The sequence below is a fragment of the Eucyclogobius newberryi genome, unplaced genomic scaffold (genome assembly GCF_026437365.1).
Source record: "Eucyclogobius newberryi isolate DKJ021-1_F unplaced genomic scaffold, fEucNew1.0.hap1 SCAF_14, whole genome shotgun sequence".
NCBI classification, from domain to species: Eukaryota; Metazoa; Chordata; class Actinopteri; order Gobiiformes; family Gobiidae; genus Eucyclogobius; species Eucyclogobius newberryi.
Window position 1 is genome coordinate 10,917,650 of NW_027315768.1, and position 144,179 is coordinate 11,061,828.

At 40.3% G+C, this 144,179-nt stretch overlaps 2 protein-coding genes and 1 pseudogene across 2 annotated transcripts; 2 read left to right on the plus strand and 1 right to left on the minus strand.

The window, feature by feature from the left end:
• The first annotated feature begins 21,804 nt into the window (after positions 1 to 21,804).
• LOC140360069 (dynein regulatory complex subunit 4-like) lies at positions 21,805 to 60,291 on the plus strand. Its single transcript, XM_072445384.1, has 4 exons — positions 21,805 to 22,678; positions 39,814 to 39,900; positions 57,106 to 57,112; positions 60,144 to 60,291. Exons 1-4 carry the CDS (start codon positions 21,805 to 21,807, stop codon positions 60,289 to 60,291), a joined length of 1,116 nt encoding a protein of 371 aa, XP_072301485.1.
• A 7,280-nt stretch (positions 60,292 to 67,571) lies between these two features.
• LOC140360085 (U6 spliceosomal RNA) lies at positions 67,572 to 67,661 on the plus strand (annotated as a pseudogene).
• A 19,782-nt stretch (positions 67,662 to 87,443) lies between these two features.
• On the minus strand, positions 87,444 to 125,018 carry LOC140360070 (serine/threonine-protein kinase pim-1-like). The gene is made up of 11 exons (XM_072445385.1): positions 124,947 to 125,018; positions 102,440 to 102,522; positions 101,591 to 101,659; positions 100,504 to 100,688; positions 99,053 to 99,091; positions 90,516 to 90,607; positions 90,348 to 90,395; positions 89,944 to 90,168; positions 89,135 to 89,315; positions 88,281 to 88,460; positions 87,444 to 87,546 (listed from the first exon to the last, which is right to left on the minus strand). The coding sequence occupies exons 1-11, from the start codon at positions 125,016 to 125,018 to the stop codon at positions 87,449 to 87,451; spliced, it is 1,272 nt and encodes a 423-aa protein (XP_072301486.1). The 3' UTR covers positions 87,444 to 87,448.
• Between the last annotated feature and the right edge of the window lie 19,161 nt (positions 125,019 to 144,179).

Genomic DNA, 144,179 nt, shown 5'->3' on the forward strand with positions numbered 1-144,179 from the left:
TTCAGTTGCAGCCACTGGGCGTGCTAATCCCCTCTGTTGCTAGCGTCTGGGTACATCATAGCTGGATGGTTCCGTCCTGGCTCCAAGCCCAGGAACCCATCTCCATTCTCCCTGTGAGACCCCGCCTCTCTCCCCACACATGTTGTTTCATAGCCCCCCCCTTCTCTCCTGTAAGGCCTGTTCCTCAGCATTCAATCAATCATTCGCATAAACAGAGAAATAGACGTAGAAAGAAATTCAATGCTTGGTAACATGAACGCACGTCCCAGCTGCGGCGCATGTGGACAGTTGAATGCAATAAGAGTAGACAGCGTTGTCAGTCATTTGGAAACTGACGTGTGTTTTGTTGAAGTTGTCCAATATGGTGATGTCCTGGGGCAGTGCCAAGGATGCATACTCTCATCAGTTAAATCAGTTGTGGTTGTTATGTGAGAGTCCCGCTGATGTTGGTGCTCCCTTTTTTTTGGTCTAATTACCACAGACTTGCTGGCAACGCGTCAATGTGGGGGGTGTGGTCTCTGAAAATTGCTTATGATTTAATGTCAGGAAATGGATATGAAGATTTTTTCTTTTCATATTATACAAATTGTGAGTGCATTGTAGCCTACTCTGTTTTGCATTGTGGAGGCTACATTTCATCAGGATTTCTTTTCAAATAAAACAGAATTGCATCCTCATCAAAATGGAATCTGTGCATGTCTAGACGCTTGTGCACAAATGCTGGTCACTTACTATAGCAACACATACAAGAACAAAACATCTAATATGCATTCATTTTTTTAGTTTAACTTTTACAATGTATATAAATATGTAAGATAAATGTGTGCCCAGTTTTTGTGAAAATCTGCTCCAACAAATCCGCACAGAGAAACATTGATTGAGGTAGTACGGCAGGTATGTGATTTTACATCTTTATGTTAAGTTATGACATTATGAAACTCCATAATGCTCTACTTAAGTTTAATGGCTAGTGAACAAAGGCTATAACTGGCATGATATTTTTTAACGTTTCTGGCGAGAAAAAATATGAAAATATAGTCATGCTACCCATTAGCATGATTGTCAGTAAATTACTCAAATTAGGGAATGACACTCCTAACTTTGCATGCCAAACTAATTTTACTGTAATTTATATAAAATTATGTGACACAAATGTGCCCTTATTTGGAATGATTTTGATTTAAATACAGTGGAACAAAAAGAACTGTTATGAAAGAACCTTTAGAGCCCTTTTAGTCACTCTAGGTCCTGCAGCATGACTTTGTTTCTGTGATGAATCCATTATTTGGCTGATGAAACACAGAAGACGTTAGAAGAGCTTGGGGGGAGCAGACAGAAGGGACATGGAGTGGAGAGGCCCTTTGTAGATCCAGGCCCACGGCTTGATTCTGGTCCCGCCTGATGCTAACAAGATCCGGTTGTCATGGGAACACGGCGAGCTGGTGACTCCATCTAATGCTCCAATTTCCTTGAGTACCACCCAACTGTCCGCCTGCTTTCCACACAGCTCCGGCCGGCGCAGCGTGGCACGGCACACTCCATCACACAGCTGCGCCAAGGACACACGGAGCAGGGCACATTCTGGGCTCATGCAACCTTTAGACACAGACACATCCATATTTCAACCAGGACAGACTTGAAAAGATACTTATTTAGTGCTGCCCGGTGGTCGAGTGGTTAAGACACAGTACACGACTCCGACAATTTACTGCATGTCCTCCCTTCTCACCCCCATTTCCTGTCTAATAAAACCTACGGGCCAAACAATCTTTTTAAAAAAAAAACAAAAGACAAGGGAAGATGGAGTGGCTGTGGTGGCTGATGATTCTGCTGCCATGCGGAGAGAGAGTGCATTTATTGAAAGACGTTTCATATGTCCCATCTTTTGTCAGATTTTCATCATTCAAAGTTTGTTTTATAGAGAGCGTATTTTCCGCACTACAAGGCGCACTGCAAAGTCTTTAATTTTCTCAAAAAATTACAGTATGCCTTATAATCCAGTGCGCCTTATATATGGATTAATTCTGGTTGTGCTCGAAGCGATTTTGTGTGGTACACGTTTTGTTTTGTTTAATGAGCCTTATAGTCGGGCGCGCCTTATATATGAAAAATGATCGAAAATAAACTATTCATAGACAGTGCGATTTATAATCCAGTGCACCCTATAGTGCGGAAAATGCGGTAATCTTTGTTTGATTCTTGGCGTTATTTTCGTTATCCCTCATTGTTCGGGATCCGTAGTCAAAGTTGTGATTTTGTTGGTGTTTTATTGCGGTTGATATCCAAGTGTTACACTACTGCCAGACTTTATTCTTTAGACTTAATTTTTTTCTTTAGACTTCATTCTTCAGATTCCGACCGGCTTTAATCCACAGCTGACTCTGGACAGAATATATGGTTATTCTTCTGGCGGCTGGTGTCTCTTAGAGTGGGGGAATGTTGGTGATTGGTGACATCGTCAGTGACATCATCACCAGTCCCAGAAAGCAGAAAGCGGGTAAGAGCTTGTTTCTTGTTTTGTTGAGCTTTCTTCTTTTTTTCCTTCTCTGTTTTTCTGGTATCACGTAAAACATATACTTTGAAGACATACAACTACAGTGGGTGACGGTAAATGCACCTTTCATTTTCAGTTTGCTGCCAACCGCCATTAAAAGTGACACAACAACGATATGCCATGACAGTCCAAGCACTCCTTTGCATCTATTAGGGGGGGAAAAGAAACAGAATGAACCCGCAACAAAAGTCAAAGTCACATCACACTCCAGTGCAATAGAAGTACAGTCAGCTGATCAATAAAGGTAAAGGCGCTCCTCGCACAGAAGTCTACAGAAGACGTACAACCACAGTAAACACCAAAGAAGAAGATATATTACATGTGTACAAGAGGAGGTGTCAGTGCAAGCTTCTTATTCTCAAGCTTCAGCTAGATATACAAGAGGGAACACACACTGCCAATTCTGTGGTATTTCTGGCATTTCTACATGAAAATGAAAAACTCACTACCACAGATTTGAACTTAGTTTTGGATAAAGGAGGATAACTGCATCATAAAACAGTTTTCTTGGCTACAATGATGTAAATTGCATGCTGTAAATTGACACCCAGGCATAAAATTATTACTGAACCACCAATGTATAAACTGTTCCAAGACACTAATAATCCTGCAAATCCCAATCTCAAAGACAGACGTTGCTAAAACGATGGCTTAGCAACAATTTGCAGTTTGAAATACACTGCTTAATATCAATAAAGCAGTGTTCAGAGATCGCAGTGGAAAATAGGGATGTGTTGACCCACATTCTAGTTTTACAGGTGGCAATAAGGCTGTGATGATAACATTTAGACAATTAGATCGATGATTGAGAGGATTGAAAAAATTCACAAAATGATAAAAACAAAGAGTTATCAGTATGAATTGATGCTGTTTTCCAGAGCAGGTCAATAACAGATGTGACAGAAAGTGTCTCCAGTGCCTCGACATTCACAGTCAGCGAGTAATGAACGAACAGATTAAAAAGCCTTCTTCAAATACTGCTAAAATGGCTGATCCGGCTGAGTCAACGGCAGTTTGTGAATCAACTCATTCTCTTAATTGTGAATATGATCTGAGTAAAATACCAAAATATTTGAGAAGAAATATTTGAGGAGAATGTTGCAGAGAAAGTCATCCAAATCTAAGTGAATATAGAGAAAGACACAGAGTATCAAGAAAGGTACAGAGCTTAAATCAGAAAAAGAACGTACATCAAAAAATGATGTTCAGAACAGAAATCAGAATAATGCAGACTTTTGCATCCAACCTACATCGAACGTGTTAATCTCGAGAGGCACTGGAGGAAGAATGGGCAGAGAGTTCTGTAAATGAATGAAGAATGATTGACATATGGAGGGAGATGAACCCCAGTGCACGCCGGTACACCCAGTTTTCTAATCCACATGCAATCTATTCCAGAATAGACTCTTTAGCTTCAATAAAGACAAATCTAAAATCACAGAGGCAGATATAGGAATAATAGAGTGGCCATGTTCCTATCCACATTACTGTAGACCAGGAGAAAAGAAAAACACAACAGGAGCTGAAATAAGATTATTTGAGATGCAGTGTGCGATCAAAAGATTAAAGAGCTGTGGTACAAAGCTCTAAAAGACACATTTACAACTTTTAACTGGGCACTTAAAAAATATGGTGGGTTTGTATTTGTGTTTAGTTTATGTCTACTTGTGTGTTTTGTTTTTTCATTCTCTCTTGTCATTCTGTTCTGTTTTGTTCTGTTTATCTGTTAGAAGAAAATGATCTTCTATTGGCCGACCTGGAGCAAATCCTAAAAAGATTAGATAAATCATTTCTGACACAACATAACTTTTCCAGTGTGTATGACAGTTGGTGGTAAATGTAGAATGCGTGTCTTTATATGCATACAGTATGTGTCTTGTGTATTCAACCCATGTTCAAGGCTGTGAGACCATATCCTAATGGCAGTACAAAGCTGGATGGATTGGCCATGTTCACTGTAAGATGCGCTTGCCTCTCCACAGAGCTTGATCTTATAACTTCTTCTACTGCTTTGGTTTAAGGCATCTGACTCAATGCCAGTGAGAAGTTGAGCATTAAGTGTGCTTGGTATCACTGACATATTTCTTAGGGTTCAATTTAGGGACATTTTCTGTGGAAATTAAGTTAACCATATTCTGTACACTTTTTTTTGTACATTTTGAATCAGTAAAAAAAACAGTTCAACTAGTGATTTGAGTCGACCGAGCTTTAAACCGAAATATCTCAGAACTACCCAGAATGCAGATGGAACCCTATGATTATCTGTTAAATAGGCACACAACACCTGGAATGTTGCACAGTATCGCTTTAATGAGACTTGTGTGTTTGGGTGCAAACAGAATCGGACTAATCCCGCAGAGTTATGCACCTGAGCCTGTCGCTGACGTGGAGAAAGCCAGTTGGCGGAGCAGCGAGTCAGCCGAGCGGCCCGGACTGCCCCTGGTGCCACTTAAGAATCATGGGAAAAGAATGTTCTCAGCACTGGTCTGGCCCGATTATATCAGAGGTGGAGGAAATGGAGGGACTCTGGGTGGATGCCAGGCCTGTGAGCCTTTGAGGAGGGAGGACAGAGGAAGGAGGGGACACACAGAGGAGACAAGGGTAAAGCAGAGGAGACAAAGTGAACCAGAGCTTTGAAGAGGAGAGGCTGTAATTTTGCATGACAAACAGTAAACAGATGCACCGTTTTTGCATCGTACTTAATCTATGACATTAACATCTTTTACCATGTTTTATTGGAGCGGAACACTACATTTGTGTTAATATTCATGGTGTTTTTTTCCACGTAAAACAACAAAATAAAACTAGTTCATTTTAAACTGTTAATCACGGTCAAGCTAGCAAACATTAGCAGGCTAACAGCGCACTTGGCCAGGTTTATTTGAGTTGGCCAGAGAATACAAGGCTATATAATTAGATGCAGACAGCACACGGCAATCTCATTTTGACCTGAAGAGCTGCTTTTAGACAATATCTGTACTGGGACAAAAATATTTCACTTTATTACATGAAAGAACTTGTGTGCAGGCCCTGAATCACAAAGGTTACTATTGTGCTAAATGTCTGAAGTATTGAAATTCACTAAAAACACAACACTACCATTGATTTTGCTTTGAGTAGTGCTGTTGTTTTGTTAAAAAGTGTGTGGAAATTAACTAAATTAATAATATAACATAAAACATAACTCAAGCAGGTTCATACTTTGATACAAGTTTCAAAACGTTCAGATTTACCGTTCTACCTTTATAGATTCTGATGTCCAGTTCCTCAAGCTGACAATGCCTTGGAAAGAGGAAAGACGCGCCAACATCTATGACACCTGTTGATCATTATTTTGTATTATATATTCTGGGCACAATATTGATCTAAAACGACTTACTGCTGATTTCCGCCGGCTTCTTTTCAGTGCGTCGCCGTAAACGTCATCACAACAAAGCGCTTCTCTGGTGGACCACGCTGACGGCCCGAGTATGGAGAGCTGCAGTTCACAATAGCAAGAACGAATTCCATTTTTCATTTGTGCTAAAATGTCTACGTGACGCTGCTGAATCCTACTTGTATCACACATTAAGAAATACAAATTGTAGAACAAAGTAAGCACAGGACATTGGGCGTGTATCGAGCGTCAAAAACTGGCATCATCAAAGCAATGGCGTCTTGAATGCAGGAGAATAAAGATCATACAAAATTAAAACCATTATAACGTGGTCACTGGTAATATTCCAATAATAGGACGACCGCTTCACCATTTGACCCACATTAGAAATAAGAATTTGTTAACAGTCATCCAATAGTTTTTCTACTTTGCCGCTACAGTCACGACAAAGACCTCCACTCCTCATGAAGTATGCAAGCTGTGAGGTCAATGACTGTGGCCTGGTTGGGACAGATGGCAAATGACACAGCACAACTTTTTTTCCTTCTTGTTGGGGACGTGTCGCCCTTATCAAGTCGGCCCGGCCCAAAACATCCTGCTCGGAACAACAGAGAGCCAAGCCGAGCCGAAAGCTAATGGAAGACGTGACTAATCATACAATCTGTGATAAGACAAGAGTAACCATGCCAACAACTTCCAGGGTTTTTACAATGTCAGCTGCCAGAGTGGGGGCCAACATTTGTTTACTCAAAAGACGATAGCACTTTGGTAATTAGATGCCTATTGTATGCTAAAATAGAGCGGATATTGGCGATGGCGAATTTGACGTGTATAAATACCATGGGAAATTGAACCGTCACATTTGAGGGTGAATTTAGATGGAGTACGTAAGGAACCCCCAAAGTATAAACGACTGGGGACCCCCACTGTGGGATGAAATTGATGCTAATATTTTGTTTAAATGTGTGAAATCGGGACACCGTTTTAGAAATTAAAGACTTTTTGTTTTTCAAACAGATGGAAATAGTTTCAGCCGTTAGAATATTATGCTCTTATGAACTCAAACTGGTCCTGCCCAAAGGGAAGAGTTATAACAGAAACTTGCCCTGCGGTCATGGAACACTCCTGGACGAATGAAGGATTACATTGACTTGTTAAATTGGGTTTAATATTATTTGAATAGTTTATTGATTGATTGGACTTCAAATGGAATTAAAATAGTACCTTTTAGTTTTTTGTAAAATGATATATAATGAAACCGTTGCAGCTCATGCCTACAACGGTTTAACTCCTCCCCATCAATTCACCACCGCCACCACTGACTGTCTTCCTTTAAAATGACTCTATCCAGACTTTCTTAAATGTTCTTTCTCTTGGATATGTTATTTCTTTGTCTAGAATGGTCCACAGTATGGCATTAAACGTGTCTATTTAGCTTTTTTTTTTTAATTACAGGTGTTTTTATTCCTCAAAAATACCTTGAAAAACAGGCATTCTTCCAGGTCACCCACTCTTCTCCATGAAAATGCATCCGTTTCAAAGTAATAACATCTCGCTGGAAACAAGCAGGTCGCCTCATCAAAAAACTCACACAGTGCAACTTTAAGATTTCCGTAGTTTTGGGAGGCCATAGTGCATGTGCTTGGACTGGTTATACACATCTAGACACAGCTCTGTTCATGGTCAGTCGTGTCATTAAAATCCTCCAATGTTCCTTCCAAATGTCTGCACATACATCTCATGGTCATTCTTATAATGGCTGCCAGACATCCCGTGACCTTATTGACTCCATGGCTAAAAATGCATCCAATTTTAGCAAACCAAAACAGCAATGAATAATAAGCAGCGACGACAGATGGTTGAAAATATGGAACACAACTTTATTTTACACTGCACTTATAAGGCACTAGCAAAGTAAAATATAAAGTACTGTAACCACCTGCAATAACATGTAATTATTTGTATTTTGTATTAATTTTATTTGAATTTTGACATTTTACTTGATGTGTCAGCAAACTCAAAATCAACATGGGCCATATAAGTCAATTGCATCTGTTGTCCTAAGGCAGGTAAAAGCATCCAACAATGACCTGTACATGACTTTTCAAAACTTTAAAACGATTAGTGAACAGATATATAACACGACATCTGAGACACAGAAAACACGATTAACAGTAAAACAACAGAACAGTAGGAGTGATATCTCTTTCGTCGAGGAGTCGTCTATAGTAGAAAGACTTTCAAAGGTAGTTAACTCAACACTTGACATTTCAATTGCTATCCGTAGATCATTTTCAATCTGGAGGGACTCTCAGAAGCTAGTTTATACTGCTCTGTGCTAGATTAACCCTGCCTGAAACCACTCTGTTCCAGTTTCAGGGCGGTTTCCCCCTACTGTACCTGCGACATCTTGAGCCACAACAATCGTGCTGTGCTGGCATCGCCCTCGCAGCTGTTTAGTGCCCGATTGGTCTTTGATGAGCTTGATTTCTGCCATGTCTTTAGAAGCGTTGTAAACATAAGGCTGATGATTCTGTACATTAGTCTACAATTTCTGTTCCGGGAGGAATTCTCTTTTTATCGGTGAAGGAGAGTCACACAGAGCCCTATAGGGTTAGAACGACTCGTGACAAGCCCAATGTAAAGACAGTTTCACAGGACAGGCTTCAGGTCAAACCTCTTCCATTAAGGATGTAGCTCGGAACAGTATAGATTCTAGTTTCTCAGGCCAGTAACATCGGATTGGAATTACTTATGGATGGAATTCAAAACACCCCAATTTCAAAGACAAAATTCAGATGACTCCCTTTGAAATTGAAGTTAAGTGTCTTAAAAGCATAAGATCATCAATAGATATGTGACTGGTTTGTTTTCTACACATCTTTAAGAACTTTTTAAGAATGACTTTATACTTAGTGTGGCAGTTGTGATTAGGTTAGGTTTCTTATAGATTCTTATAGCAGGATGTTTCACAGTGTATGATATTTAAGGCTAAATATTCATTATTTAACTCTGAAGTCGCACAAATGTATGAACAAAAAGGAGATCTACAAAATTACAAAATTGTTAACTGATACAAATTTTTTGACGTTTTAGTAAAAATCATACACATTTAATTGTTGGGAATTTATTTTTCAACCAAAAATAATAAGAATTTAGGAGACAGGTGGTTGAAAATATGTGAGATTGCGCTTTTTTCCACTTATTTTATTAAACATGTTGTTAGAACTTATTTTACAATACTGTGATTAAGAATTCAAAAACTAAATTCATTGTTTCAAAAAAACATTTGCAGAAATATTTTCGGTTTAGTTTTCCACAATCCCACATCAAACCCTTTCTGCTGCACAGTGGCTTCAAGAGTAGCTTCAATGACAGTTAGCGAGGCGCTGTGCTCGGCTTCTGAAGAGACCAGAAAATAAAGTCACAAAGGAAGAAGTTTGAGTGAAATCAGTGCCGCATTCATGTGCAGTGGGACGTTGCAGCGCCGCAAACTGTGAGCGCGGCGTCTGTTGTTCCAGTGATAAGTGTCCAGCTCTGTGGTCGGAGCCTGGCTGTTGTCACTTTGAATCAGCCATGTTTGATAAGAGGAATACATCATTTTACCAGAGCGGTTCATTTTGGAATAGAGCATTATCAGTGTGCTGTTTAATAGTCAGGGTGGTCTTGATATATCGCTGTTGTTGTTACAGTTGTCATAGCTGCTGTTAACAATAAATACTACTGGACTTATTTAAATGACACATATTATGCTTTATTTGTACAGTTATTGGGCTTTAAACCTGCTCTTGCTTTGGCATCTCATGTTTTAGAACTGGAAATCATGCGTCTACTGAAAGTGTACATTACTTTATATTGTGCGTTTCCTCATCAGGTGTTGGCCCTCCATCCACCTCACATGTCAGTATCAGCACGCAGTTGTAATGAACGTGATTTGACGGCAGAAAAGCTCAGAATGAGTCAGGGGATGATTTATGGACTTTAAAACCGCTCAGAAGATCCCGAAGCTCTATGTGATGTCACAAAACTGGGAAAGGTTTGTGTTAGTGTTTTTGTAAGGCTCAAGCAGAGTTGCCTGGGATCCAGAATACACACTTCTCCAATACTTCCATCGCACCTCAAAACTTTAACAGTGCCACGCAATCCGATGTGTATAGTTCTGTGATGCATGTTAAACAAAAGAGCTCATTTGAACAGAACGTATTTTCCGGACTATAAGTCGCTCCTTTTTTCATAGTTTTGGCCGTGGTGCGACTTATACTTACCTTTATACTTATATACTTATACTCCGGAGCGACTTATATGTGATATTATTTGTCATTTTCACACTTGCACCCGCATTTCATACTCCAGTGCGACTTATATATGTTTTTTTCTTCTCTATTTTGCCTTTTTTTGGCTGATGCGACTTATACTCCGGTGCGACTATTTATATGAGGAGTTCCTAAAGAGGATTTATCAAACAAGCAATAATTATGCTAAATGAGGGAACAATGACATGGCTCAAAAAAAGTATACGTGGAATATTTCTGCCATCAAATTGTGTCTATTACAACAGCGTGTTTACATTGACATGTCAGGGCAAGCTAGCTTTAGTTTGTTTTCCCATGGTAATTCCCTCTTCTACCAGTGGAGTGCTAACACAAATCATGACGGGGGAACGCCTCACTGATATAAATTAATATGTAATAAGTTTTCTCTATACACATATATTAAATTCCAAGCAAACAAAAGCATGATATATCATCTTTAATTAACCAGAGTTTTACTGTTTTGAAATGAGGGAAAACAGAACTAGTTCCACATGTATTGCTCACTTACCCAATACATTCTCAGCATCCTAAATATTCACTGCAATGAGTTTATAAGTGCTTTTTCCAAGTTTTGCTGTAGAAAAAAGGCTAGCAAAAATTAGCATCCAATTGGCACACTTCCTGCTGTGTGGAGAATAAAACAAGCTATGATTATATTCAGAGAGTGGTCTCATTTTCACCTGATACTTTTACAATATATCTGTACTGGAGCAAAACGATATGCAAATAATACAACCTTGACATAATATTCTCAACCCATTCCCATCTACTGATGTTGTTCACCCAACTTTTTTTTAGGTTATATTGTATATGTATATTTTGTATATGTTCTCCATTACCATTTAGTACAATCGCGTGGCACTTAGTGAGGTCACATTCTCAAATCAACTTACCACATTTACATTTAGCTACCGACAATCTTATCTTAACACAATGAATAAAACGAGCAGAGAGTTTCCCATACGACTAAGCTCTTAGTTTGAAGCATTGTAAACACTTAGCGCTCATGTTACTCCCTCAAAGCAATCATTCGATATCAATTCAGGAATGTGAAGTTCATTCCTGTGCTGAAAATCAATCTCCTTATCCAAGCGCTCCCTATACAGTCTCTCAAAGCCACTCTAAAGCGGGAGATCCAAATACTGCACGTCTCTCGGGTTCCTATGATAAACATCTATGTGCATCGGGAGAACTTAATCCCTTATCTGATGTAGTATAATGGCGTGTACCTGTGCTATTTTCATTTAGATGAACCCTATTACAATGCTTTCAGGGCCACAATGGTAAAAACAGGCTCTCTACATAACCAGTAAATGCATTGAGAAAAATGAACTCGACACACTCCATAGGCTGAACTTTTCAATGCAATAATTAAATCAGCAGATCATATGACAGCTACTCAATGTGTTTGGGCCTGTGGTTTGTCCAAGGCAAACTGGGGAAGGAGGTTAAGGAGTGGAAAAGGTAGAATTAGATCATGTCATCATTTGATGACATGACATGAGGTAAAATGTCAGAAAAAAAAAATCAATAATATAAAATAAATAGAAAGTGTTTTTTTCCTTTTCTCAATTCCTTGATTCATAATTCTGTGCAGAAAACAAATAAATAAATCCATTTTAGCCACTTATTTGTAGCACGGGATATTTGAGAGGAGCTCAACGAACTTGAGGGACAAGTTTGATACAATGTGAGGAGAATCCTGGACACTTCTGCTCTCAAAACGTAATGAAGACGGACAGACTCTCTAAGCTAATCATATTATTAAAGATGTCCCCTGCATGCACCTATTCCTCATGTTGGAATTGCTATGATCTGATTACAAATAGCTCTAATGGCTCACACATGGCATAAATCCATAAAAGATGAGATCAGCCCATAGCTGTACATAATAAATGGGAAACAAAGTCCCAAAGACAGTTTTAATATTCAAACATTCACTCATAAATCTTCATAGCTCCAAGGCTCAAATCCAAAACATATGGGCCACATTCACCAAAAGGCAGGTAAATGCAATTATGGACTCCTTTGGGCAGTTTTTAATGAATGCCAATGAAAAGTTATTGAACTGATTAGACAAGTTTAAAAACCTCACCTTGAATTGAATTGACAAACTTAAACACCGGGTTTAAGTGTTTGAGCTGCGGGTGGTTTTGAATGCTCTCGACGCCTGATGCATCTTAATGTTGGCGTCGAGCTGATGGCTAATGCTCAAAGATGGATAAAATAATATAGTGCATATCTAAGTATTTTAATATATAAAGTATCTCCAACAAATTTGAAAACGATTAAAACTATGGGATTGTAAAGTGATGATGTAACATACGCCATATTTCTTGCTTCCAAGGCGCGTCCGTCAAATGATTGTAAAGCTTTTTTTCAAGCGTTAAAGGTCAAATCTGTTTTGTCCCAGTACATTTATTTATTGTAACAACAGCTCTGTGAGGCAGCTGTATGTTGTTTGTGTCTATTTGAAGAGCGTTTTATTTGCGGCAAAACCATACGCGCGCCGTTAGCATGCTAATTGTCGTTAGCCTTACTGTGACGTATATTCTGCTCTGAAAGTTGTGAAAACCGCTTAAAGCTCATATCTGTGAATACTTAGGATGCTCGTAATGAAGCAGGTAATTGAGTGATAACTTTGGACCGCTGTAAATAGTTTAGAATGAAAAACAGTTTTTAAAACATTTAAAACGAGCCTATTCAAGTCATTTATTTTGTTATTCTTATCCCACAGAAATAGTTAAAAAGAATATCAAAGCTTCCTTATTTATATTGATTGCTAATCTATTTGTAGAAAAAGAGTACAGGACTGTGGCATGGTGTGAAAAACAAAAGTAAATCAGCTGTTTTGTACCTGGAAGTGACGTCACACTTAATAATCCCATCTGTAGTTGATGACCATTCAGAACATCTGGAATGTTAACCACCATTTCTGTGTTCCATTTCAGACTTGATATTATTTGTAATGACATTGCTGTGCTTGTAATGATCATTTCACTAAAATAGGAATAGATTTGATAGATTTCAATCAAGTTAAAATGTCCTCTATAGTTTACTGATATGAATGTAAGAAGAAAAACAAAGGCAAAAACATATTAAGGACATAAGAATGTATAAATTGATAGAGCCAAGTTTAAATGCTTGGCTTGATTTTGCTGTGAGTAAATGAGCTCTTACTGAAAATTGCCGCTTTAAGGGCTGATCTTTACAGCCTTATTTGAAGAACAGCCTCTGAAGTAACACAATTCCATATAAATATATAGAAATGTATTAAATGAAAGAATGAATTATCTTTAGGAGCCGATTTTGATATTTGTTTTGTTTCCAGGTGAACGTATATGTTAAAAAGTGACCGGAAAAAAAAATGATACGACTATAAATCTTTGTCGATAACACAGATAAAATAAATTACACTGACAAAACAACAACACAATCTTTAAAAGTCCATGTAGCTAGAAAAAAAGACTAATTAACTTGTTAACTGAGTGATTTAGAAAATTCTTGAAATAAGCTTTGCCAATAGCACAGAGTTTTTATTATTTCAAATGCAGTGAGACATTTGTTTTGCTCATTACAAGAAGACTTAAGATTATGAACACTTGAAGTAGTATTACGATCTAGTTGACATTTCAATGCCAAAGTATGCCAATATAGTTCAAGTTGTATTATTATATACCAACAGTCTGACAGTGTTCACCTAAGGAACCATCCACTCTACAAGAAAGTGTCTATTCCAAAAGGACCATTATAATTCAATAGTACATATTCACAACCTAAACTCATATTCAGGCTGAGTTCGACCCATAACCTCTCCTCCTGACATACTTTTACCTCAAATGCCTTTTATTCCCTTTTCTTTATATAAATTTAGTGCAGAAAATGAGCAATCCAGACTTACAAATGTACAGACTGCGGTACTGTGATATTTGTAAAGTTACATTCCTCTCAAAAGCACACTCCTTGCTGACCTCCTGGCTCACACTTGTACTTTCAAGTTGAGAAATCCAGTCTTGATATGCTCCAGTGAGTGTAGCTTTATGACTGGGAATCTTTAAGTGTGCAAAAGCTCGAGGTTACACATCTGAAAATGTGCTCAAGTATTCATGCTTTTACGATACAAATGGAAGCGGACTCGGTTCGATTGGGAACCAAAGTTGCAACGTTGTCTCTTTCTCTGAGCTGGTCCGGCTCATGTCAATCACAATACACCTCACCTGTAGAGGCGCTGTGTACAATATCAGCCAAAGTGATGACAGGGAAAAGTGAGGGAGAAGCTGGAGCTCTGCCTGATCCACATCACATAAACAAACTTAAATCGGGACTTTAGCGCTGTTTTTATTATTTACCCCACAACCTGCACCCGAGGCGAAGCAGGGACATGTGTTTCCACGTCAGGAGGAAAAGAAAAGAAAATGTAATTAAAATCTCAGCTGTTTTATGCACATTTGCTATACGGGTAAATGGGATGATTTCAGAGCTTGTTACTGGCTGAATATAGGTCACTTTCCCCATGTTAAATCCAGCTTAAGCATTTCTTTTTTTTTATGTTTGGTTCCATTTAGCTTTAAAACATTGTAGAATCATTGAAAACTGTGATATATTGTGACATGATCATACGTTATTTTAATTAAAGCAGACTTCTGTTTCTTTCTGCGTGTCATTTGTCCCGTTGTCGATCTCTCACATGATCCTGAGCCTCACGTGTGTCTCAGCGTGGCTCACTTCATGGTCACTTCCTGGTCACTTCATGGTCACTTCCTGGTTTTGTTCCGCGCTCTGGTTCGTTTGCGTTCACAATTCAGACGAATCGCTCCAGAGTTCGATTCGATCTGACCAAGACCGACCTTTCCAACTGGACCAGAGGACAGGCCAATGCACCAGCCCCTGTAATATTGTGAGCTCAAGATGAGATCAAGGCGGCTTAAGGCACCTGGCAAGGCGGTGCAGGCGGTGAAAAGCAACTGTAAAGCCTTACCTACAAAGTCCAGATGCATGATGGGAAATGTGTAACACAGCACCGTTCCTCCTTCTCTCTCCTCATCTCATCTGTCTACTTTCACAGATGGTCCGATTGAGACTGTAAAGGCCCAGGTCGTTGTACAATATAAACAGCATAATTAATATACATATGACCTTGATGTGCTAAAAGTCATTTTCACCATAGATAAAGATCAAGATTAAACTTTATTTTGAGCTCATTGTTTATAGTTCTGGCAAACCTGATCACAAAAGTTATAGCACTCCAGGAATGTAGGTGCTGGAAACTCTGTGGGTAATGCACAATACAAAAAAATAAATGAAGCCCTCAGGCAACGTGACTACAGTGCTACTAGAGCCATGTGCTTATTGTAAACACAGTTTGACCACAGAACAAGTCCGGTGATGGTTTATGGACTTAAAAACACAGGGGAAAGTGCTCATTCCAGTAAACTTTCCATAACATTTGTCTTTAAGTGCCTTGCCCACAAACACAACAACAGTATACACTAGTCTAGTCCACTCCAACAACACAATAATATTTGCCAGCTTATCCAATATGAGGATATTAAACAGTGAGTGAAGTCAGCAAACTCTCAGAGAGCAGAGCATCCATCCCTGCATATGTGCAGCAGTTCTAACCAAGAGTTGCACCGAAACAGGACCATGACCATCAAAAGCTCCTGAAAATGTGTTATTCAAATCTATTATATATTTTTACTTGTATTCAGACCATCTAAAAATGTATCAAGGCTGTGTTTGTTATCGTCTGCACAGTTTCACCATGGCAACGGCGCAACTATGCTCCATAAACATACACGCAGTTCCCTCTAGCACTTGACTAGTCACAGTCGAGTGTCAATTCTTGTTCACCCTTTACTCTCTCTATGCTAATATCTGGGTTGAATAAGGTCAAACAAACAAACAAAAAATGCCTTGCTCGCAGACCGTTTAGAAACACAGAGCAGTTCCTTCTGTCTCGTCCCACTTCCTTCTGTCTTGTCCCCTTCTCTGAGTCTGCTCCAGCCGTCTTCCCTGGCGCTGCTCCCCCAGAGCCAGTGAACATCTGCTGGGCCTAAAACGAGCTGTGTGCCAGTCACGCTGGTTCCTCCGACGCGCCCCGAGCCGCCGCCGCAGCCTGGAGCGGGACCTGGAGTGGTTTTAGAGTGGGCACAGGTGGTCCGGGGGAGTGGGTCACTATGGCCTTTGACACCTGGAGAGAAATGTGAGACCGATCACATCTGTCCACTAGTTAAGTTTGATTATGTTCATGCTAATACATTTCATTGACAATTTATTTGCAAGAACTAAAACAAATAGTAGTTTTAAAAGTGGCTGTACCCAATTTTTTTTAATGTAATAAAGTAAAGTTCGTCTTTCCATGGTATAGATATTGTAAAAGCGAGTGAAAATGAGTTAATTGTGTACCTCTCCGTTTAAGACAGTAAAAATCAGGTACAGTGACTTTGACTAAGTGCATTTATTGTTTAGAACCTGACTTTCAAACACAATATGAATTCACACATGGATTTTTAAAAGTTACCATTTTAGAGTTATTCTTCTTCTTTTTTATTTTTATTTTCAAAGAACAAAAAATGATATATACAAAAATGTACAAAAATCAAGCAAAACACGACCAGAGAAAGAAAAAAACACATGAATCAAAAGAAATCCCACAAATCAATACAAACTTAAACACAACTGAACCCAAACAAAATGCCCCACTTTGCCCACCGTCTGCTTGAACATGATTCTAAACTAAAAAAGAAAGTAAAACACTGCCAAGGAACTGGATAGTGACACATTATTCGCCACAATACATACAGTTTTTCCTCTTTAAGGTCAGATTTTGTAATGTTTTAGAGGATGATGCTGCTTTTCAACCACAAAACTGCAACAACTCAAAAGAGGTTAAAAGTCACTGTTTAGGTGACAGTTTCAGTCTGCACATGTATGTTTCAAGTTTGCTTTTTGTTTTTTTGGTTTAATGGACTTCAATGGACCAAACTTTCATTCCATCCATCCATCCATCCATCTTCTTCCGCTTATCCGGGGCCGGGTCGCGGGGGCAGCAGTCTGAGCAGGGCCTCTCAGACTTCCCTCTCCCCAGACATTTCTTCCAACGCCTCCGGTGGGATCCCCAGGCGTTCCCAGGCCAGCCGAGAGACATAGTCCCTCCAGCGTGTCCTGGGTCTTCCACTGGGCCTCTTCCCGGTGGGACATGCCCGAAACACCTCCCCAGGGAACAGATGCGGAACAGATGCCCGAGCCACCTCAGCTGGCTCCTCTCGACGTGGAGAAGCAGCGGCTCTACTCTGAGCTCGTGCCGTGTGGCTGAGCTCCTCCCCCTATCTCTAAGGGAGCGCCCAGCCACCGTCCTTTCGGTCATTACCCAAAGCTCATGACCACTTTCATTCTATGTTATTTTTAAATTGTATTTAACTGAATTAAAACATAAATAATACACAGTCAAGTAAGCATTTAAAAGAAAAAAAAAACAGTTTTGAAGGCTTTATCAGATACCTGTAGTGTGAAATGGAGAGAGCGCAAATGGCCTTAAACCGCTGCATCGCCGCAGAAAACTCTTTATTTAAGACAGAATTATTATTTCAGTGCATAGAAAAGTGAAGAAAAATGATTTACACAATGTCTCGCTGAGTGTTCAGGGTTCAGAATAAGCGGTATCGCATCGCAAAATGCGACGCAATTTCTCTCAAATGCGATGCATTCGTCAGAAAAAAGTGCTTTTGTATCGCAGCTTTTGCGATACAAAAATGTGTGTTCAATTGTGTAAACAAAGCGCCTAAAAAGTACTGATCACTCGTCAATCGATCGTCAATAACAGCATGACACACTGATGGGTCCCGCTGCTGTCACAGATCGCGCGTATGAAACTGCTGAGCTGGAGGAGCCGCCGGGAGAGTGGGAGGAGCCGCCGGGAGCGCGCGGAGGCGATGAGGCGCTTTACGAGCGCCGCGTCTCGCTGATCTCACATAGTTATGTGTTACACATAGTTATGTATGTTCCCGTTCTCACACATAACTATGTGTAACATGTAGTTATTGTGTAACATGTAGTTATTGTGTAACATGTAGTTATTGTGTAACATGTAGTTATTGTGGTGAGATCAGTGAGACGCGGCGCTAGTAAAACCCCTCGTCGCCTCGGCGCGCGCTCCCGTTTTCACCCCGTTTCACCCCGAGGATGTGGAATTCAAAGGGTCAAACTCACTCATGTCCAGGACAAAACCAAAACGTGTTGTGTGTGTAAGAGAAGTCATTCTGATACCAACAGCTCATCGTCATGACGACTCTGATGGTGATATGTAACTTGTGAGTGTAAAGACAATATGTAAATGAGACTCATGCAAATAGTCATCTGATGATGATGATATGGAAGAAAGTTGTAAATAAGACCATCTGACTTGGCGTTAATTAATTTGTTTAACAAATAATTTTATTTGCAAGTTGTCTATTTTATTTAGAAAAAAATTAAGTGTTCAAAAGTTCATTTGTTATTGTTTTTTTTTGAATAGAATATTTACAAATACATTTGAAATAAATTATCTTGTTACATCAATGGAAAATATTGATTGTTAGTCACTTTTGTGTTTTGCTATGCAATAATCAAATTGCTGTACAAATTTGAAAAAAAATTGCGGATTGTGTAGTATGCATTGTTAATATAATTTTCTATATTTCACACATTCAAATCTACATTCATATTTTTCTTCACCTTTGGACTGTGTCAATCCAACCACAAGAAATCACTTGCATTACAAGTTCCCAGTGTACAATATGAACTCTCCAGTGTGGATCTGGTTCCATTGACTAAACACATGTATTTCCTTCACGTTGTGTAGGTGATGCTTTGCGCCAGTCGCGACAGCAGCTTGGAGCATTTCTCGGGTTAGAGGATGGTGATTGGTTCTGTTCAGTGGCGTATTGTCGCATGTACAGCTGGTTTTGAACGTATTTGAAATAAAATTGGAAAAAAAAATTGGAAAAAATGATTGCCCTTGTTTGGTTGTACGTTGAAAATACGTTGTGATTTGAAAATAGGTCGTACTCTGTAACTGGGTTCAGTTTACCCTCTGCAGGTTGTACCATTAACCTATGTCAAAATGACACATTCTTGTGCTATTCTAACCAACTGTGCGACTTAAAATGGTGGAGGTAAACTATAAATACAGGTCTCTGTGTAAGACGCTTCAGACATCTCTGTACATGTATGGTGTCTCCTTGTGCAAGTAGAAAAGCTCTACTTCAGTGACTGTATTTAAGATTATAACATTTCAGCAAATACAAAATAACACGCACATAGATTTTCTTACAACACTATGTCCATAAATGCTAATGAATTCTGGAGCAGCAGATGTGTCTTCAGTTATTGTTACTTGGTGCTGGTACAGTCGTTCGCACAGTGGATGCAGTTCCGCTTTACACCAGAGATGGCAAACTAGTACCAAAACTCTGGGAACTTGCGCCAAAAGAACGCTCCTTTAAAGCGGCACTCTGACTTGTCATGGTTCTGTCCTGGTTTGATCCTGCCATAGTTCTCATGTAGACTTGGTTCCAGAGGTGGGTGCTCAGTTTATTACAACTAAACTGAGTTAATTTTTGATGTTCTAAGTGTAAATGGGTTTCTTATAGGTTTATATGATATATTTGTTTGTCTCATCTTTGTTAGTATCTTAGTAACTAGAACTTTAAGTAGCTTTTTTTCTAGAAAACTTTACTTTTACTCAAGTACAATTTGGCAGCAGACTTGAGTACATTCTTAGATAATGTAACTGTACTTTTACAGTTACAGAGTACAAATATTCAGAGCTCTTTCCACCATTGCCAGATCTTTGTATGTGTGTGTTTTTGGCTGACCTGGCGAGAGATTTAGGTGTCCAGGACAAACTTGTTTTCTCTCACCACTTCACCTTTGCAAAAATAATAAATAAAAATAACAATCACTTTATTTACAACAAAAGGTTCACCAGGCACAATTGGCAATGCATATAATATAAACTAGAGGCTGAATGGCAAGAAACCATTGCGAGTGACAGCGTGCATGCACAGCTATATTCTGTACAGTTATGATGGCACACAGTACCAACATTCTGTGACATCACCAACGTTAAGTCACTCTGAGATGGTAAAATTCACAAAGACAACGGATCCCACGAAAACGACAAGACCGAGGAATACCGAAAGTAAAGATGATCTACAAAACGAACTTTGAACGACGAAAATTGGACAAAAGATGCGAGAATAATGATAAACTACAATCACTAACTCAATAATTGAGAACGCCCGTTTTTCAGTAACAGTGAAACGTTTATTTGAAAGCTGCACTCAAGTTGTTTTTTACAACTTGAAGTGTTATAACTGCCTTCTCTCTCTTTCTCACTCTCTCCTTTTCTTTTCTTTCTTTACGGTATAACGTGAAACACATACTTTGGAGACCTGCAAATACAGTAGGTGGCGGTAAATGCACATTTTCCATTCAGTTTTCTCTCTTTCTCTCTCCTTCCACCCAGGTATAGCGTAAACACATACTTTGAAGACGTACCACTACAGTAAGTGGCGGTAATTGCACCTTTTCAGTTGGCTGTCAACAGTGGGTGCACTTATCGCCACCCGCTGTAGTTGCACGTCTTCTGTAGTTGTACATCTTCAAAGTATGTGTTTTACGCTGTGCCGAGAAAAAGAAAGCGTGAGAGGAAAAAAAAAAGTTGTTGCTTTTAATGGCGGCTGGCAACCAACTGGAAAGGTGCATTTTACAAGAACTGTAAAGAATGACAGAATTGACACAGTTGTCAAGGGTGACGTCATAGCGTTGTCATCAGTCATCAAAGCAGATGATGACCAAAGAAGAAGAAGAGTCAGCTCTGGAATAAAGTCTAAGTGAAGAAAGTCTACAGAATAAAGTCTGGCAGTAATGTAACACTTGGATACCAAAAAACACCAGAGAAGAAGAAGAACTTGGATACCAGCCGGCATAAAACACCAGAGAAGAAGAAGAACTTGGATACCAGCCGCCATAAAACACCAGAGAAGAAGAAGAAGAACTTGGATACCAGCCGCCATAAAACACCAGAGAAGAAGAAGAAGAACTTGGATACTAGCCGCCATAAAACACCAAAGAAGAAGAACTTGGATACCAGCCGCCATAAAACACCAGAGAAGAAGAATAAGAAGAACTTGGATACCAGCCGCCATAAAACACCAAAGAAGAAGAACTTGGATACTAGCCGCCATAAAACACCAGAGAAGAAGAATAAGAAGAACTTGGATACCAGCCGCCATAAAACACCAGAGAAGAAGAATAAGAAGAACTTGGATACCAGCCGCCATAAAACACCAGAGAAGAAGAATAAGAAGAACTTGGATACCAGCCGCCATAAAACACCAAAGAAGAAGAACTTGGATACCAGCCGCCATAAAACACCAGAGAAGAAGAACTTGGATACCAACCGCCTTAAAACACCAACGAAGAAGACCTCAATTCCGAGCATCCTTGTAGCTCATTTTCCTCACATTTTCCTCAACCCTTTGTCTTCTTTTGTGTTTTTTGAAACCTAGTTAAACATGCCGCCCAAAAAAGGAAAAAAGGCTGAAAAAAAGAAGAAGCCTGTTTTGATAGATGGCCTCTCTAAGGATGACCTGACCGTAGAACAGATAGGAGACCGCATCCAGCATATGCAGGAGGTACTTGATCGAGAGAGGGAGGAGTCAAACTATTTTCGGCTTGAGAGGGACAAGGTGCATGACTTCTGGGACATCACCGAGAAGCAACTGAATGAGGCCAAAGCTGAACTCAAAAACCTGGACATAGAGCAGCACAAAACCGAAATCAAACTTCAACTAGAACTTAAGATGTACAGATACAAAATGCGCTATCTTCTCTGTGAATATCAAAACACTATTGGTGAGCTCGAAGCTGACAGCGTAGCTTCAAAAAAGACATTTAAGGCGGAGCAAACAATACTTGAAAACAGACTTAAGAATGATCTGGCATCTCTGCTGGTAAACATACATCAAACGGACATTGAAACTCCAATCATGGATCTTATGAAGAGACATCAAGAAGAAATGAATCATATAAGAGAGATTTCAGAAAAGAAACTTCGAGATGCTGAGACCAAGACTGAAACCAAGATTGATGGGCTGCAACTGCATCTCGCGAACAAGAGGAAAACCGAAGTCTGTCTGGTCAGGGACAACTGGACCGTATTCATCGTAACCTTGATGGCGAAAGACACCGCGATATATGAAGAGGCCAAAGCCTTTCTGCAGACCATAGAAGACAAATTTGATGTCCTCATGGAGCTTGAGCAAACGGTTGAAAAAGAATCACTCAACCTGAAGAAAATAGAAAAGGAGCTGGCACAAGTTTTGAAGGAGAAGCATCAAACGACTAAGAATCTGACCAAAATTCAAGAAGACGTAGCGTTGATTCAAAGTAAAATTAAGTATAGGTCCAAAATGTTTCAGAACGAAAAGGAAACTGATCTAAACAATCTTACTTTAGAACATGAGATGCTGCTAAAAAAGTTTAAAGAAGTAACTGGGCAGACGAGCTGAGAAGATGAAAAACAAGGCAGATGCAAAACACACGGAGATGGAAAAAGCGATACGGCATTTGACGAGCCAGATTGAGATTTGGAAGATTTGGATTTAACACGGAAAAAAGTCAGTGCAATCCTTCAATCGTCCTGGAGTGTTCCATTGTAGAAAGCGCTTCAGTTGTGTACAACTACAACTGAAGCAACAAACAACATCAAAATAAAAATATGACCTCAGTTCCTTTTCTTAGTCGTTCTGTTTTGCTGCTCGGTTGAGAGAAGTTGGTTGGACGTTTGCTCATACAAGCCACACTTTAGTGGAGAATCTCGAGCTGTGACGTTTCTGTGGAAGATAGACGTCCCTTTCCATGGCAGATGCACTCATCATGGACATTTGGACGGCGGAAGAGAAATGTTACCTTTTATTTTGAGCATAAACTCCTAATGTGTTATTTTATTAATGAATCAAAATAAACAATTGATACACTATTACTGAAATAATTGATAGCTGCAGTTACATTTACCTAATATGAATTACCGGTAATATGAATTTGTACTTTTCAGAGTAATTTTCTGTTTTGAGTAATATTATTTTATTTCACTTACTCTTCCCAGTGTGAGTAAACCTATAGTAACAAAAGTCTTATGTGAACAACATTAATATATTCAAGCACTTCTTTCTTTACAGTCAGAGATTTATTTTTTGGGGGAAATACTGAATTTTGTGCATTATTTAATGTTTGTCAAACTCATAATTCAGCCCATACCTGCTTGCCAATGACTCAGCCCTGTCCTGCTTAGGAAATCAGGACAGGGCCTGGTCAGTACTTGTATGTGAGACCGCTGCAACACCAGGTGCCACAGTGAAGCGGCAAGAGGAAACTGGTACTATATAAATACACTCCAGTAATAATCATTTTAAACACATTTTATGTCCAAACTATCCTTTAAAAATGTAAAATGTTCTTTAATTTAGACCTTTCGACTTCCATCCGAACGTCTCATCCACGTGGGGCCTTCTTCAGGGCATATTGGGACTAGCCTACAATGTTCGACCATTTAAGATCTTTTTGAGGGGCCCCATGCAGCCAAGTCCCACACAACCAAAGACTTAATTACAGCCAGTGCCTACAAAATTGTTACTCGACCCACGTTTACTCAGTTATCCTGGTTTAGCCATGGTATAGTCAAAGTTTAGCTCCGGTTTAGTTTATTATTGTGTGTGGAAGTGTGAACACATCCCAAGTTGCTGACAGTCATTATCCAAATGGAGGCAACTCTCTGTTTTGAATCGTTACTTTATACCCATCGCATATCTCCTTTATCACAATCTACACTTCTGAGCCTTTTTACTCGCTATACTGTGTGCTTTCCTATCTCCTGCCATCTCCTCTCACCCTCCTCTTTTAGCATTCTTATCACGCCCACTCCAACAGTCTTTCTGCCCTCTATCTTTCCCCATCACCGCTATCTTTCCCTTCTATTTTACATCTTATGTCACACAGACGCGTAGATAAGAGGCAGCCTGATGATTTATATCCCAGACAACCTCCCCATCGAGTCTCATTGATTTTCAGCTTAGTGAAATGTCATAGATGTGTGATAGTAATCAAATCATACATCATAGGCTGGGCAAATGTCGCTGGAGAGAATTTGATAGATAGACTCTGTGTCGCAATTTTGGACTTCTTTCTCTCACGGATTGGCTGAGATAACTTTTCGAAGCACGTTTGTTTACATTCAGCACTGGAGGTTTTATTGTTTGGACCAAAAACCAATTTTGACTCCGAGATGGAAAAAAAAGACTTGAGATAGAGAAGGCTATACCATAGTTTATTGAAGGTGGGATAAAAAAGTATCTTGAAGGTATAAAGTGAGGCGATAACGGTAAGGTGTGAAGAGGCAGCAGTAGTGAATCCTCCTGATTGTATATAGCTGTTGTGTCGATGTGCAAGGAATGTTACCCACAATGCATTTGAGAAAACAATGGCTTAGAATTGTGTGTAATCAGTTGATGAACACAAGTGTATTTTTTCTATCGGTCGAGGCAGGACAACGTTAAAAAAAAGGACCAAAAACTACTATAAACCAGGACGAGGGGGCATTTTTACTCTCTCACACTTGGGATGCTGCCCTGGAGAGGTCGGCCTGCCGATGGAGCCGTTTTCCTGCCTTTATCTGTCGGAAAACTGCGCCGAAACCTGTGTAAATCAATTAACAAGACCCAGCAACATCACCTGACAAAACTGGTCTGAATAAAGAACAATGTGTGTTGCCAAATTCATTACCAAGACTAATTAGTACAACCAATACTGACTTTTATTACCCCACAATCTATATTTTTTTGTTTAATATGATGAAAGTGTTATGCATATTTTCAAAATAGTATTTATTTTCTTAAATATTGCCTTTTGTATCAAACGTCTTGTCATTTCATCCCCCCAAACTAACTTTTATTCCATATATCTTTTGACGATATGTTTTTCTTTGCAAAATCCTTGGTAGCACTTTGGAATAACTACACTTTTAATTGCCTAACAAAGACATTGAGTTTGAATTAATTTAGTCTTTGTTGTTAAAGAGACTGAATTGAAAGTGTACTCAGTGGCTTTATATTAATTATTTATGGTTGTTACGCAACTAAGTCACAATGACAGCTTCCATATCCCTCTCACACAATTCTGTTGTTTTTTCTGTTCTCTGTCTTGAATTCTTTGATTGGTTTCACCTCCAACAATGTATTTATGTGTTTTTTCTAATGAATAACCAACATAGCTTTGGAACCAAGCATAGTTGTGCACCCAGCAATCATCGGTGAAAAAAAGAACCCCTCGGCAAACAATCCAGCCTAGAAAACCTGCATAAAAGCGAATTGAACATACTGATGTGATTTAATGAGGGGATTTACGCATTGCTTCTCGTTATCGCTCTGAAAATGACACCTCTCACATTCATTTATGCTGCGGCAAGGTGATAATTAAAGTCACAGCCTTGGCCCGGCGCGCATCTGCGGGCTCCATGTGCGACACGGAGAGACAGGGCTGTGGTTGCATCTGCTATGTGCGGATTCTGGCGCCAAACGTTAGCACAAGCAGCCGTCGAAATGAGCGCACTACAAATCACTTCAAGGCGGTGGCAGTGGTGGTGGCTGAGAGGGATTTTTGTCGTTCTCTGTGCACAGAGTTGACAGAAAACAGTGTGATAAATCGTGGAGAGTGATTGTCGCACGGGGTCATGTAGGGTGAGAAAAGAGGGATAAGAAAATAGTTGAAATGACTAGAAGTTGTGCTGTTGGGTACACATGCCTGACGTGAGTAGCCGCAGCATCGAGAGTTTGAATCGGGCTGTGCTGTTCTGTTCAGTGCAGTCTATGGGCCAAAATCCTTATCATTTTTGTAGTTAATTTAGTTTTAATCTGCACTTAACTGTCATTTAAGGTTGACTGTGATTTAGATCCTTTCTATTTCTCTGACCAACTTTTGGTCAATATTTTTGGCCAGGGACACATTAAGAGTGAATTCTGATCCTTGCAAAACGGGATAATGTCTGAAAAGTTGGGGGTAAATTAGTTCAATAGAAAAAGTATCAATAGGTGCTGCCCGGTGGTTGAATGGTTAAGACACAGCACACGTATGCCAGGCTCAAAGTTCGATTCTCGACTCTGACTTATTTATTTACTGCATGTCTTTCCCTCTCTCTCATCCCCCATTTCCAACTGTCCTCTCCAGTCTAATAAGGCCTAGGGGCCAGAAAATTCTTTAAAGATAGCGATTATCATTGTACTGCTCTTCGGTATCTCCTATAACAACGATAGTATTGGACTTGTAGGGCTGGTTACCATGTGACCTGCTCTGTATCTGCTTGGGGACAAGGGCCCTATTTAAGCAAATCTGCTTTAAGAATGTTACGTGCAGGGCTGGTTGGGTTTGGCAGATTTAGTTTGAGGCCATTATTATCTGTATTACGGACAGAATGAGTAAAAGTAAGATCCAGACAAATATAACCCACACCATCAAAACCCTTTTTGCATTACTGCATAATAAACTACTTCCATTGCAATAAACTCCAATACGGGCTGTTGTACACTGCAAAATCCCCACACACCGGCTCAGACAGCCCCACAATATACTCCAGCCTCAGCTCATGAAGTGCTTAGTCAACTGTCCCATGTGTCCAGCATATGGGTCATTACCTCCTCACCAGTGCGCCCCAAATCGCCCGGCGCATTCCTCCCTCGCCATGATTGTTTTAATAATGGGAATAATATACAGTTTCCCGCGCTGTGGCTGGACATACATGTTTGACTTGGTTTTATATTTTTAACCAGTGAGATGTTTTCCAATTTGGTTGGGTCTCTGGAGGTTCCGTTGACGCGGTGACTGCCGATGGTGTTTATTAATCTTTTGCGTGTAATAGTGGTGTTGAGGGGATGAATTATACGTCTCCTGTTCGACTCTTGTGTTTGGTATGTCGGATGGGAGCAGGTTGTCGGGGCCTACGAGGAGGTGGTGATGAGGGGATAATTGGATATACACTACACAAAAGTTGGACTGTGCCCCAGTTTTCCAGGCGCAAGAAAAAGTTTGCCCATTTGGTGTTATTACAGCTGAAAATTTTTTGTACAAAAAAAAGAAGAAACTACTAGCTTGTATTAGTATGTGTAAGGGTTATAGGGGCAAGCTTTAGAATATGTTTATAAAGTTGTAAAAAAGAAATAAATGCTGAATAATTTCTCAGCAGGACAAAAAGGTCAAACTTTGTTGCACCATACTTGCACCTGCAATATTATGTACCATATAAAGCACTGTAATGTAATGGCAACTGGTGTTAGGTGTTTTTGTTAGTCATTACAGGGTGCTTACAGGTGCTGCACCTGCTTTTTACCATCTAAAAAACTTCAAAAAACAAAACTAGTTCATCTTTAACCGTTTGCAGCAGTCGGCTTTTTTCGTTTCTAACCTAATGTATTCTGAGCATCCTAATTATTTACTGTGATGAGTTTATAGGCATTTTTCACTACTTTCAGAGGTCAGAGAGTTTACCGTCACAGTCAAGCTAACAAATATTAGCATGCTAACAGCGCACTTCCTGCTTACTCTAATTAGATTCAGAGAGCGCATTACGGTTTCATTTTCACTTTAATTTGGCCGTCTGCAAAGAAAGATTACAGATTGCGGGGAAAGACTTGAGTCGTGGTTCTAAGATTGTGGGTCGTAGTTCTCACAGTGAGACAGAGACAAAGATTAAACTAAAGAACTGTGATTTATATCAAGCCTGTCTGATATTTTGTTATCGTGGTCCTCAAAGAATCCGCTGAGAATGGGATGTCCTCATTCTTTCACAAACGCAAAAAACACTGCAAGCATGTAGCGCTAGCCTCCGCTAACCGGTACAATTACAGCAATTATAACCACATGGAACAAGCGGAAAAATTTAAATTGTGTTAAATCCAGTGTTCAGAAAAACACAATCCTCTTTCTCTTCCACAAATGTACAAAGTGCCATTTTGTGTGCACTTTTTGGAGCAAAACAGATTTATTATTTATTAAAAGAAAGGTAGACTTGAATACTGTGTCCTGATGTTAACTTTTTTTTTGCCAGTACACATCCAACTTCACAGCAGCCCAAATTTGATCAAAATTATTATTTTTCGTTCAGTTCAGATTATGAAAAAAACTCTTAGGATTAGTTTTCAATGTAATCGCGTTATCAAGTCATCAGAGAGCGGGAGCTTACGATAAAGTAACAGAAGAGCGCCGTGTGCAGAGGCGGATTACAGCTCTGAAAGGATCACAGGTGAGACCCAGGGACCCGATACAGACATGGATACTAGTAATACTTACAATCCTGTGTTTACTTCAGCATCCAGGCCATTCTGTTTTGCTGCTTTTCTAGCAAATGTCCATAAATGTAACAAAATGTCTTGATGTTCAAAACAGTGTCCAGATAACTACACTTGAATCCTTTGCTACGATATTACACCAAGTTAGTACTAGTCATACTATGAGTTTATTAATGAATAACATTAACTAATCATGATCATAATGAGTTCCACTGTTAACATGAACCTTTCATTACTCCATCATGAAATGCATTATGGAGTTAAATTAACTAGTCAATACTTGATGAATTGACTGTTATACCTCCTAAATGTGGATGCGTTAGTTGTAGCCATATCTGCCCTGGGTTGACTGACAGACGCAAGGCCGTCATTGTTCTCTACAACCACCACCAACAGTCATACACACAGCACAACTCTGTGTTGTAGCTGGTGTCGTCCATCTCTAATGGACACACGTGTCGTTCATAATGAGCCTTTCTGGGTTTTGAGCTAAAAACAGCGTCCATTATCCCACCTGTTGCATCCGGGAAGGATGCATTAGTACATTCATTTAGGATATTCATGTATTCTGAGCTTTGGCTAATGCGTCCGTCTTATGACAAGAGTATACTGTACTTTTCGGTACGGACTAAGCCGCTACTTTTTCCCACGCTTTGAACCCTGTGATCATTACAACTGTGCTTCTGATTTATAGATTTGTACTAGCTAACGACCACCGGGGAGCACTCTAACAGGAGGCGCAAGTGTTTGCACACTGTTGAAGAAGATGTTAGTGGACAGTGGTCACTGTCCAGGGGACACGTCGTATTTTCGATATTTTTTTATCAGACCCATATTCACGGAGAAGGAAGTGATCTAGACGAGGAAGTGATCTAGACGTGGCGAAACGCAAAGACACGTGGAGCGCGGACATGTGATATACGGTGGCCTGCAGTTTAGAACCTGTCACATAGAAATGAAACTTTCTTGGCCCGACCTGATGTGCATCACTACTGTGGACCATATTTCTGTGTAAATATCTCATGTTGCAATGTATCTGTGTCTTCATACTAGATGTGAAGACACAGGTACATTAGCTCACACAAAGTCATCAAGGACAGAGGAGACAGTAGGGGCAATGGGGACAGTAGGGACAGCTGTGGTGTGTTCTTTGTGTTCTTTGTATGTTAAACTTCAAAATGCTGTGCGTTTTATTACAATCCAACTCAAATTCACAGATGAATTAGTCTAATTAGCCCCTGTGCCTTTTCTTTTAAATGTGAGCCTTTGTTTTCATGATGTACAAATGCATATGGTATTGCAAGAAAATTATGTTAAACTAAATTCTAGCTTAATCATATGAATTTAGAATTTGATCTTAAAATGCCCACATTATTTTCATGGTGTTTAGTGCCTTGTGCTATTTTGTCAAAACTGAGCCATTTGTAGCTTGAAAACCCCATTGGAAAACATGTGCAATGAGCTCGGAGTGTACGGTAAAACATTCAAAACAACCACATAAATAAACTATGAAGAATATTATATAAAACACTAAACGTACCAAGACACACTGTGAAATAAGTCAGCTAAAAAGATTAAGTAAAGTGCTTGATCATACATGAAATCTTATTTGGGAAAATACACTTGTTTGCTTCACCTAAACTCGACAGTAATTTTAAACACAAAAATAGTATAATTTCTGTAAAACAATTGTAAACTTTATAAACATACACATTTAATAGCATTGCTGTTAATAAAGATAAATAATTTAAGTTAGTTTTTGTAACTCCTAGAGACAAGAAAGTATAGGTAGTGTAACAGAGTGTTATTGGCCACGGGCACAGTCCTCCCCAGCTGTCTGAACACTCACGTTTGCTGAAGTCGTGGAGGTCCCTGAAGGCATCACACGGCCCTCCTGGCTCATAGGGGCACAGTGCCTTATCCCCGCCTCAGGCCTTGTTCTTCCCAATATCTCCATTTGACCAAGCAGCAGCAGAGGAAAGCACATTTTGCTTGGGTCTACATATCCTCATCGCAGTGACATCTATATTACAGAAACCGGGATGAAAAATGTCTGTGGCGCTTTTTATTACCTCTTTGCCAGAGCCTCTTTTCAGAGCGTAATATGAGAAAAGTGCAGATAGGAGTTTTGCTCTTTTCTGTTGAAAGTGTTTAAAGGTGGAGATGTACCGTGATATTGCCCATAATACTTTGCAGATTTCTGATACGGCATCAAATATATGGTTTAAAAGAGACATAAGACTGAACAGCTGTGCTCTACTTCAAGTCATTTTCAACTTTTCTTCACAAACTGTTGCTTGATTGGTGTAAAACAGTACAATTTGTCATCCCACCAAAATAAGTCATCTAGAAAATCATACACGCAGATTTTTTTTAATTGTCTTTCATAATAAATGTTTTGTTTGTTGCATTAAATTACTTGTAGCTTATGGCCAATTTTGTGCAGTTGAATTTAGAGTCTGGCAAAGATGTAGTTTAAGGACTTTCGAAGCAAATAGAAGCGGACGGCCCAGTGATGTCACAATGTATAATATAAGCATGAAAAATATAAACGCAACCAAACACTGAGGAGGGTGCATGAAATGAATTTGGGTAGGGTTAAAGGTGCACTTTAGCTTTTCTGTTTGAGATGTTTTGCACAGTATTTGCATTAAACGTATATCTCCAAACATGAGGCGGCACATGACCAAGTTACATGACGTACTGTGGAACATTCCAGGCAAAGCATTAACATTTCCATGGAGACAAGCAGATATCTCCATAAAACAAGCAGGCGTTGCCTCCAGGCCAAGGTACAGGTCAAATCTGTGGAGAGGCGAGCCCACTTACAGTAAGAATGCAAGTTTTAAAAGGTAATTTTGAATAATAAAAATGCATTGACTTGAAAAAAATTCCATCCAAATTTTAAAAAAAAATCACTGAGACAACCAGGAAATTTACATAATGCACCAAACTAAAGGCAGATATGTACATTGTTGACTGCTAGATTTGATTGGTTGGTGAAGACTTATATTTCTTAATTTAAAGATTTTTTGGCCCATAGGCTTTATGAGGTAGGACAGTTTTTTTTTCCCTGTGAAATGGGGATGAGAGACGGGGAGGACATGCAGTACATTGTCTGCGCCGGGAGTCGAACTCACAACGTATAAGTAGAACAAACAAACAAAAGATAGAACACAACAGAAACCAACCAGAGAGCGAAAATAAATAACAGTCACAACCAGTACGAAGTCGGTCAAATTTGTCCATTTTTTAATTCAAGCCGAATGTTATTTTTCCATTTGTTTCATGTTCGTTACTATGTCTGTCCAATCCTTGATCGTTGGTGATGTTTGTGTCAAAAAATAAATTGTGATATTTTCCCACCACCAAAAGAAAAATTCCAAAGGTATCCAGTCACTGTGTCCATGGCAGGAGTTTTGAGGTCCAAACACTGTTCTAAAGTTACATTTCTTATACCGTATTTTCCGGACTATTAGTCGCACCTTTTTTCATAGTTTTGGCGGGGACTTATATTTATACTTATATACTAATACTCCAGAGCAACTTAAATGTGATATTATTTGTTATTTTCACACTTGCAACCACATTTTATACTCCTGTTTCAACTTATATGTTTTTTTCTTCTCTATTATGCATTTTTGGCTGGTGCGACTTATAGTCCAGAAAATATGGTATATAAAGTCGGCTCTGGGTTATATTATCTCTTTGAGTTCAGGTCTCATTTATAAAGCATGCATACGTACAAAAATGTTATGTACAGGACTTTCCATGTCACGTTTACTTGTGGAAATTAGCAGTTTGGTCCAAAGAGACAAGACGGAAAGCAAACTGTGCTCAAAAAGATAGATTATAAATTAAATGTGAAAGTTTGCGGACATTTGTGTTTTGTCCGTATGTGCTCTTTACGTCAGAATTCCACATATAAAGTTTTATAAATGAGAGCCCCAGTAGAATATTGCATTATCCACTCTACTTACTCGTGACCTTGTCATTGATTGTTTTTTAGCTACAACGTCTCACACACCCAATCTTTTTTACTCCTTAACCTTGGTACATTTTTGGCAAAGAAGGCCATAAAGAAGCCCCCTAGCTGCTGTTTTTAGTGAGGCATCAGCTCCATCCATTGGCCCAGCGAGGCTTGTGGGAATTAGGTGCAGATTTGATTTTATATGATGAACATTAAAGCGGCGTCACCCTTCAGTGGGCCGCCTGATTCGCAGCGGGCTCATTCCTCAGAATATTGCATCTGCAGCACGGCTCTGCCCACAAACCACAAAATGACTGCGACGGCTGAAACTGTTTTGTTCAATTTTTACACTTTACAATAACAACACTTTTAGTAGCCTTAATGAAGCATGGACAAAGAATTAACTGATAATGAACAAATTGTTAAGAATGATTCAGGCATGGTAAATACTTAATTAACACTTTTACTGTTGACCCCTTAATTTTATAGTTACTAAGCCTAAATACTTATTACTGTAAGAGCTTAAAACACAACTAAAATGTGAATGTGCTGCTACAGTCTAATAACAAGTATAAAAGTCACATTTATCCTTGATATAGACTTTGGTTTACATTTCTTTCCTTGATATGTTTATGACAGTTCTGAGTCCGTGTGTTGAGGAAATGACTTGTAGCAGGTCGAAGGAAAGCGTTCAATATATGTCTGTTGTTAAATGGCAAAAAAAGAGTGTATTGAGAGTGTATTACCTCTATTTGTTTATTATGCAATGTGTTCTTGCATTATTAGAGCTAATTTCCCTTTTTAAGTAGTTACATGGCGGATGTGTGACACAAATTAACATCTTATTGTTTTTATTCTGCTAATAATATCATATTTTCTTTCACAATCTTGAGTTTTCAATGTATGCACACATTTGAAGAAATGTCAAATGTAACTAAAAGGATCAGAAGCATCTGCTTAAACCAATGTTTACACTGTGTAATAATGTCAATACTACAATAGTTTCCTTATTAAGAATAAAGCCTGCTTAATATTCCAATTTCCAACCTTCAAAACAACAATTATTAAATAAAAAAAGATTTTCTGGTGTGGGCGACACATTTCCCGTACACATATGTTTTAGCTTACGCGTGTGTGCCTAATATGATAATAATTGTGGTGAGGGTAGCTAGTACGCGCTATGCTAATGCTACGTGACAGTGCCAGCATAAGGACTATAATAAAACAGTGGTGGCTACGTTATGTCGGGGCTAACAGAGTGACGGCCATTACTCATTCCTGCCTTTTTACTTTGAGGACGCCTTTTTTAGTTTTTTGGGCAATATGTTCCATTCGGTTCCAATTTGAGGAAGCATGAAATGATATGACGCTCTGTAGCTAACTGGCAGCGAGAGGTAGTAAGTTCAAAAATTAACTGAGGCAGTTATAGCTCAAAGTGGGCAGTAAAAAGATTAATCGACCTGGCAAATGATTTTGACTTTTTAGACCTTGAATTCACATTTGTTCTGAAGTTTCATTCTTCTACTCAACTAAACTATTCTACTTCAGCACAATATAAGTTTTTTGTATATGTATATTTTGTCCAAGTACAATACATTTAAATACATGCAAGACAGTTGGGCTTAAGCGTTTTATTCTAATGCACTGTAAAGCATTTTATGAATGAAAAGCGCTTTAAAAATGAAGTTTGATTTGTGAAGTCGATTCTAAACTGAATCTTTCTTTGCCAATGTGTTGCTTACATTTGTACTGCCCTATAAAGCATCAAACAAACAAACAAAAAATGCTAATTAATATTTTAACAATTGAATCGCTACATTCATCTATCCATTCAAAAATATGTACAATTCAATAATAATACAATATATCAATATAACACAAGCAATGGTGATGATGTCACGGCGGTAGGTAGAAAACACAGCACCGCTAACGGAGCAATGCTACCAGTGGAGCTAATAAATAAACTAATAAAGCTAAGCTAATAAACAATCACCATATGTTACATTTTCTCGATTGTAGTTGTGGGCAAAGACTATGGACTACATTTCTTTTTACTTGTTTTTGTTTCTTGCTTTCTCTCTTGTTGTGTTTTGCTCCACTTTTATTATATTTATATAAAATATAATATAATTTATATTTATTTATTATATTTTTGTAAACATTTTAAATAAATAACTGAAAATTAATTGAGGGATTTTTTAAAAATAATTTAGATTAATCAACATAAGAAAACAGTGACACATTTATTCTCCACATCGCCCAGCTAGTTTTGTTTTTTTAGCACGTACTGTAGCTTAGTGACTGAAGTGTTGATGTCTGTAAATCCTTTAAGCTGAAAATGACAAACACATTGTACTTGGTTTGTTATATCTTAAACATTGTAGTGATCTGCTTTGGTCTTATACTGTAAGAAACGTATCACGCAAATATCAAAGAAGCCTGCTTACATCTCGATATCCTTCACGATTAGTCAAATGACATGCACAATTCCGCTCTCAAGAGATTTAGACAGCTACTTTTCACTCTCTATAATGTCCCTGGTTTATTTTTAAAGATTCTATTTCCGCATGGCTGCAAAACGCTCCGGAATGAGTCCAACTGCATTCCCCGTCTCATTTCTTTAAATATGTGCGCGGCCTTTCATCTCTTCACATTAGTCACACACTGTACGCTGCGTTCAGATCAGTGCAACCTCGCCTGCCTCACTTTGAAGATCATCCAGCAATTGCATATTCTATCAATATGTAATTATGTGATCGCAGGCCAAACTGACACTAATTCCAAGCTTTTTAACAAAATCAATCGAGAAATAATGATCATTTTCCACTTGACCTGTGTGTGAACTTTTATTGGATGGATAATTATGCGTTTAGGGTTTGTAGAGTGTGTTTGCCTGAGTACTCGAGCACTTTGACACAGGAGAGGTGAGGGGAGTGCCTGTCACTCACTGCGTCTACGCGCACAGGAAACTCCAAGCACCTTCTTGATCAGATTTTAATTTTGTTTCTCCATCAAACTGGTCAGAGCACTTTTATCCCAGTTAACACACCGGTCAAAGAGAAGAATCGGTGCAAAGATGGGGCGTTCAGGGGCGTCTTGTCATTTAGCATCAGCAAGACCATTTTGTAGCTATAAAACATAAATCAACAGGAGAAAAAAACTGCATGAATAAATTAAACAAAAATAACAAAAATCATTTGCTTTCTTCTTTTTGTCTGTTTGTATTATTATTATGACTATTATTATTTATATTCTTACCAACATATACATTACACCACTATTTATATCGTGTAAAAACGTTATAAATATTAAGATAAATCATTCAAATGCTAAAAAGTTAAATGCTTCTTCATTTACTGGTTTCTTGTATAAAAAGTGTTTTGTTATTGTTGTTTTTTTGACTAGAATTGCACATATTTGAGACGTATACATTTGAAAAACGTATGAAAAACGCATTATTGTTTAAACTCTTCACTGTCTCACTTGTCTTCATTTATTTTGTATTATTTATTTTCTATGAGTGAGTCAGTGTCAGGTGTGCAAAGTCTGTTAATGTCATATAAATCATAAACATGAGTAGAGCCAGGTTTAAAATGTAGTTGACATAGTAAACACACAATAAATGTACAGAGGGGATATTTGGTCTCTTTGATATCTTATTCAATGGAGTTACAACTTGAAAAATCAGGTTTAGAATTAAATATGAGTAAATTCTTGGGTACGATCCGTCAGCGTTTCTGAACCTCTGTAAAGTTGGTGTAGGATCTACTTTTAGAGCTGCTCTTCATGTCTCTGGGGAGGAAAATGCATTTGAAGAAAACGGCTTTTGAAGTTAATATGTCCAATATAAATCTGTGGATGCAAGTTTATTAAATGTAATAAAAGAACATTTTTGAAGATCGTGAAAGCTTCTATGTTCAGAGAGCAAAGTGACCAAAAAGTAGAAAATTAAGATGGCCTTTAAAGGATTCTAATCTGCAAATCTAATCATGATTCCTTTCAAAGAGTCATTAAAAATAAATAGTAAGAAATCAAATTCTCACTTTAATCAGAAAATAAACACTGGGATGAATGAGGCATTTTTTAAAAAAATTGTGGGACATTAAACATCATTAAACTTATCATGAAATATTGTCAATTATGTCTGGACTGAATTCACAAAAAGTGGGGTCGTATTTGTGTATTTTTCCTTAGTACACACAGTCAAGTGGTGAAAGATCCTGCTTTACGTGCACAGAGCACAGAAACATTCGTGCAACTTTGATTAAGTTCACGCTGCAGGTCTTGACTCTCAATTCTGATTGTTTTTCCCAATCGATAATCGCTCAACATTGCAAACAAAATGTGACTCAAATCAGTTTTCCTGTGTGAACCTGTTTGACCTGATGTACAGGACAAAACCAGGAGTCGTGCTGTTGTCACATCACGAGACGGACTATATTTATTTCAATACAAACCTATTGTCAGCTTTACATTTTTGTCTTAAATAGGCCAACATTTATATTTCATCTTCCTCGTACAACCAAGTCAGTTTCTATCTTCACTTTTTTTTTTGCCATGCTGTTATCTGGCAGGCGCATGAATACTTAATCTGTTTAATTCCCGTCTTTTTGACTAATGTTTCATTTCAGCGCTGTAGAAATCAGACTGCAGACACTTTGCAACAAATCAAATTGAAATCAGATCAAGTACCGCACATAAAAGGTCAAGTTTGAAGGACAAAAAAATCTGCTATTCTCACTGAAAATCTGATCCAGGTCATAATTTGGACAAAAAAATTGGATTCGTAGCTTTTGAGCGTACTACATAAGAAGAATGCATTATTATGTACGTTTGTGGCCCTTAGTTTACACAATTTCATACATTACAGCTTCAAATTCACACCTGCTACTGCTAACGGCAGCGCACACCACATCAAACACTGCAGACACCTAAAAACAGCCACACATCCCTCTCGCCTCTGCGAGTACACAACAGAGGCTCCCTATCCCCTGATGCAACCCATAGTCATTTCCTTCACTCCCCAACTTTCCCCAATGCAATTACGGAGCAACACGAGACCGATCTTGCTTCCGCCCTGGCTTTATGTTCGCCGCTCGCTCTCTCCGCGCGCTCCCTCCTCGCCGTACACGCTCCAATATGTTTTTGTGTGTGCCCGGATATAATTCAATCATCTTCACTTCCAGTTACTCTCAGGGCAAAGAGGCAGACGCAGACGCTCCCTTATGGTTCTTCTAACTCAATAGAAATGTGATTGTGTTGGAGTTTTTTTTCCGTCTGACCGGGGTGTAGCCTGCAAACTCAAATATATATATATAAACAGGCCCCAGACAAATAGATTATAGTGGTGTTTTAATGTGGCTTTGGTCTAGGATGGATCTGAGGCGGGTTCATCTTTTGACACATGCCAGATTTCAGATGTCTTTTTTTGTATTATGACTCCTAGTACTCCTAGTTCTCACGAAAAATATAGTTCTCAGACGAAAATCAGTAAAATACAATAAATTATCTCTGTTGCTGTTGGACAGGACTGAGAAATACCTGTAAAAACCTTTTATCTTACATCTTAAAATGTCTCTATTTTGATGTATAAGTACATTTTATGTTACAGGAAATACATTCTCTTAAAATCGTAAAATTATGCTAAATTACTACTAAAATATGGTTCTTACAAAATGTTGATTCATATAAGTTCTTGTCTGCTAATAATTACTTCCCATGAATTACAAATAAGATTGATCTTGTTAGCAGTGCAGTAATAATGCATCAGTAAACACCGCTAAAGCTTAGAGTATAAACTTCATGCTAATGTTTTTTGATAATTACTTTATGAAAACCCTACTTTTTAGATATGCTATTTGAGAAACTGTGTTAAAAATTGTGTTGATTTCTTAAATGGTGAAAGAGTTGAGGGTAAGACACGGGCACATAATCGGCTGTGGTGACCCCGAAACGGAAAAGCCAGTCAAAATAAGATTTACTATGAGAAACTGTGTACAACTGTGTACACAATCCCAGCTGCAAGTAGTAGACTAGACATGCAGTAGTTCAAACACGAATGTAGTATGGGTCTGAAGTGTGTGCAGGATAAATCAGTCAGCTATTCAAGCGCGGAAACAAAAACGTCATGAATCAGACGGCAATTTACATGCCAAATGTTTGTTGTAGTAAATAGCTTGTCACACTAGTTAATGTCTTGATATATTTGAAACAGGCTATTGAAAGATATCGTCTGCCAAAGAAATTGAGATATAAACTATTGTAACTGAACCCATTACTAAAATACAACTGTCACGCTACAAACATCCGTCCTCCCTTCTTGGTTGTCGAACGATTTCGCCCAAAACGTCCCTGGCGACTGACACCTGGGACACCTTTGATGCCTTGGTCTGACCGCACCATAAGAGCTGCTTTTAGTCGCATTAGGCAAAACACATCAACTACCTGCACATGGTCGGGCGTTCCCCTCATCAGGAGTGGTGTTAGTACTACATCTCCATGCTAATGTCAGCACGCAGTAGTAATGAACATGGCTGAAATGCTAAGAACAAGTTTGGCGATGATTTATGGACTTAAAAACCGCACAGGAGGTTTCTGGATCGTTATTTTTGATGTCACAAATGTGGGAAATCTGAAAGTTTTGCGAGGCTCAGAGCGAACGACAACTGAAACACACGTGAATGAAGCGAAATACAACTCCAGGTATGTTTCTGATATGATAGGGTTAAATCTTTGAAAAGTCGATTGCGCGTGGTGAAAAGTTAGGCTATACAACGGAAATGACCAACGCAAAGGTGTCCAAAAGGCACCCTCACACACTAATTGCAGTCATATACATTTCTCGTTGCCTCAAGCTGCAAACCAACCACTCAAATTGTCAAAAGCAGGAGGCTAGCTGTGCGCGCTAATGCCTGGTGTTAAACAGTGGGAGGATCCCGCTAGCCGCCTGCAGATAGCCCCGGAAATTATATACATTTAAGAAGAGGTTTTTGTCGTGATGTTTTCCACCCTGCAGCTGCTCCTTCTGACAGCCTACACTTACAACTGGATCTCTGGACACAAGACAAAAAAACGAGAAAAAAAACACACACATCCCCTTTTCCTGCGAAACGAAATGAGCGGTCAGGCGCCCGAACCAACCAATGTCAGATTCCTTTTGCCTTCGCTGGAGCCCTTTGTCTGAATCGTAGCGGGGACTTGACACGTTGTGGTGCTGGAAGGCAAACCCGAGGCTGCCCACTTTGTTTGCGAACTGGTCAGCCTCGCAGCAGATCAAAACCAGAAGCTGAGCGAGGGTATTCGCTCGGGTGAGTTTGTTCCTCCACCCAGCCCTCGGAGCCATTGTTCAAACTGTCAGAAAGCGGCAAACGCAGGCCACGCCCTTCCCTGCTTGTCGTCAGGTTGGGTTTTGACGGACTGGTGGAAACAGAGGATGTGGTTTATCGGAGGAATGCATATTTCAAGACAGGCCCGATTATATACTTTGAGATATTTTTGTAGCACTGGCCTGTGTCGTGTATTAGAATATAAAAAAAAAGTGTTCTGTTTGGCGCATGTCTCGTTCACTTCAAATGAGAATTATGCGTTCAATCGAAATCTTATAGAACTCTAACTGGATTACATTTCAGATTCTGTTGTTCTGTTGTTTGTGATTTATTTGTATGTAATGATTCAGTTAATTAATTGCTTATTCAATTAATCAAATAATGTACTTATCTGAACTATTACACAGACTCTAATACATAAATGTTACCGTCATCTGGGTAAAATTTTTGAAAAACAGAAAAATAATTGGTAAAAAGATGGCTAAATAATTAATTGACTAACCCTAACCATGATTAATCAATTTGCATAATCAATAATCACTAGCTGCGTCCCTAACATATTGCAACATGATGCTAACTCAGATTATTTGTAGAAAGGGCAATGTAAAAAGGCTCTACCCACTTTTTGAACATCTATCTGTAAAATCTGTTTGTATAGGCAGCTCTTAGGGACCAAATTGGATCAATGTGCACTGTCTGCGTATAATAAAAAAATTAATTTAATTGATTGCAGACCCAGAAGTCATGTTGGTGTGCTGTTAGCAGGCTAGTTGTTGTTAGCCGCTCTGTCGTAGCCCGATTTGGCACGGTTTGTCTTGCTGGACATTCTCAAGTGCTTGAAATGCATATGACAAGTTATACTACACCTTTCACAAACGTTCAGTGAACATAATTTAAGATTTTACTAACATTTTGCCTCGTTGTCTCTGATTTGACAACTTCCGTGTTGGATATGAGCGGAAACTATGACATAGGAAGAGGCAATTACACAACCGTTACCTAGCAACCGTACTGTAAACAAGAGCCAAAATCATATAAATTAAACAACAGTTGCGATTTGGCAATAATTATTGCCTGATAACACCTGTATTTAGTTGAATTATTGTTTAAACTGTCAGAAAATTGTGTATTTTCAATGGCACGCGGGTTTTTGATGACACAAGGAAGGGAATTGTGTTTTTGAACAAAGCACTACTTCCTGTAATTTTAAAGTTTTATTTTTCAAAATATCTTCTCAAACTACATCTTAAAAATGTGAAACTATGATAAATATTTACCACCGGTGTTATCCACCCGATCTAAGTCGTAATTAGAAACATATAGACTTTAAGTAACCATACACTTTTCAGATTTGTTCCATCCAACTTGGAACTGAGAAATAATTGCAAAGTAAAACTTATTATTATATTATTAGATGGTGCCAAACCAGGCAATGCCACATCCCATAAGCTTTAAGTGAAACATGCTGAGAAACTTATGCCAGTGAAAACCGTAATCACATTGCAAGGGATGTGTTAAGGTAAGGAATTTAAACTGCTGTCAAATTACCCTGTCAAACAGCAGTTTTTCAACATTTTAAGACGGTTTGAATCAAGTAGAGCCCCTTTAAACATGAAAATTCTACAAAATGGTTCTGAACTATGCTACAATGCGTTTACAAATGATTGACCTCAGTCCACTCTGCCTTTCTTTGCTAACATGCCACTAAAGGTCTCAATCTGAATAAACACCCACCGCTTCTACGGACCAAACGCACCCGTCTAAAACCCCATTGCCTTTGATCACAGCTTCGGCGTCACACATTGAGTATTCAGCTTACCTCTGCTGAATTTCCTCGGAAATGTGGCCGTGCGTCTGACCTCAGCTGCCCTCTGTTTGCACTTTTCTCCCGCTCCGAAAGTCTTTGTTGTGTTGCTTCCTCTCTGTCCATCTCCTCCGGCGTTCAAGATGTGCTGCGTCTGGGGAATGGGGCGGCCTCCTGTCACACATTTTAATGAGTCTCATCTTATATTTCCCCCCAACGCATCCATCATATTGTCTGAGCGCGCAGTCATTTCTTTTTCCATAACGCTGGAAAATAAAGAAAAGGCGGTCCGCGAAGACACATGTAATATTTCAGTGCCTTTCGTCCCCAAATAGGAATAAAGTACGGTTGTCTTCTGTGACCGACCGCGACGTGTGAAGTGCAGAGAACAAGCCAGGCAGATGTTAGGTCTGGTTTGTGTCTCTGATGCCTAAACTTTTGGATTGGGTGGATTTTGGAATGTTATTTCAGTTCTACGTGAGGTTTCCGAGAGGCAGCAATGAGACTATGAAAACGTCTTGGTGGTCTTTTTGAGGCTGGAGTTGTAAAGGGTTTAGTGAGGCCGTGGAGAGAAACGCCGCAGAAGAATGTGGATTTTGGAAATGTGCAAGGCAACACCCGGTCAATACAACAAGACGGGTTATATACTATTATTGTACTTACACCTAATGAAGTACTTTGCCTGCAAGAGATGTTATTGCTTCGACTGGGGCGGGATAGAGAATGCCAGAACTGCGGGACCCCCAACCAGCGCATCACTAGTGGACTGTGTGCGGGTCGTGTCCACAGTGCTTCAGAGTTGGTGTTGGAAAGAAACAAGTGCAGCAGGTGAAGCGGGGAACTCAGTCCAAAAGTGTATTAGAAAGACAATAGGCAAGTTTCCCCACATCTGTATAACTGTTCCCTCAAATTGGCTCCATGAGAACCCCACAGAGGTCAATATTGGTCATTTATCCTTGGGACAAACTAAAGAGATGGGGTAAATCGGAGCGAACATGCGTATGTGGAGCTGTGGCTTGTCTCATCACTCAAAAAAGACTTTCAGCACCAACAGTTGTAAGAATAAGTAGTTGGTTTATGTGCATGTGGAGGGACTGGACTTTGGCAGCAGGAGTTCTTCCCTGAGGAGCAGCGTCAAAACACTCATTTACTTTACAACCCTCCAGCGACCCAAATGTTTGAGAATGTTCTAAAACATGAAATGCCAAAGTAAAGGTGCTCAAAGATATCTAAGTCAGTAAAACAAATAATGCATCATTGTGTCCTGTAAGGCTGAGGTAGACTATATATTGTCCAGCCAAGTCACACATTTTAAATAGGTTTGTTTCAGTCTTCTTCGCAAGACAAACTTTCTCTATTATCGTGTTCTTCTCACTCACATTAAATACTTATCCAGCACCAGCTCCGTTGTCACATTGCCCGCTGCCGGACAATTGTGAAGTATGTCGGAGTAGATAGAGGAAGCCGTGAAGAGGACATTTGAGTACCAAGGGACACGTAAACACAGCCATAGGCCACAATCGAGCGGAACAGAATTTGGGCCACAAGGTAAAGTACGGCGGAGGTGGGAGGTTGAAGAGACAGTGATAAAAAGGAAGTGGTGTATGAGTGGTCCTCAGAGGGGGTAGAGTGGAGAAGGATGGGGCAGGGAGCTGTGGGGGAAGAGGTCCAACGCTGAGGGCCCAGGAGAGGCGTCATGATGGGCACGAGTGAGAGGAGAAGTGGAAATGACACTAAAGAGACGAGAGGGTGTCCCGCCGGAGAGATGCACGACTTCATGACAGGCACACGGCCCACCGAGCAGGGATTCAGCCAAAGTCAGAGCTGGAAATGAAACTAATTTGAAATGGCTTTTGTTCGGTGCCATGAGAGGTCAGCGTTGATTCTATAAGATCAAAGAACTTTCCTCAGCATAGTATGTCATGATTTTGATTCATTTAAAAGACAATATTGTGTAAAATCTGCTATTCTGAGCATTTAACCATGTTATAAAATTGTCTCCTCATCAAAAATACGCATGCATTCATGTTTATTATATTAATCCTGTATACAAATCTTCAGATTTGTGATTTCATAGGTAAAAATAAGGCGGTACCCTGTGTTGTTTAGTCCATAAATCATTACCAGACTCATTCTGAGCATTTCTGCTGTGAAATTGCACTTATCACAACTGCATGCGTCCATGAGCATGTGGGGGCAAGCTAGCTTGTATTTATTTCAGAGATGGTCATTTTCTCTGCAGCCAGTCGATACAGTGCTAACACCAATCATGATGAGACATTGCTCCAGAAATATGTGTTTCTATTGTATCTTCAAATTGAAGCTTTGGTAGTCAAATTATGAAGAACAAATCTCATGCAGTCACATGAGATTTAGGGTTAGATTCTTTCTGCACTTACTTGACACAGATCTCACACATAAACACATTTATGATATTTCAATTACAAAAACAAATGAAACATAATTATTATTACTAATTGTCCTAATATTTTCTCACATAGAATCAAACATAGAACCCTTTGTGGCTTAAATAGAACTATTTGTATTCCATGTATGCTCATTTTTGCATTTTCCAAATAATCATCTTATTATTAGTATTTTATAAGGGTCTAACTTTCTTTCTGCAATGATTTTGTTGTTCAAAAGATAAATAAAACAGCAATCATTATTATGATTGTTGTACATTTATTTAACCATGTTTATAAAAAAAAATCTATCTAAAAATCTAAATCGCTTTCAAGAATAATTTGGGCCAAGAGGACTGCAGGGCACGTCACATTACCCGTCACTGACATTTACACTAAAATGTAAGCATTGAAGAAAATTACAACAGGGCTACATTAAGCCCAAACAATGTTTCTTTCTTTCTGTGTTTTATGTATATAAAACCCCTCAGAAGAACCAGCTCAAAATGTTTCAGCTCAGTCTGAAAAGTGTTCCAAGCTGTGGGAGCAGCATAACTAAAAGCTTAATCCCCCAAATTAGACCACACGTAGTACAAACAATAGACCACACGTAGTACAAACAATAAATGGCACAAGGCCAATCCTGTTGTTGTGGTGCAGTGGTTACAGGCACTGCTCATAGGAGGTTTGTGCCACTTTCTCCCACATTTCACCCAGTTGTCCTCTATAATAAAGCCTTCAGACCTACAAAAGTTAATATTATCATTTTTTCAGGTATTACATAAGTAGATCACCATTTTACATTTTGTTCATTGTAAACTGCAATATTATCTAAAACAGCTAAGTAATAGAAACCGGTTGATTGACCTCTTTTTCAAAATCGTAACAAGCTTCTTCTTTTTTTATTAAGTGTGATATTTTAGAACTCTACATGTATCACTCGGAGTCATACTTTAAAAACATAATCACAACTAAGTACAGTGATGTGGGCAGGGATAGGGGGTACGTGAAAACAGGAATTTTCTAAGCCTTCCAGCCTCTTTCATTAGTATAATATAGTATATAATAGTATAAAACAAGCATACAACAAAATACAACTGTGAGTAAACTAATGGTGAGGAAACACAGCTGTAACAAGATTAAACGCTCATTAAAATACATTTTGCACTGTGTATCGCCTTAAAAATATTGTAAAACTATCAAAATTAAGCTAAGCATACACTATAAATCACACATACTCCTTTAGCAACTCTGTCTGTATAGCTTGGCCAGACTGTTTTGAAACCAAGCTTTTCTTTTCAAACGTTGACCCTTGAATCTGAAAGTCAGTGTCTGGACAGTAGCAGTCTGCAGACGCCTCCCTCGAGCCTGCTCTATTTCTGCGGTGATGATTCGACCCAGTGGCTCAGGGCGGCTCCACGGTCTGTCCACGGCGGCACACTGCATGTCCACCAAACACTCCAAATTGAGTCCCTGCTGCAACTGTTCACAGCGCCTCGTCAACTGTATCCTACCAACCTCCGGAGGCTTCATTTGGACACCGACTTAACAAATCACTATGTTGTACAGCACTGAAAAACACTCGCCTCGCTGAAACTGGCTATTGTAGATGACTGGATTGCCCGAAAAACAAACGACAAATTGCGACTCGCTTTTGGGCACTGGCACGGTTTTCTCACTGTCATCTCAAAGAAACTGAAACGGCATCAGTATTTCAAAGCAACTTGGTCCATCGCCCAGATAATGGCTTAAACTCTTGCTCCATGATAAACTTTGCTGTAAAGTAGGCTATGTCTCCATGTATTTTTGTTAGGCAATTCATGTTTTCCCAAAGCAATTCTATACTTTATTTTAATTATGTGCATTGCAGATCTATATCAAGAGCTAAACGTGTAACTTAGACTGGCCATAATTGAAAAAACAAAAGCGGAGGGGTCAAAAACAGTCAGTATCTAGTGTGATCACCAAAATGGCTGCAGAAGTTGATGGATATTGGAAGAAACTGGAACTAGCTGTCACATCCAGAGCCCAAACACGCTCGATAGGTGACATGTCTGGTGAGAATGGTCGCCATGCAAGAACTGGGACGTTTTTAGCTTCCAGTAACTGCGTAGACAGGCCACAGAGGGTATTATCGTGCTGCAACATGAGGTGGTGGTTGTGGAGGAATGACCTACTGAGCAGGTTTGAGATGCTCTGGATGGGCCTGTACGACATCGCGTGAGGCTCATCAGTTTGGAACGGTGGAGTCAATGGACTGTTTTCTATGATTATCTGTAACTGATAATTAACTGAACTCAGCAAAATGTAAAACAAGGATTTACCGTTTTTATAGTTCAATATGAAGTACCTGAAGAAATGCACAATATGTCTCCTTTTAAGAAATCAAGATGTCCTTTCCACTAATTATGTCTCTTATCGGCTGATCTCTTGTCATTGATGGCTAAAATGTACAGTTTGGCAAAGCCCTTGGGAGACATTTATGGTTTAGGATTGTGCATACCTCGGAATGATAATGAAAAGAGAATAGAGAAGATTGATTTAACTCAGATAAAACATGAATGGAATCGAGTTCATGTGAAAGTGGTTTGGGTCTGATTGTGTGGACATTGTGGCCATATAGTGATCCGAGCAGAAAAGGAAGAACAAAGTCCCCGTCCGTCACATGGTTTGGAGTAAACCCCAGATGGCCAGAGACGATATGAAGAAGAAGAAGAAGAAGAAGAAGAAGAAGAAGAGAAACGTCTTAAAACAATGCTGGGAATACATTCTGTTCCTCCCAAATGCAATCAGATCAAAAGTAAATAAGCCTTTCTGTCACATTGCTAAAGCCGCAGGATTCATCTCCGGCTGGCAAAACAGAAAACAATGAAGTTAAATGTCCAAATGTAAACCCGACAAGCAAAGCACATATTGTTGCGTCAAATTGTACTTGCGTGGAAAATAGGGGTGTTTTAATTGTCTTCTCTAATCTACATTTGGCGTCAATGCAATGCTGCTGCAGGGATGTGTTTCAAGGCTGTTGGAAAGAGCAGCAAAACACTCTCAAGTCAAACTGTTGGATATTATGGAAAACAATATCATCTTTATCAATTCAGTCATATGGAATCGTAAATGACTCATTCAGACTTTGGAGGAAATTAAACATTTTTGGGTCAAATTTTAGTGAATAAAAGTCTATCGTTTATGTTCATGAAATGGATATTGTGTGACAATTTTTCTCTCTCATCGCCCAGTGTAGCACGACTTGTAAAAATAATGACACGTCTTAAAATTTGAGGTGTCCAGGAGCCAAATGTGGCCCTCAGACTTCCTGGTGAATTGGCCCACATCATCCAGAAAAAATATTTTTCTGCTGCAAGGTTGAAATAATCTCCTAAAATATCCTCACAAACATTTTAGTGTGAGACAAACTCGCTGTCAAGAGACTGAGACTAAAGTGCAGCAGCGATTTCAAACCTCAGATAAATGGAATGAATTGCAATATTGACCACCAGTGTGTGGCCCTTCACCTGATCTATGTTTCAATATGTGGCCCTTGATTAAACTTTCAAACTGCAGATCCAAAATCTGACCCAGGCAGAGCACATATGGCCTCGACTTGCTGGTAAACAGTATTACTAATAATAAGTCAGTCCAAATATTCAGCTTTATTCTTTGGAAACATGCTGTTCTTGTCCTCTTAATTGGTGGTGTTGAAAAGACTAGCCAACACTTTATACATTTACCAGAATCAGCCTTAACCCCTCGTGCTGGGCCCTGTTTTCAAACTGAATATGTCCCTGAACACTTTGGAGTACAAACAACTGTCTGGAAATACATCCACCTAGAGTTTCTTTGTTAAATATATAAATGAGTGAAGCTGGTGTCTGGAGGGATGAGTGACACTAGTTTGAGCATTTGTTTTGACAATTCACTTTTAAAGCTGAAGGTAAATTCACTCAAATGAGATTTAATGACTTAATAAATTAAACAAGTTCAGGCAGCATCTATATAAAAGTCTGTCAAATTAAATCTGTGTTTTTTATTTGGGAGATCAAACTGACCCTGATGCTTCCCACAATGATTGATTTGATTGGAAATACGTGGGTTACAGCTTAATGTTTAAGTACTACATATATTTTATTAGATGGTGGACAAAATGGAATAAATAACAAAAACGTCCAACCTGTGGAATCTTGTTCTCTAAAGAATGAATAAAGCATGAATAAAGTTTTAATTATTAAAGAACACATTTTATATATTAATCAGAAAGAGTCCTGCTCAGTAACTACTTCATTAAGAGTTTTCAGGTTAGACTATTAAGTAGTAGCCTGAATAATTCTCAATAAACTATTTGTTTATATTGAACTAAGTTTTTGTTCAAGCTTTATTAAGATAAAAAAACACATCTTATTAATAACTTTTCCGGAGAGAATGCAAGAATACAAACACATTTTGCATTTTACTCTGAACTACAGAAAGAGTTTAAAGAAGATAAATGCTATGTTCATGTTATTGTCCAATGTTCTCCCTGACCTCATGCAAACTCAAAACTCACACTTTACAGAAGACTGACCACAGCGCCAGCAGACAAGGGCTCCGGGTCAGCGCAGATCTGTTTTCCTGCCGACATTAACACTTAGGCGGAAAAATAATGGAAGCAAAAGTTGTATTTTGATTTGTGGTTTGAAGTAAAGCCTGCGATAACAAAACCAAACCCTAACAAGAGACACTTTCCATTGATCAGACTTTAGACCATGAAGTTAAAAATGTGTCAAGACCTACCAGAAGTGTAGCAAGCGCCTCCACTCCACAGGCAACAAAGAAAACAGTCAAAAAGTGCGGTTATGAGACAATACTTGAATCGTCCAGTGAGATTAATTTGAAGAAAAAATACATTCGCTCCTTAGAAATTCCTCAGATGTGGTTATATGTGGATGTGAGTTTAATTTCTCATTTAAAATTTAGATGTCAACTTGAAGGTTTTGTGAAACAGGACACTGATATGTGAATTTTCCAAGATATTCTGTAACAAACTCATTTTTAAGCAGTTTAACAATAGCAACAGCCAGAATGAGAACAGACAATAAGGATCAATAAAATGTACCCAGCATTTTCAACCTTGCAGCTCTTCAGCAAAGATCTCATACTAAAACAAAATACTACAGGAATACTTTCATATTTATGGATTTAAGTTGGAAAAGTTTATTTAGTCCAACGATCGACTTAAGGTAATGGACAATAGTAAAAAAATATGTAAGGTTTTTGCACATTTTTTCAATAGGAAACTCACATCCCTATAACCACAAATATGTTTCATGGACGAGCTGACCCTGTAGAGATCCTCGCTGTGGAGATTAAAACATGTTAACTGGAGTTATTGCTCACTCAAATGTATTCTGCCTCAGCGCTTTTGCTTACTTTCGTTTTCATCCGTCGAATTGGAATTGCTGTAAGCTTTAACAAACATGGCAGATCTGTCAATAACGGGTTGATTTATAATGTTGACCATCCTTGAACCAAGCCAAAGTATGTCAAAGGAAGTAGAGTAAGGAAGGAGTAGAGAAGTGCACCCAGAGTTGAAAGATTCTACTTAAACCGTTGCCTTTTTAATCAGTATGGAGGTGACGAGACACAGTTCACGGTCCATGAACACGAGGCAGATTTGAACATGATTTATGATAAAACATTGTACATTTCAGTTCACATTTTTGGTCTTACAATTTCTGATTCATCTCATATCTTTGCTGTCAACGTTGCATCGATTTTTGGAACAATAGCATAGTTTTGACTTGCCCGGTTCACTTTGGGCCGTCTCGAGTCGAGTTGAATGCGTTTCCATGGCAACGGCCCGACTCGCCGACGTTTTGGCATCTCTTTATAAAATGCTTTAGGTTTGAATAATCTTAGATGCTTTATGCCCTGACGATGTAATATATTTGGTCTTGATGTGAGTGCCATGCATCGATGAACAGGAAACGGCTGATGCTAACGTGCGCTAGCCTTGTTGCTAAGTCTGTCGGCTCGATGAAATAAAGAAATATGGTGGTTAATCACAAGATCAAGTCAGTGTTTTCGCGAGGAATGGTTATTTTTGTATTTATATCTGCTTTTTGCTGCTTCGTTTTCACCTGCGTTCTCTCTTGTCCAGTCATCTTGCGCTAAAGCGGTCCAGGGGCTAAAAGCTAGTATCACTCTCACAGCCCTTTTGGACCCTTCAAACGGGGCAATACTGATAACTTTGCGCTGTGGAAACACCCCAGAACCGCACTGCTCCTCTAAAGATGTGACTTATGCCTTTTCAAGAGGTGCAACTCACAAGTATTAGCCCTTTTTTTTAGAGAAAATATATTGTTTTGCGATTAGCACACTGCAGGCTTAATGATGTAGGCCGGACACATGCGGTTTATTTTAGTTTTTGCATTTGGCAGTCACAAAAGCAAACGGGCCAATGACAGAATTTTCTTCATACATTACAGCCAATCTTATACTTATCTTTATATGTTCACTAATGCTGCCAGTCTGGGACTTTCACCAAGATTAAGCCAACTTTATTTGCTTTCCCCCCAAAAGTCAAACCACATTTTACATTAAAGCGTTTTATCGTAATCCCACCCCAAAGTTTACAGTGTCAAATGCCAGATTCAATTTCTAATGCTCTTGGCGCGTACCATGTTGGACTTTTAACACAAGCTAGTCAAAAAGCTCTCAGCAAGATGAGCTAACATGACAAATATATTTCACTGGCACGCAAAAAAATGAGAACATGCCTTAAAACGCTGGCGACGGGAGAGAGGAAGGTTAAACGCCAGAGCTGCAAGAGAAACATGGCAGGTTTTTATAAAGGCTGGGATCCATTTGGAAGCAGAAAAGTGCAGGATATTAAAGTTTCATATCCAATTGTGTGAAAGGAGGTTTGGATTAATGGCAGAAAGCGTAGGTAAGCCTCTACACCTGCTTGTTTTAGTCAGACCTTCCAAAGTTGTTCTACATTTAAGATGTGGTGATCGTGACTGATGCTCGGAATCAAAGCCAAGTTGCTTCTGGACAATGTTGTGTAGATGTTGCCAGTTTAGCATCATTTGCCAGTTAAATTCCCATTCCAACCCGCACCAAACAAAAAAGAACAGCTGTAATTGTGCTGTTGCTAACAATTAACTTTACCACTCAAATTTAACAGTATTTTAAATAATTGAATGTATTTTTTGCCAGGCATGTGAAAATACTCCACCTGCAGTATCTTGTTGCTAAAGGAAACAAATATGAAATAAATATGTCTAAACAGCTAAATGTTTATTGTCGGCTGTGCTGCTATGACTTCTACACATCGTACTAAAATTAGCGTGATAGTTGTGTGTGAATTTAGCTTTTTTGCGGCAAATAGTGCATAGAATTTGAATCAATGATTAGCACACAAATCAAGCATAAAGGACGGTAAAAGATGTTTTGAGATGTTGTGCACTGAATAATAATTAGGTTATTTAAATGATTATTATTGCAGTGTATTTATTTACCACTTTTCCAAGTTTCTGGTGTTTTGAGTTCGTGTTTAGATTGATGACTCATTTTACATTATGAAAAGCAATGGAAAAGACATTCGATGGACACAGCATGGCCCTGAATACCCCGATATCTACATGATGTTAGTTTGCAAAACAACATCTAGTTCATTTCAAACACGTTCAGAGGCCAGAGACGAGTTTTGTCATCACACCACTGCTAAAAACAACTAGCCATCTAACAGTAGCCTTGTGGTCTGTAAAAAGCCTTCATAATTAGATGCAGACAGCACACAGTGGTCTTATTTTCACCCTAAGAGCTACTTTTACAAGACATCTACTGACATCTTACTTTGTTACTATAAAATATTGGATACGGCCCCTTTGAAACATCAAATGTATGTGATTTGATTGTGTGTGATGATGATTCTTTATCTAGACGTTCTGTTGGTGTCATTAGGACGTGCAGCATGTTGGGTTTTACAGGTCTTTGTCAAAGTGAGGGAAGGTTGAGTAAAATTGCGTCATGACTGAAAGAGATACTGAAGGTGGCTTAAATGAAATGAGTTCTGCATAGAGAAGAAGAGCTTCTATTGGCACTAGTGCTACTTCATATTGAGAGGAACCTGCTGACGCTGACATGTGGAGACCTCATTCAGGAGGAGTTCAGGATGTTCCACTGGGGTGAGGGCTACTGAAGGGTCACAGGATCCCCCCCCCCCAAAAGAGGTGTGCAGAATGAGGGAGGTCTGGGCTTCGTCTCTACTCAGACTGATGCCCGGTGACGGAATCTCCAAACATTTATCCTTCCAACTTCCACTCAATGAACTATTTGATGCTATTGCAAATTATCTTTTCACAATAACCTTCCCCTCTATAATAATACTAAAATAAAATAAAACATTTTCTTTTCATCCCCTTGACGTTTCATGATCGTGTTGTGATCTGTTAAGTCTGAAATTTCAATCAGTTTCCTCATAAATCACTTGCCTGCTTTACAATCTCCCTTTCCATTTAACGGGAAACATGATTTACTCTCTAACTGCACTCTCCCTGTTAACTCTCAAACTGCTTCTTTGCATGAACGACGACCGCTAACAAGCCCGTATTTAGCGTTAGCATTAATAATTCAAACCATCACGCAAAAGCTACAACTAAAGCTTACCTAACCTGACATGCTAGGTTTTTTTTTTTTCACACAATCCCCCTGCGACTATTCAAAAACCTCACGAGAACTATTGCTATTTAAACCTTGGATGAATGGGTTTCCTCTTCGCAAGGACGATGTAGACGGGCCAAACGATTGCCCCCACAATTAAACCAAACTGCTCCCAATTGCAGACACGTTTTTTTTTGGATACGTAGAGATTTAAGTCCGTCAAAAATGCTGAACAAGCCTAATGCCATATGGCCTTTGAATGCACCAGAAATGAGCACGGACAAGGCCAAATTCGCAACAATAGCCAATCACCGTCAACCGCTGGGTCAGATATTCATGAGTCATGGGGCGTTCAAGGACATAGTCGAAAAAGAGAGGAAAAAATCAACATGCTATTATGCCTCCCACATGGACACTTGCCGCTTTGAGACGAATTGTTGGTTTTTCGAGTGTTTTTTCCCCCAAAGCTTAAGCGTCTGCCAGAATTTAGCAAAGAAGTCGCTGGTGATTTGAATGCTGAACGGCCACAGGCTTGAAGACAAAAGGACAAAAAGGTCAAGAACTAATGCAAACTCACTGTTGCAGTTTGTGGTACTTTTTGTGTCTGGACAACATTTTATATGCAGTGAAAATAGGCTTTTCAGATACATCTCAGTACCGACCATAATGTAGAATTTCAGCGCTATCCTAAGAATCATAGTGATAATTTTCATAAACCTGGGGATGTAACAATATACAAACTGTACAATATGTTCACAATATTTATTAATTTAGTTTACTGCGAGGACATCTGTGACAATGGGACACATTTCAACCATCCAACTAACATTAAAGACACACTTTATGCAACATTGACTATATGTCATTATCTTATTTTCATCTTTATGTTCATTATTTACCTTCTCGTATTTACCTTACAGTATGTGTTTGAGTAATCTTTATTCTCCTGCATTTAATCGGTCCAACGTTTCCTGTTTTTACCAATCCAGATGCACGCCCAATGTCACGTACTTACTTCATTTTACAGTTTTTCCTTCTCAATCAGTGCAACACAGGATTCAGCGGCGTCCTGTAGCTATTTTGGCAAGGATGAAAAAAATAAAATAAAATCCACTGCGCTGTAATGTAATCTGCGTCTGTAAAGTGTACTATTTTTGCTTTTTTTTTTTTTTTTTTTTTGTCTCCAGGGAGATGTTATCACTAAAACACAGCAGGTGACTCCACTAGGCCAAGTTACAAGGCGGAACTCACATCAGGAAGGTTACATAGTGCACCTTTAAACATGAACTTTAAAGTATTGTATATTGTATGCAGTATAACAGAGGCATTTCTCAAAAGTCATTCCACCTGAACAACTGTAAGGTCTTGTAAACGTGGACAGTTATTGCTCTGACAAATCACCTCTGAGCGCGGTTACAGCTGGACGCCTGCATGGCCCGTAGCCGCTCTTGTTTGTCTTGTTTTCTCATTTCCTTATTTTATCAGAACAGAAAACATTTGCAGAGCAGGTAAATGCAATTTATCCTGCGCGAGGCCGGGGCAGACTAGACAGCCGGAGACACTGAGGAAAATGTATCCGTGTCGACTGGCGTAATGCAGTCTGAAGAACAAAAGGGCCTATGGGAAAAGGGCTGAGACAGAAAAATGAAAATCGAAAATAATCAACATTATTCAACATTGGACGTTTAGCTTTTTTTCTCCGCGCAATCAATGCAGCAGCTGGTGGCGACTTGTGTATTGTACTGTAGGTTTAGCGTGCCAAGAAGGGGATTTATAAAAGTTGACAATAGCAGGCGGAAAGAAGCTGGCCTTATTGATTTTCATTATCCGGTTTCATCGCTGTCACATGAAATCAACACTAATGGCATCAGGCCCGATCAGCGTCAGATGAGAACGAGAGAGCGGGAGAGGAAGGAGAGAAACGGAGAGAGAAGCAGGATCACTTCACTGCTGTAGTCACAATATGTAAGACTATACACTAGTAATGGGCGACGCCGCACATTTTGAATCAATACGTACAGTACTTTCGGGTTATTTTTTCTACATTAATACAATACTTACTAATGTTTATTTTTTTAAAGAAAGGTTTCGAATAGACTTTAAAGACTAAATTCAGGAGTCCACTGCATGATTTTGATGCTCTGCTATGAAGGATTTATGATCGTGGCTCAAAATTGTGGTTTGAAAGTCTCACAGTGGGACAGACAAGATACAAGTTTTATCAAACCTGTTTCATATTTTCAAATCTTGATAGCGGAGTGAGCCCTCCCGTCACTGTGTCTACCATCAATCTCTGTCAAAGAATAAACACAAGCCTACCTCAAAGTGCAGCAGAGGAGCTCTGGTGTCAGCGGAACCTTTATCTTCTTATTTTGCTTTCATTTAGTAACTTTTACAAACACAAAAACACTGCTAGAATGTTGTGCTAGCCTTAGATGGCCAGTAAAACACAGGTGACTTCCCCACACAGAGCACAGAGCCTGATATTTGCTCAGACAATGGTCACAGTCATGACGGACTGAACTGTCGCTGTGTGACTGTGCTCACGTACGACTTGTAATGGGACATCCATAAATCTGAGAAGAAAATCGTGCAGTGGACACGCAGTGGACTCCTGACACATAGAATGTAACAATACTATCATGGCTTTTCATAATATATTGATTTTCAAGATTCTTTGCTTGAATGCACTGTTTCAAAGCTGCTTCAAAGAAACATTATATAGACCAATTGCTCCATGTCAGTAGAGACAACATAAATTAATAACTGTTAATAACTACATTTATTTTTTTTCTTTAATCTTTGGAAAAAATCATGTTTTCATCCTTAACCAAAAACCTGTTCCTAAACCTAACAAATCCTTAATCACTTTCCTAATTAAGAGTGTTTTTTTAAGTTTAAGTTTAAGTAAATCTGTAATCTTACTTCTGTACCTACATTGTGTTGCAGCACTGGAATTTCCCCATTGTGGGACAAATAAAGGCTTATCTTATCTTAATCTTAACAATAACCAGTTTCCTCGATTTCTTCCTCACTTTGAGTGTCCCTCACAGCAGGGCCCCTCCAGAGCCTCTAACACTGTTCAGATTCCACACACAAAGCCTCTCACGGTCTGAATCAAACCCAAGACTTTGAGGTGACTTTGCCACAGAAAAGTATTAGAAGTTTAACCAAATAATACATCGACACTGCTACTGTTTCTGTCACCAATTACAGATTATACATGATACATTTAATGCCATACTGTGGAATATTATAGCCAAAGGAACATAGATGGATAGAGATAGAGAATGAATGAATTTATTTTTCCAGCAAATATTTATTTTAAAATATTTAAAGCTTAAGGGTAATATGTTATGTGAGGTACTGTAAGGTCTTTTATTTTACAATTTCAGTGCTCATTTGCATTGTAAATTTCAAATGAATTCAGATATATAAACTGCCTCCATCTCTGATTAATCTAGGGACCTCTGGTTTTATTCTAACAAAGCAACAGTGCAAGCTTTCAGTCCCACCTCATCTTTATCCAATATCTTCTTCACAGAAACAATCAAAACATATAATATAGTTTTCACTCTGGAGCTGCCAAATACCTTTCAGCTGTCCAGTTCATATATTTTCTCATATATTTCTCACTGCCTTCATTTTTTGTGACCCGGCACACCTCGGCTGGACTCTCCGTGTCAAATGAAACCCGAGCTGGACCTTTCATACCTCCATAAAGATTTAACAGGGCCAGCAGTGAGGACCGGAGACAGTAAAGACATTCTTGTGATCAGAGGGTGGGCAGACGCTGGTAAAACACAGGGCCAGTGCAGTTAATGCAGCGGGGTCACAAACCAACCAGGCCCATGACTCGCTCCAGACGATGGGGTTTAATAGTCTGGCCGTTGAGACAATCATCTGAGACCCGCAGCTCTAGCACAGTTTATCATTTTCAACCGAACAGCAGCGGTGGCAGGTAGTTGAAGGTGGTAGTAGTAGTAGAGAGTGGCAGCAAATGGTAAGTAATTGTAGGTAAATGGTAGTAAATAGTAGTAAGTAGTGGTGTAACGATTAAGACCCTCGATTCCATTCATCACGATTCCATCCCAATTCAATTTTCATGTCATTGTTGCCATTTTGGTCCTGTCTTTTGATGATTGTTTTTGCAATTAATAATAACCATAGCCTAATCTCCATTATATTTTAGTTCAATTCAGGCTACTAATTAACTGTTTGATGACATGTTTTGCTACGTCGAGCAGGTCGCGTGGACATAAGCGTATATGAGAGGATATCGTGTTTTGATGCTCGTATTTGACCGCGTGACCTTCCTGTGGCTATCTCTCTGCTCAGATGCAAGGTGCGCTTGGCGGACTGTCAGGACGTGGCTGCGGTGCCGTTTTAACGTTGTTTTTCAGTACACATCGCTCAATTTTGCATCGAGACACGTGCACAATTTGTATGGTCACATTAAGCACCGCAATGCATCGTGGTTCACCTGTAGTTGATAGGTTATAGTAGTAAGTGGATGTAGGTGGAAGAAGGAGGCAGGTAATAATGGTAAGTTGAAGAAGAATGAACTAGTATTTAGTGGAATGTAGAAGTACCGTAGTAAGTAGTAGTAGAGAGTAGGTTTTAGTAGCTATTTGTTGGCTCTGGGACCAGGACTAACCGGAAAAAGAGATGTTCAACCTCAGCTATTGAAGGTAGTATTAACTAGGGGCATACCAAAATATTGAAATATAGATGCATTGTGATACTATATTTGATACATTATCAATATTACAGGCTGCTGTATTGATATATGGGCAAAACATTTGACATTTTGACTGTTTTGATGATTAAACGGGTGTATTTTTTTTTTTTTAGTTTGTGCAAGTCGTGGTTTAACAAAGACAAATGTTAAAATGTATTGGGTTTGTTAAAAGATAGTGATATATTGTATTATATCATGAGCAATATATTGATTATTACATGTATCACAAACTCGTGATATGACGTATCGTGATTTCCAGGCCTGATATTAACGCAGTGGAAAAAAACAATCCACACAAGAACATGGGCTGATTCGTGATCCAGGAATCTTCTACATGAACTTCAAAACCACAATCAATTCAAATCCATGTCTACCTTTAACTTAGTCAGCATTTGTTAAAACAATAAAACAGTTACGTGGGAGGAATAAAAAAAACGTCGAACTTGCTCTGAACTCGAATTGAACAGAAAAAGCATTGATGTGTTACTCATTACCATCTGTTTTCATATGTACATGCAGTGAATACGCTACAGCTAATGCATATGTATGACTGTGTCTGTTACGCAAGAAATGGCCCAACTGGGACACGGTGATGTAATTATATCTTAATTCATGGGCTCCCCTGTTGAAAGCGTGGACTATTTCTTTAATGCTGCCTGTGTGTGGGTGTGTTGAATAAGCAGCACTAACACATAAACACACACACACACACGCACGCACAGACTTTGAAAAGGATTTCATAATTACCTTTAATATAGGTTTAATCTGGGTCATATTGAGTTGCTTTTAGCCGTTTGCTCCCCTGAGCCAATTTAAAAAGGCGAGATATAGGATTATTTCTTTGGCAAACAAATATTACTGTTAAAATATGTATAAATCTATTTGATTGTTCATAAATAATGCATTGGTAATATTTCACACCTTTTCATTGCCTGCATCATTTGAGGAAATAAAGAAACAGGAAGAAGATTGTATATCACTGGGTACATTTACAGTAAATAACTAGTATAATCAGGTCATAACTGTGTATTTGCCCCTTTAGCTTGTCTTTTTTTGCAGACTTTTCTTTGTCAAAACATGTATGAAAAATCAGAAATAGATCATATCACTCACATCACATGTCACTGTTTACATGACATTTCAATAATCTGATAACTCCAGAAATCTGAGCATGATCAGGTTTTGGTGTGGTCTTGGTCTATACTTGAGTAGTAGTTTCTCCAAATCCTTTTTTTTTTACATTTTCTACTTCTACTCGAGTTTTTTGAAGTAATGTTTTGTTTACTCTACTAGAGGTGGGAAATATATTTAGAAAATATATTATAATTATTGCAATTTGTAAGATAAGATATTCTTTTATTGTCCCACATGGGGAAATTCCATTGATGCAGCAGATTCAGAGGTAGATACAGAAGAACAGATCACTTATAGGAAGTCTGAAAAACACTTTCAGTAGAAGATCTCCTATAAACAAAAACTCCCATAGACAAAACCTCCCATTACCCAACAAGGGATGGAGGGGAAAAATAAGATAAAAATAAATAAATAAATACATAAATTCCATTGCATGTGATCACGACAGTAATTGCACATGAATATGTGTCACGACGGCACATGGATTGCACATGAATTTCACAGTAATTGCACATGAATCACGACAGTAATTGCACATATGATGGAATTGCACATGGTTAGGTCAGTATTGCGAGTGTTCAGGAGTAACAGTGTTTGTTATGAAGTCTGACAGCAGCAGGAAGGAAAGACCTGCGAAACCTTTCCTTCACACAGCGAGGGTGGATCAGTCTCTCACTGAAGCTGCTCTCCAGAGCTAGGACCTGACCCAGAATGAAACCAGGTCTAAAGCAGAATAGCAAGGAATAAACCAAAATCAAACTAGGTCATTAAATCAGCCTTTGTGTCCTTGGGCAAGACACTTAACCCGCCTCGAATGTGTGTGTGAATGGGTGACTGGTTCTTTGATGTAAAGGTCTTTGAGTGCCTTGAAGGTAGAAAAGTGCTATTTAAATGACCATTTACCATTGATCTGGCCCCGGGCCTCAAGTTGAATAGACCTGATCCTGTGTAATCTTACAAACAAGAGTATAAAGTGATATTTCTGTCCTCTTATAGTTACATTTATGATCCATTCAAGTTCTGTGCAATACTTGAACCTAAACCGAGACATTTACTTACATTTATCTATGTTTGATCACATTTCTGAAAATATTGAATATTATTGTAAATTGAACTGAATCTTTATTCTGATACTCAATGCTCAGAAATATCCAGATATACATTCTGTCACTCATCACAACACATGAACTCATCGCAGTTACAACTACTACTCAAATAGATACTCCTAATGTATCTCAGCACTCATTCACGGCCCAAATTAGACCCCCTTAGGCCCCACTTTGGGCATTTGTGGTACAAAGTTAACTTGAGCAAAACAAAAGTTCCGCAGACATAATTTAGTCCAAAAAAAACTACTTTTTCTGTTGTTCTACCCATAGATTACATTTATACATTTCGAATTGAATTGTACAAACACAGCACTACTTTAAGGTCTCTCTTAGCCCTTTCATCCACTCCACAATCCACTCCTCTCTTTCCTCATCTGTTATTGTGTGTCCAGCCGAGCCCAGTCCGAGCGGCCGGCACTGCCACAGCCGCCCGGGGCCAGGTGTTGTGAGTTAGAGCGTTGCCACTTCAATAACCGCGTCCGCAATCAGAGCCCTCCGCCGGCGACTCCGCGGGGCTCCTCCTCCAGCCCAGAGGTGTGAACAGAAGGCCACAAATGAGCCGGCCCGCACGCCTCATCCATCATCGTCTCCGCCCTCGCACGCGCTCTCTGGCTCCCCGCCTGACTCACTCTTAGCCCGGGGAGCCACAGGAGGGAAGTCGGGGTAAATGAACTGCGGTGGGATGTGGCGTAGTGTTTTCACGAGTGGAGGAACAGAAGAGGCTGTTTGAGTTTTAGTGGCGTGGCGGATGGTTTTTGTGGAAATGGGTGATTGTAGTTATGTAATACTGCATAGTCTGCATTAATAGAACAAACAGATATCATATTTAAATGTACATGTCAAGGGAAGACACTAAACGTTTTTTGATGTGGACTCCTGAAGAGTTTGTTGATATTTAATTAATTTGGTTGAGTGGACAGCACATGTTTTCTGCAATGTCCTTCCACAGTCTCATCCCCATTCCACACTGTACTGTCTAATAAAATAATCACTAAAATCAAGTTTACACTAATACAAAAAAATATATTCAAAATTCACTGTATTTTTTATATCTAATACTGTATGTCAACCATATGAAACACATTTAGAATAGTATATATTTTTCAGATTTATATGCCATTTTTGCTTTATTTTTATATGTAAACATTTCTTCAATCAATCACATTTTATTTGTAAAGCACAATTTGTACACAATCACAGTGCTTTAAAAACACATAAAAAACACAATACAGTATAAATCACAATCAATAAAAACATAAACCTAGATTTAAACCGGGGTGGGGGGCCTGTCCCACAACCTTTGCAAGGTTATTCCAGGCCTTTGCCCCATAGAACTAGAATGCAGATTCCCTTGTCTGGTCTTGACTCCAGGCACCAGCAGGAGGCCGGCCCCTGAGGTTCTCAGAGTCTGAGGTAAATGGTCATTTATATTGTTTTGTTTTTTTACCTTCAAGGCACTACAGGAACCAGTCACACATTCACACACACTTTCAGGGGTCGGGTGTCTTGGCCAAGGACACAAAGGCAGTATTCACCTGAGGCAGCTGTAATCGCACCGCCAGCCTGTAGGCTAGTGGTTCTGGCCACTCTACTAAGCGTGAGCGCGATTCGGACCGCTAACCTTCAGCTCATAAGAGGTGGCTTGTATGACCAGTGCAGAGACCTGAGAACAAGACTAATGTGATCATACTTCCTGATTCTAGTCAGGACCCGAGCAGCAGCGTTCTGGATGTTCTGCAGCTGTTTTACAACTGGTTTGGAGAGACCAGTGAGCAGGCCATTACAGGAGTCTAATCTACTGGAGACAAAGGTCTCCCCAAGTCTGGTTTAGACACTATACTTTTATTTTGGCAAAAAGCTGCTGATGTTATTGATTTGATTTGGCTGTTGAAATTCATGTCGGAGTCCATTATTACTCCTACATTTCTCACTTTGACTGGAGGTGACCGCTAACACTTTCTCTGTGTTTCTGTGGCCAAAAACGATAATTTCAGTCTTGTCTGAGTTCAGCTGGAGAAAGTTGTTTTGCATCCACAAACTGATCTGTTGAAGGCAGTGACAGAGTGAATTGACTGGTCCATATTCACCTGCCGACAGTGAACCATAGATTTGAGTGTCGTCTGCATAATTGTGATAGGACCACACCACTGTTTTGTATTAACTTGTTTAACTGTCCCAACGGCAGCATGTGCAGATCAGGTCAACAATCTCAACAAAGTATATTCTGTTCTCAAGGTAGAACTTCAACCATATTAAGGTCATACTAGTGATGCCCACCCAGTCCTCTAATCTCTGTAGAAGTATCCCGTGATCGACAGTGTCAAATGCAGCACTGAGATCCAGCAAGATTAAAACTGAAGCCTTTACCATCATCAGTGCTCAGACGGATGTCATTTTTCACCTTAATGAGAGCAGCCTCAGTGCTGTGATGCTGATGATCTAAATCGAGACTGGAAGACATCAAAGGAGTCACTTATTAGGAGGAACTGAATAAGCTGTTTATAATTGACTTTTTCCCAAGAAAGGTAAAGGTTTGCAATGGGTCTATACTTTAGTTTAGTATTGTGACATCCAGGCTGCTCTTCTTTAGCCGCGGCTTAATAACCGCAGTTTTCAAGGCCATTGCGAATGTTCCAGATTCAAGTGACACAATGACTATTTTAACACGGACTTTAAAAGTCTAGTGGGGCAAAGTGTCATGGCAGCAAGTAGAAGACTTGCTGGTGATGGTCTCGGACAGTTTCAGCTCCACGTGTTTAACTGGCTGTTGAATTGGCACCGTGGGATTGATGGTATTCTTAATATTCTGGACCTTGTCCTTGAAGAAGGTGGCAAACTCACTTAGACATGGAAATTAGTTCCAATGGCACTTGAGCTGGAGGGTTTGTCAGTCTGTTTACTGTCACAAACAGAATGCAGGAGCTGTTATCACCATTTCCAATTAGTTCTGAGAAATACCTTTCTCTTGTTCTACATAATAATTGGTTGTATGCAGACATTTTTCCCGTATGCATTTCATGATGAACCTGGAGCTTTGACTTCGCTCGGCTCGGCTGGCATTTCCTTTTCATTTTCATCAGTCATAATTTCTCCATGGCGCCTTCTGCTTATTTTTTAACAATTTTAGCTTTTATAGGGGCAATGGTGTCCAGAACATTCAAAACACTAGATGTAACAGAGTTCAACAAGTCATTTATATTATAACATGAGGCATTTTACCACATCCATGAAAAGTGCACCTGTGCTGTCATTTATGGTGAGAAATGTATGCATTTCCCCTATATCTATATCTATATCCTATTCTTCTACCTTAAAGGGGACATGTTATACAAAATAAACATTAGTGAGCTTCATCATTGTTTCACTTAAAGTTAGACTTTGACTCTGAGTGAGGTTCTAAAAAATCTTGTCACAGTGAAATGTCAGTATGAAGTGGTTTTAGATCAATGTTGCGGTTTGAAATGAACAAAATGTAAAATTATGATCTACTTATTATATAGTGCAATTATTACCTGTATAAAAAAAACTTAGTACAGGACAAATTGATATGTCTTGATAAAGAACTTCAAAAAGTGAAGGAATTTGTACGCTTGGGTAAAACACTCCCAGCTTGAGTGTATGAATGTGTGTAGAAATGTAATAAAGAATTAAATTGATTTTAGTGCCAAAGCCGTTTGATTCTGGTAGTTTGAAAAATATAAAAAACACATTGTATTACTGCAGTCATTCATTACACTTCATCAACTTGAACATTGGAAAAGTGTCATTCAAAAGCATAAAATTCAAGTGTTCATCTCGATTACCATCTCTTCATTTGACCGACTCTGAAGTTACAAATCGCTTTTGATTAAAGCACTAAATGACTGCCTTATCAAGTGTCATTTATGATGATGAGTCAATAGCATTGACTAGTCATTATGTTGAATACGACAAACACAGAGCGCCATCTCCAGCGATCACTGTTCAGGGTCAGAGAAGCTGCAGTGAGTTGACACGCTTTGGGAACTTTACAAATTCTACAATGCAGCGAGGTTAAATGGGACTTTTGATTGATTTCTTATTTTCTGTTTTAGCTTTTTCACCCTTGCGTTGGTATTTCATATTTGCTGACCAGGTTTATGGTCAATATCTCTGTAATTATTGAGTCTATCCACGGCCACAAACGTCAATGTCTTCTCTGTCAACATAAACAAACAAAAGGGATTTTTTTCCCCACACTAGCCACAGAAAATTGCTCTATTGTTCAACCCCAACGATGTGATTGATCCGTTGAAAAGCTTTAAGCCTGAAGATTACTGTTGTGGGTTTGAGCAGCAGCCTTTATTTATCTATGTATTTAACATTTATTTGAACATCTGTATTGAACAAATGTAAATATGCCAGATTATAGCTACTAAGATAATTTACATAGGTAACAAAGCATGAGGAAATGCATTTTTAGTTAGTGATAGCATGACTTTATTTATGATTTTAGCAGTTTAATGTTGAGCACTTCCTTATTTTGTGAAGAGCCTTTTCCAGGGCGCTATTTTGTCACCTTCCCGACCTTAACGCTGGCGTAAAGAGGCTGTATTTGGCCACTGGAGGCTGGAGTGGGATGGTGCCAGAACATATATAGAACATATATATATGGTGATAGTGTTTGATCCAATGACTGATAACTGTGGCATGCTAAAGCACCTCCTGTGTGAGTTATGATTGCAGTCATGCCTCATGTACAGGTAATGAAAGATGTGAGCAATACAATTCTTTATTTTCCATTTTCAATTTGTTCCCAAAATGTATTTAATTCACTTGTATTTGTGTTGCGTTACGCGGACAGCTTTCTTGCTTTCGACGCCCGGGTGCCCAGACTAAATCAAGACTAAAGCAAGAACAGAACCTGGAAATGCTGAGCAAAGAATGCACCGCAGTCCACACACATCTCAACTACTTGTGATCTATAAACTTGTGATCCATAAACGAGGGCAGGCGAAAGCAGAGCCATGGGAGCCGAAAGTCTGATTGTACATGTGGATCAAATCCTCTTGTGTTGTGCTGTCAGTCTGTGCCCGTTTTATGCAGACTGGGACAAGGATTTTGGGTGTGATGTGATTTATCTGGTTTTCCAAATAGACGTTCCTCAGACATGAACGTCTGCATGGTGTAGTCTGGCCCAGACCGCGCAGTGCCAGGTCCAGCGCTGGAGGTGTCCCGCAAAGAGCTGAGTATAACGGCGCTGCGTATTTACGAGAGTGGGAGAAAAGTTTGACTGTATTCATTGTTCTATAACTTATAATGTGTGTTATTTATGAAGGTTGTTTATTATGCTGTGGGGATAGATACACGACTCCAGTGGACTAGTTTTGAAGTTTATTTGTTACTTGCCACACATTTCAATACCCTCCAAACATGGAATGAAAGTGGTTTCTATCAAAACCCTTTGGAGATTTTTTGATAGAGTGATTCAATTATTTTGAGTGTACTTACAACACTTAGAGACCGACTTACAATATTCGACAAGGGATAATAGAAACATTCTGGCTGAACCAAGTGTTATGAATTGCTTGATATGTATGACATTTTGAAGATTAAATTTCACTGTCCTAGCGGCGTGTGGAATCCAGCTTCACACCGGGGCACTTGAATTCTGTTCAAATTGTAATTCTCTCAAAAATACTGTTTTACATCTTGTGGTTCCTTTGTAAACATCATACACATACATTGGTCTTTATTGACGGAAAAGATTTAAACCGCTCATCTACAGACTCTATTGCTGAGATTAGAATGAAGGATGCCTCTTTTATACTCATTGCATTTATGTAGATTACTGCATACATTTGAAAGCTAATGTTTACGCTTAAATTGTAGGATTGTTAATATAGATGCTTGAACGTGACGTCACGCTCTTCAGAGGAACGTAACATCTAGGAACACAAGCTTAGCCATCTAAGTGGCTTTTCACCTTTTCAATAAAAAATCAGGCCAGTTCTGCACCCAAATTGCAATTTTGTATTACTAAAACAAGAATGAATGATACTATGTATGTTTTTTCCACAACGCAGTTCTGCCGAGACTCAAACTTGTCCCAAAGCTCAACTTAACTAAATGAACTGTTCCTAAACCTTCCCCTAATTGTGAAAAACATTCAAAAAAATTCTAAAAAATGAAATAAACAACATCAAATCAAAGCCATTAGAAGCCATCTTAGCATAGCATGTCACCTTTACGAAACACCATTGCATTTATTTTACCGGTTTTCTTGGATATTTATGTTCTTGTCCCCTCTTTTGGTCAATATTTTGATCGATGCGACACTCTTGTAGCCGGTGGTGTGATTTGCAGGGATAAGTTATGTACATAGTGGTATGTGTATGTGTAACAGGGGTAGAAGTACTTAAGGGCCTGGCTGCTTCCTGCTCACATGGGTATGATGGAGCCCTATAGGGGAGGCACTGATGGAGAGGGCCAGATTGAGTTATGTGCTGTTATTGTTGTGGAGGTTGTCAACAGGCTGAGGTCATAACTCACTGTTGACAGCTGGAGACAAAGTGATTTACGTGAAGTGGAACCAAGAAGAGGGAATTAGATAAGGATTACTATGTCTTTAAATGGCACAGGGTTCTGCATGTTGAAGGACCTACAGCAGGGAATTAATACATCTTCACCGAGGTTCAGTTTGAGAAAATGTCTACTTCCACTTTTAAATTGTTTAATTCAATTTCAATCCAGTTTTTTATGTAACACCCAAAACCACGACAACAGTTGTTTCGAGGGGTGACAGTGAAAAACAGATTAAACAATGTTGATGGGAATTTAGCAATGTCCCAGCATCCCCTGTCTCCTCCTACTAAACCGCTTTGGGACAAAGTAGAACCCTTCGAGGAGTTGCACACTGAAGGAGAGATCCGACTCCCTCAGACAGGCTGATGGACACTAAGAACCAGTTCTTTGAGGCAATAGACATGACTATACTATATATTATTATAAGACACATAAAGAGTATTATAATAGGCCTAGTTATTTTTCACAAATTATCAATTAATTATATTGGATATAAAATAGTCTACTGATGGTTTTAACATAAATTGAAATGTTTTATTCTTCTTTTTAAAGTAGATTTGAGGTAGAATATAACGCTGACCTGAGACATGGAGCAGAATTCTGCTTTTGGTCTGGAATATATGTCATTGGCTGATAGGCGTTACATGCATAACCTTTACATATCTCTTGTTTTAAAGTACAAGTGCTGCAAAGTGAACTCTCATCAGTCAGCGCGGCGCTTCTTTCTTATTTAGTCAGATTAGAACAGACATTACAACTAAAAGCTTTCTCAGGCGGCGGGCAGTGGGCAGCGGGTGGTGGGCTCGTGGGCAGCAGCTGGCAGCGGTGGGCTGCTGCATGGCGGCGGGCTCATGATGCGTGTCGGACCCCTGCATGTTAGGATGGAGAGTGAATGCGAAAGAAAGACACAAACTCCCAGTTCATTTGAAACTATTTCTTAAAAGGCACTCATCTCAGGGAGGCTGCACTTCTCTGTGAAAGAGGGGCTTATACTGCAAAGTTTCGTATCGAAGGTTTGGGTCCGGACAGGACTGTGCTTTGTGCCGGCTCGGTTACCTGGGACCTACAGTATATTAGGGTGCTCGTCTGTGCTGTTACGGTGTTGCAAACATGTGGGCGTTATGACTTCAGCGTTGTGAATTAGGCCCTAGAGGTTCAAGAGGAGAATTGTACACATGGGTTACATTTGTCAAGGATCTTGCGTCTATAACTCCATGACTGTGGGAGCAGGATTTTAAGAGCGCTACAAAGGCTTTGTTGCTACAAGACAATATTGTGTTAGTTTGCTAACACATACTAACATTGGAAGATTAGCGTGGCCCCTGTGCAAGGATGACATGCAAATTTGTGAAGAGTTATTCATTTTGTCAGCCGCATCGTCAGCACAGGCAAATAAGTGAACCTTTTTATTGTGTCATGTTAGGCCTTGGGTAAGCATCGTGGCTAACATATCTTAAGCTGTACACATGGGTTACCTTTTTCAAGGATCTAGCGTCTATAACCCCGTGATTTGATTGATAGTAGGCCTCGTGGTCGCTTGGCAACTCCCCATATTTTTAACGCTAAAGCTGTACTGTCCATTAAAGCCTTTGGGCCAGGAAATCTTAAAAAAAAAAAATGTTTTTAAAAATGTAATCTTGTCACATAATGGGCCATATTTTGCCCCCGGTCTTAGCGTTAACTTGGGCGCTGTGGAGCACATTTCCTGACATCTTGCGTTGGCGTAATTGATGACAGCGCAGGGCGTAGAATTCTAAACAAGAGGTGTTATTATGCCAAAATATGAGGTGGAGTGCAGAAAACTGAGGGCGTGGTGCGGTGCAAGATAATCATAATAAACAACATTCTTGTGCATAAATAACACAAAATGATAAGTTAAAGAATAATGAATACAGTCCAATTTTACGAGGTGAAATATTTCTCCCACTCACATGAACAGCAATGCTCTCTGCTGGACACCTCCACCTCCAGCGTGGGACACCTGCGCGGTCTGGACCAGAGTGGACCGTTCAGACTTGCATGTGTTCAGCATAGAAAAACGTCTATTTGGGAAACTGAATAAATCCCCCTTGTCCCCATCACATTCATCCAAAATCCTTGTACCAGTCTGCGTAAAACTGGCACGAAATAACAGCACAAAAGTAACAAACATCCAACTTTCTGTGGCTCTGAACAACCATTACATAGAAACAAAATGATGTAGAAACAAAATGATGCCTGTCACGAAAACTTGAACACATGTCATTTATCTGGTTTCCTCACCAGTAACACGGAAAAGAGGTTCTAAAAGAGAGACTAGATGCACACAAGTTCAGGAATATAAACTTGTGACATGATCAATGTCCTGTGAACCTTAACCTTTTTATGCTTCATGATTTGAAAATAAAAAAATCTTCCTGGATTAGTCGAGATCAATGGCGTGAGCATCAAACGCCATCTCGACCAATTTCAAGTCTATGAGGTTAAATGTATTAAGGTAATAACAGATTTTGCTGCTGTTTCACTACTTTACATTTTCCCGACTGATATTCTGCCTCCTTCCTCTCTTCTCTCCGTTCTCCCAGCCATGTTCAACATATTTTTCGCCACATGTCCCACCCTGTCCTACAACCCTCACTATAGCTCAGCGCTCTATCCTCAATGTTACGTGTGCTTATGCTAAACAAGGCGTTCCAGCCGGTTTACCGAGCCTGGATCTACTTTGTAATCCACGGCCTTTGCCTCGGGCCGAAGCCGCATTCTGTTTTCACACGTTAGCACATACAACCCCCTTTCACCTCCCCATTATTCGCTCTCCAGTCGAGTAGTATGAGCGGAGGGCATGCCTAGGGCGGACCACCTGTGCTTGTGTTGTAGATCCGTAATAAGGAGTGAATTGGCGTATGAACGAGGTGGAGATACGTCCGCATAATGCCGTAAGCCTCTGTAGAGCAGCGTGCTCAGTAATGTTGTTGACACGTGTTTGCCCGGGTCACTATTGTAAAGGTCTTCATTCCACCCGGCTGCGTGTTGCATGCTTCTACATATTCACATTCATTAACGGTGAAGGATCATAAATGCGCGAGCACAAAATGACTTTTACCCAAGCAATATCATGACATTACAGGCGAGAACGCGGTTGCCATGTTGGATTTGCTTGTATCTTTGCTGGGTAAATGCTGACGATAATGAGATGATTGAGTTTGAATTGCACTTTTGAATAAACTCAGTGTTTCAATTGCATTATTCATTCATTTCTCAGGCGCACTCGAATGGTGGTAAGCTATTTTGGTATTACAGCAGCCTTGAGACAATGGTAACAATTCTGCACAAAGGGACAAGGGCCTCTGCTGTGATTGGTCCTTCAAAGTGATGAGGTTTAGGAACAAGGTTATAATTTATGCCTATGGTTTAAGTTTGGTTATTAATGATGTGCTTTTTATTACTTGCTACAATGTGTTTCCTCATTGTTAGTTTTAGATGTATTTTGATAGATTCATGCATGTTTGAGTAATCCTAATTCCAGTTTTTACTCACCTTTATCCCCGCCCACATCCCTGTACTTAGTCCAGGGGTGTCCAAACTTTTTTCACCAAGGGCCGCATTTTGAAACTTATACGGGGCAGAGGGCACAAACAACTTGACAATGTCGAATTTGTTGAATGACAAAGTGAATCATTCGAAATTTTGCATTTGACTTAATTGCGATGAGCCTCCACACCTTTAATTAAACCTAGAACCTAGGACATCTGTCTGAACACCACTTACTTTCAATTCCGGGGACAATTTTACAGACAGATTCATGGCTGTGCCATGGGCTCGCCCGTCTCTCCCATAGTGGCCAACCTGTACATGGAGCACTTTGAGAAGAAGGCACTGTCCTCATTCTCAGGCATAGCCCCAAAACTGTGGCTCCGCTATGTCGATGATACTTTTGTAACAATCAAGAAACAAGAGCTGGAAACCTTCTCTGATCACATCAATGCTGTGGACCCACATATCAGGTTTACAAGAGAAGACGCTAAGGAGAATCGCTTGGCCTTTCTTGATTGTTCCACGATCAGAGGAGAGGACGGGAAACTCCAAATAGAAGTATATAGGAAACCTACACACACGGACCAGTATCTGCTCTTTGGTTCCAACCACCCACTACAGCACAAGCTGGGTGTGATCAGAACCTTACAACACAGAGCTCAAGGTGTGCCCACCAGCTCAGAGGGCAAGAAGAAAGAGGAAAAACATGTCCGAAATGCCCTCTCAGCCTGTGGTTACCCCGCTTGGGCTCTCAACAGAGTGAAGAGAACCAAGAAGCAGGACAAAAGGGAAACTGAACAGAGAAGGAAGGGTGTTTCTATCCCTTATGTGTCTGGCCTGTCGGAAAAACTGCAGAGAATTTTTAGACAACACGAAGTCCCTGTTTATTTTAAACCAGGAAACACTTTAAGACAAAAACTGGTTCACCCTAAGGACAAGTTGCCGACTCAAAAACAGAGCAATGTAGTTTATTCGATCCAATGCAGTGAAGAAAGCTGTAAAGAACGTTACATAGGTGAGACTAAACAGCCTCTACACAAGAGGCTCTATCAGCACAGAAGAAATACTAGTTCAGGACCTCAGAGCGCCGTGCATCTCCATCTTGAAGCCTCTAATCACTCGTTTGAAGACGGTGAGGTGAAGGTTTTAAGCAGGAGAAAAGATGGTTTGAAAGAGGAGTTAAGGAAGCTATTTTTGTCAAAAAAGAAAGACCTTCTTTAAACAGAAATGGAGGGCTAAGGTTTAATCTTCCTGTTATTTATAATGGGATTCTGAACCCCTGGAAAGGTAAAGGACATTCAGATGCTAATCAGGTACTCAGGGTGGTTGAGCCAGGGTCTCACAAAGACAAAGAGGATTCTAATAGCCCATTAAGATTCTGAATAGGCTCGGTAGATACAAGGGGGGAGTTTCTGTTGAAACAAACAACTCTTTCTACTTCAGGAAGGCTCCTCCCAATGGGCGGGTCTTACCACAGAACAGTATTAATATCGGAGTTCTCGATCTAAATTCTTTTATTGACAATGACTCTTGGATGAGAGTCGAAACGTCTTTTTTTTTCAAACTGAGTCCAGATGACTACAACTGAAGCTTTTTCTACTATGGAACATGCCTGGACGAATGAGGGATTACACCGACTTAAACCTAGAACATTAATATTCGGTTGGTATGACATCAATAGACCTGAATTTTCCCAATTTCACAGTAAAAAGTTATACTTTTTGTTGTTTGGGCCGACATAGCAAGAAGCTGAAGGGCCACCAAAAATTGGTCTGAGGGCCGCATTTGGCCCCCGGGCCCTAGTTTGGGCATGCCTAACTTAGACAGTGTGATGCATGTTGGGGTCTAAAAGGTAATGTAGCCAAAAATAAAATATGTAAAAGGACAATCCACTGTTTGTTAGTTAAACATTTTGACTTGAGAGTTAAAGAAAGAGAACATCGCGGTTGAGCCAGAATGTGGTTCATTTGGAAGGACATTCCACAAAGATGAGTAAATAACAATGATTTAATGATGTCGCCTCCAACTTGCCGACCGGGAGGAGTCGAGTGGTGACTATTAACATATTATCTACATTTATAGTTAATTCCCAAAGCTGGTGTTTTTTGTTGTTGAAATTAATAAGCCAATAAGTCCTTTTATTTGCAACGTTTCCTATAATTTTCCTAATCTGTATATTAATATTAGAGCTGTAAACAATTAAAAAAAAACAACAGTAATACAACTTTTTAGCATTAACAAAAAACCAAACAAATTGGTTATTCCAGCCAGCAGAGTAATTTAGCCACTGCTTTGTTAAAAGTAATTTCCTTATTACTGGAGCACTACATTTGTTTATTTTTTATCCCATTGTATTTTTTTTTCTCACACACCTTTGAAAAGCACTTCCCTTTTCAGAATGTGTGTTGTAAAACTTAACACCTCAAGCTTGTTTGCTTTGATTTATCACATATTGTAAGGCAAAAGAATAGTGTGCTCTGCTGAAGGGAGATATTGCCCTGTGACCAGATGGTTGAGGGTTCAAACCCTGCTTTCCCCATGGACATCAGTACACGCATTGATCAATACTAGAGATTACATGATGGGCTGTACATTTTTAGAGATCAAAGCCTACAGGATTAGCAGCGTTAGCAACTAATTAACTGAGCATTATTTTGGGTTCTCTGACATAATTCATGATTTTTTATCAATCCAATACCAAGTAATATTATGGCGAGTATCGCAATATCAATGCAATACCGATATCAGTTACTTTTGTTATTAAATGCATAGAAAATCCTTTGCGTTTTCATGTTCTTCACTCCATCATAGGCTGAACTGATCAGAAGATTTAAAATGTACAGATCAGATAAACTACTTTAAAAAAATAAATAAAATGTGATTACTTTATCTATCTATGTCTAAGTATTGATATTTTTTACTTGAGAATCAATGCCGCAGTCATGATCGATATGTCAATATTTTGGTGTCGATCCGCCCGTCACTTGTTTATACTCATAGATTTTGAGTCTTCCTGTATCGTCTTGCAACTGCGACTTGACTGTTAAAAAAATCCTGTTTTCACCTACCCCCTAAGCCTGCCCATATCCCTGTATTTAGTTGTGATTATTTGAAGAATGAAGCCTCTCACTGAAACAGGTGATGTAGCCATTTTTCAGAAATAAAATGGAGAAAATAATAATGTGCTGCTTGTTATAGTGCACCTGATGGTTTGTACCCAGGGGTTTGCTGATAAACGGAAGATTGGGCTTATTTGTCTTTCTTATTAAACTATCAGCACAGAGCTCAGAAGTCGAAAAGTGCCAAACCAAAATACCATTGTTGTCAGTAAAGTGGATATTTGATTTGAACAGGTTTTTCTTATCTGGAGATAGGAAATAAACCCCTCGAGTCTGATGCAATATTATTATTTCTTAAATGGCTTTATTTCCCATTTTTTCTTTGAAGTATAACTGCTTTTGATTTTTCTTCAGTTCAATGTCAGATAACCTTCAGGATGCCACTTGGACTGGAGCCTCTCCTGGACAAATGTTAGCCTTCAGGGTGCAGTGAACACAGTTGGTTTGTGGAATGGCATTTAGTTTGCTAACATTTGGCGGGCATCGTAGCGGACCGCGGCATGTCGGAACCATGCTGTCTCCCCTGTACGCTTGAACAGTGACCGGTCTGGACGTCTTAGAGCTTGGCGCGACAGTGGCTAGATTGGTTGCTCAAAGTCGGTGCTGTTGTGTCCTTGGACAAGACATTTCAACCACCAGTATCAGCATGTTAAGAGGTGGATGTTTATGTCTTATAGTGATTTTACACTCTTATCAGCTTAATCCAATCCCTTTTCACAAGCATTTAATTGACACATACCATGCGTTATATTTGTGTACTTTTGCATTTCTTGTTTTAGAACTTTATGTACAGAAAATGACACATGACTTTCCCCCCCAATCAAGCGCTTCCTCATCAGGATTTGGTGTTCTTACAGAATCTACTACCTGCAGAGGGAATTACCATGGACAAATAAACAAAAGCTAGCTTGCCTCGACATGCTAATTCAAGCATGCAGTTGTAGTGAGTGTGATTTGACGGCAGAAAAGCTCAGAACAAAGTCTGACGATGATTTACGGACCTCTGAATCTCTACCTTTTGACGTTACAAATCTGAATGAAGTTAAATACAATAGATATGTTTTAGATGAGGGAACGATGTTAAACCGTGGTTAAAAGGTGAAAAACCTTTTGCATTATATCTGTCCGGAAGGTTGAGCAACGCATTTCCTTTTACCGGACTAGTTAAGGGGCAATTTGAAGCTGATGAGAGTGCTATATAAACATGAACAAGTGCTGCTTCTGTACATCTGCTACACTATGAAGTAAGTAAGCTACTTTCATTAGCATATAGAGCTAAAAAAGATAATGCATGGACAAAGTAAATATCTCTCTGCCTTTGTTCTCCGGCAGCTCTTAACCTGCAGACACTGATTAAAATGTTATCCTGGTCTTTGGATATATTAGACTAAATAATTAGACAAGGCATGTAGTTGTTGGAGTACTCTCTGCTTGTATTGCAGTAGGACAGCGTATAATCAAGACCCTCACAGGCAAACGGTGAAGTCGTAGCTATAATTTATGGTAATGGTCAAACTGAGCCAAGATGTCCGACGGGCAGTGTGAAGGCCGGACCTCCAGCCACTTTTACTGTCTGATGTAATACAGAGGTCCCATAAAAGTCTGATGTGGGCCGTATAGTTAGGACGAGCAGCACATGACACAGCCTCGGGACAAGCCCTGACCTATCGATTCCTCCCACCTCGACATGTCTTCTTTGAAATATTAGACTCTCGTAGTAAGAATGGAAATATTGAATAGGGCTTGGTCATGAAAATCCAAGAATTTGATTTCAATATTTAGTTAGGCGGGGCATTTGTTTGTCTGATACTTTGTCCAGTGTGACTGTGGTGTGTGAGTGGCGGTGGTTGGACGGGTCGATGGCAGATTGAGTCTTACTTCTGTCAGTCTCACCCAGTTTCTCAAAATAATAATAGATTCCTTCGATACTGGTGTTTTGTGTCGACTCTGAGGCGTTGGGTTCAATACTCATGTGTCCCTCCACATGTCATTTTTGTGCAGGTAAGAAAAGATTAAGCCTGTTGTTCTTTCGCTGAGATTACAATAGACCCAGGAATAAACAAAAATATGAACTTTGAAATTCTCTAAAACATTTTTTGTCTTGTTAATATGTTAATAAGGAGGCCTGTAATTAAAGCACAACCTTTTTTTTAGACATTATCTGACAGGTTTATGACGTTCAATGATTCAAAATTCACAGCAATAAACAATAAACTCCGACTTATCACATACATGCTACAGAAAATAAGTTATATTGTAATGTATTTAAACGTGTTTTATTTATCAAAACATCCAAAAAAAATATTTTTTTGTTCTTCTGAGGCCCAACCTAATTGAACTCACATTTAAATCGAGACCCAAATGTCAAATTTGTGCCAAAAGTATTGTCCCACACCTAGAATGCATGTAATATAGAGAAGCACAGCGTTCATGTGTAAAGTCTTTCCATTTTTATATCTCAAAACACTTTACATTTGTATGCAAGCTGAAAAATGCACCCTCTCAAAGGTGAACTTCTTTTTTTGCTAGTTTAGGCAGAAATCCAACAAGCTGAGCTCAGACGCTCCTCCCCTCTCACCTTTTATTATTTTACATTATTCCCTCCATTTGCAGCTCTTTACAGTTAAAAGGATGTTTGCTGCACTGCTGTTCTGAGCCATTTGCTTTTGCCACTTGGGAACTAAACCTCTGTTTTACCGTCCGGCAGTTTGGATAAAAGCAGCTTTTCTGTTTATTACAATGAGAGCTGCAGAGTGAAGTCAGATGGCTGTGTGCAAAGCGGTGCCAGTTATTAAAAAAACTCTTTCATTAGAGGCTCTGATGTATTCACAATGGTGCTAATCAGGTTTTGGCACCATTTAAAAAATAAAAAAGGTAACAATGAACATGATGTGCTTTTAATCAAAGTTGAAAAACAGTGTAATACATTTCTCTGGTGAAATTGTGCACGTTGCGTATAATATGTGGACTTATTGTACTCGTTCCAAAGTTCTGATTGAATTAAACTAACACAGTGAGTTATGGCAGGAACCAGCTTGGTAATAGCTCCTCACGGGGCAAACAGCTGCTGTGCTGGGGCTTTCACACAGTAAATGCACACATGAGAAGGCGAGATGAAGTCGCATTGGAAACTAGTGGTGCAGCGATACAGAGCTTATGGGAAAAGCTTGATAACCGATATTAGGCTGATTCACTTCTATATGTTGTTTGGCGACCGTACTTTCTGCACTATAAAGCACACTTAAAAGCCTTTCATTTCCTCAAAAAACGCCCATGCACTTTATAATCCAGTGTGCTTAATATATGGATTATTTCCGGTTGTGCTTACTGACCTCGAAGCGATTTTGTGTAGTACACGGTGTATAAAGAAGACTCTGGACTCAGAAGCACGTTTACGGTACTCCGGAAGTCCCAACAACATGTATGCAAAGCATTCTGGGAACTGTAGTCTACCACTACACACAGCGCCCTGTCAAAATGTAAACTACATTATACGTCAGGAACAACGCGACCACCTAAATAAAGGACCCAGAATAAAGGACCCCAAGATAGCTCCTGCCATGAGACCATGGATCTATCGCAAGAGACATAACTCTGGGCTTAAGTATCAGTCCCAACTGTGGTCCGAGCTTTCACAAAGGCCGGAATCATCAGAAGGTTACCGCGGCGACACTCAAATAATGACGAGATTGATCCGGGGAGGCAGGATGTATTGTATCCAGCTCAACGGTTAAACTCGGACACTGAAGATGAAGAATTTGAAGTATTTGTGGACGAGGAATGAACTGAAAAAGTGAGTGTATTGTGTTGTTTTTACGTGTTATAACTGAGCAAGTCTGAGAGTTGTTGTGAATACGCTAACGTTTCTTTTAGCGATATCAGAATGTGTTTCTATATGTGTTATAACTCCACGCGTTTAATAAAACTCAACGGACTGACTTATCTGTTTTAATTCGCTTAATGCGCTTTATAGTCCGGTGCGCCTTTTTGTGTGGAAAATACATTATTTAAATTTGAAAAACATTTTTAAAAAGAAATGTTGCTTTTTATTTTTTTTTTTTTAATTCTGAAATCAGGATTAAATCTAAAAGGTATAGAACCATTCTATCTACATTTTATTCTATAAGTCTTTTTTCTTTTTGTTTGGATTCAGGAGCCGGTCAATGTCAGAGCCAGAAAACATCTAATGATCACAACTCTGACTCTAAAAGAACCTCACATTTAGTGACAATAGGATCTGTTGTGTTTGAAATCACAAAATAAACAAAACTTGACATTTTGTATGTTTTTGTCCTGTGTGGTTAGTTTGGTCAGACTGTGTTATTAGCAGTTATTAACACAAAACATAAAACAGTACATTAATCAAAACAATACAATATAATAACTAAGGTTGCTAAAGTCAAATATTTTAGGTTAAGTAACTAATGTGGTATAAGTCATTCAGTTCTATTAATTTAGTTCTCTGACCTTGTTCGGGTTTACAGTGTTCTATTTAATTTAACTTTCCATTGAATGGTTTTATTTTATTAATTTAATGTTTTATTATAATATTATATATATTGCAATCATAATAAGGAGTCTGTCATCTCTAAGTCTCCAGCCAGAACCTTTTCTGACTTTGTGAAAAGCTTTTCCTTTATTCTTTTATTCATAATTTCTTTGGTAGTGGGAGAACATTGCTATAACTTAAAAGTCATGAATAGTTTAGTAGTTGCCAACTCTTAACCAAATATCACTTTAGTGGTCTCGTTTATTAAACTTGATGTGGAATTCTTACTAAAAGCATTTGTACAAATAAAACATAAACATCCATAAACCTCCTCAAACGTGCTCACTTTTCACCTCTCGGAGCATAGAATCTGAGTTGTGTTTTTATACATCACAAACTGACCGTGTCATCAAGTACGTATGACCCCTGGTCTGTGGCATAGGCAGTGCAGGCAAACCGGTGCACGATAGAGGGATGGATGCGCTTTGCACCCTGAATGTGCCTCATTATTCTAACATCTTATATCACAAACTCTCTGGAAAGAGTCTCAAAGTAAACGGGCGAATTAACTAATAGATTTCACTGCAGTTACTGTAGTGTTCTGCAGTGAAAACTATATCTTTCCAAGTTTCAAAGTTGAATTCTTATAGAAGCAACATAAAACATGAGGGAGTGTAGACAAACTAGAGCCCCGCCCTCCCTGCTCAGCTTTCAGAACTACCTGCTGCAATATCATTTCAACATTCAAATCAGGGTCCCATTAACAGGCAATTTTACATAGGACCATGCAGGGGTCAGGGGAGGGCAGGAATCTTGCCTAAGGCGCCAGAAGAGCAAGGGTTGCCCCAAATACATTCAAATATGCATATTACAGTATATATCAATGTATTGAGTTTTCCTGAGCTCCCACGTTTCAAATACCATATTTTTTTGGTAAATGTCCCTCTAACTTGCAGCTGGTGGTTGTTTCTGTCTGCAATTATTGAAAACAAGTCATTTTTCATGGGGCCTGGGTAACAAATGCCATAGCCTGACATTTCTGTGAGGGCAGCCAGAGTGAAATAAAAGCCCACACAAACTAATAATTGATGGTTGTAGATGAATGATGGGTCTGAGCGCACATTATTTCCCAAAAGGTGCAGTAAAAGCAGCCGGGTGCCTTCCCACGGCTGGGATTAAATTTGAACAAAGCCAACTGCTCATTATGCTAACGCTAGCTTTAACACTCAACGCCTTAAATGTTTATCCAGCAGTGATTTGAACCGATATTATCCTCAGTTTTTCAAACTTTATGACCAAATGAACAAAGAAAAAGACATTAGGCCTTTTAAATGCATGGCAGGACAGGCATCATCTTAGTGTTACAAAACCTATCCTTTGCTAAAGTTTATCAGTTTCACTGGTCAAATCGTCTCACTGAAGCTTTATGCAAACTATGTCTCCCAACCCGTGGACTTCTTAGTTATGATTATGAATTGGACGCCAGCCTGATCTTTAGGATTTGTACTGATGAGAAAAAACATCCCCCAGCCACAGACATCAAGTATACTTCTGCCTCTATTTTAGTTTGAGTTGATAGAAAGCAATTGTAATTCATACAACAATTTGTCTGAAAGTACATTTATGCTGAGGGGGAATACTGTTACACAGTGAAAGGTGCGTGTCTTTCCCTCCATGAACGAGGGGAAACGTGGAGAAAAACCTCACTGACACTCTTTACCAGGAAACACAGTAATATGACCCGCTATATTCTTAATCTGAGAGCGAGTCTTACTTAGTAAGTGCGAGTTGTGCAGATAATCATGATTGATCAGCAGCAGCAGCAGCACACAGTATATAATATTTTAATTGAAATATGAACAGAAGAAGGCACATAACCGGTTTCCCACAACTACGATTGTGTCTGTCCTGCTCTGCTCCTGTTCCTCTCTTCTCCTCTGTCAGGACAGAGTCTTTCTGCTCGACACGTTTATCAGCATTTAGCAACAAACATACTGTTTTATGTTATTAACGCTTCAATTTGGTTTGGGATTGCCAATATATTTTCAACTCATTGCCAAATTTAATTTTAAATTAAATAAATAATGAGACAAACCAACAATTGCCTCAATGGAATTCTCTATATGTAATTTACAACTTACACAGGATTAAAATGTATTTAAAATGAACTGGGCTAGTTTAATGATCAGGCAGGAGGCCAAAATGAAATGCTTTAAAACTAGAACTCAAAAAAACTTTCATGCCTGTTTTATAATATATATTTTATCACACAAGGTCAACCAAAGGGGAGAGTATAAGTGATATATAATGTAAAACATGGGGATATTGCTTAGGAAAAGTACTTACAGTGGTGTCCCAGTGTTGGAGAACCACTACTCACTAATAAACAGGTATATTATGATAAAAGCAGCAGCAGAAGCGCGCACACTTTTACACCTGCTGTTTACTCTCATTTGGGATTTCCAATAATAAATCACTAAATGCACCTGGATTGATAAATCAGGCCCTATGGCTTGTTTTGTACAACAATTACTTTTCAGGCTCCATATGGTCCAGGAATCAAGCAAACTCTTGAGCAGTGATACAAGAGCTTTTGCTTTATTCTTTCAAACGCGTATCAACATATGGTATTTGTCAGAGCAAAGTGGTACTTTTCCAGTGTTGTCTTCCTGGTAATTGCTTGTTTTGGGGTCCCTTGGTGCCTTGTTGCTTGTTTCTAACCTGATGAAATAATTCATGAAGAGGAGGGACTGGGAGTTTTGGCCAATCAGAACTGGAAATTGTCATTCTTTGATGATAAATCAATATATATTTTTGGCTAAATGAATGTGTAACATCGTTGTTTTTTTTTAGCAATTATTTATTCAATGTTTTGTTTTTGCGGGGTCAAACGTATCAGTGGAAGTTTGGAAACTGCTCAAGGTTAGCTTGTTCCTATACCACATTAGCTTGTTTCTGTACCGCTTGTTCCTGTACCACATTAGCTTGTTCCCGTACCACATTAGCTTGTTCCCGTACCACATTAGCTTGTTCCCGTACCACATTAGCTTGTTCCCGTACCACATTAGCTTGTTCCCGTACCACATTAGCTTGTTCCCGTACCACATTAGCTTGTTCCCGTACCACATTAGCTTGTTCCTGTACCACATTAGCTTGTTCCCGCTCTCACCGGCCTCGCAAACTTCAATTTGGCAAGCGGTTTTACGTACGTGTACATATTAATCCATAACGTTATTGACACACAGGTAGAGAAGACGCGGAGAGACTGTTTAGCCAATCAGAATGCAGAACACAATGCATGATGAAAATCCGCGAAGCAGCGAGACCGTGAAAAGTGAACCGCGTTATAGCGAGGGATCACTGTACAATAAATTAACTAAATAAAAAATAGAAATAAAAAACACCTAGCCATTAGCTTGTTCCTGTTCCACATTAGCTTGCACTATCTTAAGCCAGTTTTCCTTATCAGATCGACCCTTAGAGCAGGAGAAGACATTTTTGACACGAGCCATCATATTGTTCCTTTTTCAGCCTGGACTCCCGATGGGAAGAATAATATCTTGGACCGTGCACCTTCTCAACATTGACACTTTCTGTCCACACACCTAATTGAGTCCCATTTGTCTGGTGCTTGGACGTTCCACTGGATTTAATGACAGCTCCAAATGCGATGCAATTTGCTCCGCTGGTAGAAGCTCATTTACCGCCTCATCTTCATCATTGGAGATAGGGAGAATCACGAATAATCGCTCAAACCTAATGGCACGCTAATTATCAGAGTTAAAATCGCCATTGCCTTCAAAGTGTAGGCTAAAAATAGGTTCTCCACAACACGAGGAGGAGCAGTGGGAGATAGATTTAACCAAAGTTTAAAATGTGATTTTTGTGTGTTCTCTTGTGTCCGTGTCCTTCAGTCACAATCATTTATGGACCGAGTCTTCTGTCTGACATCCACTATGGGTTTAGGACTTTCAGGTCCAATGTGGAGTGTATTATTAGAGAGTGTTAAGCTTTTGGAATTCTCCATGGTCTCTGTCTTCTTCCAGACTCAATAATTCTGAACAAGATCCAGCAAGATTTAAATGTAGAGGTAGAACTTTACTAAATAGAAATTTGTCTTGGGGTGTCTATCCATTTCGCGCTATACTCTCCATCGGGGTCTCGAGGGTTCATGGGAGTTTGCCTAGCCATCTGGAGAAGGCTTTTGACCGTCTCCCTCATGGTGTCATTTGGGGGGTGCCCCGGATTATTAGGGGCCCTTTGCTCTGCTCAGGGCTGTCCGGTCCCTGTGTGACTGGAGAAAGAGCTGTGTTCATTGCCGGCAATAAGACCGTTCGCCCTTTGAGACAACTGCTGTTGTGATTACAGGTGTTACAAAAATAAATATAATTGAATTGACAGACCTGTTCCCAGTGAATGTTGAACTCCAGGGCTGCCCTTTGTCACCGGTTATGTTCATTTTTTTAATTTCTAGGTGCAGTATGGGGTCCGAGGGTTTGGGGACAACAGGATCTCATCTCTGCTTTTTGCAGATGATGTCGTCATGATTGCTCCAGCAAACCCGGACCTGCAACATGCATTGGGACAGTGCGCCATGGTTCTCGAGCAGAAAAAGGTGGTTTGCCCTCTCCGGGTAGCCGGATAGTCTCTCTCCCAAGTAGAGTTCTCACATGTAGTGTGAGATTGACAGGCGGATGGGTGCAGCAGTGGTAAAGAAGGAGCTGAGTCAATAGGTAAATCTTTCGATTTATTTCTCAATCTATTCTCACCTATGATCATGAGCTTTGGGTAAAGACCGAAAGGACAAGATTGCAGATAAAAGCAACCAAAGTAAGTTTCCTCCACAGGATGGCTAGGCGATCCCTTAGATAGGGTGAGGAAACTTGGGCACACAGGAGGAGCTTGGAGTAGATGCCTCTTGGACCACTCCCTGGGGAGGTGTGGGATGTCCCAGGCATGTCCCACAGGGAAGAGGCCCCTGGGAAGACCCAGGACACACTGGAGGGACTATGTTGCTCTGCTGGCCAAAGAATATCTCAGGATCCCTCTGGAGAAGCTGGAGGAAGTGTCTGGCGTGAGGGATGTCTGAGAGTCCCTGCTTAGAATGTTGCCCCGGTGACCCAGCCCTGGATAAGTGGAAGAATTCAATTTGAAGTTGTCCACTATTATAAATGTGGTATTACAATTATGTTCAATCATTTGGAGCACATTCTTTATGAAAAGATGCTGCACCACCCACCAAAATATGATCAAATGTTGAAATAAAGTCTGATTCACTGTGCAAACTGTACAAATTATTACAGTGAACCTTGCAAATGAATCAAGTAAAATTTGATTAGTTTAGAGACCTGGCACTCCATCAATGCACACTACTAGACTAGTACACTGGTTTAAAATCTAGGTTCTAAATTTCTTTCATTATGAATGCTCAAACCTTCAAATCCATAAAGGAACTGCTAAGGAACATACAAAACTATTTGGATGAGTGGCAAAACATCTTCACTCTTAAAACAATTGTCCAGTTGGCAGTTTTTTTTTTTTTTTTAAAGGAAAATAGTAGCACTCAGGAGAAGGAAAGAAATAATTTAAGTCATAATTTCCTCTCATTCTCAGCTCAATAGAAAATAGTGTCCAGATTTGGCCCAAGTAGTTCCTCATTTAATGGTCGGTTTAGCTAATGTAATAATGTCTGCAGAGGATGGAGTAATGACCACGTCTCCCAGTTCACTCTCAGCTCCAGGTCTTAATGAGAGAACAGAGGCCAACCAGACTCACAGACAGGAAGGACACACATTTAGGAACGCAGACACCAGAGAGGAATAATGATAATAATGAGAGCTTGAGTTGATAACAATGTGTGGCCGCTCTGTGGCATAATTTTCAAAGAGTGTCTTTCTTGATATTTTAATTGTAAAATAAGGGTGCATTCCCTACTTTAAATGTATCATTATCTACACATTGGTATTGATGGGGATGGGAACACGATGCATGGATCCATATGTAGTCTGATTTTCTCACTAAAGACAGCTGCACACTAAAAGAGCCCAACTTTAAGCCTGATTTTTCACTCCACACGTTTGAGAAGGTGTGGAGTAGCGATTCTCGTTAGCAATTATTTCTGACACTCTTTGGGATGTATTTTGCCCCCGATCTTAGCAGTAATGGCAGCCTTGGCCAGGAGGTGGTTCCAAGTTGGGTTTCTGCTATCTTTACTACATTAACGCTAACATAAAGAGGCTTTACTTGGCCACTGGAGGCTGGGATGGAATGGTGCAAGTACATATATATGGTGATAGTAGTAGTAGTAGTAGTAGTAATACCAGTGACTGAGAGCTGTGGCATTCAAAAGCACCAACTGTGCGGGAGAGTTTTGCAGTCATGGCCTCATATCCAGGCAAAGAAAGACGTGAGAAGTTCACAGTAAAACAGCTTTTTTTTTGTAATACCCAAAATCACAACAGTTGCCTTTGAGGGCGACAGTGAAAAACGGATTAAACAATGTCCATGGGGATGAGGGACAATGTTCCAGAGTCCTCTGTCCTTAGACCCTCCTTCTCAGCCAGGAAAAAAACTACAAAAAACCTCCTTGGGAAAACTAGAAACCTGGAGGAGTTCCAGAGTGAAGGAGGGATCTGACTGTGAAACACAGCCACAGTGAAGTATTTATTATATTAAGAATAGCGTCTATAATTAGGGGGAGAATGTCTTTGAGGAGTCTGCTTGGAATGGGGTCTAGGACACAAGTTGAGAATTTAGAGGACATAATGGCTGAAGTTATCTCTGCTTGATCAACAGCTGTGAAATTCCATACGTTAAGACAAGATCCAGAGTGTGCTTATGACGGTGAGTCGATTTATTTACATTTTGAGTGAAACCAATGCTATCCAACAGGGCACTGAAGGCATTACTGAGAGAGTTATCACTCACGTTCACGTGGATATTAAAGTCTCCAGCTATAACTATTGAATCCCAGGCTAACACTAAGTTTGATATAAAGTCAGAAAACTCTGTTAAAAACTCTGAATAGGGACCAGGAGGTCGGTAGATAACTATGAAAACTCCTTTTTGGTTTCTCCAATTTGGACATGTGATTGACAGCATGAGGCTTTCAAATGAGTGAAATGCATTGTTAATTTTAGAGCTCATGAGTAGGCTTGAGTGTGAGATCACTGCCACACCACCACCTCGGCCTGTGCTCCTGGCAGTCTGAAAGTTAACATGATAACCAGCTGTTGAATGCTGACAGCTGTACAATTCAGCATTGATCCTATTGGGCAGGGGACCAGAAAATATTACGGTATCTGACATCAACGTTTGCCAATTCACACACCGCACCTACTTGTAATTTGAGCACCTGATTGTCTCCGCCGGCCGTCGTTACCGCCTGCGTGATAACCACGGAACCTCTGTCTACTCTGCTTTAAGAGCCTAAGGTTTCCTTCGAAGCTCACGTTTGGTGTTTAGCGCCTCGTTCCGTCCGTACTGTCACAAATTGGTCCCTATTTTGTTCCTGATCTAGTCCGGGCTGCACGGGAGGCGCTGAGGGGCTAATCTTGGCCTGACTAGCACTGCTAATGCTACGCCCTGTAACGCGGTCCAGTAAACCTGATGCTACAACCTGGCTATAGCTAGACTTAACCTCCTCTAAACAGCGGATCCACGCTTCTAACTCCGTAACCCTGGCCTCCAAAGCTACCACTACACTGCACTTGAGCAGGTAAAGGCAGAGAAATATTCCGCCATGGCGCTAGCGGCTAGGCTAGCTCAGGCTGAAGCTAGAGAGCGAGGTGGGTTTTAATCCACAAACTACTGAACAAAGTGAGCTGTATGAGGCTCGGATTGTTTGTTGAGCAATCAAACTTTCACTGTTGTGTATATGAGGCTAAAATAGTGTTTATAATTCGTGGATTAACGATAGAAAGTTGCAAACAAACAACTCTGAAAATGCGATACACTCACCCGGAAGTGACGTCACAGGCAACCTACAACTATGGAAGTAGGTTGTTGTTCACCTCACACCAATCATGTTTAAAGTCATGCTTCGCCTAGTTTCGACACTAGGGCCCATATTAGGGATTGATTAGTTAAGCAAGTATGAAAGGAGGTGGCATCTGCTGTCACCTCGTCTTCTGACATTACTAGAACCACAGACCAGTGCAGCAAGAGGTACAACAATACGAGGGGAACCAAAAGTCTGCCACTAATCGTCTTCAGCCCATAGTAAAGGGAGGGGGTTCGTCCACAGCCACTGACCTCACACCAGCTGAAGACCTCGCCTCTTCAACGCTGCCACTTCGCCTCTTCGAATTCAGAATCAGAATGGTTTATTGCCATTGTCAACGAAGGATTCCCGAATATCCAGCATAGGGCAATGGCTGATGTCTGCAGGTCATCGCTGGAGAAATCAGGCAACAGATGAAGGCCACGAGGGGGTTTGTCCCAGATGGCCTCCACTGGAGTTGTCAGCAACTGGCTGACAATGTGGTACTTTCACTATGTCGTGTCGCTCTTTCATACAGCTGTAAGACAAATTGGTGCAAAATGGTCTTCCTTCTGAGGTCTGCATGATGCAAATGTACATTCGAACGGATAGACTACATTTCCCACCTTGTTTATATCTCGTGCCATTGGGTTCATTCAACTAGTCACGGCCTGTGAACTTTTAATCGCAAACAATTACATTTAAGCCATTTCTTCACATGCATTTGACCCATCCAGTATTGCTAGGTTGACTTTTTAGAAGCAGCACCCAAGATGGTTTCATCTAAATGCCAACGTAATCAAAAGTAGTACCTATTTTATTACCTTATTCATCTTTATTCAAGTTTGTCATTTCCACTACTTCCACAATATTTAGACATTCCTACTGGCTTCAAAGGAATGAGGTGGTTTCTATTTTTGTTATTTAAAAAGGCTCCTAGAAAATCAACCAAACCTTTTGCATGGGGAGACCTTGAGACACCACGTTTTAATTTTCACTTCATAGCAACGAACATCTCCATCAGACTTCAAAACCAAAATATGTGACTTTGCGCTAACCTTGAGGTAACACGCGCTCACAGTAAATAAGCTTTGTTTAGTTTTTTTATTCTTCAACCGTTCTCGTTGGTGTTGTCATAGATCTGGGCTAATTTCAATTTCCATACGTTGTCCAATATTGGCCTCTGAAAAATGGGAAAAGTGCTTATTAACTCATCTGGGTGAATAGGATACTTGCAGTGCATTAGGAAAGTCAGCAATATATTTTGATCGCAAACAGTTCAAACTGCAAAATTAAATAGTTCAGAGTTTCAGATGTTTGCAACTGTAAAAACCAGATACAGCAACTTTAAGTAACTATGCAAGTAACATAACCCCTGAAAGAAATGGTATTATTATTTTATTAGTATAATATATAATACATTACTAGTTACTTAAAAACACATTTTTCAAATACTTTACCTGCAGAAACTTCCACTAGAATAACTGCAGGAAAACGGCTGATTACATTTACTGTATTATCTAAAAAGTCTCGTTGAATATGTTAGTATTCTGGCAATCTGGTATTGTGTCTTTTATTATTATTTGATTACGTTTCACTGTGCACTTGACACAACCAAAGGCCCACGCACTGTAGAATAGGCCTTAAGGGCTAAAATGTAGATCTTGCCTCATGTGGATGCTGTGTTGGCTGGTGACATACCAGTTTGAGGCAAGCTGTGGCTGCAGATCATCAAGCGTCTTGTAATGCTAGAGATGTGTTTATTTATTTAAATGGATCCCATTCGCTGAAAGCAGTGCAGTCATTTAATCTTCCGGGGAGATGACGTGCAACAGAGAACAGTTCCTGTGATGCGTGTGTTCTTTTGGTTTTCTTGCTTCCAATGCACCCTTCACTGTCTTGACGCCGTAAATTGTGCACTGGACACAACCGAAGAACCACTCACTGATCTTACCTCATTTAGATGTTATGTTGGCTGGTGACTTACCAAGCTGAGGCAAGACAACGTAGACAGGGTTTTGTCAAACCCTGTTGATGTTGCAGCGTTGTAAATTACTGTGGGTTTAACCATGGATGGTTCCCCAACCTTTCCAGCGAGACGCGAGCCTCTGGGTCCTTCCACAAACAGCTCTTTAGTAAGTGTCTACATTCTACACACAAACACTGGTTAGAAATGTAAAGTATACATACTAGAAGTGTTAGTCTTTTCCAGTAAGATTATGTTTGCCTTCTTATATAATAGCTATGGTTATAACAGATCAACATATATGGACTGGTATTAACAATGTTTTTCAAAAGCAACTTTTCAGAAGGAGTTGTGTTTAAGATTGTGGTACAAACAGCTTTGTTCCAATGCAAACGTTGGATCTCATACATTTTTATGATAAAACAAAATTAAAACACGTTTTGGACCCCAGAAACAAATGGTTGTTTTCATGTTCATTACAAGTATTACGAGTCCAGCTCCATTTTCCAAAGTTCCTAAACGTGCATGAGATTTGAGGAAATGAAACATTTTCATTGTCAAACTCTTTATTGTAGTTTACCATAATGTTAAAATGAATACATGTTTTTACAGAGGTTGTTGTCATTTATTTATTTGGCCCTAATCGCTATTCATATAGAAATGCAAAACACTGTTATCATTAGCGTGTGGTGGAATGGTTGTCTGCAATGTTTACACTGTCTGGAGGCTAACGCTACCTAACCCTCCCATCTGCTTTAGAATGCAGCTGCTGTTAGAAACACAGGATGGGTCCATTGATACCTACAGAGTGCATTGATACCAGACTTGGCTGGCTCCACTCAATTTGTAATCCCATTGATACTGACAAGAGTTTATCAAGTCCAATCCCTACATGTTGCATCAAAACCTGATTCTTACCTTCTGGAATAGATTTGGGGATGGGAACAATTCGCCAGGATTCAATCATGCGCTCATCGACCAGGGGTCTTCTACTGAACAGCATGACATAGAGTAAAATGCCCAACTGCCAAACTGTGACGGGACCCTCAGAGTACGTGCTGGGTGTGAAAAACTCTGGAGCCGCGTACTGTAATGTACCTAAAAGAAAACAGCATAAGTTTTGGTCCATATAACTAGGTTTGTTGTTAATGATGTGTAAGTGAGATAGAAAGTGTGCTGTTAAGATGTTAGCTGAACTAACATAACGACAAAGCCAGTGAGGTATGATAGACTAGAGAGACCATGGATTCTGTTGCTGTAGCAATTGTGCTGGCCATCTTGTGATTGTAGGAGGAACCAAACCGTAAAAAAGACAAAAGGGTTTAAATGTATATATAATAGCGGTCTTAACACAGGAAAATTATGTCTCAAATCACAGAAAACTAACTAAATTCTCTCTAGTGTTCTATTTACTGTATTGGGCAAAACTCAGCTCTGGTCTTTGGTGGTAAATAATAGAACTGTGCTAGCTGAAAATTGTTTAAAAAATAAAATCAGGTGCAGTGCCTATAAGTTGTTTAGACAAGGTTTTAAAACATTTGACTGGTTACAAGATAAATTTGCTTGAAATAAGACAATACATTTCCAGGCTTAAAAATATTTACAAATTATTGCTAATATTTTGTAACCCATCTGCAAATAATTAATCTTGAAAGTAATGCATTGAAACTAATTGGAACCCTTAAGCCAACTTGTCAAAGGTATTCAAATGATGATATACTCAGAATTCATTGTAACTCATGTATTTTGGCAGAGAAGGCCTCATGCTTTACCTTGTGGTTCATCAAATATCTGTCCAGGTGTGAAGGTGGTCCCACAGCCAAAGTCAATGAACCTGGCCCTGATTTCTTTTCCTCCGGTCTCGATCAGGACATTGTCTGGCTTTATATCCCGGTGGAAGACTCCCTTGGCTTTCATTTCGATGGCTGTCTCCACCAACTGACGGAAAATGCACTAGAGAAAGAAAACAAAAAAATATTGCGTCAACTTAAAGCTTATTATGCAATTACTGTATGGACTTTAGAGCTGTAGATAAAGCTGTGACGATTAATCATTTTCTTCATATTTTGATCATCGTAAAATAAATAAAACATGTTATATATGCAGAAGGCCTTTTTTTTTTTAACAAAGACAGTGTTATTATTAAATCATAATGTCCAAGAAGAATTAACAATCAGTGTCAGCCCTCGCTGTTTAGTCTTGTAGTTGATTAATTGGTCAATGATGGTCAAAATATGTATTAGTTGACTCATTTATTGGGTTAAATTGAGGATTCTACCTGATTTTCAGATTTTGAAACATGAGACACGAAATATTTAACAAACAATAGCCTGCTAACGCCGCTCTTCCTTCTTTGCGTAGAGAAAAAACGTTTTTAAAAAGTGCTGAGGTCTCTTTTTTTACCCGACAAGTTACAATATATATACTATGTAATGACAAAAAACAGATTTTACTTGCAAAAAAAGGTCCAGGCCATTTAAGTTTTGAGCATGTTGATAAAAATGTTGGCACTGTTGTTGCGTAGGCTTAAAAAGGTCAAGTTTTTGTACTTCCAGAAATATTGTAAATGTTCAGCACTTACTCGGACATCCTCCGTATCCACTTTTTCCGTGCCTCGATCTGTGATGTAGGTCAGTAAATCCAGACATGGCTCTGGCCGCTCCATGACCAAGACAATCTCACTGCCCAGGTCGTACCAGTCCAGGAGAAGAGGTGTGATGTTGGAGCCGGAGGAGTCGGGACCAGCCCCAACTTGAATGAGCAGAGACACCTCCAGAGGCAGACGGCACATGGCTCCATTCACTTCCTGTAACACATGCAAATGAGCACACACAGGAATGTAACGGTGGAACACTGAAGACAAGTTCTCAAAGCTCAACTAAACAGGATTCATCACACTAAAGCTAAAGAAGCAAAATACAACTCCAGGTATGTTTTTGATGAAGGAACAAAAGCACAAAAAACATTCTACTTAAATAGACCCACCATTTCAGTGAAGGGGACCCTGTGTTTTTTAATCATCTTAACGGCCACCTATAAAGGCAGAAGAGAAAAATAATTTACATTTAAAATATACCTACTGGAATTGTGTAATTCATATTTTGAACATCTGTACACGTAATCCTATCTGAGCAGTAGTGAGCAATAACGTACGGGAAAATCATCCTCAAACCGGACACCAGCATAAATGACTCCAAAGCCTCCGTCACAAAGATGATTAATGACCTTGTACTTTGCATATAGCTCTGCAAACAGAAACTTTTTTATAGTTTAGTTTTTTATGCTTTGTCATATGAAATTATACATAGACCCTTCAAAACTTTGTAAACAAAATGATTCTATATTCCGGAATGGAGGCACGTAAAGCAATTTCAAAGAAGGATTGGGATTAACCACAGAGGAACAGGAGATGGCGGAGGAGAGTGGATCGGTGGTCGAAGGCGTTCTGGACGGCGTGGAGGAGCAGCCTTTTCTGGCTGCACGTGCCCGGAAACGTAAAAAGTCCCTTAGCTCGTCCGAGGGTTCTGGGAATGAGCAGCAGGATGAGGCTGAAGCTACTGATATCCGGGGTGAGAGCAGAGACTGTAAGGTGATCATAAAGCTTGCACTGGATAGTGCATCCTTTAAGGAGTGGAATTCAGTGGCATTGTCAAAGAGCCCAACTGTAGCTGTGGGAGTGATCAAGAGTGCGAGTGTCCTTAGAGATGGCTCGCTGCTGGTCGTGTGCAAGGACGCGGCTCAGCAACGGAAGGCGATTGGAACTAAACGTCTGAGTGGAAAGGACATTCTTGTGTCTGATGCTGAAAGAAACACGGTCAGAGGAGTTATCGTAGGTGTCCCTACGGCGACGTCTGTGGATGAAGTTAAGGAGAATTTGACTGGAGCTACGGTGGTGGACGCTAGGCGGTTGAAGGTGACCCGGTCTGGGGTAAGATGTGACAGCTTGTCGGTAATGGTAACACTTGAAGGGAGGCGCCTGCTTTGTAAGGTGTTCATTGGGTTCATGCGCCATGACGTTAGGCCATATGTTCCACCGCCCCTGCGTTGCTTTAAGTGCCAGCGCTTTGGGCATATTGCAGCGGTCTGTAGAGGGAGGCAAAGATGTGGTAAATGTGCAGGAGATCACGAGTATGGGAAGTGTGACGTGGGAGCAAAACTGAAGTGCTGTAACTGTGGGGAAGAACATAGCTCTGCCTACGGGGATGCAGGTTTAGCAAAAGAGCTGAGGTGCAGAATGTTACGGTCTCTCAAGGTATATCCTATGCAGAAGCAGTCAAGAAAGTTTCAAGTAACGAGTTTAGAGTAAATACAGAGAGAGGAGCCAGCGCTGCTCCCAGCCAGGGCGAAATGAGAAAGGCCAGCGTGGCTCCCAAGAAGTGTGAAGGTTTCAAGAGTGGAGGTCCCAAGTGTGCAGGTTCCAGAATTAATGAGAATACCCTGGTTGTGGATAGAGAGGATTTTGTACTCTTTATGGTGGATGTTGTAAACTGTGCTGCTCAGACTCAAAGCAGAACTGAAAGGATCAGGATCATTGCTAAAGCTGCAGGGAGATTCCTTGGAACAAACGAGCTTGATTGGGCAGAAATAGAAAACAGGCTAAAGGCGCTAAATGGGAGTCGGAGTGATGGGGGTCTGCTTTTGGGGAGTCAAAGTGATCAGAGTGACGAGATGGGGGTGGGGGTGGTCTCCTGTCCTCGCCCAGTCTCGTAGACGCACGGCTACCAAGCAGCGACATCAGTGGAAATATTAAATCCTATAGAGTGAAGCCTAAAGAATAAAGCTGTACAGTGGAAGCACCGAACGTCAAAGAAGGAGAGGAAGATGAAGAAGAGTCTCCCTGGAATAAAGATGTTGTTGTTGTTGTTGTTTTATGGCGGTTGGCATCCGAGTGTTGCATTACTGCCAGACTTTATTCCTCAGACTTTTCGTAGTCCTCAGACTCTGTCGTAGTCCGTAAAAGTACTCCTTCCATTGCTTTGGTGTTACAAAGCCCATGAGGTCATGATATGTCTTTGTGACTAGAATAGTTGTTGTTGTTGTTGTTGTTGTTGTTGTTCCATGGCGGTTGGCATCCGAGTGTTGCATTACCGCCAGACTTTATTCCTCAGACTTTGTCGTAGTCCTAAAAGTTGTTCTTCCAGTGCTTTGACTTCCAATGCTTTGACAAAGCCCAAGAGGTCATGAGATGCCTTCGTCATTGCATCCTATAGAAGTTGTTGTTGTTGTTTTATGGCGGTTGGCATCCGAGTGTTGCACCACCGCCAGACTTTATTCCCCAGACGTTTCGTAGTCCTCAGACTCTGTCGCAGTCCGTAAAAGTATTCCTCCCATTGCTTTGGCGTTACAAAGCCCATGAGGTCATGATGTGTTTTTGTGACTAGAATAGTTGTTGTGTCAGAGACCAACCGGCTTTATTCCAGGGAGACTCTTCTTCACCTTCCTCGCCCTCTTTGACGTTCGGTGCTTTGGAAGTACAAAGCCCATGAGATCATGGGACGTCTTTGTTGTTTTACAAAGCCCATGAGGTCATGGGACGTCTTTGTCGTTTTATCCTTTAGAAGTCCTTCTTCCATCACTTTGGCGTTTCTAGGCCCATGAAGTCCAAGCGCGTTAGAACATCCTCTTGCTCCTCATCCTCGGCTCAGTCTCCAACACCCCCCACCTCTATAAACGTTTACCCAGCCCTGTGCTACATAAGTAAGCAACCACAGCCTGACACAAACCCTGTGACTGGATCGCCAGAACGTTCCGCAGATTGAACTCCCGCCCATTATTCCGAAACCACAAGGCCAACCCGGCCCTTTCCCTATCATAAGCCTCACAGCAAATCAGCACATGCTCGACAGTCTCTGGCACCCGACAGTGACCACACAGACCGGTCGGATGTTTGCCTATCCTACTCAGTGACCAATTGAGTCCAGTATGGCCAATCCTCATGCGGGCGAAGGCCCTTTCCTCCCACGCGTTCCTGCCCATAGACCCGCAAGGACCCACACTACCCTGTATGTGATAGAGATGCCGTCCAGTAACACAGTGGCTCCAAAATTCCTGCCAAAGGCCGACCACATGACTCTTGATAACGGGCTTGATTTCAGACTTGCCCAACTCAACCGCCACATCAATTGATGGCCGCCGAAGGGAACGTTTAGCCAGTGCATCAGCCATTTCGTTACCATCCACCCCCACATGCGCAGGGACCCAAATGAAGGAAACCCTCACATCCTTCCTGGACAGGGAGAGCATCAGACAGAAGATGCCATTCAACACATCCTGTCTGCAATCCGATTTCCCAGATTTAATGCTTTGCAATGCAGAAAGGCTGTCAGAGGCCACCACAATGCCGCAACACTGCAAAGCAGATTCCGCCCATTCCAACGCCAACCGTATCGCTATAAGTTCCGACGTGAAAACAGAAAGGCGATCTGTCAACCTCTTCTTGACCGCTAGCCCCAGGTCAGGCACAAAATAAGCGGCGCCAGTACGCCCACTGTCAGGATCCCTAGACCCGTCGGTATAAATAAACACATCACCTGAGTGCTTATCGATGAGCGCTTGAACGGCAAACTGCGGTGCCCTCCCAGCGACTCCTCTAAGCTTGCCATGCAAGCTAACATCAACAGGAGCCGGGACAAACTTCCACGGAGCTATAGCAGACAAAGCCACCGACGGGCTCACACGCAGATCACCAACCCCCGCAAGCCGCGCCTTCGCATTTCCTACCTGGCTGAAAACCATACCGCCAGCCTCACTCTGCCCCCCATCAACCCTGAGAAAGTCCCTCACCGGGTGAGAGCTCGTATGACCTTGCACATTCACCCAGTAAGCCAACAGAAGTTCTAGCCTCCGGAGCCGTAACGGCAATTCCCCCAACTCAACCTGCAGCGCCGAGACAGGGGAGGTCCTAAAAGCCCTACAGCAGATGCGCAAGGCCTGGGCTTGCTCCACATCAAGCTTCTTTAAGTTAGTCTCAGCCGCAGACATGTAGGCTATACAGCCATAATCAATAGCCGCCCTCATGACGGCCCGATAAATACCCAGGAGCGACCTTCTGCTGGCCCCCCAGTCCTGGCCGGATAGACAACGAAGCAAGTTATTCACCCTTTTGCATTTACCACTGACCTCATCAATGTGCCGACGCCAACTAAGCCTCTCGTCAAAGGTGACCCCCAAGAACCTCACCTCCCTGACCTGTTCGAGCACCTGCCCATGCAGTCGAAGGGAGATGTCCCTATGCCCATTGAAGAAACAGATCACTTGAGACTTCCGTACGGACAGTTTAAACCCCCACTTCAGGGTCCACTGCTCCACCTGCTGTATTGCCCTTTGCAGTTTCGCCTCGTAAAACCGGAGATTCCTCCCTCTCACCCATAGAGCGCCATCGTCAGCATAAAGGCTCCTCCCAACAGACCCATCCACGTCGTCAAAGATGTCCTTAATCATAACATTGAACAAGATAGGGCTACACACACTCCCCTGCGGGATCCCATTCTCCACCCCATAGACCCCAGAGTAAGCAGCGCCCACTCTGGTTTGGATACGCCGGCCAGACAGAAAGCTCCGGACCCAGTTAAACAGTTTACCCTTCACACCACACTTCCGCAGCTTAATGAGGAGCCCATCCTTCCAAACCATATCGTACGCCTTCTCCACATCAAAGAGCACCGCAATAACCTTTTCTTTCTGAGCCCTGGCCAGCTGGATATCAGATTCCAAACACAACACGGAATCCATGGTGTTCCTGCCCCTACGGAAACCACTCTGGTGCGCGGTAAGCAAACCCTGACTCTCCAAGAAGTAATCCAACCGCTCGGTAACCATGAGCTCCATCGTTTTCCCAAGCTGCGACGTCAAGGCAATCGGCCTATAACTTGAAGGGTCAGACGCTGGCCTACCCGGCTTCAGAACCGGCACCACCGTAGACTGTTTCCACGCAGATGGAACACAACCTGAATCCCAAACACGGTTGAAAAGACCCAGGACTAGCCCAAGCGTGTCATCAGTCAAATGAGAGAGCATGTCATAGCACACCTCATCTTTACCCGGGGCTGTCTGTTTCGCCTTAGAAAGTGCTCTCCTTAGCTCAAACAAACTAAACGGAAGGTCAAGGTCATCTTGAGTCGAAGGCTGGTGCCCAATCAGCTCAGAATTCTGGGCCAAAGTACTCTCCCTGTAGTGCCTTTCCGCAGGTGAGAGATTGTCAGAGCTGTGCACCGACACAAAGGTGCTGGCCAGCAGTTCAGCTTTGTCAACGTCGCTGACTGCTTCAACACCATTCAGTATTAGGACCGGGGTCCCATGACGGCGCTCAACCCCATGCATCCGCTTAATCATCCCCCAAACATCCCCGAGACGCGTTTCTCTCCCAATTTTGGAACAATACCGCCTCCAACAGACACTCTTGGCCGTTCTCACAGTTTTCCGCACAACAGCGCGGGCCCTCTTGTAGTCAATGAGGGCACCCTCAGTGTGGGCAACCCTTAGCCGGCGAAACGCCGCATTTCTCGCCCTAACAGCATGACCACATGCTTCAGTCCACCACGGCACCCGCTTCCTATGTCCACTACCACCACTCTTAGGAATCGTGCCTACCGCTGACTGCGTGATGAGCGAGACAATTGCACTATTGAGATCATCCACCTGAGTCAATCCTCCTTCCTGCAGAACCCTAGAACCATCATCAGCTTTCCTCAGGAAAGCCCCCCAGTTCGCCCTTGCCAACTGCCACCTCTGGATCCTCGTCCCCCTGACCACACAGCTCCCAAAGCCAATCACGGTGCGGACTAGATAGTGATCGCTACCAAAAGAAAGATTACCAAGAACCTCCCAACTACAAACACCAGCTAACTCCTTGGACACAAGTGTAAGATCTATTGCACTTTCCGCACCGGTCCCCATATCATAGCGGGTCCCACCCCCATCATTCAGACAAACCAACTCCCTTTGATTGATAAAACCCTCTACCACCTGCCCATACCTATCGGTACCACTACCGCCCCACAAAGCGCTATGCGCATTAAAATCCCCACACCACACGGCCTTTCCCCGAACATCCTTACCGATACTATGTAAGGACTCTAACGTTAACTCACCACACGGATTATAAAGGTTAACAACAGTAACAGCTTCACCACCCAGCCAGACCCTCACCGCCAGGGCCTCCGGCGCTTTACTCACACTGACAACAACGTAATTTAGGTCATCTCGGACAAACACAGCCACACCTCTGCCTCTACCCTGCTCCCTATCATTCCTAACACACACATACCCTTGTATCCCAAAACCCCACCTAGGTCGTAACCAAGTCTCCTGCACGCACATAACGTGAGGCTTGTTCAACAAGGTAGAGACAAAATGCTTAAATTCCTGGCCATTAGCACGAAGACTACGCGCATTCCATTGCAAGACAACCACCGCCATTATGAGCCCCCGGAACCTGACGGCGCATCGGAAGCCCCCCCACTCCCACTGCCAGAACGGGGCAGGGCGCCCTCCCGCAGCGCATCCTCTATCTCCGTCCACTCGGGGCCCCCAGCTCCAAAGTACTTCCCTGCAGCCTTAGCGATGATCTTAGTCTTTTCGGATCTCTTCTTGGTTTGCTACAGTTAATCACTTCCACTATAAAGAGGAAGAAATCTTTCCTCTTCACAACCAGTACATCCTCCGCACTCACAGGGCCTCTGCCCGTGGAAGCCACACTCACAGGCATCCCAGTGGGGACCTCCCCCTGGCCGCGGGCAACGCTGCCCCCTCCCCTGTCGCCTAGGACACCAGCAGCACTGGCAGCCCCCACTGCATCCACCGTCACCTGACTACCAGACACCTTCTTGACCGCATCCGCGTAGGATATGCCTTGAGAGGCTCTAACTATTTGCACCTCAGCAGCCCTCTTGCTGAACACGCATCCCCCGTAGGCAGAGCTATGCTCTCCCCCACAGTTACAGCACTTGAGTTTTGCTCCGTCGTCACACTTCCCATACTCGTGGTCTCCTGCACATTTACCACACTTCTGCTTCCCTCTACAGACCGCTGCAATATGCCCAAAGCGCTGGCACTTGAAGCAACGCAGGGGCGGCAGAACATATGGGCGTACGCCATAGCGCATGTACCCAACGCACACCACACGAGGCAGGATCCCACCTTCAAATCTAATCATTATCGACAGGCTGTCACACCTTACCCCATCCCGGGTCATCTTCAACCGCCTAGCATCCACCACCTTAGCTCCAGTCAAATTCTCCTTTATGTCATCCACAGATGTCGTCGTAGGGACGCCTACTATAACTCCCCTGACCGTGCCTCTTACAGCATCAGACACAAGAATGTCCTTCCCCCCCAGACACTTAGCTTCAATCGCCTTCCTTTGCTGAGCCACGTCCTTGCACACGACCAGCAGCGAGCCATCCCTAAGGACACTCGCATGCTTGACCACTCCCACAGCTACAGTCAGGCTCCTTGTCAACGCCATCGGATCCCACCCCTTAAAGGACGCATTATCCTGCGCGAGCTTTATGAACACCTTACACTCTGAACTCACATCCCCGACATCTGCAACCCCCCCGCCCTGCTCCTCACTGAGAGAGCCCTCCATAGACGAGCAAGAAGACGCCCTACGCTGCACAGGATCAGTGGCTCCAGGGGAGTCCTCCCCGCTGTTCATATCGTCACCGACCAGGTCACGCTTCCTCTTCTTCTTCCCCGTCATACGGACCGAGGCGTTCCTCTATGTTGCCGTAATATCCAAACTGTTGTCGTTGTTGTTTTTTATGGCAGTTGGCATCCAAGTGCACGAGGTATTGTTCGTCGCAGACCGGGTGTTGAGCAAGGTCTCCACCGCAGGAGCTTCAGAGACTAGTTGTACGTCGTCTTCTTCTTCTACTTCCTTGTTGTTGTTGTTGTTGTTTTATGGCGGTTGGCATCCGAGTGTTGATCTTGTTGTTGTTGTTGTTGTTGTTTTATGGCGGTTGGCATCCGAGTGTTGCACTAGGTCGGTCTCTGAAACAACAACAACTACTCTACGACAAGTCACAAAGACATATCATGGGCTTTGTAACACCAAAGCAATGGAAGGAGTACTTTTACGGACTACGACAGAGTCTGAGGACAAAGCACTGGAAGTCAAGGCACTGGAAGAAGAACTTTTAGGACTACGACAAAGTCTAAGGAATAAAGTCTGGCGGTAATGCAACACTCGGATGTCAACCGCCATAAAACAACAACAACAACAACAACAATAAAGTCTGGCGGTAATGCAACAATTGGATGCCAACCGCCATAAAACAACAACAACAAATGACAAAATAATCAAGATGAATTAGAAAAATAAAAAATTCACATGTCAATGATGTTAGAGCTGTATTGCACCCCACAAATCATACTTTAAATTCTTAATTTTTAAATTAAAAATTAACCATTTTGATGCTAGATAATGGTGTTGTTTCAATCTTTTGTAACAGAAAAGCAAACCATTTGATGTTTCTACGTCGGAAATTATAAATTGTAACTTATTTTTGGTTGGAAATACCTAAAACCATCAGCATTTGGATCTGATTGTTAAGCATGTGTTAAATGTTTTACGACTTCATCTTGCCTCCAGTCGCCTCCAAACCAGAATATAGAACATTTGGGCGTTGTGGTAATTTAAAGGGTCTATTCAACCCAGTTATAGCTATCTATAGATTGGCATTACTTACCATTTAACGCCTGGGCTGCTTGCTCCTTTGTAATGGTTTCTGCAATATAAGAAGACATATTAACAGTTCAAGCAAAAGAAATGTCACTGACCTGAAAGTAAAAGTTTCTCATCTCACCAGGAGACTGTGGTATGGGAGGCGGAACAGGTAACTCTGAAGGCGGATCCCAGGGGGCACGGAATTCTACCAAAGATGGTTCTTCGTCAGTAGAACAAGCTGTAGAATCATTTGATAATTTTTTTAAGCAAACATTTATTAGTTACTGAATCATTTTGTAGGGTAAAAAAGGTATATTATGCTTTCTATCAAGGACTTGGTATATATAACTTAAGCAGACCATCATTTTACATTTTGTTCTTTGTAAACGTGAGACCACCTTCCAAGGCCCAGCATCCACAGGAAGGACCATATGGGGCGGGTGCTGTGTGCTTTGAGCGATGTTCTGGGGTGCTACCCTTAGCTACATGAGCCGTAGTCTTAATTTTTCAAATAATCGCAACTAAGTACAGGAATGTGGGCGGGGATAGGGGGTAGGTGAAAACACGTAATTACACGGGGTAATGATAATTAATAAAGATACTGGATCAAGTTCCTGAATGTGCCCAGAAACAGATGTACTAAGACTAACAACTGGCCTATGTTGGCTTAGAATGCCTCATAATATTTGAAGGTTTAGTGATACAAAGTTGTCCTGTAGTTATTTGAAGGATAAAGTCTGTTAACGGTTGTGTTTTAAGAAAATACTCTGAATGACACTTTCAATCTGAATTTGTATTAGTTGGTAATGGCCTCTGTGTGGACTGGGCTCCGGCTTCTCACCAACTACAAGCCCAGAGCCCCCCATGCTGCAGACGACCGGAAATTGCCTGAGCAACTCAACACCTCTGAGACCTTATGATATAAAAGCACATACTTTTTATCAGTCAGGCATTTCCCACATTTGGAATTGAGTTAGAGCTCCATCTACTGGCTGCAGAGGGAATTATGTAAGGGAGTTAAACAAATCTAGCAGGCACGCAGTTGAGATGAATGCGTTTTGACAACAGAAACGCTCTCACAAAATAGGAATATTTAGAACAGGGTGTTTTTTGAGAGGAGTCAGGAGGATGGGTCGGGTTTGGTTGTGTGGGGGGTGAGGGGGGGTAATAAAGTCTAAAGAATAAAGTCTGGCGGTAATATAACACTTGGATACAAGCCGCCATAAAACACAAGAGAAGACTTACTGAACAGGATTCATTATACAAGCGTGATTTAAGGTAATACAACTGCAGTTATGTATTTGACGAGTAAGCCGCTGTTATAACGTAGCTAAAAGGAAGAGGAAGGACTGTGGAAGAATGCAGAACATGAATTTGAATAACATATACCTGGAATCTGAATGTTGCTCTTCTCTCGTCTTGGATTTTTTGACCTGGATTTTTTAGAAGGTCTGTTCTCCTGCTCCATCTCACCCGTGTCCTTTAGTTTTCTCTTGGTGCTCAGAATGCATCCATCAGAGCCCAGAGCTGCACGGGATGTCTGTGAGAGGCCGCTGGGTCCGGGTACAGGCTCTGAATCAGAAGAACCCATCTCAAGTCTGCGCATGGCTCTACTCAACTGGGCTTCAGGGGTCCAGTACCTCTTCCATTCCAGAGCACTGTACACGGGACAGGACCTCCAGACTGAAAAATATGTAGGAGACTCTTCAACTACTGCAAACCAACAACACACTAAACACTGAACTTTCTTAGCAATACAATTAATCCAGTTATTTTTTTTACCAGTATTTCTCCTCCTTGTGGGGTTGATCACTGTCCCAGATTTAAATTTCATGTTGGCCCTGTTGAAAAACAGACAATATTTTAACCAAACGTGTCCAAGTATTACAGCAAAACTTACTAAACTAAACCAGAAAAACGTACCTGCAAAGTTTGTTGCGGTTTCATTCTGACCATTTCTTGGTCAGAAGAAACGGTCAGAATGGTCACGAAATGGAAGAGAGGTCATATTCCCATATCTCCTTTGATTGATGATGACAAAACTATGACATCACCCTTGACAACCGTTACTGCATCACCCTTGACAACTGTTAAAACTGTCAGTTATATCTAGTATGGTAGAAAAGGCTTCTTACAGTTCTAGTTACTTTTAACTGTTTTCATTTTAGATCCCTCTTTAATGCTCAAATTAGTGAACTGAATTAGTTTAGCTTATTTATTTATTGTTCAAAAAGTATATTTTCTTGTGTTGTAAAGCATGTTGAATTCAAATTACCCCAAAAATCTTGCCATTTACTAAAATTAGTATTTGTAATCCATCTCTGGTGTATGGTCAACGTTCAGTTCAGAGTTCTGATGGCCGTGATTGACGAGCTGTTTAGCCAATCAGGTCCTTATAAAAAAAAATGGCTGCCTACGAGGAAAAAAGAAACACTAAAAATATGACTGGGGACTGAAAAACATTGTGTATTTCTGCAGAATCAATGAGCCACGCACAAAACGCTGTTTGTCTGAGATGAGAAGTTTGTTTCTGTTTCCCGTGTGCCGGAAATAAACACACCTGATTGCACAGTTCTGTTGAGTCTGGCTTGGGATGCAGTAGAGGAGGCGGTGACCGGACTTGGATCTTCTGTACAGAATACACAAGGAAGATCCGTCTAGCAGTTTATCCGTTTATAGCAGTGGTCTTGAAACTGAAAAAACTAAACTAAAAACATTCAATATTGCCTCTCTATAGGACAACTATTTGCATTATATATGTTATTACTCTTGCTATTGAGTACCTAGTACTTAGTTTGGTATCTCATGTTTTAGAACCAAAACCTTTTTTTATAACAAACATAATTACATTGGGATCTCTGCTGTTTCCATGGGACTAACAGAGGGAATTACACCAGTTCAAGATAAATATTGCAATGCATTTCAAGCTGGCCTCTCACTTCCTGTTCTTAGCACACAGTTGCACTGATTGTGATTGGATGAGAGTCTGGTGATGATTTATGGACTTAAAAAACAACAGAGAAGATTCTCAGCTGCACACCACAGGCAGGAACATCAGTTATTGAGGAAATTCAGAATGGAGTGTTTTTGATGCTCTGAGGGAAGAACATTTTCTTATTAGGATTCATCAAACTAGTGTGAATGAAGCTAAATGCAACTCCAGCTATGTTTTTACTGAGGGAATGTGACGGTGTGTCCTAACTGCCCCGTCATTTCCACACCCGACGAGCCTTGTGAGAGTCGTGTCGTGCCAGAGAGTACCGCTCGTACGCTCTTTGCATTTGCGGAGCGCCCAGTTAACTGTCTCATGACCCTTCACTTCCCTGAACTGTTTTTCCACTGCCCGGACACTTTTCCCCGCTGTAGAATATTCAAGGGTGTTCACTTGGCGCGTATGCACCACACTCACCTGCTGCCACTGTCGCTGCCTCCTGTGGGCCAATCAGAGGCACTGCCGAGGCGCGGTTTAAAGCGCAGGTTGCCGCGCTTGGTCTAGTCACGTGACCAGAGGACTCAACAATACACACATTTCAATGAAATGGTCATGTATTATTGTTTCATTTGTTATTGATGTGTGAGCCAAATGGAGGGCTATAGATACATTAAGACCTATCTTTTGTTAACTGGTTTGCCCAGGGGAGGAGCCAGGGGTTTTAAAAGGGAGCTCTGCTCATTGTTGGGAGGGAGAGCCGAGGAGAGCATGTCTGCTGTGTGACATGCTCTCCTCTGCAACTTATAGCTGCTGTAAGTTTTTGGATCCTGTACATACTTTGAGTCATCGTTTTTTTCACTGTCAATATTCGACCACTGTTTTGGGACTGGATGTAAATAAAAATCACCACACAAATTTTTCAACTGAGCCATCATTTTTCACAGACACTAAAACGAACCCGTGACAGGGAACAATGTTAGAACACGGTTACAAGCTCAAAAAAGTCGATTTTCTTTAATAATGTGCCCTTTAAATGTTGCATACAGCTGTTAGATAGACAGCAGCAACACACCATCAATAATTGTAACTGCTCATTACATGGTCCACCCAGACCATTCACTTTCATACATACAATTGCAAATACTAGCATTTTTTTCAAAGTCAATTTTGCCGCACAAAAGCGAGAGCCCCCTAGTATTAAATCAGAGAGTTAAATTTGAGGTTTGACAAAATCTTTTGTTTGGTACTCCACTTTCACGCTGGCTTGTTTTAATTATAGTTAATGTAAAGCTTTTAAGCACGGAGCCTCTTCCTCCTTTCTCATCTTTTGTGGCGCACTTTTCTGCTGAAGACGCTCAGCTAACCAGCTAATTTCAGCTCCTCCACTGTCTTGTCATCAGAAGCTAATTGTATGCTTTTGCCCAGCACTTGCAATTACATCTGGCCTGGTTCTTTGTGTGAGCGCGATAGCTTTCAGGGTAGCGGTGGTTTCAAGACGATGGTGATGGTGTACTCCTTGCATCTTATGTTGATAACGGCAGAATCTGACGTGTGAAAGCATAATATAAAAGAGTGGAAGTTATCAGACCGATCAGGCATAACATTGTGAGCACCTGCCTAATCTCACAACTGTATGCTAGCAGGGGAGTACTTTGTATGGTTACCGATTTTAAAAGAAGGTTAAATTAAATAGTGGGCCCATATGAATAAAACATGCAGTAAATTTGACATCTTCAAGAAAATGTTTCAGGATTATTGACAACATAATCATTTTGTAATTTTTTTTTCAATATTTGGAAACTGGGTTGTGGGCCAGAATAAATAGCTTGGAGGGCCTGATTTGGCCCCCGGTCCTTATGATGAAGTAAAGACAGGGTTTCTGCGGAGTCTTAAAAAGTCTTAAGACGTCTTAATTTTTTAGAAACAAGTGAGCGTAATCCCTCATTCGTCTAGGAGTGTTTCAGTGCTACTCACCTGGACTATGTTTAAGACTATGCTTTCCACACAGATTTATTTACAGTGATCCCTCGTTTATCGCGGAGGTTACGTTCCAAGAAGAACCCGCGGGAGTCCGCCCTCTCTCCGAAGTTGGTCTGATCCGGGAATCAAACCCATGATCTCCTTCTTGGGAGGCAAGAGCGCTAACCACCTCTTGATTTATTAAATGATCTATCTTCATGTTCTAAAATCAATTCCCTTTTATTTAAGGTATACACAAACAATACCTATAGTAGGCCTGTATAATTTAAATACATGTTCAATACAATCTAAAATATTAAATCTTTCTGGTCAAGGTCTTAATCATTTCTTAAATTTTACACTACAAGTTGTGCAGGAACCCTAAAGATCTATGGAATGATACAGATTAGATGCAATTACTAAAGTTTACATGTTACAAAATATTTCATAATATTGCCAGTGTATCAAACAACACCAGCTGTTCAATACTAGCATGCGGATTCATATTTTAAGCTTGTCTTAACATTCAGTAAGCTTCATAAAAATAACATTTTGTAACTCAAAAGGCACAATTTTGTTTGTTTTGCACCATGTTTTACTTTTATAGCGCTATAATCCTTCACGGTGAACACCCATTGGAATTGGAACATGTAACAGATGCTAATAAATGCATGGTCCCATTTGTATACTTTAGACTACTTACGCTTTGCATAATTTCTATATTCCACAAAACATATGGTTATAATATGGTGCTGTAAGATCATGGGAAAAACACTTTCCATAGAAAACAAAAATGACCCCGCAATCTCAACAATTCCTCCACTTCCATTGTATATTAGTCTGTATTTTAATAGTGTTTCCAAGAATGCTGTTTAAAATCAGTCAAAATGATTAGGCTTGTGGTTTATCCTGGCATAAGTACAGTCTCTAAATCCACCACTTTTAACATGAGTAAATAAAGGCAGGAGTCAAACGTGACCCACAAATCACTGCTTCATCTTCAAAAGTGCAAAGAAACAATGTAAACCTAAAGAATTAGCTTAGCACGGCCGCATTCGTACTGGTTAATCCAAAATAGCAAATAGCGAGCATTATTAAAATAAACTTGAGCGTACTGTGATTACTGAGAACAGCTCATAGCAAATAAAAGACAATAAACACGAACAGACGGTAGTATTTACAATGAAATTTGGGGTTTGAGCTAAATATGTCCATGATGCTATGATGCTAATGGGAGCTTGACTGCCTAATTTGTACTGCTTTGGCATATATGTCATTTCTTTTGAAGAAGTTATAGTTTGTTCTAAAATCTATATTACCCCAGCCGCTGCATTGATAAGTTACTGGTCACTGAAGCACTAGTCCACATGTAGGCAGTTAAAAAAAGGCAGTAACTGGCAGTGAAGCTTGTTATTAGCAATAGATGTTTTGTAGTTGGATGTTTGTAGTGCAGTAATAATGTATGTGTTTGTGTCTCAAGGCTAATGCTAAACTAAATGAAATAATTGATCAAATACAAGTAAAAACAAGTAAATTGTTTATATACAAAAAATAAGGCTGTGGTGCTAGTTTTAATGTAATAATTCAATATATTTTGGGTTAGCATTAGCATTGAGGCTAAAACACCTACATTTGTAAACACAGACGTATTCTCTGGTGAAGTAGTTGCATCGTCAGTTAAACTTTAACGTTCTGTCTGTGATTTTCCTCCCCTGACTCTTGCCTGTTGTGTCATTTGTAAATAGTGATTATTTTAACACGGCTCCGGAGAAAACCGACAAGACAAGCACAGACAAGCTAGTCAAATGGAAGGACTGTGCACAGAACAAATTGAGCTTTTCAGAAGGAGACAGTCTAAATGTCAGATTTATCTTGAGAGAAAGAAACAAAAATGATATATATTTCTTAGTCATTAAAAAAAAAAAGACGTTCTGGCCCAAAGGCTTAAGCTAGGGTATAATTTGGAGCGTGAGGGGTATAGACCTCTGGCAGGAATCGAACAAGACATGTGCAATAGATTGATACAAAATGTCGATTCTGACAGAGGTAAAATATGGAAATATATCAACACTTAAGTTTCTCCAAAAAAGTGCTGTTTTTAAATAAATATTGTATATATTTTGCAAAACACTATTCATATTAGTTCAAGCTGATATTGAAAGAAAATAATGAACGTAAAATTGTTCTTAGTTGAGGGTTAGGGTTAGCTTAGGGTTAGGGTTAGAGTTACAAAACTCATTGGTATCGGTATTGCATTGTATGGATATCGCATTTGCCATAGTATTACTTGGTATCAGATTGAATCAAAATTCAGTGGTATCGCCCATCACTTGTGTGCAATGCCTTAAACCACTGAACGGCTGGAACATCAGGTCCTCAAGCCAAAAAAGTTGTTTGAGAACAGTCTTCAACCTTATTGAACTTGAATGGAACACAACCACCCTTTAGCTATAAATAAGAACATTTATTTAAAGCTCCAACAAACATAATACAATGTCAACTACACAAAACGTTGAGCTTGAACTCCAGTGCAAATCCAAAGAACAGAACTATTTCCTAAACCTCTGCAATATTAAATACGTGCCTACACAAACTATTCCTCAACAATGTCTCAATCACTTTACGACTTACACATGACTGCTCCAGTGTTCATGACCGAACACTGCCCAGGGCCTTGGTTTTAGCAGATCATCCCAATGCTCTCCCCTTAATCCCTGTACATTTGGCAGCTTTTCTACAACAACAACACTCTAATCAGGCCTGCGTTTATACAGCGGAGTACTCATTAGCTTTAGCCTTGTTTGGACGGGCCCTGTACCAAATGCCCTTCCGTTACTCTCAGTCACGGGGAGACGCCAGGAGCTGCTCTGGTCTCCGCACTCCTGGTCCGTCAGCGTTTCCTGGATTCTGTTTGGACGGGGAATGATCTGAGGCGCCTTCTGGCAAAAGCCTCTGGCACTTTAGCCTTGGCTGGTGCTGCTTCTCAGAGCTGGTTATGTACAGAATGTGCTGTGTGTTTAGGTTTTTTCCGTGCTTACAAAGAGGGTACGAGTGTCCAACAGTAATTAAAGGAGTCAAGAGAGGGTTTAAAGTGACTTTTGGCAGGCTGGTGTATGTTAAGAGTAGGAATTATGTTGGGATAAATAGCTATACACAAAATGTATAAGTAGGGCAAAAGTTGACATGGGTTTAGGGACATTTTCTTTTGGGCAAATGGATGGCAAATAGTTTTTGGAGTATGTGTTATATTATGATGTCAATAAAATGAGTGAGCGGTAAGTGGTCTTCATGATTGCCGTTTGGAAGAACCTATTGGTTTTTATCCATAACATGTTGTAATCCATTTAAAAATAATAATTGCCCATTCAGTGTATTTTTCAGTCATAGCACAGCATATTCCTCGCCACACCAAAAATGAGTCTGTGCAATCCCGTATTTGTCCATGAATGGTCCATGGAAGAAAAGGTTTCAAAAGTCGTCATCTGGACACGAAATCGGAAAGTTTTGACTGCCATCCGGAAGTCATTTTCAATCTAGAGGTAGTTGCCTGAGAAGGTAGAATACTTTATTATGACCAAATCTCTCCTTGTACAAAGCACTGATAGGCTGTATGTTGTAGCAAATATCATCTATGCCCCTGTGGTTGTTTAGCTTTCTTTTTTCAATAAGGTTTTCTCAGGACACTCAAAGCGGTAAATTATTCCATTAAATCCATTTGTGATTCCTATTTTTTCCATGGAACACCTGCGTTCCCTTATAAACTGGTTCAAAATCAAGGTTCTCCTCTACGACACAAAGAAAGCAATGCCACCAAAATTAACATCTTCATGATTTACCTCCAAGTCACACTTTTTAGCTAGCCAAATGTTATTTTATTGTACTATGTACAATAAAATTGTACAATTCTCTTGTAGCCGGCCTCAGCAGGAGGATGGAGGAGCAGCTGCAGCAAAAGAACATTCAGGGAGTGTGGAGAAGCCTGAAAACCATCTCGGGCTTCAAAATCCCCCCTGCCCAGACAGAGGGGGATCTACAGTGGGTGAATGATTTAAATGCTCAGTTCTTGAGGTTTGATCGGTCACCCGCCCCTCCCCCTGCACAGCTGCATGCTCCCTCTTCCACAGCTGGACAATGTCCTGCATCTGTTCCTCTTCGCTTATCTGCCCCGGACCATCAGCTCCCCACTTCGCCTGGACTCACCCATCCCCCCAGCACACGGTCCCCCTGCCAACCACTGACTGTCACAGCAGCACAGGTGAGGAGTGAGCTGAAGAGGATTAAAGTGAGGAAGGCAGCAGGACCTGATGGCATCAGCCCCAGGCTCCTTAAGTCCTGCGCAGATGAACTGTGTGGAGTTATGGAGCATGTCTTCAACATGAGCCTGAAGCTGAGGGTGGTACCACAGGTCTGGAAGACCTCCTGTCTGGTACCTGTGCCTAAGACACCGCGCCCCAAAGACCTCAACAGCTTCAGGCCAGTGGCTCTCACGTCCCACCTGATGAAGACACTGGAGCGGCTAGTCCTGGACCACCTCCGCTCCACCGTGAGCTCAGCCATGGACCCGCTGCAGTTTGCATATCGGTCTGGCATCGGAGTGGAGGACGCCGTCATCTCCCTGCTGCACCGCTCTCTCTCGCACCTGGAAAAGCCTGGCAGCTCTGTGAGGATTCTGTTCTTTGATCTTTCCAGCGCCTTCAACACCATCCAGCCGCTGCTCCTGAGGGACAAGCTGGAGACGGCTGGTGTGGAGTATGACCTGGCAGAGTGGATCCTGGACTACCTCACAGACCGACCCCAGTTTGTGAGAGCCCGGAACTGTGTGTCTGACACTCGGACCTGCAGTGTGGGGGCGCCCCAGGGCACTGTCCTCGCGCCCTTTCTCTTCACCCTCCACACTGCAGACCTCAGACATGGACAGCTGTGTCCTGCAGAAGTTCTCTGACGACTCTGCCATCATCGGACTCATCACGGACTACGATGACGCGGAGTACAGAGGACTGGCGCAGGACTTTGTGGACTGGTGTCAGCGGAACCACCTCCTCATCAAAGCGGGGAAGACCAAGGAGATGGTGGTGGATTTCCGCAGACGCCACCCCACTGCCCCCTCACTAGTGAACATCCAGGGACGGGACATTGAGAGAGTGGACTCATACAAGTACCTGGGTGTTCATCTGAACCACAAACTGGACTGGACTCATAACACAGACGCACTGTACAGGAAGAGCCAGAGTCGGCTCTACCTCCTGAGGAGACTCAGGTCTTTTGGAGTGACAGGGCCACTCCTGAAGACCTTCTACGACTCTGTGGTGGCACCAGCCCTCCTGTACGGTGTGGCCTGCTGGAGCAGCAGCATCACAGAGAGGGAGAGGAAGAGGCTGGACAGAGTCATCAAGAAGTCCAGCTCCGTCCTGGGCTGTGCTCTGGACTCGGTGCAGGAGGTGGGGGACAGAAGGGTCCTGGCTAAATTCACATCTATGCTGGACCATGAGTGTCACCCCCTGCAGGACACTCTCTCCGCTCTGGAGAGCAGCTTCAGTGAAAGACTGATCCACCCTCGATGTGTGAAGGAAAGGTTCCGTAGGTCTTTCCTTCTGCTGCTGTCAGACTTTATAACAAAAACTGTTAGTACTGAACACTCGTAATACTGACCTAACCTAATACTGATGTGCAATTCTGTCATATGTGCAATTGCTGTTGGAATTCATGTGCAATTCATGTGCAATTACTGTGAAATTCATGTGCAACCTATGTGCTGTCGTGACACATATTCATGTGCAATTGCTGTCGTGATCACATGCAATGGTATTTATTTATTTATTTATTTATTTATTTATTTATTTGTCTATGGGAGTTTTTATTTATTTATAGGAGATCTTCTACTGAAAGTGTTTTTCAGACTTCCTATAAGTGATCTGTTCTTCTGTATCTACCTCTGTATCTACCTGCGTTGCACCAATGAAATTTCCCCATGTGGGACAATAAAGGAATATCTTATCTTATCTTATCTTAAATGTAATGCTATATGATGTTTTAAGTTTTATCCAAAAACATAGAAATGCCATGCTTCGCTCAACGTCCAAATCATTCGATAACAGCCCGTGCCACTGTTTACACGGCGAGCATTCAAACGAGTCAGCGACGAGCCTCCGGACCAGACACTTGACCTTTAGAGCAGACACGGCTGACCCCACGGCGCCGTCTCCTCGCTGTGTCACTGCTGTGTGTTTACATGCGCAGAGTCGTCCAGAGCAGGAAGCGAAAGGAACGCACAACAAACACCCCTATCTGTTCACCTTCACTCGGCGATGTCGTTAGATAAACACGTGTGCATGTTGGTTTGTTTGCGCCGTAGCGTACGGATAAACAGGCGGCTCTGACAGATTGTTATTGATGGGCAGCGTCGGCCTGTTCCCTAACATTTACAACTGTTTGTTGTCCATGCCACAAGCTTTGGTGGGACCAGAACTTGACAAAGTTTGTGTTTTTCTCTGCATGAATAATAGGTTAATTCTGTAGCTAAACTTAACCATACCTACCTCAAAATGTAGATATGTGTAGGTGCTAGACTGCTGTGCACAGGTTGTCACATTGAAGGATGGGTCAAATGCAAGGGACCAATTTCCCTACAAGGGCAAAGCCAAGATAACCTTATGCTGACATTATTTTTGCTCTGCTTAAAAAGTTTGGGAAACAGAATCTATAAACGAATTGCCCACAGTTTCCTGACGTGCTGCTTTGACCTTGTTGGCAGCACATCCAAAAGGCAGAGTTGTAGAAACCTGAAAGCCACTTGTCTGAGCACAAAAAGCAAACCGCGCTCTCTGATCTCACTTATACATTCATTGTGGGAGTTCTGTGTTGCTATTTTTGACACAATCAAAAACACTAACCCTCTGGCAGCCTGGCAACTTAGGCATCAAACGCGGTGTTGTAGGAAATAATTGAGCCAGCAGGGATCAGCTGGCGGGGGTAATGGAGCGGCTGCTGTCGGCCACGGGCAAAGAGATGCTGATTATGTTAAAACAGTAATGTTCACTCAAAGGTGCAGCATACAAATGTGGAGTCGAAGGCGAAGGAGAGAGGGTGACGCAGGGACCTGGTGAACTAGTGTTGTCATAGAAGCCCCATTACCATGGGAGTGTTAGAAACAAGCCAGTGTTCCATTATAGACAGAAATTCAGTTGTATCATCTGGAGTATGTTTTTAGAAAAACAAAAATTTTCGACTCTCATCCAAGAGTCATTCTCAATCTGCGAATCGAGTCTGGGAACTCAAGTTTTATATCCTACTCTGTAAGCCCTGCCCACCGGGTGGAACTTCCTGATAAAGGGAGTATTTGGTTCCACTTAAGACTGCTCTTTTTTGTTTTCCAACAGCCCTGTAATGGGCTATCTACATCCTATTGTAACCTGACTTTCACTCCCTCCTCACTGAGTACATGATTAGCATCAGAATGCCCCGGGCGTATCCCTCTCATGGGGTTTTAAAACACTATTATATACAAGTGGAAGGTTGAATCTTAAACCTCCATTTTGTTTTAAAGAAGGATTCTTATTTTGATAAACAAATATTGTCTCCTTAACTGCTATTTTAAACCATCTTTTCTCCTGCTTAGAATCTTCATCTCACTGCAGACATTTTTTTCTACAATACAAGTGTTATGTGTAAGACTACAAAGGGTAACAGTGATTCACAAACTAGGGGGAAGACGGTTCAATACTTATTGTTATATTTTGCACAGAATTTGCAGTTAGGTGAAGAGGGGATTCCAAACTATTTTCCATGCAGCTTTAAGACTTAATGATTTCCCGAGCGCACAGTGTTAAAGAAGTGGTTTGAATTTCATCAAGCCTTGGGTGACCAGATTGTCTTAATTAAAAACTGGGACACTCCCAGGATGGGATTGGGGATGAAAATGAAATGTTTAAAAAGCACATTTTTATGCACTAGGCCGATTAATGGCTCATTCACACCACTTTCTCACTCATTAGTCAGCATATAATCTGAGAGACTTCAGAGGTACCGAGTGCATTTATTGTGTTCTGGTTATTCTCAAACCTGACTTTCTTTAATTTGGCCAAAGAAAAAACAATACATTCCCCTCTTTACTGTTGGTGGGTATCAAAGTGGTCAAAAACTAGGACAAATGGGCATTTTTAAAATAAAAATGGGAGAAATCAGAGGTTTTGAAAACATCTACTGGGACATGGAACATAGGGCTCAAAACTGGGACTGTCCTGGATAAATAGGGACATCTGGTAACCCTAATCATAGGTTAATCGAGGCGTCATCATATGCAAAACATTCAGATATAGGTAAGACTTCAAGCCACCATCACGCACATCATGTTTTCTTTACTATTTTTAGCCCGATTATACCAACAGATCTTTCTACATTTCTACAGATGATTATTTTTCAGTTTTTCATATTATTTTACTGTATGTTCGACAATGTAGACAGCCAAAACCAAAACTAGTTTAGTTTTTTTTTTAGCAAAACCTTATCTTAAAAAAGCCTCCGTGATGTCCATCTCACACCCTGTCGAGTGCATTACTTCCCTCTCACAGACTGGGTTTCCTCCGTACACCTCTACAGTCTCTTACAGTGGTGTTGTACAGCGGCCGTAGATCATGCCGCGTCTCATTGAGCTGGCGATGATGGATGGTGCATAAGAGCTGACTCCAGACGCCCGTGATTGATGGCTTTATGGACTGACTGGAGCCAACATGCTGCATCAACACATCTGTTTATGATAAATACTGCCACAATAACTGCCTCGGATTATTCAGTTACTTGCCGCAGTGCTTATTGATAAATCTGGGTAATAGACTTGAAACTCGTTATTGCTAATATTATAGAGCATGTTGCAAATGATTATCGGCATGGCTGCTCAAGTGCGTTCATATCGTTTAAGGGACGGATCCATATTGCAATTGGAAATATCACGTTTAAAGGGACAATACACGCATGTGCCTTAGCTAGTTGCAAAACATGTACTAAACATAAGAATTTAGAATAATCCAGCGGTTAGGAGCATTTAAACTAGTGCTAACATTGTATACATAAAGGCACATGACATACACTAGCAGCAGTGTCTTTATTGCTGGCATTCATTATTAATCGTTACCTCCCTGTTATACATGTTTTTGTTATTTTCAGACGTAATAATCATAATTGTAATTAATTGTGCTGCCCTATGGTTCACCAGGAAATGTTTTGAGGTGTGTTGTGTTCCCATTGAATCAACAGAGTTTTAAGATAAGGTGAGGTAATTTAATGTCTACCACCAGCACTCTGAACATTTTAACAAACATTTTAATGAATGAATTAGTAAACTATTAAAATTAGTTTCCTTCACCCTGCAGTAATTATAATCCACCATCTGTTTACGATGTAGGTCTGCTAATGGTCGGGTGACATATTGAGCCAGCTAAATGCAAATATACACTTCTTTATTTCTGAGGGTTTGGCATCATATGTTTTGAGTATTATAATTGGGACATTTAAAAAAACATTGAGATTTGGGAGAATTTTGGTCAAAAACACCTGAGTCCCAGGAACGAGGGTCTATCTGAGCTAATGGAAACACTCCAGAAGCAAGTAGAACCAAGTCAAGTGGAATAGTGGAAATTGAGACCTTCCAAACCTTTGAAACTTTTATATTTTGAAATATGACAAATTCTTGAAGTTTAAAAAGGAGAGACGGACATAAACTTACTGTAGATGTTTCGAAGTTTGACAGCCGTTTGAGAGATCATTTCTCCGATGAAAAATGGTGTGTTGTTCCCTGGGGAAATGAAAAATGACCTTTACACCCGGCACTCATTCCTTCAAACCATAAATCAAATGTAAAAATGAATACCACCATATATGTATTACAATGTGTGCCTGGTTGCATTACTGTTCTGTAAATTCCTCTTTCTTTCCTCCCGCGTAGTTTTTCCACCTCACAGCTGTAAAAGCAACTGCATATTTTTGGGTATTAATTCTAAGCCTTTATCGTTGCTATTCATTTTCTCATATCTCATTTATGTGGCAGAATATAGATTTTCTTAAACAGTAGAAGGAATTTATTAGCCGTCCAGACTGTGTAAAGTTATCTCAAAGACTTAAAGTGAGCTTGTATTAAAAATTGTTGGACAGAAAAAGCCTGAAGCGTTGGAACAATAGTTTGGGAATTGGGAGGTTATCCAAATCAGGGATATTATGTTATTAAATGATAATTGTCATTTTGTTTTCAGGCACAAGTGCTACAATGATGGAGCTTTGATGTTAGAATCCTCCGGTGATTTGTATAAAGGCTATTGAAAATTGTGCACGAAACGAATGACTTGAAACATGAGGTACAAATGAAGAGTTCATCTTCTAACCGCTTTGAACATTTTTCGCAAATTGTTTTCTTGTTGATACCATATTATTATTATCTTTTAAATGACACAGATCTGTTTTTACAAATTAACTCTTTAAAGTTTTTGCAAGTTTTTAATATTTGCAAGTGTTTAATAAAATGAGTTCCAAAGTGGTTGGTGGGTGTTGGAGGAGTTGTTGGTGCAGATTGGCAACCACAACTATCAGTTTGCCCCAGGGCAGCTGTGGTTGCCTCTGTTTTGAGCTAGATTTGGAGTCTGGATCTTTTTGTAGATCTGAGCTGGTTTGAAGCATGTATCAGTTGATTATTAGCCTGATGTGTTGTATGTTTGCGGAAAAATGTGCACCCTTTTTGATACGTACCTGATTTTTACATAAAAACATGAAGGGAAAAAAAATCTGTTTGCAGAGGTTCAAACTTATTCCTCTCCTCACATTATTTTTTATTCACCACAATGAGTTTATTATCCCGTTTCACAACTTTTTTGTTTTGTCGTTAGGGTAAATCTAACAACACCTAGCATGCTAACAGCTCAACAGCACTACTTCCTGGTTCTCGGACGATACAAATGCTTTAATGTTACATGCAGACAGCATACCACCGTCATCTAATTTTGACCTTAAGAGCTGCTGTACTGGGGCAACGCTAATTGTACTTTGTTCAAAAAAAAAACGGTACAGCACCTTTAAAGGGCCTGTATATGATCTGATCTATATGCCGTTAAAAAAATGTTAAATGACCCCACAGAGTATTGTAAAAGCTGGTACAATATTCCAGACCAGGTTATGTTTCTCTGTTATGGTTCAACCTCAAGAGAGTAATAGAAGGTAGTTACGGGGTAAGTAACGGTTCTTCATTTTATATTGTATTCACCTTATTCCGGACGTTGCCTTGGGCGCCGCAGTCCGACGTAATCCTTCTTCTCATTGGATTAGTTCACACAGGGCTGCCAATCAAGAGAAAATACCTCTCGTTTTCAGGCTGCCCAGGGAAATGGTGCATTGTTGACTTGTTGATCACATGAACATTGGACATTTTACACAAATCAATATACTTTATAGCATGTTTTAGCGTCGACACTAAAATGAATGGACTTCCTGCTCGACCGGAAGTGCAATTACAACGGAAGTGCTGATCCATGTCGAAAAGAAGCAAAAGTGGGCAGGAATAAGATGAATAGGCTTTTACATTTTTATGGGAGTAATTTAGTTTACTCTTATTGTATGATAAGAATTTCAAATAGGTAATGTGAAGCGCTTTCTGCTTCTCAACCTTTATCGAGTCGTGGCAAACTTTTTTTGGTTAAAGCGAGTTAAACCACCTTACGAACCTACTACTACATTACTAAAGTACACCTTTAAGTAAAAATATATGGTATATATAATGTGGCAGATATTGTCTGAGCCATTACCTGGTCCTTTCAAATTCAATTGGTAATGTTTTTCCAATTCTTTCTTTGACATACATTTTTGGATCATACGCTTTCTCAGGACATTTCAATGATAAAACAAATTGGATTTTTTGTGAAGGCACACCTGACATTACCTTAAGGCACGCATGTGTTTCCTGGTATGAAAACCAAGGCTTTAACCAACAAACTGAATCTGACTATCAAAAAACTAAACAAAATAGTGAATTTATGATGCCGTTACACCCCTAATCGTACAGTATTTATCTCTGTTTTACAAATAAACCCAACTCATTATGTGATTTTGACCATGCAGCTGTCTTTCCAAATACAGCAGTAGGTTTGTTTCTTTACCGGGACCCCCATAACACATCATTATCTTGCTGGCATTGAGCACGAATCTCACAGCTCATTCCGCTCGGATTACGCTTGCTCAGTCCTCTCTCCTCCAACTCCGTTACAGCCACGCTTGCATCATGTCGCCTGAAATATTGATGCCGTGATCCGGAGGAATACAAATCAGAATCCCACCATGAGCTTGTGTGAAGTTTACGGCACTGCAAAGATTACGTGATTTACTTTTATGCTAGAATCGTAATGCTGTAGATTCGGTGAAGTGCTCGGGCGGAGTGTGTTTCGGTTATACAAGCTGTGTCCTTGTGTAAATATGGGTTTTATGGTTATTTATCATTCGGTCGGTCAGCTGCTCCCAGTGAGAAGTCATGAAGTCATTCGTTTTTCATAATACAAAAAACAAAAGATACTTGAATTATGAATCGCAATACATTACCTATAACTGAAACATACACTACACAATAAGCATTAGGCTGCCCTTATTCTTTCAAAAGACATATTAGTTTGATTTGTGGTCGATGCATTTAGTATTAAACTATAAACCAGCTAGATCACTATTTTGTTCATATTTTTTACATTTGTAAACTGCAATATTAATCTAAAATGGCTTAGTAATAGAAAAAGGTCCATTTACTTCCTGTTAAAGAACTGATAAGCCCCGCCTATTCACAGGGGCATATAAATATAGACACACCGTAAAAAGCAGCGGATGTTCATTTACAGGATTTTATAGTTCAAAAATTACAACTGTGCATTTTTGAAAGATGTTTATTTTATTTTTCTTAATCATAATCTCAATGCCATTGGGCGGAGATAAGGGGTAGGTGAAAATGATCATTTTTTGAACACTTGAGCCTTGAATGCAGGACAAATTTGAGTAAAATGATATGTGAACACAGTAAAAAAAATGAAGATTAACATATCATAAAACTCCATTACGTCCCATTTAAAAGATGAAATCATCACAAATGTCACCGGACAGTAAGATATGCCACTTCTGAGCACATTGTTGTTATTGTTGTGTCCCTGGGCAAGACACTTTACTAGCACGCTTTATGATAGTAATGCCTGTATAGACACAATATACGACTAGTCACAAATACCGCTCTGATTAGATTATTTTTACTTGAATATTCACTTGCTCCCGCGGTCAGATTTGCATGTTTCTTCATTTTCCTTCAAACCTATAGCTGAATGTTTTGAATCTCTAATAGTTTCCTAATCCCTTAAATCTCTCTTCTTTTCCATCTGAATTGAATACAGTTTTGATTTCTGTTTGATGAAGTCACGCTGCTCCGATCCAAAAATAATTACAGCTTTGGTAGAAAGTTAATTTGTGGATCATAAGTTTGTTTTTGGAGATTTTACACTCATTAATCATCTCAACTTTTAAGTTTGTTCCATGACATTTCACAATTAATCATCCTGTTTGGCAAGTATCTCACTGATAGCAAGGTTAAGAGAGTTTATAAACACTGTAATTTATTTTATGTGATTTCAACCTTGGGGCTAATGAATAGTATATTTTCAGGATAAACTATTTTGCTTAGAATTTAATTCTGGGAAGAGAATGATTGATTTGTGGAAGAAACTAACTTTGCTTGGGCTCTGGACACTGGTGGTTGTGGTGGTGAAGAGGAGATGGAGAGGTTGAGGAGGTTGATGGTTCTATTGCTGCAGTAAAGGGGATGAATGGGAGGGGAAATGAAATGACGTTGTCTGGCTAGCTGAGACTATGCACCCTTCTTATACTATTCAAAGATGAGTAGTTTGTGCCCGGTCATTTAGATGAGTGTGATTGACAGATCAGAGAAACGCCAGGTTCATCCAGTGAAGAAGAATGTGAAAAAGATAACAAAGGACGAAAGGTTCTGGCAGAATCAATGAGCAAAAGACGAAAGGCTCATTTATGCTCCATCCATTTTCAAACGGCTCTGTGCGTTCGAAGCGTGGTTACCGTAGATACATTTATACCTCCAACTGTTTCTAACGCCAGTGCTACGTTCTGGTAAATGACCTTTAGAGGGAGCGCAAAGTCAATTAGAAAACTGGACCAAAACGGAAGAAAAAGCATAGAAAAACAAACATGGAGGCGCCTGTGGCAGTTCTTACTTCTCATTTGTTGGAAATGAGCAGGCGAGAGAATATAGAAAATACTTTACTTATCTACAATTGTGCTCTGTTCACTACTGTCCCCAGTGGTCAGCTCCTGTACAGCTCCATTACTGCACATGCATTAGTTGTGAGCATACAACTCACATGCGGACCAAATGATGGACAAAACCATGTTAAGGATAGACAGATGGCCCCTTGCGTGTCACTGTGCGTCTCCGATGTAGAGCCTTAATGGGTTGATTCCACTGCACTGAGACGCACTCAGAGTCCAACTGCTAAAAGCTTCACAGTTTAAAACACAACGAGCAGTGAACATGAGCAACATCCTGATTTAAAAGAACACCACACATACTTTATTTTTTTTAATCGGAATATAAAAAGGGCTGAGCCAAATAATATGTATGTTTGCCGTAACCCGACCAACCCAGTATAAAACTAGTCGACTGAAAAAAAATATCAGCATTTTATTAAAAAAAACGCCAAATTCTTTTATTTTTCAAATATTTCGCCGACTCACCGATCGTACTTTTCAAAAGCGCTGTGTAGAATAATTTTATAGCGCTGGTAAACCTATCTTTCATCCCAAGGGACAAATAAGGCATTGCACAACGCATGTGCGCCTTCATTTTCGGTCCTCCATATGCTTCTGTATGAAACAGACCAGGCAGGAAGGAACTTATATTGCCTTTTTACATGTTGATTTGGCTCTGTCAGCGCCACTGGTCTGGACACCGCTCATACCATTCTATGTCATGGTGTGGCTTCATTTAAATTTGACTTACGCTATGCATTCTGGGAGGGAAACACGCCCAGCAGCATCATCACAACAAACATGATGGCGGCCATGTCCCCCGCATGTTCCCCCCGCTCGCCTTCGCTACCAAAATAAAGGATAACGGCGTACAAAATGTCGATTGAAATATCTTATAATCGACTTTAAATAGTCTTCCGATCGGGTTGAGCGAGACGTTTTCCATCATTGACTGTTGAAGCCTGACCCCTGGCGGTCACTCAGAGTCAAAAAATTTCAATATTTGGATCTTTTTTTGCTTTCAAAGTAAAAAAAAAATAAGAATTTACCGACGACGATGACGCGGAGTACAGAGGACTGGCGCAGGACTTTGTGGACTGGTGTCAGCGGAACCACCTCATCAACTCGAGGAAGACCAAGGAGATGGTGGTGGATTTCCGCAGACGCCACCCCACTGCCCCCTCACCAGTGAACATCCAGGGACGGGACATTGAGAGAGTGACTCATACAAGTACCTGGGTGTTCATCTGAACCACAAACTGGACTGGACTCATAACACAGACGCACTGTACAGGAAGAGCCAGAGTCGGCTCTACCTCCTGAGGAGACTCAGGTCTTTTGGAGTGACAGGGCCACTCCTGAAGACCTTCTATGACTCTGTGGTGGCATCAGCCCTCCTGTACGGTGTGGCCTGCTGGAGCAGCAGCATCACAGAGAGGGAGAGGAAGAGGCTGGACAGAGTCATCAAGAAGTCCAGCTCCGTCCTGGGCTGTGCTCTGGACTCGGTGCAGGAGGTGGGGGACAGGAGGGTCCTGGCTAGATTCACATCTATGCTGGACCATGAGTGTCGCCCCCTGCAGGACACTCTCTCCGCTCTGGAGAGCAGCTTCAGTGAGAGACTGATCCACCCTCGATGTGTGAAGGAAAGGTTTCGTAGGTCTTTCCTTCCTGCTGCTGTCAGACTTTATAACAAAAACTGTTAGTACTGAACACTCGCAATACTGACCTAACCATGTGCAATTCCGTCATATGTGCAATTACTGTTGTGATTCATGTGCAATTACTGTGAAATTCATGTGCAATCCATGTGCCGTCGTGACACATATTCATGTGCAATTACTGTCGTGATCACATGCAATGGTATTTATGTATTTATTTATTTGTCTATGGGAGTTTTTATTTATAGGAGTTCTTCTACTGAAAGTGTTTTTCAGACTTCCTATAAGTGATCTGTTCTTCTGTATCTATCTCTGTATCTACCTGCGTTGCACCAATGAAATTTCCCCATGTGGGACAATAAAGGAATATCTTATCTTATTTGAGGTAGCCTAGTTAATAGTTGAACACATTGTTGCGTTATTATCTGGTCTGGACTCAACATGTGATGAATTCTCTGAAAATAGTCTCCAAATAAGCAGAAATATACTTCAGCCACGTTCACAGGTGGGAAAAGACGAACAGGCACCAAATAAAAGAAAGGAGGGGCATAAATTCAATGGGAGGGGCGGAGACAAATGAACACAGGTGAAATCATCAAAGAAGGTCAGGTGACAAATAGGCGGGAAACCAGACAAAGGAAGAGACCTGAAAAACTAAGTGGTGAGTATCAAAATAAAACAGGAAAACCAGCGACTACAGTGATTTACAGAGCTGGATGTGAAACAACAGGCTGTTAACTCTCCAGGCCACTGAAACACAAACACAAGGAAACATTTACCAGATTCATTCATGAAACATTTTAATGCTTAATTACCTAAAGACAAGGGGGGGCATGCATATTCATGAATATTTAAAGAAATGTAAACATGCCTGATGATAAACCTTCTGGTATATTTATGTTTCACAGCGGCTGGACCAAAACTGGCAAACAAGGACAACGTAGTGTTAGTACAAACAACAACATGTTAAATAAGCCGGGGAGTGAAAAGACATTTAGAATCCAATTCTTCTAAGTTTGTGGTCGTGACGTGACAAAATCTCAATACTCTTGCAAGCTTCTGTAATGACTTTGTTCCCCATTGTCACCTTCAGTCTCAATAATAAGGTTTCTGAGAGAAGAAGAGCATTAGGGAACTCGTTTGCTCTCACACCATTTGACTTGGACAAATTGTGACAAATGTTTTTATTTTCTAGTCCTTTTCCTTCACGGCCTAAACTACCATTGTTACTATCCTGTTTTTGTACGAGCCCCTGTCCACTGTCCACCGCAGAAACAAATTAAAAACAATTTTCAAGAGTCTTGAGGGATGATTGAATGCAAAACTTAACAAATGCTTTTATTAAAAGACAATTTTCTACGTGAATTGGTCAATTATTTTTCAATACTTTTAAAACATAACATAATAAGAATTTAGTGCTCTTGCCTCCCAAGAAGGAGATTGTGGGTTCGATTCTCGGGCCAAACCAACATCACATGATCTCTCAGGATGTAGTCTGCGTGTCATCCCCGTGTTACCGGGAGAACCGTCTCTCCAGGTTCTCTGTCAGGCAAAATGGACAACTCTAAATTGGCCCTGGTGAGTGAATGTGAGAGTGAATGTTTGTCTGTGTGTCTATATCTCTGTGCGACGAGCTGGTCCCAGTCCAGGGTGTGCCCCGCCTAAGGCCCAAAGTCACTGGGATAGGCTCCAGTCACCTGCGATAGAAAATGAATGAAATAAATTGCTTAATGCGTTTACAAATCTAATTTAGGAAAACCTGCAAATTGCGTTAGCTTCTGTTGCTAGCATCTCCAAAGCATTAGTCAAGTTCTGGATTAAATAATCTTAATAATTCTATGTTGTACTACAGGAAATACTACTGCACAGAAAATGACCAGAAAAAGCATAATATAAGGCCTTTAAGCTGGTTGTTCAAGGAAGATGCACGACATAATCTCCTACTCAATCTAAAACCATTCTCGGTTGGTGGCTTTGCTTTTCCATATCTTAGACGTTTTTTGTGCAATGTAATTTCTGTCAGCTTCATGTTGTGTTCAAACCCACCTGGATTTTCCTCCATCACAACGTTTGCTCATGACAGCGATGAAGGCTTGTTTTTACAACGACCGCTCTGAGTTTGTCCTGACAGTCACGCTCTCCCTCACTGCATTTCTCTATTGAGTTTAGATTTATGCCAAACACTGACATTTGAGTCAACTGAATACACGCTCACTTGCTCATAGCCCTCTTTCATAAACTAAGATTAGCTTTTTAAGTTGTCAGGCAGTAGCTCAGTGGCTAGGGTGCTCATCCTCTGATCTGAAGGTCGGTGGTTTGAATCTCACTCTTGACATAAACATTCTTGATAGAACGGTCAGATCCACTTCACCCACAGGACACTTCATGCTGTAATGAGTGAGTGGTTCCTGGATGCAAAGCGATTTCAGTGCCTTGAAGATAGTAATGTGCTTTACTACCATCATTTTATTTACCTTTCACATCAATAGAACAATCCATTTATTTTTTTCCGAGGCAATGCGCTGTCAGTAATGTCTGTCAAGGCTGAATGAATTAACTGTGTTTAAAATACACCAAGAAACGGCTTAAAAGAGGGAAAAGGTTTCTCTTATGACGCGTTGCCAATTGCTTTTTTTATAATGGACTATAACAGCTATGACATCACCATTGAAGACCAGCCACTTTTAAAGATTGCTTAAAATAAATGCATATATACATTTATTAACCTGTACATGTAATAGAAAGTATCACTAGTATCACTATAATAGGTCATAGGACCCGACCAATATGGATTTTTGAGGTGCCGAAAACTGATGTAACTGCAGATGTATTTAGTAATATAAAATATATAGTTTATAGGTTATAAGTGGGTCAAGCTCTGTTCATTCTAAATTGAGTTTATTAAAGACATATAGTGTTATTCTGCCTGTGAATTTGAAATATTTTTGATGGACTTAAACTAGTGAATTCATGAGCCTAAAGGTGTGGTTAGCCTAATTAATGCACTCGCACCGTGGTATTTAATATGTGTAAGTGCAGACAATTTTTCACAACTCATTTACATGTGAATGTGAGTCCAGTAAACACGGATACAGCCATAATTAATTACAGTAGCCAATGAGAGAACAGGCAATGTTTACTATGTTGTGTTAGCATTTCACAAGCTAAACGCTGACTAAAGTGAAAGGAAGAAACAAAGCATCAAAATGGACACATTTACAACACTCACCGCTCTAACAAGGCCACCTCAGACCCCAACTCTTCACAAATAAGATTTCTTTTAATCCTGACTCCAAACGATTGTCCGTAGTGAATATAATCCAGCATGTTGTTGTTGACCACAGCTGCAGCAGCGGCGTGTGTGTTCTGCTGTTACATGACCTGAATCTTCTCTTCTCCGCTGACACTTTGATCAAATATAAGTCCTGTGTTGTGAGTTCAGAGTATATCAATCCAGCGCTGCCTTGGTCAGAGTCATGAATGGTCAGAGCCACACAAACAGGAGTGTCACTCTGGAGCTGCGTTCAGCTGCACTACGGCATCTCAGACACAGAAACAAACTAATGCACAGAAAAATTGAGCTACGTCAAATATTAGGGCATTAATTTGTCAGTAAATTGGTTGTATTCTAGAGAGCCTAAGCTTTAAAACAATGTATAACATGCCCATATCGGCCAGAGTTCGGCCGATAGTTCTCCAAGTGACCATATCGATATCAGTCGGCCCTAATAGGTTATCAATATTGAATTAAAATTAGATTAGTATCACCACAAAAAAATCTGCAAACAGACAATATAGTGGCAACAACAGAACTATTGTTTCGTAGAAAAGGTTTCAAAAGTACTCATGAAAATCAAGATATTTCTACTTCCATCTAAAAGTTAGTTTCAGTCTGCGGAACTAGTTTGAGAAGCTCGACTTTATCCTGCTTTATCCTACTATGGGCCACGCCTGGATGAATGAGAGATTACACTGACCAGAACTGGTGTTTACTACAATCTACACGATAGGAACATGTGTAAAATAACAGATGCTTTTGTTGGACGTTTGTTGACTTTTCGATTCTCTGGGTGGTTAATCCAGTCCGTCAATCTTCCCATCATAGAAAAAAATAGAAGATATCATCGTGTGTGGGGGGGGGAGCGTATAGACCATTCCTCTGTCCCCTGGTGCGACGAGGCTGGACTTACATCAGTCACGGGTCGTTATCCTGATTCTCCTCGCCGTAATGAGGTCGCTGTCACCTGGGCCCTTCACTATTCTCTAATTACTGTGTGTGGAGAGGCGCACTGCGTGCTTAGATGTAGACACTGGTGATACTGGTACACAGATCACACTTTATATCTACTTAAGGTTTAACGTAATGTGGACAATTCACGTCACTTGCAAGAACTACTTTAGTAAGACTGTATGTTGTACCTCATTCTGACCATCAGTTGTAACATCATCTCATTGTAGCAGCAGCAACACCGTCAACCCTCTCAGCATCTTCTCTTTGCCACTTTTATTGCTTATAACAGTGGCAAGAGTTTTTATTATTGGCTTTTAAATGTGCTTTTAAGAACCTCTGCTTTGGCATCTCATGTTTCACATTATGGGCGGTATTTTGCCCCCCGACCAGAGGGGGCAGTTCTGTAAATCTGTTTATTACTAATTCGATCAGTAAAAACTGAATTAATTAAATATATAATAATATAATATAAATGATATTACGGTATGTAGAATATATCAAAGTTGCTTACATCAATCTCTTTGATTACTACACTTTTTGTGTAGAGGTTTCAATTACATGTTTGTTACGTACCTTTTACTCTAAAGACAGAAAATAAATATACACATTATATATTGCACTTCCATAAACTAGTGAGATTCTGTCGATCGACCAGCGTATACAAAACAAATGTCAGAAATGGTTTTCACAGCTGCCAGAAGCACTTTGAGACGGGAAGTCATTTCGGAAGCCTTGTGTTTGGAAAAGTCCAAATTCTCCTCAAACTCTTCGGAACATCTGGGATACGACGGGATCACACACATTTCCCTTGTCAGGAGCAAACACCCAGCACATTTATCACGTTCTATTATACAATTACCTTCAGTTTGGTGGAGGCCATGATCTCCAAACCGCACAGAAAACTCCATTGAACTGCCTGGAAAGCGCACATGTACTCGAACGCCTCAGATCAGCACTGAAAAGGTCTGGACTTTGGTCAATCAATTTGTAGGAAGCATGAAAAATGTATGATACGATACCTATAGGATGGACTTGAGAGGGAGTTAACGATATTCCAAAATAGCTGTTGTGTTTCAGTTTGGAATACAATAATGAGGTGACAGGGTTGTGCAGGGCGGTGGTCAGCAAGAACTGTCCAACTGTCTGAAGGAGAGAATGTAGTTTCAGATGGAGTTTTGTGCTTTCTGTTCTGTACACTGTGCTTTTGTAATCTAATCTAATATCTAAATGTACTTCAATTGAAATGGTCAATTGACTTCCTGTTCAAAACTTCAGAACTGTTTAAAAGCTGCGGGCTCCGCCTCTATATCGTGGCATTAGATTCATGGTGTTTTTAAAGTGTATTATGACTTTATAGAGTCATATTTATCATGGTTTTATACTAGTCAAGTCACATTTTTTGTGAAAAAAAACAAGTTTAAAAAAAAAGATCCAATTTATCGGAAGTAATTTCTGAGTTCTAAATCAAAATCCCTCTTTCTATATTATCAACACTAAACAAAATGCAGAGACACTTTACATGCTACAAACACATTTATCTTACAGTTTAAACATGAATCAAACAAAATAGAGGTTTTGTTATACATTTTTCTTCCAATCCTAACTATTGTGTAATTTAGATGGGTTTCAGCCCTTGTTTACAGCATGGTTGCTAGGTAACAATTATGGAATCACATCAAACTTTGTCCAACCCGGAAGTAACAATAGACACTTCACAAAGCTGAAATAAAAATATGAAAATCTTAGCAATATTGTTAGTACATTTTTAGAATGACAACTATGTTACATTTCTAACCTTTCATATGCACTTTCATCTTCAACATTTGCGTATGACTCGGAGTTGAACCTACATTTTGTCTTTTTGTTGCTTTGAAGCTTCAATACATCGTTGTGGCAGTCACTGTTTTGAAATGCTAAAAAACTCTCAGCAACGAGCATTAGGCCAACATTAGGCGGTGGGTGCGGCGCGGAGCACGGGAAGTGCGTACGGGGGAGCACGGCGCACCGCGGCCCGTGTTGTGATCACGGCGCGCAGTGGCCCATATGAGGGAGAACCCGCCCCGCTCCCCGCGCTGGCCCATGTGGATTGAGTAAACAAACATGCGCAACAGGTGACATCATTTGGATAATTCATAACTTCTACTGATAAACATACCAAAGGATGTTCAGGGACTAAAGGTGAGCAGGGTCTATCAAGCTATCGTTTTATCAACGCGTTAACATTTGATGTGAAGCCAGTCTTTCGTCTTTTGAGGGGGGGAGGGGGTCCAGAGAGAGACGAAAAAAATTACGTCTTTTCAGCTTCAACTCATTTTGAGAAGATCCCTTAGTTGCTAGTAAGTACAGAGTTGTGGGCGGGGAAAGGATGAAGGGGAAAGCAGGACAATAAAGGATTACTCAAACGGGGATGAATCAAATACAACTCAGTTAATAATGGAGAAAAACATTCCAACATGGTTAAAAGCTTCTAAAAGTACATTTTGCATAAGATATCTCCTTTAAGGAATAAGATGGATGAACATCCTGGTGTTGACAATTCTGGTTACATATTAACTGTGGAATTAACTACTTAAAGGTTTGTGATTTAGGGTTTTAATTAAGTCGTTACTAAGCCTGAATGAGTCTAATAAACGAGTCTATTAAAGGCTATTAAATGTGCTGTTCCTACAAAGTGTTACAAAAGACAAATATAACAATCGCTCCCTTCTTCAGTGATGCTGGGATGAAGATTGCTCGGATGCTAACTTATAGAGAATTTGAGCTTTCAGAACCCAGTGGGGAACATTGATTGCACTGGTGCCCTTAGTTACGGAGCGTCTGTGGCTTTTAAACATAGATCTTTAAGGGCTTTTCGGATCGAGCACAGCAGGCGAAGCACTTACCTGAAGCTCCACAGTGGCTTTCAGCTTTGCTCCTGCACATGTGCCATCATTTGTGTCATTATAGAAGTTATATTGCTCTTAAAACTCCCAAATGCGTGGCTCTCTATGGCGTGGTATAATAGGCTTTTATGCTATTTGCGAAGAACCTCGTCTACAACGTTGTAAATCTCACTACGAGTGGAAGATAAAGCTCTTTGTACGCAATTTAGTTCCATCGTTTCTGTTTTTTTTTGGAGCATTGCAGAAATATTGCCTTGAGACTATAGCAAAGACTACTTTTTAAAGCAGTAATGTGACGTTTAAGACACTATTATATACATTTGAAAAGGTATGGAACAATTGGATATAGCGTGAAAGTGCTGAGAGTTGCGAAAAGCGCTTATAAATCCATTGCTGGGAATAATTTGGATGCTCAGAATGCATTTGGTAAGTGGGCAATAAGCTTAGACCACTGCAAACTGTTTAAAATGAACATTTTAAGAAGGGAAAAATAAGCCACAGCACAGTTAACAGTGATTAGTTGTTTCGGTCTTGGTTATCTGGGCAAATCTACAAATACCGCCTTAAAATTCCACATAAAACGGCCCCACCCGAAACCTGGGACCCTCATACTGTGAGGCTGAAGTGAAAAAATCACCTAAAATACATAATACTGGTACTGCTTGTGTTGCCTTTTAGTGTGTGGCAAGTTAGCAAAAATAATGGCAACCAGCGGGAAGAAAACAGATCTTTAATAATATTACAGTTAGTGATTTGGCATAATATAACAAATATAACTTCTTTGTCTTCAGTTTCACTCTTGTGTCCTTCAATGAAATCTCGTGGCAGCTTGTGTGGAATCAGACTTCACTTGAACAAAATGCACCACAATTACGATGCATTAAAGAACAAGTCTTAATTGTTAAGCCTCGTTTAATCCTACAAGCTGCCAACAATAGGGAAAGCTCACTCAACAACTCCATTTGCAGCAGTTTTAAGTATGTGCACCGGGGTTGTCCTAAGTGCCCTATCGCTCCCCGTCAGGTGGGAACGCGACAATGTCCCATTTGATGAAGGACTCCACACTTCAAATGGCTGGATTGACTTAGGAGAAAAGAAGTAATGAGGTTTTAATCTTAGTTTTGGAGGAATTCCAAAAAGCAAAAGGGCATTTGGAGTGCGTAATCTGCATGTGTCTGCAAGTGTGCAAGTCAGGACTAATACCATAAGTATGTATACTGTATATACTAATACATACATATATAGTTTATTCTCTCTGAGCTGGGTGGCCTTTCCATAGATTTGACCTGTAACTTGGCGTCACATGCAGAGGAATAAACTGGACTAAACTATTTCAAGTATAGAGATGCCAAATGTTAGAAATAAATGGTATTTGTAGTTAAAACATATTAAAGCACTGTCGGTGTAATCCCTCATTCGTCCAGGCGTGTTCCATAGTAGAAAAAGCTTCAGTTGTAGTCATCTGGACTTAGTTCGGGAACTCGAATCTGTAGCCAGGAAACTAGCAGACAACAGGAATCACTTGAGGTTCAATCTTAGATGCAGACAGAACAACATGATCCCGAAGAGCCTGCAGATCAAATCACCGGTCAGAGGACACAGAGCAGAGAAAATTTGGAGAAGGAGCCTTATGCAGATGCTCAGTGAAAGGATCCAGGAAAACAACGTCAGAATTGATAAATTGAAAGGCAGAACGGGAACTTTACAGGAGAAATTAACTAGCATACTCCCTGAAGAAGCTTTCAAAAGAGTGCTGGATTTTACACAGACAGCACAAGAAGCACAGCACAGGAAGAGCAAAGAACGCCAAATCAAGAATTTCAACATTCTTTTGAACAAAAAGAATGCAGGTGAGGTCGAGCTAGACATTAGGACTGAGACAGACAAATTAGCGACCAGCAAAAACAATTGGATTAAGAACCTATCAGATCGTGTTCTGACACAGGCAGAAAAGGAGGTGCTCTCTAAAGGGCTCAACTTTTCTGTCACCTCTAAACACATCCCTACAGAGGACTACATCACAGCCACTGAAACTGCAATTAGAAACAACAAAATGACTGAATCGGAGGCTGCAGACCTGAGGTTACGTGTCACAGCGACCCTGAAGAGTGCCAAACCACCGCCTTCAAATATCACAGCTGAAGAAAGGAAAGCACTTTCAGCACTGGAAAAAGATCATAGCATCAACATCCTCCCAGCAGACAAGGGACGTTGCACTGTGATTCTCAACGCAGCTGATTACGAAGCCAAAGTCCACACCCTCCTCGAGGACACGACCACATACGAGCGCTTGAAAAGAGATCCGACCAGTGGCTACAAGAAGAAAGTGATAGACTGTTTACAAAGGCTGGAAAAAGAGGAAGCGATAGACCGGCCTCTGTATTACAGACTGTATCCTGGTGAAGCCATGCCTTGCATTTATGGCCTTCCAAAAATACACAAAAAGGAGGTTCCACTCAGACCCATAGTGTGCAGCACAGATTCCATCACCTACAATGTGGCCAAGCATTTAACAACTATATTGGCTCCACTTGTGGGGAATTCGGAACATCATGTGGAAAACACGCACAACTTTGTGGATAAAGTGAAACATCTCCAACTGGACCCAGATGACCTCATGGTTTCATATGATGTGGTGTCCCTGTTCACCTGCATCCCGACCTCTGATGCAGTAGCAGCAGTGAGGATCAGACTGCAGGAAGACACCACCCTACAGGAAAGGACCAAACTGACACCTGAACACATATGTAAACTGTTGGACATCTGTCTGAACACCACTTACTTTCAATTCCGGGGACAATTTTACAGACAGATTCATGGCTGTGCCATGGGCTCGCCCGTCTCTCCCATAGTGGCCAACCTGTACATGGAGCACTTTGAGAAGAAGGCACTGGCCTCATTCTCAGGCATAGCTCCAAAACTGTGGCTCCGCTATGTCGATGATACTTTTGTAACAATCAAGAAACAAGAGCTGGAAACCTTCTCTGATCACATCAATGCTGTGGACCCACATATCAGGTTTACAAGAGAAGACGCTAAGGAGAATCGCTTGGCCTTTCTTGATTGTTCCACGATCAGAGGAGAGGACGGGAAACTCCAAATAGAAGTATATAGGAAACCTACACACACGGACCAGTATCTGCTCTTTGGTTCCAACCACCCACTACAGCACAAGCTGGGAGTGATCAGAACCTTACAACACAGAGCTCAAGGTGTGCCCACCAGCTCAGAGGGCAAGAAGAAAGAGGAAAAACATGTCCGTAATGCCCTCTCAGCCTGTGGTTACCCCGCTTGGGCTCTCAACAGAGTGAAGAGAACCAAGAAGCAGGACAAAAGGGAAACTGAACAGAGAAGGAAGGGTGTTTCTATCCCTTATGTGTCTGGCCTGTCGGAAAAACTGCAGAGAATTTTTAGACAACACGAAGTCCCTGTTTATTTTAAACCAGGAAACACTTTAAGACAAAAACTGGTTCATCCTAAGGACAAGTTGCCGACTCAAAAACAGAGCAATGTAGTTTATTCGATCCAATGCAGTGAAGAAAGTTGTAAAGAACGTTACATAGGTGAGACTAAACAGCCTCTACACAAGAGGCTTTATCAGCACAGAAGAAATACTAGTTCAGGACCACAGAGCGCCGTGCATCTCCATCTTGAAGCCTCTAATCACTCGTTTGAAGACGGTGAGGTGAAGGTTTTAAGCAGGGAGAAAAGATGGTTTGAAAGAGGAGTCAAGGAAGCTATTTTTGTTAAAAAAGAAAGACCTTCTTTAAACAGAAATGGAGGGCTTAGGTTTCATCTTCCTGTTATTTATAATGGGATTCTGAACCCCTGGAAAGGTAGAGGACCAGGACAAGGACATTTAGATGCTAATCAGGTACTCAGGGTGGTTGAGCCAGGGTCTCACAAAGACAAAGAGGATTCTAATAGCCCATTAAAATTCTGAATAGGCTAGCTCGGTAGATACAAGGGGGGAGTTTCTGTTGAAACAAACAACTCTTTCTACTTCAGGAAGGCTCCTCCCAATGGGCGGGTCTTACCACAGAACAGTATTAATATCGGAGTTCTCGACCTAAATTCTTTTATTGACAATGACTCTTGGATGAGAGTCGAAACGTCTATTTTTTCAAACTGAGTCCAGATGACTACAACTGAAGCTTTTTCTACTATATTAAAGCACTGTTACAATGTGTATTTATATCTTATTTATGATTAAATAAATACTCAACCAAAGAAAATGTAATAGATTCACTGACAGTTTGGTGTTAAAATGACTCAAAAACATACCTAGACTTTAGTTTCAATGTTTTATTCATAAGTTTGAGGCCGTCTCCCTCCAAAGAGCTGACATAATTAGTGGTGCATTCACGCTTTGAAACGATTTGAAACGATTTAACTTCTAATGTAGACTTTCTCTCTTATGAGCCACCATGTTTTTAAAAATCCATACAATAAAGGGAACTATTGACGGCTTCCTTTGGTCACCTCTGTTTGACCCATCTTCAGGGCCACTGTGGCGACCGGTCAGAAGCATTGGCCATAACGCACCAGATACTGAGAACAAACATGTAACTAATTGAAACGAGAAAGTACAAATAGAACAATGAGTTTTTGGGTAAAGTTTGAGAAGGGTCTTCATCTTTATTAGACACAAAGAGTTAAATGAAAGCAACTATTATTATTGTCTGATGAAAAGTTTTGAAATATTCACTGTGGTACGGAATATAGTTTTGATCCTTTTCCTTAGAACTTAAATTAAGTTTGATTTTTTTTTTTTTTTTGGATTGTGACAACACTAGTAAGGACAATCTTAGCTGGGTTTTTCTTTTGCCTTTTGCGTAAATATAAGGTCATCTTAAATGTTAATACCATCTTAAAATGTGTATTTAAATGAACATATAGAAATAGAACCTTTTATAATAAGTGTTCTCTGCCATTCCTTTCTCATCCTCCAAGAGTAGCAGCAGCAGCAAACTTGGAGCTCTCATACCGTCCCCCCGGGGCAGGAATTATGTTTTATCAGCTTGTGAACGATAGTGCAGCAAACTGGTGAGTCTGGGAGCTAGACCACTAATGTGCTGATTAAATTATGCCCTGAGTAGCATTTATTTTCCCAAAGATTGAAACGACAAAACCTTTCCAAATTTAGAACATGTAGACTCTTTAATGCTATGTGGTCAGAATGGTCCAAATTCTGGAATGGAGGCGACTGAAGGGAAAGTAAATAAAGGATAATACATTTACGAGAGTATGGTCAGAGCTAATGCTAAAGATTTTTTGTATTGATTTAAATATTTTAATTATTAATCTACAATTTAAAATATCCAAGTTAGAACTGACAGTTGCCTACCGAATTGTAATTCTGTGGTAAATTCTTTAATTTATAGATGAAATAAATACATCAAAAATAATAGTGTATCAGCATTTCCAGTCAAATCTAAAAATCAAGATTTTGCCTTCAGCTAAATGTTTATACCAACCACTTATTAAATAACTACTAAATGTGTTTTAACCTGGCTCAGCGTTCGCATTGGCCAAAACAACCTTGATTTTTCACATTTCCATTGAGGCTGATCCATCCACATTGCGTTCTGTTCCACTTGACTTTTGCCGATTGCTTCCGTTCTGAAATTCAGAGCATTTCCAGTGTAAACAAATGAAGTCACACCAGGAAAAGAAATGTGTGTAATCGGGGAGTAGCTAACGGGAACAGCTAGCGCCTTTATTTAATTAAGTGGTATCTGAGCTAGCGCGTGCACCCTGCTGTTTGCATCATCTGCCCAGGTCGCTCCGAGCGCATATGGCGGCGTGTCACTAAACGCTCCGTCGGCTGCGTCCCCTTCCTCATATTTTAACAAGCTAATTGGACTAACGCGTACAGTTGTAAGCGTATTAGGATGATTAGGCGAGGCGGGACAGTTGTGATGCTACTGTATGATGTAACCAGTGTCTTAAGCCAAAGGCAATATGGTATACACTGTATGTAGGAAGAATGAGATTTTTTTCACAAATGATGGTGTAATTGAACTACCCAAGTGCTAATTATAACTATGAAAGGAGCACTTGGTCTCACTAGCGAAGACATTTGCACAAAGGATTTGAAAAAGTGCAATGAAGGTAAATGGTTGTCACAAATTCAAATGTCCAATAATTTGAGAAAATAACAAAACTATTATAAACTGTGTTACGTTTGAGGTGAAAAGCTGAATGGTGTTTTTTGCCATCAGCACCTGTTGAATTTGTATTGATCCCTGAATAGAAATAAAGTAAAGTGTTATTGCACTTCCACATTTTTTTTATCTTTATCATTTGAACACGTTGGATTTTAGTGCTGTTTATTTATTTTTGGCACATTTTTGGCACACAATCAGAGACACTACATTTATGGGAACACACACAGTTTAAAATTGTATGTATTTGTTTGTTTCATGGCATCTCAAAATAATTGCCTTGCCACACCAGAGAGAAAAAGCTTGGACACGCCCTTAGCTGAGTGAAAGTGTCCTTTTCCTCCCCTTGCTGTTACCCAACCTATGCATTAATAGACAGAAGATCATCGCGTTATAAGAGGTGAACCAGGAGGACATTGAGCACATTGTTGGAGCCATAACGCAATCTCACAAATACTTTCATTATGACTTAACCACTAAGCCATCCAGACCTGTATTCATTTCATTCTGAGTTGTATACTTACATAAATCATCACAAATTAAAGGCTATTCATGAGTCTGAGGTGATGTCACACACTCGTTGCTACTGCCATCTGCCGTCTACAAGCTGCATGCTCACTGTGGGCCCTGCCAACCAGAGGATTCCTCATCTGTGACGTCCCCAAAGACCCTGTTTGTCCAGAAGTGTATGACTGTGGTCAGGAGGGACCAGTGGACTTACAGACATCACTCCACACTGAGGCTGAGCTGTTTGTTTCAGGTCGTTAGCAGCGGGCTAATGCTAGTTTACATACTATTGCGTGGCTATGCTAATAAACATTCGCCTGTTTGCAGATCGTTTTAACGAGCCTAATTTCCAACTGTCAGAGTGTTATATTTTAGGATCAGACACAAAGTCCGTGCTCTTGAAAGCTTTGAGAGCTCAGAGGGTGCAGAGGGCGAGTGGACGAGGAGGAGCAGATGGAGATGTCCACAAAAGTTTGTTGTGAAAAGTTGTCTCTTCTTTTAAGTGTCAGTGACTCTCCGCTGTAGAAAAGGATCAGAGCTCTGAACTTCTGTCTTCTTGAAATATAAACCCTTTTCATTTTCAATTTTATGTGCAGTTTTTCATGACTCTCTAACAGCAGAGCGAGCCTCAAACAAGTCACGTGACTGAAACCCATGGATACAACCACGAGTAATCAAAATGTAGCTACAATCTGCGGTGACTGTGGCATAGTGAGTTGATTTTCCCTTTTCCCTTTGCCTATGGCTCACTGCGCTCACCTGCCGAGTCTATGAGTGACTGTATTAGCCCGCCACAGAAAGCCCGAACTAAAGGCCAGGTGATAAGAATGGCATCGGAGAAGCGAGAGGCCTGTAACAGAGCCACTAAAAGCCCGGCTGCTTTGTGCCGAGTGTGAGAGGGGGGGAAAGAAAGCCAGAGTGCGGCGGTGGCGTGAGGGTGCAGTGGCCTGGCGTCAGAGGTCTGCAGCGCCACACAAAGACTCCACTGTGACAGGGAACAGGACTGCTCAGCTGTTATCTACCACAGTCTGAGCACAAAGACATTCTGCAGTCAGACACAGAACCAGTTTACTTTGTGTGGAAGAATACAGGATTTTACATCAGGCCATGATTTATGAGAGCAACAGAGCTTTGGTACTTCACGCTTACCGTTTTCTCCCTACATATTCGTCAAAATTATACGAATATGTAGGGAAATTAATGGTCAAAGTATTTCAGTCATGATCATAAGTCACACATATTAGTATTTGAATAGTTATTGGTCTTTAGTATTCAGTCATCAGTCCACCGATGTTACGCTCGGACAAAGAGTCGCCATCCTGTCGCAGAAACAGGAAGAAATCATCAGCTCCGTGTGGACAGAGGCTTTTTGCTGAACAGAACAGGCTGTAAACTTAAATCAAGTCTTTATTTATTTAGTCAAAAGACACAGAAATAACAGGAAATAAGAGTGAAGGCACATTTGACTGGTATTGCTCTTGAAAAAAATCCCGCACACTGTCTTTCTTGCAAGGTGACATTTATTTACAGGTGGAGAGACAACTAGGCCTTCGTCAGGCAAATGGGTGACAGAGGCTGGGACAGAGGTTTAAATAGGAGTGGCCTCAGAAATAGGGGTGGCCACTTACAGACACTAAAGCAGATGTTTAGAACACATCAGAGCAAGCACAAACGTCATCAAACATACCGTGAAAGACATTGTCAGTACCCTAAAAAGAGACAAATAGTGACACCTAATAATGAATTCCACACACGTCAAGAATAGTGACTAATACAGTACAAAATGAATCGCAGAATGAAAGTATACATAGATGTATTGGTCAATGGGAAAAAAACCTTGTGAGTTGTATTCAAAACTATATGTGTACTGTAGCTCATCTTCAGAACCGTTACAAGAAGATGTTGCCATATCTATTTACTGGTATCGCTCTAAAATGTCATTCTCATATCGATGCACTACTAAAATGCATGTATAGAAAAGTACACATTACTTTTGATCCATCGGGGGCGTTTCCTCGTCAGGATTTTATGTAGCACATCATCTACTGGCAGATAATTACGATGGATTAAAGAAAACTAAAGCCAGCTCGATATGCAGATGTAAGCACTCAGTTGTAACGATTCAGCAGCAGAAATGCTCACAATTAGTCTGGCTATGATTTATGGCGTTAAAAACAGTACAGGAAACCTCTGGATTTCTCTGTGTGCTGTCTGCAGTTCTACAGTTCTAATCTCCATGAAGCAGGAAGAGCACTGTTAGCATGCTAATGTCTGTAAGCTTTACCGCTCTGGCCTCTGAAATTCATGCAATGCGCTTATTAACTTAATTTGGATGCACAGAAGGCATTAGGCATTAGAGCGATACATTTAAACCACTTCACATTATAAAGAGTAAAAATCAATCATACAGTTATTTCGACGAGAAAACAACGTCGGTTAGTCTTAAAAAAGTCCATTCCGCATAGCGTGTACCCTCTAAAATAGACTGTCTTGCTTTTCTTGGGACTGTTCGTGTTTCTCTTGTCACTTCCTTGATATCATCCCTCACCTTTCTAATCCTGCAGCAGCTCAATCCCCTTTATCCGTGCTCCGGCGTGTGCGTCCGTGCCAACTCCGTCCATCTCCCTCTCTCTCTATCTCTCTGTTCTTGGATCACCGCCCTGTCAGTTCTTCCTTCTCCGTAAATCCTCCCCGCTCGGCGTTCTGCACTACCCGTTGGCCGCCTCCGCCACATCCATGAGCCTTCTGGAACCTGGGGCCGCACTGGCTTAGTTTTAATTGATGCGGAGGATAGTGGGAGAGGACTCGACGCTGACAAGGTTAATTCTGTTTTTCCTGGCTCCTCATCACCTAACGGCCAATTAAACCCGTGACATCTCTACCCCGGGGGGAAAAGAGAAACGGAAACCGAGGGGGGAAATGGATGAAGGATTGATTTAATGTTCAAAGGATGGTATGGCAGGGGAAGTGAGGTAGGTGACCGCGCTGTGCACGCATTAGGGAAATCGGGCTGTGCGGGAATGGACGGAGGGAATTGGAGCTGATGAGTGTACGTGTGGATATGGACGGCTTCGCAGAGGGAGGCTGGCATCAAAAGCTCGTCACGCAAGACTTTAATTGGGGACGAAGCGAAACAAAGGGGAGATCTGAGAAGGATCTGGTGACAGAAGATATCGCCTGTCTTTGTGGGAGAAATTGCATTAATTATATACACAACAACACATTTCGTTACAAAGATCATATTAATGCAAACTAGAATGGATGGAAAGTGTTTTATTTAATGTGTTTCCTACAAGGATTTCAAGCATTCTTATGTAGGCGATAGTGCTGAATAGCCAAAGGGATGACATTTCCATAGAAACAAGCACGTGTGTCAGTTTAATAAAAGCATTCGACATTAGAACAGCATCCTGCTTTTTCATCTTTTTTGTTTGTTTTTTTGACTAAAATGTTATACTGGCACTTTAATGAACAGATATTGTGCTTTTTGAGTATTTAGTATGGAACTGTAAAATGCATTGAACATTATTTTACATTTTGTTCATTGTAAACCATAATATTGATGTAAATTGTAAATTGTTTTAGTAAAATACATTTAATATTATCATATATATATATATATATATATCATATCTCTCTCTCTCTCTATATATATATATATATATATATATATATATATATCATATCTATATATATATATATCATATCTATATATATATATATATATATCTATATATATATATATATATATATATATACACACATACACACACAATTGTATAAGCAGCTCTTACAATCTAACTGAGTCCATTGCATAATGTTTGCATTTAATAATCAAGCGTTTTGTTCTCCACAAAGCAGGAAGTGCTTTTACACAACATGTATTACATGTGTTTCATCATATAATGTTTATATATAAATAAGGCCTTTTATGTGTAAAAAATGCATGTGGGACATACACATCTGAAAAACTGATAGAAACAGGTTTCAATGTCTTTCTTCATTTTGTTGACATAGATAAAATAATATATATACAGACGGACTATTGGATATCTTTATGTCTTTATCTATTTATTTTAACCAGGGCCTGCAGACGGTAACTAGCTATCTAGCTATAATGTGGTGCAGAACATCTGTTCATCATTTGTTTCTATTAATTTATTTTATTAGTTTTGTCCCATCAAATAAAGACAAACCTAAACTTAAGTATTAAGTATTAGATTTTACTGAAAATGTATCATTTTTTGGAGTTAAAACGTAATTCTTTTGTTGAAAAAAAGCCTGATGTCCCGTGTAAATTTAAGGAGGCACGTTTATTTCATGAAATAATAAAACATATTTAGGTCCAAATTTGACAGTTACGTTGTTTCCACGTTGAAAACTTCTTCTTTACAGACAAAATGACACAGATGATGTCAGTTGAGCTCTATATGTTATTCATCTTTTCTTTTTACATGTGACTTTTATTTGAGACAACACCGTGCCCTGGGAACAAACCCATGCACCACCCATGTGCGGCGGGGTCCTGTGGGTGCTGCTGGATGGATGGTAGAACCGAGCAGGAAACCGAGAGCGAGAGTGTGCGACGGGTGGTGTTGTGGCTGCAGATAAGGAGTGATTAAAGAGCGGGGGGAGGAAAGGCCGTCCCGTCGAGTTGGTGCAGCTAACTGTTCACTCGTCGGGCCGCTAATGGGTCAGGGGTGTGCCGTTACAACACACGGTCCAAGGGGCAAGACGCAAACATTTTCTGCTTTATTTCAGACTGCCCAAATGGAATGTTATCGTTGGCCATGTCAGACATCGCCATCCACTGGTTCACCTTGGATTGGGACGGATCGAAAGCTTCTACACGATGAGATAAGCGAGAACACAGAAAATAATATATACTCACCGACTTATACTGTCAAAAACGAAGCTGCTTTGCCATTTATCGACGTGCGCCACTCGTGTCAAGATTGATACTATTATATTTCCTGCTGAATGTGTCTGACTTCATACAAACCCAGTGCATCACTTCAAGAGAAATTAATGCGGGAAAAGCTGAAGTCGTTTCTCGTTTACGCTAGCTTTAGCCACGCCTCACAATGCCACACACTTTACTAAACGTCCTTTTGCTTTTGAGATTGGCGTCGTGATTAAAAAGACATTTAATTCAGGTACAATTTAGCTTTTATTTGTTGAGAAAACAGTTAGGTAGTTGGGTTCGGATGACGCCAGTTGCTCACGATGCAGACTTTTTTTTGTCCCTGGACCCAATGCCACGACCTGATTAAAATGCAAAAAAAAGAACCAGACCAGAGCGTTCTACAGAGCTTTTTAGTGCTCACTAGAAAGTTATAGTGCAAAACGTAAAACAATGTACCCCATCTGTTCTGGGCGCCTCCCTGGGCATGTCCTATCGGGAGGAGGCCCCAGCAGAAGACCCAGGACACGCTGGAGGGACTGTGTATGCATGGAATGTACACTATATTCTTTCATGTCACTGCACACTAAAGGCTATTGAAATTTTGACATAAAATAATAAAATAAAAGCATTGAACCAGTTACAATATTTCAGTCGATTTCATATACGTTATGTAATTCATTTTGGCAATAATTTAGCGGTGTGGTCCTCATCCATGAAAGATCTCACATCTCACAATCACTATGCAGCACAAATCCCTTATATTAATTAATAGCATGACAAAAACTTACGCTCTATTTCAAAAGCAGGACAAAAGTTGAAAACTCTTCTGTTTAATTTCATGGTTGACGCTCGACACAGTTACTCCATATCTGTGTTTGTGCAGAGGAGAAAGCGTGATCACAGATGGCGATGTAGGGAATGTGGGCCGACAAAGGGAACACTGCACCGAGGAAATGGATCAGGAGTAGAAAGGAAACACTAATGCCGCTAAATGGGATCAGATTGTGTAGAGCGCTAAGAGAAAAGCAGCAAAACAGAACCTTTCCGACGCAGCTGCGAACTCTGGAAAACATACAAATGATCCTCAATCAAAGGAAGAAGGAAAAAGTACTGCGCTTATTATGTGTGCGACACTGTGGTGCAGCTAACAAACAGCCAGATGTAGTTTTTTAAATTATTATGAATGTACTGGAAATTAAAATCAGAAACATGTTTGCAATCTATCAAACCTGAGCTTAAGCCTGTGAAATGAACGACATATGGTACAAATGGCGAGTGTATTGTATGAATGAACCTGAGAGTCACATCACAGGGCCAAAAACAAAATACATTTTACAAAGCGGCGATGTTTTATTTATTTATGATTGCTACGTGGGTAAGGTTGGGGTTAGAAGCAGAGGTCAATAATTGAGTATTAATCCAAACGGGATTTGGTGCAAGTAGAGAGAGCCTTGAAAAACACCATTTCTGACTTCAACTTTTGGCCTTACTTCAAGTTTAGAGAATGAATTTCCCTCACAAGGGATTAATAATGTATACTTTAACCTTACCATTTATTAGAAAAGGCATTTCTTTTTATATTTGTCAAATATTGCCCAGCTCCAGCAAAGCTTCTTTCACACATTTTTTGGAAATATTATTTGGTAATTATTTTTATTCGTACTTTTTTAGTTATTTTGAATGATAAACACTTCATCACAAAATAATTTCAAATTCCATTTTCAATCTCCATTAAGCGCCTCAGTACATTCCATTATAGCAACAAATGGGTGACTTTTATTTCAGTCTTTATAGTATTTTGTTTCTCAGACCAAAGAACTGACCTGTTAGCATTGCCACGCTCGTAGAGGTCAGAGGTCAGAAGGCAGGGGAGCTGGAGGTGTTGCAGAGGAAGCAGCCAGTTCCAGGGCCAGGTCGGGCGAGCGTGATTGGGTGATTGAGAGCTCTCCTGGTGAAAGAGGAGAAGCGGTGAGATGGAGGAGGCGGCGAGGAGGGACGAGGGGCGCGTTTAGCCCCGACCACTGACCCAGACCAACAACCCAACAGGGGAGGAAGAGCGCGCACAGGGTAAAGTGTTTTATAGAGCGCAAATCAGGGTGTGAGCAGGCAAGATCTGCGCAAACAAAACACCACAATTTAGATTAACTGGGGAGCAAAGGCAGCACTGAACCTGGACTAAAACAGGACCAAACCAAGTCTACATTAGAACTAAACTGGGATTAAACCAGGACCAAGTCTGAAAGCAGTCTTAAAGCAGCTGTACCCAACGGTTTCATGTAAAATGTGTTTTGCAGCTCTTAGAGTCAAAATCACACCGCTGTGTGCTGTCTGCTTCCGAGAACCAGGAAGTATATTGTTAGCATGCTAGCATCGCAGTGACGGCAACGTTTGCTCCGGCTTTGTTGTGAAAACTCTTTCTAAACACATTGCGGTGAGTAATGAGGATGATGTGGCGTGAGGAAGATTGGGAAAGTCGGGGATGAAAAAAGCTACTTTGTTTTTGTTTTTGTTCTGTAAAAGTATACATTTATATTATTAAATATATCAAAACTAGTTCTGAAAAGTAGCTATTCATGAAATGTAAAATGTTGTCCAATTTATATATATATATATATATATATATATATATATATATATATGTGTGTGTGTACTATTGTATATTATGTATTATTGATCATTATCTGTGTACGAATTGTTTGGACAACTCTGCACGTTGGTTTGTAGCACATATTGAAAAAAGTAAAAACTCAAATCTGTCGCCTCAAACATGAACATTTTCATTTTATTAGTCACAGTTTTATATAAAATGCTTTGCTATATTGTTTTTTATTAGCACATAGATCAAGAAAACCACAAAAACAGAAAGGGGAAAAAATATACTAACCCTGGACCAGGTAGAACATTAGGCAAGTAAAGGAGTAAAAGTAGAAAATAAAAGAGTGGCATCAGTGAAAAATAAGGAGGAATTAGAGCATATTAAGTTCTGAATAATTGTCCCATTTCATCCATTGTTTTTTTTTAAATTAGTCTATTTTTAAGTTGAGTCCTGAGGTTATTTTTTCCCTTGCGCGTATGTCTGTTATGATATTTGTCCAGTCCTTAATCTTCCCAGCTGCCAGCAGTACGTTCCAAAGATAGCCACCCACACGTTTATTCTACCTCAGAATATATATACACAGTCAAACTTGAGCTTAGCACCTGGATTTTCCCCAGTTTCCCTCAATAAGCCGATCCCCTTTGGCTAAAACCTCTAAAAACCTCTAAAAACCTCAACACGTATAACCAAACAGCTCAAGGCCTGAACACACACTACTACAGTCTTGGATGGTTTTAAATGTTTATTACCTAACTTTATATTGTCTTAGAGTTTGCTGGAAGCTATTAGCAAGTTGCAGTAGTCACCAATTTGCAACGATATGTCTTAAAACAGTGTAAAGTGCGGCTGTGTAAATCAACGTTGCCTTGCAGGTGTCCAGACGGTATTGTTGTGAATAAAGTTGTTCGATAACAGAAGTTCAGCCGTTTAAAGCTACATTGATATGCAAAGTCTGTATATTTTGCCCTATTTGAACAAAAGTAATTCTGGCAGTAGCACAATATATTGGAAAAGTATCAATATCCTAATATTAGCATAAGCAGTAATCGATATTGCAACAAACAAAATACCTCACCATTTTATGTATTTATCTATTTGAATTATGACAGTAAATAATGTCGGCTGCAGCTTCCACATAAATATGTTAGAACAATAGTTAAATTGAATCAGTTGGTTCTCCATTTGACAGAAATTTACAGTTTTCTTTAATGAAAATGTGTCGGTTTAAAAAAAAACAAAAGTCAAAACTACATATATTCTTTATTGAATATTTTCCTTATGTCTTAAAATAGCCGTTGTTTTGTCAATGTTAAGGCATGCCCATTTTAGTTTCAATACGACTGAAAAAAATGTAAAACAATATTGCGGTAAGTGCTTGCTGGTGGTGTAGTGGTTTAAGGCGTTGCACGTATGTTGTTGCTTCCATCATGAGGTTATGGGGTGTGAACTCTGGTCCTGGCCATATGCTCAATAGTTCTAGCTTCTCACTCCCATTTCACACTCCAGCTGTCCTGTCCCAGAGAATCTTTTAAATAAACAAAACATTGCAACAATATTTATATCACAGTAATTAAAAGTTATATCACATATTGCATTATTTTTCAATATTGTGCTGCCAGATCATGGAACCTCTGTTTTATTTTTTTAAAGACTTTTTTTTTACAATACTTACAAATACTTACAAATATACTTACAAAAAGAAAGCCAAGATCACCAAATTAAATTAAACACAGAAAAATATGTGTGTCTGTCACATTCAATTATATTAAAATAAATACAGAAAAAAGTTTCTTAATTCAACATATTACTCAAATACTAAATGAGATATCAACAATCCCTTCTGTGATTTGTTTTATTCTAATATGTCACCAATAGGCAAAATATTGTAACCACACTTTATTCATTTTTCATATTTAAATGTCCCAAATGTTTGCAATTTTGGCTATTTTTACACAAAAAAAATACTGAAAATATGACATGAAAGACTTTTTTTTTTTAAATCCTTAAACTACAGGAGAAGTTTCAAACATCCATCTGTAAATATGAGATTTCCCCTGCAGTGTTGTGTAAAAAGTTATCCAGGCACAGCGTAAAAACGTATCTATAGCATTTCGACATAAACCAAAATGACTGCGGTGGCCTAACCATTCCATCAGCCTTCTTATTGTTTGTGATAATTGTGCTTCTAATATGTCTGACCTCACCTCATTGTCAGTGCATATCCTGCCCGGACACATTTAAACACTATATTGCCCTTTTTCATTTGACTTTCCCAAAACCCCATTGTTCTGCGGATTCCTCACTAATGACTCTGGAGTTTTTCCCATTGACTTGCTGTTCTAATTGTTTGCTTGCTCTCACTTCCAGACGCTCTTATCTCAATGTTTGCTTGCATTTGCTTCTCTTTTTTAGCTTTGGTCTAATTACCTGATGAGATGGATGATCTTCCACTCAGCGCTGACATCACTGCAGCCTAAAAGCAGACGGGGAGTTGAGTGCAGCCGTATCGCAAACTAAACACAACTAAAGTGCGTGATTGGTTTATTTTGGGAAAGCGGTTAGGAAGGCCTTGTTTACGTCACTCTTAACTCGAGCGGTCAGCAATAGCATTCCTCAAACAGACCACTAGGGGCATATTGTTGTATTATATATATATGTATATATATATATATATATATATATATATATATATATATATATATATATATATATATATATATATAATGTATGTATTAGTATTAGTATTTAGAAATATTTAAGAACATGTTTTGAAGAATTACATGTTTGGGTTAAATGTACAGCCGGTTATTTTACCACTTTAAAAAAAATGTGTGGATGTTTATTGTGGGGATTAATAAAGTTAGTCAAAGTTTAAGTAATGTACATGACATGATGTAACTTGCAGTTTGAAAACCATGAAAAAATCCCCCCAAATGTGTTTTTAAATTATTTTAGTTTTTTCTTTCCTTTGTTTTGGACTGTAAATTGTGTTGTAAATTGTGTTGTAAATTGTGTAGATTGTGTTGGTCTTCCT

Bases quoted from the DNA above. Each gene is read 5' to 3' on its own strand.
- LOC140360069 (XM_072445384.1), top strand. From the start codon at position 21,805: ATGCCGCCCAAAAAAGGAAAAAAGGCTGAAAAAAAGAAGAAGCCTGTT. The intron at 22,679-39,813 runs GTAAAATTAAGT...TGGTGCTGGAAG, and splicing joins AGACGTAGCGTTGATTCAAA to GCAAACCCGAGGCTGCCCAC.
- LOC140360070 (XM_072445385.1), bottom strand. From the start codon at position 125,018: ATGTGCGCTTTCCAGGCAGTTCAATGGAGTTTTCTGTGCGGTTTGGAG. The intron at 100,689-101,590 runs GTGTGTTTATTT...TCCCGTGTACAG, and splicing joins CAACAGAACTGTGCAATCAG to TGCTCTGGAATGGAAGAGGT. The intron at 99,092-100,503 runs GTGAGATGGAGC...CTTATATTGCAG, and splicing joins GAGAAAACTAAAGGACACGG to AAACCATTACAAAGGAGCAA.